Source organism: Ceratotherium simum, chromosome 5, assembly GCF_057802395.1.
Source record: "Ceratotherium simum simum isolate JZ-2026a chromosome 5, ASM5780239v1, whole genome shotgun sequence".
Classification (NCBI taxonomy): domain Eukaryota; kingdom Metazoa; phylum Chordata; class Mammalia; order Perissodactyla; family Rhinocerotidae; genus Ceratotherium; species Ceratotherium simum.
Window position 1 is genome coordinate 46,571,543 of NC_141904.1, and position 126,659 is coordinate 46,698,201.

The following is a 126,659-nucleotide window of genomic DNA, read 5'->3' on the forward strand; positions in this document are numbered from 1 at the left end:
TATGCCCAGAACACCCCGAGATAGTGCTAATGCTTGGACAGCCCAGGAAACTGTTACTTTGGACCCTGTAAAGGACCTACCTGCTGGGCTACAATGAGATACATAAGATACATAAACTCCATTGGAAAGTGGCTGATCTTATCCTCCGCCCTTCACTCATGGCCATTACACCCAGAGGTTGTGCCTCCAGGGACTGTTCAATCATGTTAGCAGCAGGGACCTGTTCATATCCTGCTTCTGAATGCAAACCATTCTCCAAGGTGAAATCCACCCGGTAACACCTGCCTCCTAGATACTAGACTATACAACTGTGTCTAGATTATGTTGTCCCCATACTTTCCCACTTTTTATTGGCTCCTTGGCCCTCCCTAGGGGCTTCTTCTTGGACACTAGATTGGCAGTGCTGCCTTAGGAAAGATTAACCACATCACATCTATGAGTGGAAATATCAATCTCTGGGACTGTCTCTTCATTGGTAAGATGGAGATGCCTGTTGCTCACTTCACTGAGACTCAGATTGGATGAAAAATGCCCCGGGCATCACATATAGTATAATAATGGCTGACTGAATGCTCAGGATATGCTGGGCCTTTTGCTATCTGGTATCCGTATGTTATGCCCTTCAGCGCTCATAGAAAGGTATATGAGCACGACTATGTGCGGCGTTTTTCAGAAGCAGAAAGCCTCACAGGTTGGGTATCTTTCCCAAAGTCACCCGGAGGGGAAGGGGCAGAGCTGGGGTGCGCAGAGCTGGGAAGCACACACTTTGAATGGTCTGAAGGGCATGTGTGCAGCCTGAGGCCTCAGTTTAGGCCCCACCCCCACTCCCGTCGCAGGTGGCCCGGCCTAGCCCGGAAGCGGGTAGTACCGGCGCCCACTGTCCCGCCTGCTCTCCTGGGTGCGTGGGCGCGCGCGCCCACCCTGGCGACGGAGACTTCCGGGATCCTGGAGGGGCCGGAAGTGGGGCCTGTCTCGCTTCCGGCTCGGCCATTGTTGTCGCTTCTGCCGGCCGCGGCGGTGTCTGGCGCCGAAGTGCTACCGCAGGTCCCCAGTGAGGGGACCGAGGGCAGGGAGGGAGGCGGTGCCGGGGCTGGGGTCTCTAGGCTGGAGCCGCGGCCGCCCGCAGCCCAGGTCGGCGACGCCGGCCGGGCGCACGCTTCGCCCCCGCTGCTGGCGGCGCGGTCCCTGTGATGCTCAGAAGCCGCGAAAAATAGAGCCGCCTCGTTGTCCCAGTCCCCTGACCAGCCGTGCCTGGCACGGAGCCGGGCATCTGCGGGTACAGCGATGAACAGGGCAGACGTGGCCAGGTGAGCGGCGCCGCTGAAGCCTGGTTTAATGCGAACTGTAGATAGATGCTTTCCCAGCCTTGCTTTCCCGGGGAGACAATACGGAGCGTCAGAAGTGGGTCAGACTTAGTCTTGGAATTTCAAACCTGATGCGTGACTTGGAGACGCAAAAATCTGCATGAGATAAACTGCTGAGCTTTTGGAACAGAAAGGAAAGTAGGAAAATGACCAGAACTTTCTACATGTGTGGGATCTTAGAGCAGGGTTCACAGATTATTTTTTCAGTCCATCTTTGTGTTTTTAAAGAAGTTGAAGCCTAGAGAGAAGTAGCTTACCCAGGGTACCAAGATGCCTAGGGAATTGGAACCATAACACAGATGCCCTAGTTACTGCTAAGATGCTGATTTTCAAACAGTTTTAACTATATATAAACCGGATAAAAGGTTTCCCCCAACTTCAGTATCAGCTAAATGAACCATGTTCATTTCTTTACCTTATATGTGCCTCTGTGTGCTGTGTACACACACGTGTACAAAAATTAGTGGGAACCAGCCCTGCCCTTTGAGTCCTCCCAGGAAGTGGAGGAGACAGCCGTGTAAACCACAAACTGTGAGAAGTGCCCTAGCAGAAGTTTGAATGAAAAAGGTACGGTGGACTCACTGAGGCAATAACCACACTTAAGCTTGGAGAGATCAAGAAGACTTTCTAGGGGTGGTGAGTTGAGTAGAAAAAGGTCTGGCATTTTCAGACTCCATCGGGTTGCTTTCCTTTGGTGGCTGTCTAGCAGTTTGGAGGGTGTGAGTGGCAAGTTGTACACAAACTAGTTAAAATACTTGTTTGTTATAGTGAGAGGTGCAGAGAGGAAGGCTACCAGCTCTCTTCCTGCATGGAGCAATCAGGAAGGCCTTCAAGAGAAAATGGCATTTGTTCTGGGGCTTGACAGATGAGTAGTAGGAGTTTGTCCAAAGTTGGAGAAGAAAATCCAGAGAAAGAGTATGTGTGGCTTCTAGCTGTATCTCCACACCTTTAGTCCTAAACTTTCTTTATTGTGCATGTCTATCACAATAGAGAAGAGTAGAAGAGTTTTGAGCATGCACTTCCAGCATAGGTTTATTTGTAAATTAAAGATATGTACTGGGCCAGCCCGTGGCTTAGCGGTTAAGTGCACGTGCTCTGCTACTGGCGGCCCAGGTTCGGAATCCCGGGCACGCACTGACGCACTGCTTGTCCAGCCATGCTGAGGCGGCGTCCCACATACAGCAACTAGAAAGATGTGCAACTATGACATAAACTATCTACTGGGGCCTTGGGGAGGAAAAGGGAAAAAAAGGAGGAGGATTGGCAATGGATGTTAGCTCAGGGCTCGTCTTCCTCAGCAAAAAGAGGAGGATTGGCATGGATGTTAGCTCAGGGCTGATCTTCCTCACACACACAGAAACACACACAAAAGATGTGTACTATTTTACAAATTTCAACGCACATTATAAAACATACACTAAATAGGAGTTACATAACAACTTAGTATTTTCTTATGCACCCTTTGGGTTGTCTTGCATATCCCACATTTGGAGATCATTGCTGCCTTTCTAGCCTGGGTACCTGGGGAGAGTGATAGGGGGCTTGAACAGAGGCCTAAGGCCGGGTTGTGAAGGGCTATGAAGACTGGGCATAGACATTCAGGTTTTATCCCTTAGGTGATGGGAGCCACTGAAAGTTTAAGAAAGGAAGTCACTTGGAGAGATGCTTAGAGAGACTGCCCTGGTTGTGGGCAGTCTTTTTTTTTTTGGAGCTTTGCTGTTTAACTGTGGAAGGTCTGTCATCAGCCTGGGGGAAACACTCTGGTGACTGTGATTTCTCTCTTGATGTTTCTGTAGGTGACACTCCCATCACCCCACACCCCCAACTCTGAAAAAGAGCTCCTGAGACCTGAATTACAGACCATCATTTTAATTGGACAAATTGCAGCTGGAACAAGCTTCTCTTTGGGATCATAATGACCACCCAAGGCAGGGGAACTTTAGGCCTCATCCCCAGGAGTGCTGTTCTCCAGAAGCAGGAGGGGCGCCTGACAGTGAAGCAGGAGCCAGGAAGCCAGACCTGGAGGAAGGGCTGCAGTTTCCAAAAGGATCACCCACCTGTCAGTGAAATTTTCCGGCTGCACTTCAGACAGTTATGTTACCACGAGATGTCTGGGCCACAGGAGGCACTGAGCCGGCTCCGGGAGCTCTGCCGCTGGTGGCTGATGCCAGAGGTACACACCAAGGAGCAGATCCTGGAGCTGCTGGTGCTGGAGCAGTTTCTAAGTATCCTGCCAGGGGAGCTTCGGACCTGGGTGCAGCTACATCACCCTGAAAGTGGCGAGGAGGCTGTGGCTGTGGTGGAGGATTTCCAGAGACACCTCAGTGGACCAGGAGAGGTGAGCAGTTGAGTCTAGAATGGCACCTGGAACTATTCTCTATTGCTTGGGTTAGCCTGGGACTAGGCATTTTCCATTTCCTAGGCTCTAGGCTGCTTTGCCCGTAGGATTCTTGAGCCAGTTCTGTGGATAGAGGGGAAATAGGTTTATGCTCCAAACGATAAACAAAAATGCAAATCCCAGCCAAGCTCTGTGAATCATTTTGTGAAATTCTGTCTTGTGAGCCTAGCTTCAGCCTGGAGATCTACATAGCACTCTGGGCAAGCAGAGGATCGGCACACTGGTTAAAATGGGGGAGTGTTGGGAGGAGAGGTAGACCTTTGGGTATGCTGATGACATGGGCCTTCATTTGAGATGTTCTCGTTACTCACTTCCTCGGACTTCTTAAAATCAGTTCTCTTCCTGCCTTTTAGGTTCCTTATGAGAGGTGACATTTCTGGCCATCATAATCATTTGTTCTTTTTCTAGCTTTCCAAACCCAGCTGAGGTTTTTTTTGCCTCTTTAATTCTAATTTCGATTTTCCTATTTCCTGGGGTTCTCTGAAATTTAAAGCTAAGATAGCACAAGTTAGAGAAAAAGTTGGAGAGTCAGCAGTGTGATAATAGTGGGAAATCTGGCTTCTAAGACCACAAAGCTGACTAGCTTGGTGACTGTGTATCAGCCAGAGAAGCAAAACCAGTAGGAAATTATATATATTATATATTTATATTATTGCTAGAAAGCGACTTACGTGATTGTAGGAGCTGGCAAGGCAAGTCTGAAATCTGTAGGGCAGGCCGTCAGGAAGTGCAGGCTGGAACTCTCGCACAGGCTGAAGCTGCTCTCCATAGACAGCGTTTCTTCTTCATGGAACCTTCAGCTCTGATTTTAAGGCCTTGCAACTGATTGAATTAGGCCCATCCACATTATCTAGGATAATCTCCTTTACTTAAAGTAAACTGATTATGGATTTTAATCACATGTACAAAATACCTTTACAGCAGCAGCTAGATTAGGACTAAATCGACACATCAAAAGACCATCACACTGTGGATAAGTCACTTCCTCCTGATGAGTGTCAAATTTCTCCCTTATAACTGAGCAGGGTGGATTAGGGTCCCCTCTACTTTTACTCCTTTGTGCTTTACCAGGGAAAGCCTGCATATGAAATTTCCCAAGTACCCAGTACATCATTTTATTCAATGCTTTTTAAAAAATGATTACATATTTTTCTCTAGGGAATCAATTCCAGTTGATTGGAGTCCTAGGGCTAGACCTTTTTTCAGGAGTACTAGCCAATGCCCATTGTCAACAGTTATTTCCTTGTGTAAACAAGTAAACACACAGGAATAAATCAACCATCATCAGGGTCTAGAAATCAACTAGGCCCAAGCATGGGCAAAGACAAGTGGCTGAAGAAGTGTTTAGAGTGCCATCTAATGAGGAGCATGGAAGGAAAATTTCCCACCTTCTTTTGCTTAAGCAGAAGAGAATGCTCCCTCCATTAAAACTCAGTCTTTTGTCCGGGGAGCCTCAGAAAAAGGTGACTGAGTCACAAACCCAAGAGAGTGACTAATAGTTGACAGTCAGGGCAGCTAAACAGTCATGGCTCCAGCCTAGGTGTGGGGTCTTTGAACTCCATTTCTTACTCTGCCACTATTATCTTTTTTTAAGTTTTTTGTTTTTTGACAGGAAGCTTAAGTTTTTTGACATGAAGACATGAGAACAGGACTCTCTCTCCTGGCATGGGCTCAGAAAATGTGTTTATGGCTAAATGGATAAACAAGCTTTTTCATGGCAGTTTGCCAGGAGGAGATTAAGGAATATCAGGGCAAATCAGAGTCATTCTGCTCAGCAAGAGTGAGCATGTGCATGTGTGCACATTGGGGCTGAAGAGGATTGTAGAGTAATCACTGTTGGGCTGCAGAATCCTGCAACTTACAAAATATGTTTATATCCTGTATCTTATTTCAGCTCCTAGCAGGGTTACAAAATACACAAATAGTAATCATTACTTCCAATTGACAAGTGATGTGAGCACGGAAAGGTTAATTAATTGACTCATCTGAGATGACAGTGCTAGTAAGTGTTCCCTTTGTCCATGAGATTTAGCCAAAGTGTGGTTATTGATGATTACCACTAACTGTGGGAACCAGGATTTTCCAGCTGCCTAGATTCTAAGCCACTAGCTTTTCCCTAGTGTGTTGCTGTGGAATGCCACCTTAGAATGAAAATTGGAATGGAGTTTTTATGCTTGGAAGGAAAGGGAACTTATACGAGTCCTAGATAATGAACAGGAACTGTACCAGGATTTAATTATTGGTGAATTACAAAGTTGTATTATCACAGTGCAGTGAAGTTCTTTCTTCTGACAGTACCCACAGCTGCTGTAATAAAGAGCTGTAACTCCTGTTTATAAGAACCATCCGGTAGAGAGTCTGGGAACCACAGACCCCAGGGAACCTCCTGGTCCTACCACTAAGCTGGAGAGATATACACTGAAGGAGAGAGTCCCCTCGCATCTCAGCAGATGTAACACAACGGGGAAAATCCAGCATGGTTTATTGAAGGAGAAGTTATTTTCACCTTATGCTGTATGACGTATATGCCAGTACAGGCAAGCTTATAAATGTGATTTATTTATATAATATTTTAGGTTTTCTGCTCCAAGTGCTGGTAAAAATAGTAACCATGAGATTGTGAGGAGCTAGTTTGATGACAACAAGCAAGGGTTGGAAATAAAAGGTCTATGCTCTGAGGTATTTTCAAGGTCTCTAAAGATTGATGTTACCTGATCTCATTTGACTTTTTAATATAAATTATTGAGGAGAGGTAGTACATATTGAAAAACTGAGTTTGCAGATAACTCTTAGCAAAATATCGAGAGGAAGTCAGTCAGCAAATGTTAATTGAACACCAATGTTGGGCCAAGCATTGTTCTAGGAGGTAGTGATCAAGACAGATTTCTTACCCTCAAAAAGCGTATATTTCATTGGAGGAGAAATAGACAATAAAGTATAAATAAGATACCTTAAAGATTAATACAGGCTATAGAAAATATAATCAGGTAATTTGAGAGAGAGTGACTATCCTTGCTTTGTCAGTGTGGTCAGGGATGGCTTCTCTGAAGAGGAGACACTTTTGCTGAGAGAAATTGGAAAAGCTCTCTTGAGGTTTGTCAGCCACTGTTCTGGGATATTGCTTCAGCTGTCAGCCTCATTAGCATTATTTGTGCACATACAGGTACACACACCTATAATTTTTTATTTCTTTGGTACTTCTGATTGGTCTCTTTTGTAGGCTAAGGCCCTAGGGAGTGTACTGAATTGCTGGCCTGGCTCCTTTTTCTAAATGGTTCTTCATAAACAAATTTGTGTCTGAAGAACTGACACAGAGTGGAAATGGTTACATAATTTGGTCTTCAAGCTCCTACCAAGAGGGTCAACAGAGGGATGGCAAGTAGGATTGCAAGCTGTAGATCCTTCTTTGACAGTTTTTCCCCCTGTAGGTTGTACTGGTGGGTCTGAAAGGACACTCTGGCTCTTTTCTCTGGCTTTCTTTCTTGGGGATGTTTCTTAGAGGTTTTGGGTTTCATACCTTCGAGGATGCTCTTTTGAACCCAATGTATTTCCTTTTCTCTAGGTTTCAGCTCCAGCAAGGGAACAGGAAATGCATTTGGAGGAGGCGACAGCCCTGGGTGCCACAGAGGAATCTCCTACTTCACCCCTCAGTGAGGGTTCAGCTGCTGGAGCCCACCTGGAGCCTCCTCACGACCCAGGGACCTGCCACCTCCCCAATGGACACTCTGGTACTCACCTCTTCAGCTCTGGCCTCAAGTCTCCTCTGGCCTCCCTTCTCTCCTCTAGAGTCTCCTTTCTTTCATCTCCCCATCTCCCACCCTATAATTGGAGTCCTTCCTTGCCCTGTCCTTCCCTAGTGACTTTGTGTGTTCCTTTTGCTTATTCTTTAATCATTCATGTATTTAGCAAGTTTTTGTCAAGTACATGTCAGGGGAAAGGCACTTTTGGAGACCAGAAAGATACAGTACACTGTCCCAGCTTTCAAAGAGCTTGTTATCTAGTTGGCAGAGAGTCAGTCATACGTGCAAGAAGAGGCAACTTGGTGAGGTACATATGAGTGATATCTGTCCCCAAGCATTTGATGCCATCACAGATGTACAATGTGGACACTGTAAACGGTGAGCGAGATCATTGTGGGCTGGAGTAGGTAGGGGATTCTTCGTGGAGGAGGTAGCAGTGGGATTGGACAGTGAAAAATGGGGGAGAAATTTAAAGAGGAGAGAAAAGTAGAAGGCACTAGGGCAGAGGATATAAGCAAAGACTCTAAGTGGGAGTTCCTCCAACCCTATTGGGGGATCAGGGAGGACTGTATTTGGGAGCTTGGAGTCTGTTTGTATAGGGCCTTAGGGTGGAGGCCAGGAAGATTTGGCGAGGTGGGGGCAGGGGATGATGTGTGAGAAAGTATTTCAGGAGGATTACTCTGGCACATGTGAGCACTGTGGATTGAATGGGGAGACTGGTGGCGGGGAGCCTCAGTAGGAGGCTAGTGTAGGAGAACAGATGTGAGGCAGTTATTGCCTGAGTGAGGGTGAGTGGAATGGAAGGCAACAGATGTGACAGACATTGTGAAGGAAGAATCTGTGGGGCAATGGAGAGGAGGGGGAATTAGAGGGTTTTGGTCAATGTCGGGAATTATTAGGAGAACCCAAGAAGTCAGGAAAGGAAGATGGCAAGAACTTGCATTTTATTTTATTTTAATTAATTAATTAATTTTTTGTGTGTGAGGAAGACTAGCCCTGAGCTAACATCCAATACGAATCCTCCTCTTTTTGCTGAGAAAGATTGGCCCTGGGCTAACATCCGTGCCCATCTTCCTCTACTTTATATGGGATGCCACCACAGCATGGCTTGACAAGCGGTGAGTCATTGTGTGCCTGGGATCTGACCCTGCAAACGCCAGGCCGCCGAGGCGGAGTGCGTGCACTTAACTGCTACGCCACCGGGCTGGCCCCAAGATCATACATTTTAGACATTGAATTTAAGGTGTTTTGGGACCCCCAATGAAATTTCCAGTAGCCAACTGGAAGCTTGTGATAAGAGTATAGAAGAGAACTGAGAACTTAAGAGCAGCATTTGAACAATGAGAGTCGGTGAGATCTCTGACAGAGAGAAAGGAAGCTCTGAGGCCTAAGTGCTTGGAGTGTCCATAATGAGAGGGCAGGAAAAGGAAGAGAAACCAGGGAATGAGGGGCCAGAGACGTGAGGAGGAAGTCAGGCTAGGCTGGTGCTGGGGAAGCCATGAGAGAGGAAGTGGTCAGAAGTATAGCTTCCAATTTAGTATATGTGCTGCCAAAGTTGGGGGAGGGGGCGGGATTTGCAACCATATAGAGTGACAGATGTTAACTAGACTTTTTGTGGTGATCATTTTGCAATATATACAAGTGTTGAATCATTATGTTGTACACACAAAACTAATGTAATGTTGTATGTCAGTTATACCTCAGAAAAAAGAAGTATGGCTTCCTTCAGAGAGGTTGAAGAGAGTGAGGGCTTGCCAGTTGTTAGTGTGACCAGGGACCTTCTACTGTGACCTCCAGGGTAAATTCACAGCACACAGAGGATAAAGCCTTTATGGAAAGGGGATGAGAGTCAGTGTGCGTAGGTTCTCTTGATCCACTCAGTGGGATACAGATCTTACTGGAGCCAAGGGCAGGGCTTGTCCCACTCATAGCTTTCTTTCCTCCCTCAGCTCAACATGCTTCCCCAGTGCCTGCCCTTCCCGAAGCAGGGAACTTAGGAGATCAAGCAGCGGCAACTGGGCTTCAGATGGTCAGGCCCCAGGTGAGCTTGGTTCTTTCTGTCTTTCCTGACTTCCCAGGTCTGTGGCCGAGGAATAGCTAGAGCTCAGCCCCAGGGCTCTGGCCCATTCTAAGGTGGCTTCCCTGCCTAATTGCTTTCACTGGAGCTGATCCTGCCTGCTGAGTTCATGGACTCTATCTTGCCCTGGTCTTGTCCTTTTAGATGTGTCATCCTAGCTTCTCTCCCTCTGCCCCTGCTTTCCCCACCAGGACCCTCGCCCAGTGCTCTCAGTACCCCTGATGACTCTGCCCTTCAGGCTGGGAATATCCTGAGCAATAGAAGCTTGTCATTCCAGGAATCTTCAGCATACGAGTTCCTGTGTGTGGACTATACTCAGAAGAAGTGGAGTGTTCCAGCAGTCATTCAGAGAGCCCTGTACCAGAACGTCATGCCAGAAAATTACTGCAGCATGGCCTCCCTGGGTAATGATTCTGTTCCCCAGTAACTTAGAGTCTGCACTGTTTGCATGTTGTTTGCTGTATTCTTTTTCTTTTGTAACTCTTATTGTGAAGAATGGCAAGCATAGACAAAGTAGAGAGAATAGTATGATGAACCTTTCTGCACCATCACCCAGCTTTAACAATTATCAACATTCTCTTTCTTCCTTATTAGTTGACCTAGGGTGGTTTAGTTAGAGTTTGTAGTTGTAAGGAAGAGAGAGCGACTCAAGTTATTGTAATTGGTGAGCTGTGTTACTTAACAATAAGGCTAAAGAAATGGAAACCCTGAACAAACCGACCAGCTAGACCAGACTTTGGGAAACAGGGCCTCATGGAGACTGAGCCTTGACCCAGGGCAGCTCAGGAGCCTCAGCAGCAACAGCCAATGAATTAGGCTAGTGTTGCACTGGGCGTGTGATGCAGCTGCTCCCTGCATATCTGTTGTCTTCTACCGCTGCTACCCACTCTCTTCACTCTGAATCTTTTGTCCCCTCACAGCTCCTTCTTAATTAGATTTTCTGTTCCCTCATACTTTCTGCTTGCTGTGGCTCCCCGTGGCTTGGCTTCTCTTCATGCATCATTTCAGCTTGAGCTCCTACTTGTAATTCTCTTCATTTTGCCCTGCTTGCAGTTCAGAATTTACTTAGAGAGGGACTCCAAGGGTGGTTCAGCCATTAAATATCATCTGTTTGGGCAGAACTTTGGCCCAGGCCACAGCAGAGGCTGATGACTCATCTAGAGAAAAGCTACACTTGGGTCTCATGCTTGGCCCTGGTCCAATTACCTGTCATCCATCATGGGATGAGCTGGGTTGCCTGCATAAAGCGTGGTTGCCTCAGCTTCCCCTTCAAGAAAGATTGGGCAAGGCAGCTTCCTGGAAGGGGCTTGTTTTCAGGGCAGTGTCTGTGATTGACAGATCTAGGACAGTAGCCTATTCTGGAGAGAGTGGGCTTAGGAGTCAGGGCCCCAGACATCTAGAACTTGAATACACTAAAGTAGCATGATTGTTTGTAGCCCTGGTTAAGATGTGATTGAAAGGAACCAGCATTTTGTGTTTAGCTATGACCATGATTGCTCTATCTTCTCCCAGCTTTTGTAGTAAAAAATTCCAGAATTCAAAAGCAAATATTTAACTGTTAGTTTCCTTATAGTTCTAGATTATCAAGATACCAATGACATATTTTGATTTATATTTCACATTATTGATGCCTTTCTTAATTTTTATAGGAGTACAGTACTGGCTCCTACTAGTCCAGTCCTCCAGGGACTAAGGGATCTCCACTTGTAGAGCTCTGCTCTCCCCTTCAGTACTTTTCCCCAGCATTCTTAACCCATGGCTTCTCCAAATCTTGTCACTGACCTGTCATATTGGAATCACTTCTTTTTGTATACTTTTTCCTGATCTTGTTTGCCTACACTGTTTCTCATATTTGATTTGAGGTATTTGCCACCACTCTCTCTCTCAATATCTGTGTTGAGAATTATGGAACTGTACAATGTCTTGGTTGGAAAGGACCTTAGAATTCATCATTTTACTAAGGAGACCTAGCTTCTAAGTGACTTCTGGAAAATCACACCATGCTTTACAATTTAGTCTCTTGCCTTCCAATTGCCCTGCTCACTTGGCTATGCTTTCTTAACATCTGTCTGTCCTGATAGCTCTTCCTCCAGTGTCCTCCACTGACCATCTTCCCCCTCTTCATCTTTCTGTCTATGAAGAAAAATTTGAGCTATTTCCCATTTTTCTCCTTTCTCAATGTGTCACTTCATTCTTTACCTGTAATATGAAGTTTTTTTCAGGTACATAGACCACTGATGTTTCTCGTAGGAAAAGAAATGAGTAATAGTTGTTTTCTTCTTTCTTCTGGCAACAGGTGAGAATAGGATGGAGAGTTCAGAGTTGCCTGCAAAGCAGGAAATTTCTAAAGGTTCCGAGTTGTCAGATAGGATATCAGAAGGACTTTATGGAGTGGTTCCTGGTGGACCAGAAGCTGGAGATGCCTGTGAAGATGCTTTGGAGAAGCTAGAAGGGCAATCCTCAGATGAGGAAAGGAGCCAACTGGAAAGTGATTTCTTGGAAATAACACACAAGAATAAAAATACATCTACAAAAGATGGGTGTAATAAATATAAGGAACTTGGAAAACATCCATATCTGCCTTCCAGTCCTGTGGAACATGAAGGAGTTCTGAAGGGACAGAAATTCTATCCATGTGATGAATGTGGTAAAGCTTTCAATCGGAGTTCACACCTCATTGGGCATCAGAGAATTCACACTGGGGAGAAACCCTATGAGTGTAATGAGTGTGGTAAGACATTCAGGCAGACCTCTCAGCTCATAGTTCATCTCAGAACCCACACAGGGGAAAAGCCCTATGAATGCAACGAGTGTGGAAAGACCTATCGACACAGCTCCCATCTCATTCAACACCAGAGACTCCATAATGGGGAGAAACCTTATAAATGTAATGAATGTGCAAAAGCCTTCACTCAGAGTTCCCAACTCATTGACCATCAGAGAACCCATACTGGGGAGAAACCATATGAATGCAATGAGTGTGGGGAGGCCTTCATTCGGAGTAAAAGTCTTGTCCGACACCAGGTACTTCACACTGGTAAGAAACCCTACAAGTGTAATGAGTGTGGGAAAGCTTTCTGTTCTAATAGAAATCTTATTGACCATCAGAGAATCCACACTGGGGAGAAGCCTTATGAGTGTAATGAATGTGGCAAGGCCTTCAGTCGGAGTAAATGTCTTATTCGACATCAGAGCCTCCACACTGGGGAAAAACCATACAAATGTAGCGAGTGTGGGAAAGCTTTCAATCAGAACTCTCAACTTGTTGACCATGAGCGAATTCATACTGGAGAAAAACCTTTTGAATGTAATGAGTGTGGTAAAGCATTCAGTCTGAGTAAGTGTCTTATTCGACATCAGAGACTTCACACAGGTGAAAAGCCCTATAAATGCAGTGAATGTGGAAAATCCTTCAATCAAAACTCACACCTCATTATACACCAGAGAATTCACACTGGTGAGAAACCTTATGAATGTAATGAGTGTGGGAAGGTCTTCAGTTATAGCTCTAGTCTTATGGTACATCAGAGAACCCATACTGGGGAGAAACCCTATAAATGCAATGATTGTGGGAAAGCTTTTAGTGATAGCTCACAACTCATTGTGCACCAGAGAGTTCACACTGGAGAGAAACCCTATGAATGTATTGAGTGTGGGAAAGCCTTCAGTCAGCGTTCCACTTTCAATCACCACCAGCGAACTCACACTGGAGAGAAGCACTCAGGTCTGGCTCGGTCAGTGTCTTAAGGCATAAACCTCGAAGACAAAGAGCAAGGAACTTTGAATTAAGCTTTCTTTATAAGAAGGATGCTCACCCTGGTCTGGATGCTCACTCGGCTGTCTTGGAACCACTAATTAAAGTGGGCCATTCCCTAAATGGTTTCTGCTGGGTCACAAGCTGGGGGAGAGAGGGAAACAGTATAATTCTTCCCCAGTGTTGGAGAAGTTAGGAATACACATTTCGTGTACTTGTAGGTTTCCTTCTTTCTTTCTGTGTCCTTTTTTTTAATTTAAAATCTATCTCATTTCTTAGTTATGTATCCCGTAATCAGACTGTGTGCTTCTCAAGGACAGAGATCATATCTTCCTTTTTCTATTTCAGGTAATCCATTTTACCATTTACATAAAGTGATTCTCCAAGACTTATTACATTCTTTCCTTTGTCTTGGCTGTGGCCCTCCTTATCTACTTTTGAAGCTTCTCCTCTAATCTAGACCCTCATCACTTGTGTTCCCTCCCTAGAAAACCTTTTCTTCCCATTTGCTAATCTGTGTCCCTCAGAACCTTTAGATCCAGTTCATCTCTGAAAGACTTTCTTCTTAGACTTTCTTCTTCAAATGCTTCTTCATTCCTCTCAAACTTCTAATTATTTGACCTCAGTGCTTTGAATTAGCTGGTGCTACAATGTGTAATTGTTGTTAAATTGCCTTGTAAATTATTCTCAATTTCATGCATATGTGTATGTGTTCATACCAACTTACTGAGGCTGTTTGACATTGAATATGGTATCTATTTCTTTTAGCGTATAATTTTCATATACTAGTTGTTTAATAAATAATTTTTAAAAACTCAGTTCTCCAATTGAGCATTCTTAAATTGGGCAGAATCTCGCCACTTCCACCCCCAGCCCCCACCATACTAGAAGCTTCTAAAGATGGAAGTGGCCTCTCATCATAGGATATCAGATATAAAGACCTCATTGATATCTTCTACGTGTGCTCCTGGAAGTCTCACTGCTGTTACTTCATTGTTGGTTTCTGATAAATATTCTGTTTAGGAAGTTTCCTTCTATTCCTATTTTTAGAAGACAATATAGTATAGTAGTTAAGAGCACAGATTTTGTGCCTAGAACTTTAGGTTCAAATCGTCACTCCACCTCTTTCTTAGGTATGTGATCCTGGGCAAGTGACTTAGCTTCCCTGTGTCTCAGTTCTTCCACCTATAAAATGGAGCTGCCTCATTGGGCTGTGATGCTAAAATTAGTTAATATAAGTGTAAGGCACTCAATACAGTGCTTGGCACATAGTACACACTAAAGCAATTATTATTATACTTAGGTTTTTTATTAGGATGGTTGCTAAGTTCTATCAAGTAATTTTAGGGGTCATGTCTTATTTTCGTAATTTATTTTTTTGACAAGTTTTCAAATAATTGAAATTTACTTGCACTCCTGGAATAATGAATCCATTTGTGGTGATTATTTTAAGTACAAAACTAGATGGAGTATACTGAGGTTTTGCTGGCTTTGCAAAATGTATTTGGAAATCTTATTTTTCTTTTATTACTTTGGAAGAGTTTGCATAATGTGGGAATCATTCTTTGAAGGCTGAAGATAGCTGGGCCTGATCCATTTTTGGGGAGGAGGGAATTGGAAGGGACAAATTTTTAGCAACATTTTGATTTCTTCAATGGTTGTGCTCTTTAGGGTTTTACCTCTGTAAATTTTCGTAGTATGTAGCTGGAAATCATCATTTTTACTTGACTGTCAAACAGTGGCATAAAATTGAACTTAGTGTTCTATAAAAATGCTTTTACTCTCTTCTGTATATGTAGTTAGAGCTCCACTTACATAATGTTTTACATTTTGGTTTCCTTTCAGTTTTTTTTATCATGAGTGCCAAGTTTAATTTATTTTGTTTCTCTTTGGAACTCCAGTTTTTCTTGAATATATATTTTTTAATATGTCCTTTTACTACCTCAAGTTGCAGAGGCTTTTCATTAGCCCCATATTTCCTTTGGTTTTTCCTCATTAGTCAGTGATGAGGGTGTTCCAGTCCTGGTATTTGCCCCAAAATAGGGAAAGTGGATTTTTGTTGAATCTTTTTATAGTCCATTTGGATGCTGTTAAAATGTGAAGCTAGAAGGTTAGTTGTAAAGTGACATTGCTAATATGCACTTCAGCAGTAATGAGGTAAAGGAGCAGCTCAGCATTTTTCTGATCTCGTTGAAAACCTTCCACCAGAGCCTGCTTTTTGTATCTAGCTTTCTTTTTGGCTCAGCCTTCATACTGTGGATCTAGTGGAGCCTCCTTCCATGTTCTCGACCTATTGCGAACAGCTTACTTATGAAAGAACTGAAGGTGGAAAGACCTTCAGTCACAACTCAGACTTTATTTTACCTCAGTGTCTCCAAATTGGGAAAAGAACCTATTCTTGAGATAAGTGTGAGAAAACATTCAGTTGTAGAAAACATCATCCACCAGAGAATTTATGCTTATAAAAAAACCTACTCATTTGTGTGTGGGAAAGCCTTGGTTATAGTTTATTTCTTGTTTGACCTCAGAAAATCCACACGGGTTAGAGTCTGTTTTGGTTTTTGGAGAACAAGAAATCATTAATCCAGAGCTTCTCTTATTTTGCACACATTTCTGAAAAATATTATTCCTGAAATAAGTGTGGAAAAGCTTTCAGTTATAGTACATAGCTTCTGCTCCTTTTATGAATCCACAATGCAGAAAAAGTATCAGTAAACAGTGTGACAGAACTCCCAGTTTATTTTTAAAGATCATACAGAATTTATACCCAGGAGATAGTTCAGGTGGTCAAATATGATAGTAAAGGTGCTAAGAGCTGGACACTTACCCTCTTACCCCTTATACACACAAAGAAAATATCCCACAGCTATATTCTGTGTCCCCAATGCGGTCACTCAGCTTTTAAATCCAGTAGGAAAAATGAAAAGATTTTGGGTGCCAACAAATTGAGTAGTGTCGCATGTTGGGACACATTTCTGTCAAGGCATTGGCCTCTTGGAGTGCTATAAGAGATTAAATTCATGAAAACCTCTAGGTGTTAGGGACAGACTGTGAATAACCACAGGGTGGCATTTGCTCTACAGAAAATTAAAAACAAATTCTCTACCCCTAACATAAAGACATGTTCTAGCCTGGTGGGGCCTTGTAGAAGTCCTGGCCCCAGCTGGGTAAAGAGAAGGTATTATGAGGTCAGCTGGCTCCAAGTATCTTATGGTGCAAGTGTTTGACCTAGGATAGGACATTGCAGACTTATTCCTCACTGAACCACAACAGCCTTCCAACTAATATATGCACAGGGCCAAGGGCCTTGTACTTTACCCAGTTGGATGCTAAGTAGGTTGAGTGCAGAGGTCCTTTTAAGGCATATGAATGCTTTACATGAAAACACAGTAGGAGAGAAATGTATGATGTCCTGCCACCTTTTCTGACCTGTGGGTATTCCTCAAATGATACTTGGTTAGGATGCATGAAAACAAAATGTTTTTCCACCTTAGGTGGCCCAGTCGATAGACTTTTAAAAAGTTTCTAGGCGTGAATGTACAGGTAGCATTTTACGATGATATCTGACAGGCTTCTTCCCCAGGTCTCAGTTGCATTGGATGATGTATTTACAAGATATTCAGTTTTCCAACTTGGTGTCATATGGATTGTGGATGGAGATGCACAGGGCCAATAGCTACCCAAGATTTGGTACAATGAGATCATTGGAAGAGTAATCACAGGATAATATCTATTCCCTTAAGACTGAATAAGGAGTGGCAACCATGGCTGCATGTTCAGGACCACGGGGCACATATGTACATGCCCAGCCACTAGATTGTATATGTTAATTATATACTTTGATTCCCATTTGGGTAAGATTTAAAAATGCTGTATTCTCTCACTGAGACTGTCTGTGTTGCTCCCCAGTGGAGGAGGGGCCAGAATAATTGAAATTACACCATACCTGTAGCAACCCTGGCAAGTCACAGATCATATCCTGATTTTAGGAAGAGGCCACTAGTGAAACCTCTCTAGTTAGTATTCAAGCTGCCTTGGCAATGAGCAAAAATTAGTAACACTCAAGCTCTTGCTGGGGAGCCACACCACTGGTGCCCCAAGGATTTGAGATGTGTGCATCCTATTAGAGGGGCCATTTATGGAGAAGGTGGTCATGGTAGCTGCTACGGTGCTCAACTTAAAGCCACTGACAAATGTGTTCTCAAGTCTAAGGTGTGCGGTTACTATGGACATCCATTGTCAACATCTGTCCTAGTGAGCACTGGAACAATGAGATAGTTGTAGTTATTCTTTAACTTTCAAAAGAGAACGATTTGAAGAACTCTAGACAATTCACCTCTTCTCAGGGGTTCCCTAAGGTTTTCATTGAGAGTGGATATGTGGGATACTTGAACTATAGGATCAGGAACAGCTGGGCAATTCCCAGCAATCTGCAAGGACAAGAGAAGTTACACATCTGGTCTGGGGCCTCTGATTTGTCCAGAGAAATATGCTAGAGTAAGAGTTGTGAATAGCTTGTATTGGGGCAGAGGTAAAGTTGTGCTCCACCTACCCTCCCCCAGACAAGAAGCTAATTGATACCGAGGGCAAAGCCACCCCCTGACATGCCACCTCCTCTGCATCTCCAGGTTCAGGAACACCCTTTTTCCTTTTGGGGGATTCATGAGCTGGTCACTACCAAATAAGTTGCTCCCTAAGGAAGTCAGATGTGTTAGTCTGCTAGAGTTGCCATAACAAAGTACCACAGACTAGATGGCTTAAACAACAGAAACTATTTTCTCACATATCTGGAGCTAAAATTTCAAGATTAAGGTGTCAGCAGGGTTGATTTCTTTTCAGGTCTCTCTCCTTAGCTTGTAGATGGGCATCTTCTCCTTCTATCTTCACATGGGTTTTCCTCTGTGTTAGTCTGTGTCCTAATTTCCTCCTCTAATAAAGACACCAGTTGGGCCGGCCCCGTGGCATAGCGGTTAAGTGCCCATGCTCTGCTACTGGTGGCCCGGGTTCGGATCCCAGGTGCGCACCAAGGCACTACTTGTCAGGCCATGCTTTGGTGGCGCACCATATAAAGTGGAGGAAGATGGGCACAGATGTTAGCCCAGGGCCAGTCTTCCTCAGCAAAAAGAGGAGGATTGGCATGGATGTTAGCTCAGGGCTGATCTTCCTCACACACACACACAAAAAGACACCAATCTTCCTGTATTAGGACCCACCCTAATGACCTCATTTAAACTTTATTACCTCTTTAAAGGCTTTATCTCTAAATATAGTCACGTGTGGGGTCCTGGGGGTTAGGACTTCAACATGTGAATTTGCAGGAGACACAATTTAGCCCATAATAACAAGTTTTTAAAAAATATATCAGTTTAACTCAAGGGCAAGTCTGGATTGACCTGCCAAGGTGGGGAGTTGGCCTTATTCTTAGGTGAACACGTTTTCCTCTGGGTTGAACACAGTGGCCACTGCCTCCTCAGTTGTGTTCCAAATAGCTTCTCAATATGTATTTTATTTCCAATTGAAACCTGTACTTTTTAGCACTACGGCAGACACATGCACAGTTCTCTGGTGTGAGTTCCTCAATTTTTGCTGTTTTTAACTTAACTTTTATTGAAGTGTAATTCACATACCATACAATTCATCCTCATGGACAGTTCAATGGTTTTGGTATATTCACATATATGTGCAACCATCACTACAGTCAATTTTAGAACATTTTCATCACCTCAAAAAGAGATCCTCAACCCTTTGTCTCTCCCCTTGGTCCCATCCCCATCCCTAATGTTTTGTTTTTACTTTGTATTATGGAGAATTTTTAATATACACACAAATTACAGAAAAAAGGAAAAATAAAAATTAAGGGTGGCATGGAATGCAATAAATTCTAACACTGCCTGTTAAGCAAAGATTTAACTTGGATCTAATCAAGCCTCTATTCCTACCTTCCAATTTACAGGAAATATAGGGGGATATGATGAGGAAACAATAAGACATATTCACTGATTTGTGTTTTATATAATGTGAGAAATTGTATAAGACAATTGACATTGACTCTTCAAAAAGTCAGTGAAATGAAAAAAGTTGCTCAACTGTTCTAGATTAAGAGACTCTTCAGAGACACAACAACCAATTGCAGTGAGTGAACTTTGATTTAAAAAAAAAAAGCTGTAGAAGATATATGGGGAACAATAGAGACAGTAGAATATGGAATGGATATAATATTTAATAATAGGTCCATTTGATGATAATATAGAATTATTTTTAAATTTCTTAAGTGTGAGAGTTGTATTTTGGTTATGTAGAAAAATGTCCTTATTCTCAGGAGATGCATGCTGCAATATTTAGGGTTGAAGAGTATTTTCAAATGGCTCAACAACAACAACAAGTGAAATTTGTATGTGTGTGAGGAGAGAAAAAGCTAATGGGGCAAAATGTTAGCAATTGTTAATCTATCTAGAGGGTATATGTATGTTCGAAAGTTTCCAAATAAAGTTTGAAGAAGCTGAAAGGGGATTATGGATGGCTCCTTATAACTCAACACCCTTTGGAAGAAATGCAATCTGTAGTTTGAGGCAGTGTGGCAGTAGATAAAAGAACATAGGATCTGTAGTCAGAAGACCCAGTCCAGGTCTCAAATTGTCCGCTACTAGCTGTACCATAAGCAAATCATTTCACAGATCCAGGCTTTAGTTTCCTTATCTAGAAAATATGGATTATATTATGTCATAAAATTACTCTGAGGCTTAAATTAGTTAATGCTAATTAAAGCCCTTTATAACTTGTAAAACAATATATATTGCAGTAATAAGTCCCATTCACTTTTATACTTTTGAAGTATCTTTTAATCCTTTCTTATAGCCTTAGAAACACATCCTTAAATAGACTTTGAATTCCCAAAGGGAAGCATCGTGATATTACCATTTTGACCGATAAAGTAAGACCTAACTAACCAGATATTGATTTCGTTTACCTAAATATAAGTTGGAATTTCTTTGGCTGGCAGATGTCATGATAAAGATTGAAACTGCTGAATATTTAGGCAATTGTGAACCCCCAACATACCTGATTCTGAACAGTGACATCATTCTGGACTGAATGAGTAGATTTTTATTGGAAAAAAATATGCTTGTGGATAAAGGCAATGAGTTGAATGGGGGTGCCTGAAATTAGTATTTTTAACATGTGTCTAAGTTATGCTCTCTAAAATTTGAGAACGACTGGGGCTAGAATATTAATGAGTTATCATTACCCCTTGGGACCAGATGTGGAGTTAGAAGCTTCAATTAGAATTGTGACTCCTCTCCCAAATAAAAGAATGGTGAAAAGCAAGCCCAAGTTGATTATAACTGTCCTAACGTACGTGAATATTCTTCTTAAGTGTCTCCTGATGTAGTGGCAATAGTGTTGTGCTCCTGAGTTCTACTTCCAGTGTCAGCTGGGAGTGTGAACTTGTGTAGGTCTTAACATTTCTCTGAATCTGGCAGAGTTGTTGTACCACCTACATGAGCTGATGGGTAAGAAAGCTCCTGGTATACTTTAAGTATTCAATGCATATTTTTTGATTGATGAGCTTCAAAACTTAATCCTCAGGCAACTTCTTTATCTACAATAATTCTCTAGACTATCCCATCCTGCCCTATACAGTGACACCTCCTAAATTTACATCTCTAGGTGTGATTTCTTCACCGATCTGACTCCTATTCCAACTCCCTGTTTGACATTTCCTTTCAGATGTCTAATTGGCATCTTTAACTTAACACATCCAAAACAAAACTATTGATCCCTCTCCCCTAAACCTATTCCTTTCTCAGTCTATTCTATTTCCAAAAGGCAATCTTATTCTGGTTGCTCAGATCAATAAGCATGGAGTCATCCTTAACCAACATCCAATTCATTAACAAATCATGCTGGCCATGCCTTCAAAATATATGCAGAACCATTTCTCATCACCTCCATCACCTCTAAGCTAGTCCAAGCCACCATCATTTCTCATCTGGAATACTGCAGTAGCCTCTTAATCTCTCTACTTCTACTCTTGCCCACCTCAGACTGTTCTCAGCAGAGCAGCCAGAGCAGATTTTTAAAATGTTATGTCGTGGAGTGGAACTTTCATGCAAGGTTTATGTCAGAATCACTAAGGACTGAAAGCAAGAAATTAGAATTTATGGGAACAGCTTTCTTGGCTCCTTTCACATATGATAGCTAATAAATCTTTGAACATGTGGCAGGAAAAAAGAAAAGATCATGTCACTCCTTAGTCCCTCCAGTGTTATTGGGGACACATCCAAAGCCCTGTGGCCAGAAACGTGGCCCCCGCATTTAAGGCTTTTGCTTCCTGATGTTCCATCAGGAACAGTCTTCTCCCAGATACCCACATGCCTCAATTGCTCACTTCCTGTCTCTGCCTTCCCTGACTGTCATCTGTAAGTCACACCTCTCTCTCTGTCTCCTCTTACTCACTACTACGTTCTACGTATTTATTTATCATTGTCTCTCCTGACTTGAAGGCAAGCTTCATGGGGCACCGAGTTCATTTTCTTCACTACTGTATCCGCTGAGCCTAGAACAGTGATGTAGGCACTTGATAGGTATGTTTATACGCTGCCGATAAATGGTAGCTGATCCTAGCTTTGAGGCTGAAAGGCGCGGGATCTGTGGGAGGAAAGATGACGTTTCCGATGGGCAGCCAGAGCTGGAGGGTGTGACTTCAGGGAGCTTCAGTTCCAGGAAGGCAGCCTGGCTGCGCAGTTGATTGGTTCCTCTTCCCGCCCTAACCAAGTCCCTTCCCCAGGCACCACCCCTTCTAGGGCCTTCCTCATATTGGCTGAACTCTCCAAGCCCTTTCGTCCCTCCAGCCAATGGTAGGGCAGAAACTGGGCGGGAGGCGGGGCCGGAGCGCCCTCGGAGCCGGCTGGCTTTCTAGGGGGCTGGAGGATTCCGGCCTCGGGGGCACAGAGATGCAGAAACCTCCCGGAGGCTAGAAGGGCCGGAGGGTTAGGATGGGAGTTAGTGAGGAGTCGGTGACGTAGTTCCTTCTCTGCTTTGTTCCAAGATGTGGGTCGGGCGCTTTCGGTGAGGGGTATGTGGCAGCCGGGCATGGGGGTTCGGCCGGGTTCTGGGAGTGGGTTGGGGCCACAGGCCGGGAGCCAGGCCTCCTCTGCGGCTGCCCGCTGCGGAGACGGGGGCGCGGCAGCTCATGGGTCGTTGCAGGCTTCCCCCTCCCCTCTTTCGGCGCTGCCCCTTTGTCTTGGGTCTCGTCCGCCACTCGGTGTAGCTGCTCGCCACGACCGGGCTGGTAGTGCTGACAGAACTGTGTCATCCCCGCCCCTAGCCAGGGGGCTGCCCTGGTAATAGCGGTCGAAGTCTGGCCCAGGCTCTCAAAGGACTCCACAACCCCTGAGTATTTGACTCAGGTCACCACTCCAAACCCAGCTGTGTTCCAAGTGAGGAAACGGACCCAGAGAGGAGGGCAGAGTCCTGCCCAAGGTTACTCATTCATTCATTCAACGAATACTTATTGAGCACCTACCTAGTAGTGTGTCAGGTCCTGGGATTACAGTTGTGTACAAGGCGAAGCTATATTCTGGTAGGGAAGAAATGGAACAAGCTTGAAGGGTTAGAAGCAGACTCCAGGAATCTGGAGGGGGAAACACAAAACAGATTTTGAGGCCTAGTAATCCTAAGAGATGAGTAATCATAAAAAAAAATTCTCCTTCTAGCATCCCTTTAAAGCCTTATTTCTTCCTGTCTTTCTAAGGACACTTGACTCAGCAAAGTTCCCCTCTCATTCCCCTTCTGCAAACTTTCACTGGAAAGCTGGATTGCAGTTGGAATGTATTTTGCAGTTAAGGAGAATATGGAGACTTAGATATCAACATAACAGGTAAAAGGAGCAACTGTGGTGTAATGGAATGAGGATTTCCTTCAGACACAGAAGGCTTGTCTCTCACTAGCCATACGACCTTTAGCATGTTGTTCAATCTCTGGGAGCTTCATTTTCCCATCTTTAAAATGGGAACGATCATCCCTACTGCTCACAGTTTTATAGGAAGGGAAGTTACCCAGGGATGGGACAGTGCCCTGACTGTCCACTTGGAGTTGAGCTTTCAGAGAAGTCACTCATTTCTATCTGTTTACAGTGATTCAAGACCCCATTAGGAACTTTCTCACCAAACCCAAGGAAGAGATCAAGCAAAATCTGTGCTGGGCAGATCCATTGAAGTGAGGCTGTCTGTGCTGGGCAGGTGAGACCTATACTGTGAAGTTAGTCTGGGGACAGGAATCCTGTCTGATAGAGATTATAGGGACCAGGGCTGAAAGGGAGCATTTCTGGATAGCTATTCATGCAGGAGCAGAGAAGCAGAGAAGTGGGAGGGGGGCCTCTCGACCTTGATGAGTAGTTTTGGGATGGGAGGAAGGGTGATGTAGTAGAACTGAAATTTGGGTGTCAGGAGACTTGGACTTGAGTCCCAGTTCTCCTCTAAGTTCAAGTTTCCCCATCTCTACATTTTGATATAAGACTGGGAGGTCTGGGAGATTCCTCCTTCCAGCTCTGACAGTCTGAGAACCTCTAAGTAGTTGGACTAGGTCAGTCACTTAGGGAATTTTGGCCCTTGGATGGCATTGTTGAGACAGAATTGCCAAGAATGCAGATATACTGTCATGGTGTTTAGACAGTATGATGCACAAAAGGGATGGACAGATGGAGGAGGGATGGTGGTGGTCATGTGTGGAGGATGCACTTCTTACCATCGCTACACCCAGAATAGAATTAGATAGAATCCTGAACTTGTTTCACATTTCAAATCAAACAGCATTTACTGAGCCCTCTTTGTGCCAGGCACTCTGTGGGATCCATACAGGAATATCATGGTCCCTAATATAGCATGGCCGCATGCTCTCTGGGGCTTACAGCTTAATGTGTACGAATGTGTACATGTGAGGAGGAGTGACACAGGCATACACACAAGTAGTTCTAGTATAAGTCAACTCTAGTTTATAGTACGGATTTGCTTTTTTGAATTACAGAAATTTTTGTATGGTCAAATCTATCAGCTTTTCTGTGTGTTGTCAGCCTTTGTTTTATGCTTAAGGCTTAGGCATTTCTCTCCCTGAGATCAAGTAGTCCCCTGATATTTTCTTCTTTTTCTTTTTTTTTTTTCCTTTCAGTTTTTACATTTCACTCATCTGTCTCCCTGGAATTTATTTTCAAGTATTGCCTCTTATTCCTCACTCTCTTGCAGCTAATCAATAACCAAGGACCATGTGACCACTGCTCAGAAGGACCTGAACAGGCAAGTGCTGCTGGCGAATTAAAGGAATACAACCTACCCCAGGTAAAACCTCTTTCTCTCTGAGAATAGGACTCAGCCCTTTGTGAGTTCCTCACAGCCTGAAATGAGTGGTAGTCCTGAGAGCAGAACACTCACCCATCAGTCTCAGGGATTTGTGGGTCAGAGATCTGTGGGGCCTCATTGGTTCTTATCCATCTGCCAATTGTCTGAGATTGTGCTTTTGTGCATAGTTGCCTGGATACCCCTAGTGTCCTGCTGGCCCTATGGCCTCATCTGTCCCTTTTCCTACTTCTCCAGCCAAGACTCCACCTCCCTAGTGCCTGGGAATTCTTCCAGGATTTCTGAGGGAATTTCCCATCCAGTCAGAGGGCGAATATTTAGGTTTCCTTTTGATCAGACTCTCCTCAAACTGGTCCTCCCTGATCTCTTTACAAGTCTTGCTTCCTCCTCAGGTCCCCCAGAACCACCCTAGGCTTCCTTATAGCACATCCTTGTGTATTTCTCTTTCTCCCTACCTGCCCTTTTATCCAAAATCTATCTCAGCAAGCTTATACATTTTCATGACTTCCTCTGTCCCCTCTGTCTTATTCTCAAATTTGCATTCCTGACATGTTTTTCTTCCTCTTGTCTAAAGTGTTTTCCTACATCTCTGTCTTTCTTAGTGATGCTACCATTCTTGATATTCAGACCTGGATCTGATGACCTCGAATTCTTTCCTTCAGTCATCGTCTCTATCCAATCTGATATATGTGCATGCTTTCCTGGAAATTGCTGGACTTCATTGTTCTCTATCCTGTCATTATTCTGGACTAAGGTCTCACTGTGTCATTCGTTCAACAGACATTTATTGGGCACCTAGGAGGTGGCAGACCCTCTAATGATCACCCGTACTGCATTCCTGAAGTTGTTTCCCAACTCATTTCTCTTCCTCCTTTCTTTTTTTCACCTCTAATCCATCTGGGCTAATCTTCCTAAAGCATTCTTTTCCTGGTAGGATGATACAAAATTTATTGTCCAAACTGGGATACTTTTGTGAGTTAAGGAGGCTATTAATGATGTTGCAATAGCAGGTATAAACCAGCACTATTCTGGGAAAACTAGGATACATGATCACTCTACTCCCAGGTGGCATCTCTTGGATTCTTTCTTTTTATTTCCCTCAATATACTCCTCATGGGATACCCCAGCTGCCTCTCTCCTCTGTTTTCCACTTCGTGAAGCTGAGAGAAACAGTTATGTGTTGAGGGGTGGAGGGAAGTATGGAGACTAGGGGAAATGAATGGTAATGCTTGAAAACTGTATTCTTGATAAGTGAGAATGAGAAGGAAGGTAACAAGAGACGAGAATAGCAAGGTAGAAAAAAGAGTATAGAGTGGGGAAAGAAAATTAAGGGTAGAGTTCACTCTTCTGTTTAGAACTTGTTTCTCATTGACCATCAAATTATATCCATATTTTTTGCCCCATAATTTCAGTTTTCCAGCTAGTATCACTTCAGGCAACTTGATTCTTTCATTCCTTCATTTGTTCGTTCAACAAAAAAATTTTTTGAGTGCTTGTTATGTACCTGGAACTTTGCTAGGAGTTAGGAATACAATGGTGAACAAAATGGACAAAACCTCTGCCCTCGTGAAGCTGCATGATGGGGTAATCTCCCACTTATTTCTGAGTCCACCGGCCCTGTGCAAACTTCCTTTTGAGAAAACAATTCCTGCTTATCCTCTGGGGCTCAGCCAAAGTTTTGCCGTTTTAAAGCACCTTGCCCCAAGCATTCCAAGCCCCAGTAATTGTTCGCTCCCCTAGCCCCCTTCATCTCCTGATTGCATACTTTGTAAATTTATAATTTGCTCTCATTGTTTTGCCATTTACTCCATTGTAAGCTCCTTAAAGGTAGGTATGATATTTCATGCTTGTATTAGTCTGCTCAGGCTAACAAAATATGATAGCCTGGGTGGCTTAAACAACAGACATTTTTCTCACAGTTCTGGAGACTGCAAGTCCAAAATCAAGGTGACCAGCTGATTTGGTTTCTGGTGGGGACTCTCTTCCTGGCTTGTAAATGGCTACCTTCTTAATGCAAGCTCTCTCCTATGTCTTCTTATGAGGACACATTAATCCTATCGGATCAAGGCGCCACCCTTATGACCTCATTTAACCTTAATTACCTCTTTTGAGGTCACATTTCCAAATACAGTCACATTGAGAGTTAGGGCTTCGATATATGAATTTGGGGGTGACACATTCAGTGTATAACAATGCTTTTTTTTTTGCATTCAATAATGATATTTATTGCTTTGTGACAGAGCTGTGTAAATACATGGCTATTAACATTTTCCCTGGACACCTCTTTGTGAAAGGCCGTGAGACTGTGATCTTTTCCATACCAGCCTTTAAGGATAGAATAGTTGCTGCACTAGCTAATTGGGGAGCTTCAGATCAGCCATGCCTAGAAACAAGACATCCAGTGACTGGCTTCAAGGCTTTGTCTTGTTCTGAATCTCTAAAATTCTTTGTTCCAGTAATTATGTGAATCTGTTCCTCTAAAATCATTTCCCAACTTTTCATAAGTAATACTGTAAAAAGAAGAATTAAAAATTTATACAAGTTAGCAGAAGACAATTTGCCAGCACAGTGAGAGGCTTTCATAACAGTAAATATATAAACTTATCCACCTGTGCATTCATTCATTTATTCATACCACAATAATAATTTTCTACTTTTTTGTAGCAATGCTTTTTAAAATTTTCCCTGTGTTACACCCAGAACAGAAATGTGTATAGGGAGAGTGCTCAGTAATTACTAGTTTAAGAATGTATGAAGAAAAAAGAAAGTGTCAGAGAAGATGAAAAATGGAAAAGAAACTCAGAAAGAACCATCAACTTTCTCAGAGAGAACTCTGGAGGTGGCTTCACTTGCTATCCCACTTTGCTCTGCAGTCCCTTGGGTTCTCACTGAGTTTCCTCCACCTGCTTCCTCTTATTTGATTAGGAGAGGTAGCAGGAGCGAGATGGGAATGTGCTCAGGATCCTGGCAAGAATCCACCCTCCCCCACCATTTTCTCTGCCTACCCTTCATATCTTGGGTGTGAGTCTGTGTATATGTGCCTGTGTTTGGCATCAGTGGCACCTGCACTTCTGAGATGTGAACTCCAACCTTCACAGTTCTCTTCTCTTCTTGCTGGTCTTGAGCACTCACCATTGGATGTGTCCTCCTTCAGAGAGTGTGACTCAATTTATCAAGAAGCTATGAGACAATGGAAACTGGTCAGACGTTTTTGAAAAGCAGTAGATAGTACTGCAAACAATTTCATTCCTTCTGACCCAATAAATCACTTGTGGTACTTTTATACTAGGAATATATTTCAATAGGAAGAGAATTTTATCTGTATAAAATGATCATGATAGCATTATTGATAGTGGTTAAACCTCAGGGCACAACAGAAATGTCTAACACTAGCACTAATTGTAGATAAGTTATAATGAATTCAGTTGGTGGTGTAGTCATAAAATGATCATATGAAGATTAAATAGCAATGTAGGGAAATACTTATAAAAATTAAGTGGGGCCAGCCCCGTGGCTTAGCAGTTAAGTGCGCGTGCTCCGCTACTGGCGGCCCGGGTTCGGATCCCGGGTGCGCACCGACGCACTGCTTCTCCGGCCATGCTGAGGCAGCGTCCCACATACAGCAACTAGAAGGATGTGCAACTATGACATAGAACTATCTACTGGGGCTTTGGGGGAAAAAAGGAGGAGGATTGGCAATAGATGTTAGCACAGAACCGGTCTTCCTCAGCAAAAAGAGGAGGATTAGCATGGATGTTAGCTCAGGGCTGATCTTCCTCACAAAAAAAAAAAAAAATTAAGTGGAAGAAGGGGCCAGCCCCATGGCCAAGTGGTTAAAGTTCTACACACTCCACTGCGGTGGCCCAGGTTCGCAGGTTCAGATCCTAGGCATGGACCTACTCCGCTCATCAGCCATGCTGTGGAGGTATCCCACATACAAAATAGAGGAAGATTGGCACAAATGTTAGCTCAGGGCAAATCTTCCTCACCAAAAAAAAAAATTAAGTCAAAGAAGTAGGATGCAAAATTTTATGTACTGTATATTTATAACTATATAACTATGAATATGGACAAGTCTGAAAAAGAACATAGTAAAAGGAAAATAAGTCACATGTTAGTATCATGAAGTCATCTCTCAGTTTTCTTTTATGACCCAACTCCCTCTAGATTCAAGGTCTCCTAGGGTTAACTATATGTCCTGAGTTTCTTGTCAAACCAGTTGGGAAATCTTGCTCATTCTTGACATTGTTTCATGTATCAGCCCTTCTTGGGGGCCTGTGCTGTCGTCTACTTTCACCCTTTTGCCGTCTTTAGATACTTTACCATTATGCCATGCAAGGTCCTATCAGAGTTTCCCCTGCCATGCTTTAACTAACCCTGTTCCCCAGTTCAGCCTCTCAGGTTCACCCAGTAGACTCGGTCTGTCAGAGTGACAGCTTGGTGAAAAGCAGACAGACTGAACTAGCATATACGACTGGATCCAGCTACAGACCAGCACCTACAGAGTAGGCTATGATGTGACTAGGCTCCAATATTGGAAGAATTGTGTTACCCCTATCAAGACAGAGTTTAAGAACAGGGATGTAGACAGGGGCCTAGTACCTGGACTGGAGCAAAAAACCGAAATCTCAGTCATATCCTAAGACTGAATCCCAGTTGCTATTCCATAAAACAATTCTTGAGCACCTATTTTGTACCAACCACTATATCACTGTTACTAGGGGACTAGGTCAGTGAACAGTAAAAGCCAAACTAATCTGAAGAGTAGTAATTTGAGCTACTGAACTAAGGATCTTTCAGTTCATTTTTTTCTAGGGACCAGATTAGGAGTTAGATGGCTCCACTTCTAGGAGTAGAGCATGAGACAGGAGAAAACCAGGGTGGATTTTATACTAGTCTTTGCTCATTTTGATGCTGGACCTATTGGGCTCCTGCCAGCCCTTGATTTTTCATAAGCCTTAAACTTGATCTCTATGTCTAACCTCATTTTTCTCATCTTTTTTGATCGGTTCCCCCTGCTTTGAACACTTTGAACACTTACTCTTCCCCGTGAGACCCTGTGGTCTACCACATATTGCTATCCTCAGATAATTCTCCTTCCTCTAATGTGTAGAACAGGTGACATGTACAATTTCTGTTTCTTCTGTCAGATGATGAAACTGGAACTGAGGAGGTATTGATTCCAAAGTATCATTCCTGCAAGATCAAAATCTCATACGTTTAAGAGAACTCCACAAAAATATTGCCAAGGAAGTCAAAATTTAGAAAGCTGCTCTGAAGGGAAAGAGACGACTCAAGAGGCCACTGGGATGCCCCAAGCAAGAGGAAATGAGGAGAAAGACGAGAAACTTCAAATATAAGACAGTTAAAGACAATAAAACACTCATAGAAGTGAGTGACCAAGAATCTGAAAAAGATGGTAGTCAGTGCTCTGACCCTCCAACAAACGAGAGAATTCAGGCTGAAAAGAGACAGTATGTATGTACTGAGTGTGGGAAAGCCTTTAGTCAGAGCGCAAACCTTACGGTACATGAGCGAATCCACACAGGGGAGAAACCCTATAAGTGTAAGGAGTGTGGAAAAGCCTTCAGTCATAGCTCCAACCTTGTTGTTCATCGGAGAATCCACACTGGACTGAAGCCCTACACATGCAGTGAATGTGGGAAATCTTTCAGTGGTAAGTCACACCTCATTCGGCACCAGGGAATTCACAGTGGGGAGAAAACTTATGAGTGTAAGGAGTGTGGGAAAGCCTTTAGTCGGAGTTCAGGTCTTATTTCACATCACAGAGTTCACACTGGGGAGAAGCCCTACACTTGTATCGAGTGTGGGAAAGCTTTTAGCCGTAGTTCAAACCTCACTCAACATCAGAGGATGCACAAAGGAAAAAAAGTTTACAGATGTAAGGAGTGTGGGAAAACATGTATTTCTAATACAAAGATTATGGACCATCAGAGAATTCACACAGGGGAGAAGCCTTATGAATGTGATGAGTGTGGAAAAGCTTTCATCTTAAGGAAGACCCTTAATGAACATCAGAGACTTCATCGTAGAGAGAAACCTTACAAATGTAACGAGTGTGGGAAAGCTTTTACTTCTAATCGAAACCTTATTGATCATCAGAGAGTTCACACTGGAGAGAAACCTTATAAATGTAATGAATGTGGAAAAACCTTCAGGCAGACTTCTCAAGTTATTTTACATTTGAGAACCCACACTAAGGAGAAGCCCTATAAATGTAGTGAGTGTGGGAAAGCCTATCGTTATAGCTCACAGCTTATTCAACACCAGAGAAAACATAATGAGGAGAAAGAAACCTCATAAATAATATGTATTGTTGGTAGTAGAACTAATTGCTCCTTTTTGGAAAAGCAATTTTTCAGTATCATCAACTTTAATTCTGTTTCTAAGAATCCGTACAGGGGAAGTAATCAGAAGCAGACAAAGATTAACAGAAGGGATATTCATGCCAGCATCATATATAACTGAAGGAAGAAAACTAGATTTTCAGCAGTGCAGGGTTTTAATGAATGATGGTCTATCCGTATGATGGTTTTGCAGCCATTGTAAACATTTTTAAAGCATATTTAATGCCATGAGGGAAATGATTTGGATAAAATGGAAGATAAATGAAAGAGAAAACAATGAAGTATGATCCAAATTTTTGAAAACATTTATGCATTGGAAAAAAATGGGAATGAAATGATACCAAACCAAAATATTAACAGTGATTATCCCTGGGTGATAGGATTATAGGTGATTTCTATTTTCTTCTTTATACTTTTCTATGCTTTTTAGATTTTCTACAATGAGAATATACTACTTTTATATTCAGGAAAAATTACAGTATTTTTAAAATGCAGTGAGTACATGCTTGTTTTCCCTCAACAGTGTTATGAAAAGCACATAGAACACAGGCTCGCAAATCCTAGGATTGCACCCTAATACTGGCACTTAGTAGCAGTGGAACCATGAGCAAGTCACTTCCTTTTAGAGCCTTGTTTCCTGTTTATTAAATCATAAATACCAGTCGTTGGTCTTTTGGAGTTTTAAGATAAGCTGACTTTACAGTCGTCCACACAATGTATAATCCATTTACTTAATCACTGTTAGTTTAAAAGAACACAGCAAAAATTTACTACATCCTTGTCTCCCAGAGTTGTAGAAGGATCTGCAGATAGTAGAGAACCACCTAGGCTCCATCTTTTCAATGTATGTCTACAAAAAAAGAAAAAAATCTCCCCTTATGAAATTGAAACAATTGTAGGTTTGTAACCTTTAAAAAGATACAGTCAGCATAACTTAAAACTAGGGGAAGACTCTGCCTTCACATGTTATGTAGAGTTTACTAACTAAGAGGTACAGACTTTGGGGTCAGAGACATGTGTGTTCTAATCCCAGATCTGCCATGCACTAGCTTGCCAATTTTGAAGTCACTTAACTGCTCTGAGCCTCAGACTTATCTGTAGAAAGAGAATAACTACCTACCTCACAGGGTTGTTGTAAGGATTAAGTGAGATAAGGCATGGATAAGCACACGGTAAATCATAATAGCTTAAGTATAGGACATTGGAGCAGTGTTTCAAAACACTTAGTGAGAGTGATTCAGGGAAAGTTTTACCTAAGGTGGCATTTAGGGTATTTTCAGGTGTAATGAACACAATAGCAAGTACTAGTGGCTTAAACCTTAATAAGAACATTCATGTTTACTTAAGAGGAAGTCTAGAGGTAAGCAGTTTGAAATTCCTTTGGCAGCTTAGCACTTCATCAAACTTCCACCTTAACTCCATAATTTTCAGCATATTGGCTTTCATTTTTTGCAACTTCGTGGCTGCAAGATGGTGGCCACAGCTGCAAGCTTCACACAACTCCTTCAGAGTTGGGAAGTGAGGAAAGGAGCTGAGGCTTTCTCATCTGGTTCCTTTCTCCTTTTATCATTGAGAAAAACCTTCCCATTGAGAGGAAGGGAGGAATGCTGAGCAGTCAATTCTACAAGTGCTCACTAGCTTCCTCTGCCTTTCTTTATGTCCAGCCGTCTGAGAAGGCCTTAACCCATTTTGAACCAATATTTCAAACTTTTAAGTCCTTAGCTTAAGGTCCATCTGGGAATACTTAGAATCTCCCCATTCTTAACTCAGCCATTCTTTCTTTTTATACAGTGAATCCCTAAGCTTAATGCCATTTGTCTTATGCACATAGTGCTTTATTGTTTCTGGAATTATTGAGGATATATTATCCCACTCAGTCCTCATAGTATTCGTACAAGAAAATTGACTCTCAGTGAGGTTAGGTGACTGGCTAGTAAGTGGTTGGCGCTAGGATTGAACTCAGATCTGACTTCCCAAGTCCTTGCTTTCTTTATTATACCAAAGTGCCTCTGCCCACCATGGTGATTCTGTATGTGAGTGGGAGACCAGTTAAGATTCTCCTGGGTAGCCACTTCTATGAAAGGTGGTTGTATCTGGATAATTATTTGATCATGGTTTCATAAGGAAGATGCTATCGGTCTTCTTTGAGTTAGATTTATAGCCTATCTCTGCACCTTGTAATTTAGTTTTAAAGATTATATAGTTCTGCCTTATATATTTCTGTTACTACTGGAAAGAAAGAAGTGGAAGGTGTGAAGGGTGTGTTTTTGTGTGAAAAGGGATTGTTTGGTTTTGTCCTATTTTGATAGGATAGTGGCTTACATATAATTTTCTGGTATAATAGTCCCTCTTTGCATAGTTATTCAAAGCAAGGTTTGGAGGCTCTGAACAGATTCAGGGGATAGGACTGTTGTATCATTGGGCACTCTTGGGGAGGCACTTCCCCAGGAGTCTAGGTGGACATGAGGGTAGGGTAACCCACATGTGGCAGTGACTAAACAGAACTGCAGCAGTAAGGGCACTTCCATCATTTTTCCCTTGTCATGTGTCCTTTTAAAATTTTAGAAAGGGTTTGTAATTAGTATTCCATGCCTTCTGTCATGCCAGCCATCCTCACCTGCTGATTACCTATGTGGAAACTACCCATGATTGTCTACTGGCCCTGCCAAAACTGCTGTACGAAAACAGGCAATTAGGGGCCGGCCCCGTGGCATAGTGGTTAAGTGCGCACGCCCCACTGCTGGCGGCCCAGGTTGGGATCCCGGGCGCGTACCGATGCACCGCTTGTCAGGCCATGCTGTGGTGGCGTCCCATATAAAAGTAGAGGAAGATGGGCATGGATGTTAGCCCAGGGCCAGTCTTCCTCAGCAAAAAGAGGAGGATTGGCATGGATGTTAGCTCAGAGCTGACCTTCCTCACAAAAAGGAAAAAAAAGAAAACAGGCAATTAGGCAACTAAACTTTTGGTGGTGAACACGATGCAGTCTATACAGAAGTTGAAATATAATGATGTACACCTGAAATTTATGTAATGTTATAAACCAATGTGACCTCAATAAAAAAAAAAAAGTAAACAGGCAGATAGCTTCGTGTGTGCCTGTCAGGGATTATTTTTTTGAGCATTTATTATTGCTGAGCAGAGTTATTGATGCTTCCTTTATTGCTGAGGAAGTATTCTCTGATCAAAACATTTCCCATCCCTCTGTTGTGGTGTCTGAAATCGTTTCTTCAAATAGACTTTCTTAGATGACTTTGTGCTCTTCAAGAGTAAATACCTTCTAGGAAGGATACCATGTCATCTCACACCCAGAGATCTGAATACAGATCTTTGCATTACTTGCCCCAGGCAAGTGAAGATACTAGATCCTTGAGGAGGTCCTCACCCATCTTCTAGGCTGATACCTGTCTTTTGCTGCAAGAGTAAATGTTGACAATTGGTCCCTGTACCCTTTCAGATAAATACTCTGCAGTGTAATTTGAACTGATCACCCACCTTCCTCTAGGAGTTTTTCAAGACCACCAGCTGTTTACTTCAGTCAGAGTTTAATTACGTAGTTCTTACCATCCTTTCAAGCCCTTTCATGATACACTCTGGAAGTCAGGGTCTGTCTCTTTGAATGTGTTGTTTTCAACTTCCTGTTCTAATGGAAACCTTGTTGTTTCCTAATAGTGTGCTTCCACTGCAGACCCTCAATTGCTAGTTTTTGTCTCCCTCAACCCTTTTACCTCTCTGTACTGCCATTTCTTCTCTATTCTCCATCAAAGACCCAGCTCATTTGAAATGTGTATCCGTAGACTGCTGTGTATTACCCATACCTGTTGTCATCTACTGGCTTTCTGTGCATTCACATTTATTCAGTTATATTTTTAGTACCCTGAATATTCCTGAGGAATATGAAGAGGCAATGTTTTTAGCCACAGACATCCTGGTTGTGTAGAATTGCTCTTGTGTGGAATGGAAATATATATATGTCTCTTTTTAATTGAGAGGAAAAGTGTGAAATAAATTCTCATTTTATATAGTCTTGATTAAAGGGAAATACGAAAGACAAAGAATCCTGCATAGAGAGGAAAGTGTCTCCCTAGACTTAGAGGTATTTTTCATTAATGGTGTGTACTGTGTTAGGTCTTATGTGGAACTGAGAAGAAAATTGAAACCAAAAAGAGCTATAAATAGCTGAGTAATTCTGTTGCATATAAATCCCATAAGACTAAATTTCATTTCAGCTCTGTGTCCTCAGTGACAGACTTCCTGTTTTGATTTTTTTCCATTCAATATAAATAAAATAGTATGCTTGGATTGTTTTTAGAAACTAGACGGTCTTTAATCACCTCTGATGTTATAAAACTAGAGTCATAAAACTGTTTTTGCAGGAAATAGTTATAATTCCTCCAATAAATATCTGTTGTTCTTTACTTGTTATAAATATCACTGAGTTTTTTTTTCCTTTTGCTTCCTTGCTTTGTTGAGACTGGGAAGAAAATGGTTCAATATGCTTTACTTTAAGCACTGTTTTTGGAATGAAGAAGTGATTCTGACTTGTTTCTGATTCAAGCACATCATGAAGCTTGTTATTTTCATACTCATAGTACATAAATGAGAGCTCTCTAGCCATTAGAAAGTGTCCTTCTGTTATTTCTTTAGAGGACTTGTACAGTCAGTTATTGTCTCACTCCTTCTCTCTGGCCTTATCTGTGTTTCAAACCTGTACTATTATGTAGATCTCAGTTGGCTGTATAAAACCAGCCATGTTCCCTGAAGTTCATTTCTACTCCAGAAGGTAGGTTTGTGAGGGGTGAAAAAGGAGATGGCAGACTCCTTTCTGGGCAGCATAGATAAGGACCTGTCTAGTGCTCATTCCTCCCACTGACCATTTCAAATCCCCACGGCACAATTTGTGTGGACTGTAGACATGCAAAAGCTGTAACCAGTCTCTGAAACTAAGGCCAGTGGACTGCAAATCTGGGAATCTCAAGAGGTAATTTCATACATACAGATAATTTTCCCAGGCCCACCAAATCAGCATATCTGGAACAGGGCCTAGGAATCTATATAAAACAAAACTTTCACAGTGGCGATTGAAGAAAATTTTCTCTTAGGAGTCTTGGCTCTTTACATGACTACTTTTATAATGATTGTTCATTTTCACTCAGAAGAACCTATAAATCACAAAATTATTGAGATATATACCAAAGTTTGTATAATCATGACAAATTAGCAACCACTTTACTGAGTCTGAAAGAAAATGTCACATTTGCAGTGTTGGTTTAACCACAGAATTGAGCAGAGATTCATGTTTTTAAAAGGCAAGCTAGATAATCATAAAGCCCTTTCGCTACAAAACAACCTAGAAATGCTGGATAAAACTTTAACATCCTTTCAAAGGGCTTTCAAGAAAGTGAAATAAATCCTCTAAGCCTAAAATGAAGAAGTGGAAGCCAGAAAGGTAAGTGGGTGATGATGCCTTGGGTACCGTGAGGCAATTTGGCGACCTTGGTCACCAAGGGACTTAGATTTTATCAGCCACAGGGCAGAATTTGAGTCCTTGGGCTTGCAAAAGATGGAGAATTGGAACTGAGGTCTCCACAGTGAAAGTATGCATTTGAAAAAAGTCAGCTAAGAGCAGAGGAAGACATCAAGGAAGCTTGAGGGACTTGTTCTGGGATTTAAGGTCTCCTAATAATTTGCAGTCATGAGTCAATCCTTGTGGTAATTTAGGGTTCAAACTTTGTAAACACCAAACCAAGAAAATAATATAAAATTAGGTATGCACATTTCCAATTACAGATGGAACAGTTATTTAAAAATAAACAAATTTTTAAAAATTGAGTTATCTTAATTGTTTTGTGTGTTTTTTTGCTGAGTTGCTGAGGAAGATTTGCCATGAGCTAAGATCTGTGCCAATCTTCCTCTATTTTGTTTGTGGGTCGCCCCCACAGCATGGCCGCTGATGAGTGGTGTAGGTCTGCGCCGGGGAACTGAACCTGGGCCACCAAAGCAGAGCACGCTGAACTTAACCAGTAGGCCATGGGACCAGCCCCATCTAATTGTTTTAAGTTGAGCTTTTTGGGAAGTAAACTGAGAGAGAGGATAACATACAGCAAATTTATTGGAGAGTGTTATTGGGATTAACACCTGTAGAGAGAGGGAAGAAAACAGGATTAGCAGAGGGAGAAGTTAGCTGTGTTGCAGTCACGGAGTTACCTGTGTTGCCTTTGTTGGCTTCAGACTCAGACTGGGATGGCCTTTCAAAATTGTCCAAACTTGAAGTGAGAGGTCTGGGCCTTTATACCCCTTCATTGACCAATCATTGAATACAAGCTCCACCACACTACCCTGAAGTGGGAGGAAGCATGATCTTGGGTGAAGTAGACTCCTTCAACTGAAGATAGTGCCTGGAGAGGGTTGTGGAGAGGGTTGACAGTTGAGGGCTTTGAGCCTGCCTGTCTAGTGAGGTGGGGGAGAGGGAGACAATCCAGGGGAATCCAGACAGTGAAGAATAATGTCCTCTACACTGATCATAATGCAGTTAGGATACAATTCAAGTTAGCTAACACACACATTTGGAAATTGAACACACATTTCTAAATAATTCATGGGTTAAAGAAGAAAACAATAAAAATAAAGAGATACTTGAACATGAATAAAACTGAAAGAAGGACTCCCACTTCTGGCCATAATAGAGTTACAGGGACCAGAATCACACTCCTGCCTGAAACAAAAATCCCAGACAAAATATATGAAACAATGATTTTTAAGACATTGATATCAGCAACAAAAGACAATGATCCCTGAAAGATGGGAACTAAATAAGGTGAGCCCTATAAGTGCTCTAGTTTATTGCCTTGAGAGAGTTCACAGGCAGTGGTGTAGGGAAGGGGAACCAGATGGCGCCTGGTGAAACTCTTGAGTTGAAGAGAGAGAGCTGAGAATCCACAGAGACCAAGGCAGGTAGGGTTCACAAGATAGTACTCAGAGGGAGAGAACTACACAGAATTCTGAGGATCTGTGAATTGGTCCCCCTAGGATATCCAGCAGAGTACTGATTGACACATGTATATGAGGAAACTTATCTGAGGCCAGGGAAAGAACCATTCCAAAGGATTTGAGTAAACAGATCCAGGCAAAAAAACAAGGCCAGGAATAGTGTTTGTTCCCACAAGCCAGACAAAAATTACAATTCTTTTATGCATTGGGTAAAGTACTCAGAAGAGGCTTGCCTCAGTAGTGGAGAACAATAAGCCGTAGAGTAAATCCAAAGGAAACTACTCCAAGGTACATCATAATGAAATTGCTCAAAACCAGTCAAAAAGAGAAAATTATAAAAACAGCCAGAGGAAAAAAAGACACATTATGCACAGAGGAAGAAGATAAAGATTATATAGATTTCTCATTGGATTCAATGCAAGCATGAAGACAATGGAACGACATCTTTAAAGTACTGAAAGAAAAAACTGCCAACCTAGAATTCTAGACCAGTCAATATATCATTCAAAAACAAAGGCAAAACATATTTTCAGACATTAAAAACCTAAAAGAATTAATTACTAGCAGACCTGCACTACAAGAAATGTTAAAGTAAGTCCTTCAGTCAGAAGAAAAAAGATACCAGATGGAAATATGGATTTTTCCAACCTTGGTCTTATTGACATTTTGTACTGGATAATTCCTTGTTGTGTGGGGCTGTCTCATGCATTGTAGGACATTTAGCAGGATCCATGGCTTCTACCTACTAGATGCCAGTATCACTACCCCAGAGTTGTGACAAAAATGTCTTTAGGAGGCCAGAAATAAACCCAAGCAAATACAGTCAACTAATATTTGAAAAGGGAGCCAAGAATACTCAATGGAGAAAAGAGTCTCTTCAATAAATGGTGCTGAGATAATTGAATATTCACATGTAAAAGAATGACACTGGACCCATATCTTACACTACTCACAAATATTAACTCAAAATTGATTAAATGTAAGACCTGAAGTCATGAAACTCCTGGAAGAAAATATAGGAGCAAAGCTCCTTGACATGGGTCTTGGTAATGATTTTTTGGATTTGACACCGAAAGCACAGGCAACAAAATAAAAAATAAAGAAGTGGGACTACATCAAACCAAAAAGCTTCTGCACAGCAAAAGAAACCATCAACAAAGTGAAAAGACAACCTACAGAATGGGAGAAAATATTTGCGAACCATATAGCTGATAAGGAGTTAATATCCAAAATATATAAAGAACTCATACAACTCAGTAGCAAAAAAAACACAAATAACCCAATTAAAAAATGGGCAAAGGACCCAAATAGATATTTCTCCAAAGAAGATACATGAAAGGCCGACACCTACATAAAAAGATGCTCAACATCACTATTAGGGAAATGCAAATTAAAAGCACAATGAGAAAAACCTCACGCCTGTTAGAAAAACCTCATTTTAACAATGGCCATCATCAAAAAAGACAAGAGATAACAAATGCAGGCATGGATGTGGAGAAAAGGAAACTCTTGTGCACTGTAGGTAGTATTGTAAGTTGGTACAGCCACTATGGAAAACAGTATGGAGGATCCTTAAAAAATCAGCAATTCCACTTCTGGGAATACATCCAAAGGAAACAAAAACACTAACTCAAAAAGATATGTATACCCGATGTTCACAGCTGCATTATTTACAGTAGCCAAGACATGGAAACAACCTTAGTGTCCATTGATGGATGAGTGGATAAAGTTGCAGTGTGTATATATATATATATATGTATATATATGTATATATAGACACAATGGAGTATTACTCAGCCATAAAAAATGAGGAAATCCTACCATTTGCAACAACATAGATGGACCTTGAAGGCATTATGCTAAGTGAAATAAGTCAGAGTGAGAAAGACAAATACTGTATGATCTGACTTGTATGTGGAATCTAAAAAAAACGGGAAACTCATAGAAAAAGAGATCAGACTTGTGGTTACCAGAGGTGGAGAGTAGGGAGAAGAGGAATTGGAAGAAGACAGTCAAAAGGTACAAACTTCCAGTTATAAGATAAATATGTACTAGGGATGTAATGTACAACATGACTATAGCTAACACTGATGTATGATATATAGGAAAGTTGTTAAGAGAGTAAATCCTAAGAGTTCTCATCACAAGGAGAAAATTTTTTTCCTTTTTTCTTTTCTTCTTTCTTTTGTATCTATATGAGAAGATGGATGTTAGCTGAACCTATTGTGATAATCATTTCACAATATATGTAAATCAAACCATCATGCTGTACACCTTAAACTTATACAGTGATGTATGTCAATTATTTCTCATTAAAATTGGGGGGAAAATATCTCTAGATATTGCCCCCAGGGGAGAACCACTGATATGCAAGTTGAGAACCACTGCTATTTGAAAATGGCATATTATCACTTGAAGGTAGATGGATAAAGATACTATAATTCCCAAAGCAATCATTAAAAACAAAACAAAGAGTTATAATAAATCAAAAAAGGAAATAAAATTGCATAGAACTACACACAAATAAGTGCATGTAAAATTGGTGAAATCTGAATAAACTCTGTGGATTGTACCAATGTCAATTTCTTGGTTTTGATGACATACTATAATATGTAAGATGTGACCACTGGGGGAAACTGGTTGAAAGGTACACAGGAACTCACAGTAGTTTTTCTTTTTAACTTCCTGTTATTTCCCGAAAAAGTTTTAAAAAGAAAACAACAAAATAAGACTAAACTGCTTGCAATTTAAAACCATCCTATACATTTTATGCGTTATGTAATTATACATTTTAAAAAACCATTGAGGGGCCAGCCCTGTGGCGTAAGTGGTTAAGTGCGCACGCTCCACTGTGGCAGCCTGGGGTTCGCCAGTTCGGATCTTGGGCACGCACCAACGCACCGCTCGTCAGGCCATGCTGTGGCGGCGTCCCATATAAAGTGGAGGAAGATGGGCATGGATGTTAGCCCAGTGCCGGTCTTCCTCGGCAAAAAAGAGGAGGATTGCCAGATGTTAGCTCAGGGCCAATCTTCCTCACACACACACACAAAAAAACCATTTGACTGATAATGGGCAGTTTGCAGTATCTAAAGTGCTCGTAAAGATTATTCCAAATAAATCCAAAAGAAGTAAATGAAGTTAGTTTCTTCAAATGCTATCATTTGAGTGAATGAATTAATAAACTATGCTTTATACACAAACAAAACGGTCATTTCCTGATGAAAAGTCAATTCTTCAAGAGGACATAACAATTTTAAACATTTATAGACTTAAGAACAGTTTCAAAATACATAAAGCAAAAATTGATAGAACTGTAAGGAGAAATAGACAAATGCACATTTATAGTAGATTTCAATACATCTCTTTCAATAGGATAAGTGGAAAGAAAATAAACAAAGATAAGATTCAAGCAATACCACCAATCAACTTGACTTAATTGATACTTAAAAAACACTCCGCCCGGCAACAACAGAACATACCACAATGGAGTTATATTAGAATCAGTAACAAAGATCTCTGGAAATCCTCAAATATTTGAAAGAAAATAACACACTTTTAAACGAAATAAATACTTCAAAGATGAAATTTAAAAGCATATTAGAAAGTATTTTGAATTGACTCAGAAAATAAAAACATCAAAATTTATGGAATATTGTTAAAGCAATTTCAAAGAGGGAGATTATAGCACTAAATATTATTAGAAAAGAGGAAAGGTTAGGAAACTAGAATAAGAACAAATTAAAATCAAAGCAGAAGAAACCAAATAAGGTCAGAGTGGAAAACTATAAAACAGAAAACAGAGAAACAATAGAGAAAATTAATGAAACCAAAAGTGGTTCTTTTACAAAAATCAATAAAATTGATCAACCTCTAGCAAGACTGATCCAGATAAAAAGAAGAGAACACAAAAAGTACCAATATCAGGATTGAAAGAGATGACACCAATTAGATGAGATTCTATACCAATTAAAGGGATAATTATTGTGATGGTTAATTTTATATTGAACTTGGCTGGGCCAAGTGTTGCCCAGATAGCTGGTAAAACATTATTTCTGGGTGTATCTGTGGGGTTGTTTCCAAAAGAGATTAGTGTTTGAATCAGTAGGCTTTGGGAGTTAGAAAGGGCTCTAACAGTTTGGTTGACTGGCTGAAACATGGACCAAAAGATGGCCCATTGTGAATGAATTGGAAATGCCTGGGATCCCTTGGTTTAATGTAGAGGGAGGAATTCAAAGGCTTAGGGAGATTGGAATGTTACAGTGGATTTGTCATTTAAGACCTACTCGCTCACGCTGGGAGGGTCCAGAAGCCAAAAGTTTCACCCTTACTTTGAGAAATAAATTTGCAAGGGGAGCCCTAGCATTCATGAAGAGCTCCATGATCTCTCTTTTCTGGAGGCCGGACTTTACAATGGGAACTGCAGCCACTCAATTTGAAAACATAAATGAAATGGGAATAATTGTATCCCAGGGTGGCAAAGGCCAAGTGGTGATGCTCAACCACCAAAGGCAAGGTGGGTGTGGTCACTATAACGGATGGTAGAGTCAAAGCAGCAATCAGAATAGTCATTGGCTAGTTACCATGGTGCTCCTAAAAGAGATAGGAGACCTATTGTATTCTTACTTGATCTGTTTAGCAGAAAAGTTTTATGTCGAGTGAACAAAGTGTAACTTGAATCATAAAAACAGAGAGTCACAACTTCTCAATCAATTCCCAGAATTGAGCCAGTTTACAGACCCAGAACCCCTTGAATGATGGGGAGGCTGGGTCCCTTTGAGGAAGGACCCTTTCTACAGGATATTTATACTGTTAGCCTTTCTCCCAGCCTTCCCCAAAGAAACCTATGGCCTTTTACCAGGATAACTATACACTGGGGGAAAGGAAATAATCAGAACTCTCAGGGACTACTGGACACTGGCTATGAGTTAACACTAATTCCAGAAGACTCAAAATGACACTGTGGTCCACCAGTCAGAGTAGGGGCTTATGGACGACAGGAGTTTTAGCTCAGGTCTGTTTCACAGTGGGTCCAGTGGGTCCTTGAACCCATGCTGCAGTTACTTCCCCAGTTCTAGAATGCATGATTGGAACAGACAAACTTAGCAACTGGCAGAATCCCCACACTGGTTCCTTGACCTGTGGAGTGATGTCTATTATGGTGAGAAAGGCCAAGTGGAAGCCATTAGGACTGCCTCTAACTAGGAAAATAGTAAATCAAAAGCAATATTGCATTACTAGAGGAATTGCAGAAATTAGTGCCACCATCAAGGACTTGAAAGATGCAGAGGTGATGATTCCCACCACATTCCCATTAAACTCTCCTATTTGGCCTGTGCAGAAGACAAATGGGTCTTGGAGCATGAAAGGGGATTATCATAAGGTTAACCAGGTGGTGACTCCAATTGCAGCTACTGTATCAGATGTGGTACCACTCCCCAGGGTGATCAGCCAGCTACCTGGTAGCAGGTTGATTACATTGGACTGTGTAGGGGAGGAAGAGATTTCCTCTACCCATTCTAGGTCCTTCTGGCTGGGCTACAAATTAAATTGACATGAGACAGAATAACAGGAGAAAATCAAACAAAGCTTTGTAACATGTATACATGGGAGAGACCCAGGAAAAACTGGGTAACTTACCAAAATGGCAGAGGCTGTCATCTTAAATACTATCTTCAGCTAAAGACAAAGGAGGATGTTGGGGGTAGTGGTTTGGGACTTCAAAGGGGAGGAAGGCAATTCACATGGAAATGAAAAAGCAAATGTTTGGTAAACAGAACTTTGATAAGGATGGGCTTAGTAAGGAACCTCATAGTCTACCTATGCTCAGTTATCTATGGTGATGGCCCATCCTAGGGATAGGCTTTTATCTTAAATTCTTTTAGGAAGTTAGAAGGAAGGTCAAAGTTTCTTTCAGAGTCTTTTGTTCTTAAAAATAATTAAGGCAAAGAGACATATTTTGAGGTGGCCAATTCTGATCCCCCACAGTCCAACCTTTGAAACTTGAAGAAGTTTCACAGTCCTTTGAAACTTTAAAATGTTTCATAGTCCAGAAGCTGAGTTGGTAGATTGTTCCATCTCATTGAACACATTTCTTAGTCCTGATAATAGATCAGTCCAGTTAAATTCATTTTGGAAGGTGGTGATGCAGGTGGGCTCCCAAAGTTAGGCCTATATTGTGGAAGCAAGCAATCAGGTGTTTAATAAGAAGCATTTCTATGGAAACAAAAAGAAAAACAAGGTTAATGGTTAGAGGAAATTATAAACCAGTTTCTGAGTTTAGAGGACAGCAGGTTAAGAAAATTTCTAGATATCAGTGTTGAAGCATCTTTTCCAGCTTAAAATTTCTCTGAAGATGTCATCTAGTGTTCAGGTATCCTTTTGAGTGGCTTATACAGCAACAGGCATGCTATCATCATGATCTCTCTTAAGTTTATATCAAGCTGTTCAGCTTCAGCTTGCAGGGCTTCAGGAAAAAGGGTGGTTTCAGTCTCAATGATTTCAAATAAAAATGATGGAAAAAATTGAAAATGTTAGTTTGGAGATTTGTATCCAGATATTTCAGGAGACTAGAAGAATTCAGGATCCAGTCCAGTTTATAGGTAGAAAACAAAAACCTCAAAGACAATTAACAAAACTAGAATGTAATATCCACAAATGTGTATTATAATTTCTACTGAAACATAATTTTTCTCTCTAAAATCACCCTCATTTTTACCAAGATAGCCAAATTAAGACTAACTGGTTTGTAAAGTAAGTCTAGTTACAATAAATTTGGCCCAATTATTTACATAAGTATAGCAAGAATAGCAACTGATCATATAGGCTCTTTTAAATCTGCTTTGCTGGAACTTTTTATAAGGAATCTCAGATTGAACTTTAAAGGCCTCTCGAGGCCAGGAAAGACAAGCCAAGGACTTTGTCATCAGACTTGCCTGTAATACCCACAGATTTGGGTGAATTCCTCTCTTCTTTTGAGGTTCTCCAAAATATTGAGGGTTCCAGGCACCTGCCAGATAAGTGACCTTCCTTACTTACCCAGTAAGGTTGCTGGGAACACTGTAAACAAGGGACCAGGCCAATATTTCCAAGTGGCATTATTCCATAAAATCCAATCTTTGTTTCTCAAAAGCTGTGTGGTCATATCTGAGTCTATGCATGTTTCTCTCAAATACGACAATCTAGTCAAAGCTTTGGTAAAATAACCAATGTTTCTAATTGTGTCCTCTTTTAAGGAGAACAGATTCTCACTGAACTTATGCAAATAACTATATTGCTATGAAATAAGAATATTCACTTACGAAGAGTTTCCAAATTCTGGAGGGATCAGGTAGAGAGAACAAGATAAATGTGTCAATTCTGTTTACAAAAGTATAATTTACCAAATTGCTATAAGTCATAGTTAGCTTAAGAGAAAAGAGAAAAAGTTTTCCTTAAATCTGAAAAAAAATTTTTTTAATCAATAATATTTCAAACAAAAGTCATAAAAATTATAATCATCCTCATCAGTTCATTCAGTCCTGTGTAATTGATTTTTGATCTTAATCTTCTCTTAGCAGTTTTATGGGCCCATCAGTTTCTCTGTTAGAGTTCTGTAATTTCTTACCCAGTTCAGTTTTATAATCTGAAAGTTTGTCAGAAACCTGCATTCCAGAGTAAATGTCAGAGTCCTTTCCATGAGTCTCTCTGAAGATGAAAACATTTGCAAAAGCATCAGAGTAAAACAGTAACTGTCTGTAAACACCAAAAGACTTAAAAATGACAATTGACAAAGAAACTTGGTTATTTCTGTGACATATCAGAACTTTAAGATAATAATTAGAATTATGGCTGATAACCAGGACAGATCAGAATTCTAGGAATGTTATATAATTTTTAGAACACTTACATCAATAACATTTACCCACACAATTTCGTAGGTCCCTATGAAACAATGCTTAGTTATCCATTTAACCATGGTAACAATTAAAGATTTTCAGGTGAATGCAGAGAGTTAAATAGCTGTAAGAAAACCTTAGCACTTGTGATTAAAGACCTGATAAAAACAATACAGGAAATTTATTTTGATAAAACACAAAATCTCTACCCTTTTGGTAGACTACTCAAAGAAAAAAGCTTTCACAATCTCTTTGCCAAGAACAGACTAAAAGTTCAAGAAAATTGTCCTTCTAAGAAGGAGGGAAAAAAACAAATTCTAATTTTGCATTAGCTTACTTTTGATATTAAAACTTATTCACTTAATTAAATTTATTTCAATCTTAGCCAACTTGACCATGCAAAACTCCTTTTTAGAATTCCTCTTTTACAAACCTTCTATAACTTCCTTTTTTTACATTCAGAATTAATCCCATGTCTTTCTTTTTCCTTTCTACTACTTTAGGACACATTTATCTTTCTTAACCAAACAGAAATATTTCCATTCTTTATACCTTCTTTACTGAAAACTTATCTCATGTTCCTTGAATACAAACATATTTTCCTTAATTTTTAGTAGTTTTAATCACATATTAGAATTTTTAACTCTTAGAAACTCCAACTTATAAGTAAAAACTAAGTAAGCAATCATAAACTTTCTTTTACATTAGCATTCTGTGGCTTGACAAATTTATAAACACTTTTTATAATTTTAGAAACATGTCACTTTATGGTACAATCTTTTATTAAAATATGTGTTTACCAATAGACCCAAAACACCTTTTAGTTTTTCTGTAATAAGAAGCCAAAAGTAGATAAACTTATACTTAGTAATTAATGTCTAATATCTTATCTTACTAGAGATGATCTGGATATTTAATGAATTTTTATCATTTAAATTAACCTAGCAAAACCTCAAAGTTTCAAGTTACCAAAGAGATTTTGGAAGTTATTTTTTTTTTTTTTAAGATTTTATTTATTTATTTTTTATTTTTTCCCCCCAGAGCCCCGGTAGATAGTTGTATGTCATAGCTGCACATCCTTCTAGTTGCTGTATGTGGGACTTGGCCTCAGGATGGACGGAGAAGTGGTTCCTCGCTGCGCGCCGGGATCCGAACCCCGGGCCACCGGCATCGGAGCGTGCGCACTTAACCACCAAGCCACAGGGCCGGCCCTGGAAGTTATTTTAAGTACACATGTCACAAACTATAATTATTGCTAAAAGTTTATCTATAAACTCTAAAGCACTTGTTCCTGACAATTATGTTTAGATTACCCAAGAAAACTTCATGAGACATTAGACAAAATCAGCTATTATTTTAAGTCATTATTTTTGTTAACAAGTTTTGTAATAAAGATATCATCAGCTTATTTGACCAATAAATGTAGAATAAAGGCTGCATGTCTGCATCATATCCAATGCTGATAACTCTGAGGACATGCCTATTTTAATCAAACCAACAAACTTAAACAAGCTTTCATTTACCAAAGATTATTTCACATCATGTTAACTTGAAAGACATGTAAGTGCTTACTTTAAGTCAATTAAACAGAGCTCTTAATTTTGGCCATACCATCTGGAGGTAAAATATCACACATATATAACATACATATAGACACACATAAACACACAGGTAGACACAAAGACATTAAGTTTTTGTTATGAATCAGGTGCAATACAAAACTCACTAGTTTCTGAGAAACATTTGCTTTTCAAAGAATGGCTCTCAGGTCCTACAGAAAATGGAAGCAGAAAATCTACATCATAAAGGTGCAGAGAAAGTAGTCAAATCTTCTTCAAGATGGAGGCTCTGGGGCATATTTTCCTTATTAGTTTCTAATGTCTCAATCTTTCGTTTCAATCAATATCTAGGAGCATTTTGAGGAACAGGGGAGGCTTTGGGATTGGCAAAAAACAGGTGAACTTTGAACTGCTTTCTAGAGCCATACCTCCAGCCTTACAGAGATCTGTAACACAAAGACGGTTGCTTCCAGTTCCACTAAGAACTGGATTACATTTTGAATGACAAAAAGGGGTTGACCCACCCTTCCAGCTACATTTTTTTCCAATTGCTTTTTTATATCAGGGAAAATTTTAAGAGCTGAATCAAAAGATTTGTATGTTCTAAAACATTCAGGACAATGTATCATACCCTTAAAAGCCTGCACAAAGTATTTAACAAAGGCCCTCTTTTCCTAAGTGTACAATTTAACCCTAGACCAATTTACAGGGGGCGGGGGAGCTTTTATTATCTTTTTATTAGCACCTGATATTAGCCTATAGTCTTTATCTCATACAGTGTGGGCTCAGGCAACCCTATTTACTTCCCTTTTGTAAGTTTAATTACCATTGTCTTAAAGGCAGATTTATATGCTGTCTTTAACCACCTGATCTGGCAAACAGCTCATCATCTGTGTGCTATCAGATGGCACTTTTGTGTGTGTGTGTGAGGAAGATTGGCCCTGAGCTAACGTCTGTTGCCAATCTTCCTCTTTTTGTGAGGAAGATTGTTGATGAGCTAACATCTGTTCCAATGTTCCTCTTTTTGGCGAGGAAGATTGTCACTGAGCTAACATCGGTGCCAAGCTTCCTCTTTTTGGTGAGGAAGATTGTCACTGAGCTAACATCTGTGCCAATCTTCCTCTATTTCGTATGTGGGATGCCGCCACAGCATGGCTTGATAAGTGGTGCATAGGTCTGCACCTGGGATTTGAACCTGCGAACCCAGGGCCACCAAAGCCAGAGCATGTGAACTTAACTGCTACACTACCAGGCCAGCCCCTATATGGTGTCTTACAATCAGGCAAGGGAAACGTTCCCCTGTGAGACACAATGTCTATCCCCAAAATACAATCTCTAATGCAATCAGGCAAAAAAAGAAATAAAATCACTCTACATAAAGCCTGTATATATATCAGTTTTTCTACAAAATTTCATCTGATTCCATCAACTCTTATACCTCTAATTATAGTTTTCATTAGGACTTTATCAATAAGTCTTGGTCTTATAATTTTGGACAGGGGAAGCATTCCCAGACAGACATTTTAAAGCATACTCAGGCAAAGTTGATTTAAGCTCTTTATATAAAATTAGCTCAAATATTCCAACACTTATAATCTTTATCAACACTTACACTTTTACATTTTCTCAATTTGATGGTAACCCGAGTTAGGGTCTTAAGGCTAGTTATTATTATTATTTTTTGTAATTCCTTTTTTTGATTTGGCCTTTATATAGGTTCCAATAAAACAATTATGATGAGAGCTCTCACAAATTTTTTTTCCCCAATTTAGAAGTTTTTCCAATTTAAATGATCCATCATCTGGCCACATTGATGAGTAGGATCTTAACAGTGACTCATACCAATAAGCTTAACCATGAACACAAGAGGCATCACCAAAAGAGATCCAGAAAGTTCACTCTCAAAAATAGCCTAAGAAAGCAAAGGCCATCATTGCACAACAAGCAATGAACATTGAGATGACAAAGGCCCCTTATAAAAACAATTGGGACCCCTTATAACAAAGTCCCCTGAGAGCTGGCACAGCTGGACAAAGAGTGTGTCCCAGAACCCCAGTCTACTTGACTGGCTACCAAGAGGCATGCTGCTACATGCATCTTCTGGATCGCAGAGACCAGAAAAGTCACAAAGCCAAGCTCTCAAGACATAGAACAAGACAAAAGAAAAAAACCTCATCTGATATGCACATTAACAGCTTTAGCTAAGCCTTGGGTCTCTTTGAGCCAGAATAATACCTAGGAGGGAGGTGCTGTGGGGTTGGGGATTGTGTGTGCTTTCCAGAGTATCTTGTTGTTGCACAGACATTTTCTTGAAGTTGGCAGTGGACCTGCGTCATCTACCCTGTTCCATGACCCAACTCATCCTTTCATGGGAGACTTCTTGAGGTGGCAAGCACCCTAGTGGCTCTTAACAGCTTGACCCGCACCCACCAAATTTGTGGCCTTTTTGGCTTCCAAGATGCCCTTAGCAACAGCTTTCACCTCATGCGCATATTCCCAGACAACAGGTTTATAGAGATGCCTGTGTCTTATGACAAATGACAAAAAAAGACAGAGACAAGGAAAAATATTATCTCTGGGAGGAAAAGGATCTACAACCAATGAGTACTCAACCAAATCCTAGAGTCACTGAGCCCAAGAAGCTAGCTTCACCAATATTTTCACCTGCTAATCTCAATTTAGAAAAGGAAAATACTCACCACTCTCACTTCCATTGGACCCTGCAGGCAGAGATCTGGGAGACTGACATGGTAAGAACTCTTACCTCCTGCCAGCTCTTGTCAGGGGTTCAGGATCTCTCAGCTGCAATAGTCCAGGAGCAAAGAGCATCCAGCCAGTGACTTTTTTTTTTATCCTGTCCTTGTTGCCAAACTGAAGGGGAGGAAGACTATCCTCTTACCCACTCTGAGTCCTTTCTGGCTGGGCTACAAATTAAATTGACATGAGACAGAATAACAGGAGAAAATCAAACAAAGCTTTATAACATGTATACACGGGAGAGACCCAGGAAAAACTGGGTAACTCGCCAAAATGTCAGAGGCTTTCATCTTAAATACTATCTTCAGCTAAAGACAAAGGAGGTTGTTGGGGGTAGTGGTTTGGGATTTCAAAGGGGAGGAAGGCAATTCACATGGAAATGGAAACGCAAATGTTTGGTAAACAGAACTTTGGTAAAGATGGGCTTAACAAGGACCCTCACAGTCTACCTATACCCAGAGTTATCTATGGTGATGGCCCATCCTAGGGACAGGCCTTTTATTTTAAATTGTTTTAGGTGGTTAGGGGGAAGGTCAAAGTTTCTTTCAGCATCTTTTGTTCTTAAAAATAATTAAGGCAAAGAGACATATTTTGAGGTGGCCAATTCTGATCCCCCACAACGGCTTCCATTATGGAAGGGGCAACACTTTGTCCTTAATGGAATAGATAGTTACTCTGGATATGGATTTGCCTTCCCTGCATACCATGCTTCTGCTGAAACTGCCATCTATGGACTTACAGAATGCCTTATCCACCATCATGGTATTCCACATAGCATTGCTTCTGATCAAGAAACTCACTTCAAAGCAACAGAAGTGCAGCAATGGATCCATGCTCATGAAAGTCACTGGCCTTACCATGTTCCCCACCATCTTGCAGTAGCTAGCTTATTAGAACAGTGGAATGGCCTTTTTAAGACTCAGTTGCAGTACCAGCTAGGTGATCATACCTTGCAGGGCTGGGCCAAGATTCTCTAGAAGGCTGTATATGCTCTGAACCAGCATCCAATATATGGTACTGTTTCTCCAATGGCCAGGATTCATGGGTCTAGGAATCAAGGGGTGGAAATGGGAGTGGCACCTTACACCCATTAGGATGGCTACTATCAAAAAAACCCCAGAAAACAACAATTGTTAGTAAGGATAGAGAAATTGGAACACTTGTACACTATTGGTGGCAATGTAAAATGGTACAGCCACTGTGGAAAACAGTATGGTGGTTCCTCAGAAACTTAAAAATAGAATTGCTATATGATCCAGCAATTCCATTTCTGGGTATATACCCAAAAGAATGAAAGCAAGGTCTCAAACAGATATTTGTACACCCATGTTCAAGCACCATTTTTCACAATAGCTAAAACATGGAAGAAACCCAAGTGTCCATCCACTGATGAAGGGTTAAGCAAAATGTGGCATATACATACAATGGAATATTATTCAGCCTTATAAAGGAAGGAAATTCTACAATATCCTAGAACATGGTACCTTGAGGACACTATGCTAAGTGAAATAAGCCAGTCACAAAAAGACAAATACTGTATGATTCCCCTTATGTGAGGTATGTAGAGTAATCAAAATGATAAAGACAGAAAGTATAATGGTGGTTACAAAGGGCTAGGGGGAGAGGAGAATGGGGAATTATTGTTTAACAGGTATAGTTTCAGTTTTACAAGATGAAAAGAGTTATAGGGATGGATGGTGGTGATGGTTGCAAAACAATGTGACTGTATTTAATATCACTGAACTGTATACTTAAAAATGGTTAAGATGGGAAATTTTATGCTATGTCTATTTTACCACAATAAAAACAAAACAAAACATAACAATAACAAAAAAAGGTGAAATAAAGACACTCCCAGATAAATGAAAATTGAGAAACTTTATTTCTGGCATACCTGCCTTATAATAAATACTAAAGGAAGGTTTTCAGGCCAAAAGCAAGTGGCCCCAGGCAGTAAGTTGAATCCACATGAAAAAACAAAGATCCCTGGTAAAGGTAATTATATAACTATAAAAGACAGTGTAGATGCATATTTATTCTCTTAATTGATTTAAAAATCAATTGTATAAAATAAGATGTATACAATTGTATTTTTAAGCCTATAATATATAGAAATGTAATAAGTTTCCCACTAAAAGCACAAAGGACATGGGCCAAGCAAGATGATTAAGGAAATGACACCAGATGGTAACACAAATCCACAGGAACAAATGAAGATAACCAGAAATGGTAAATAAGAAGGTTAATATAACAAACATTATTAATGTATACTTGCTCTCCCTTCTCTCAGCTTCTCTAAAAGACATAAAATTATATAAAGTAATAATTATAACAATACTGGCACATAAAGGGGGAATGGAAATAGAGCTATTGTAGGAATTATGTAGGAGTTATATATCTTAGTGGAAGTTAGTATAAATCTGAAGTAGATTCTCATATGTTAAGATGTATATTAAGAGCAACCACTAAGGAAATAACATTAAAAATACAATGAAAAAATCATTAAAGGAATTAAAATGTTATATTAGAATATTCACTTAATGAAAAAGAAAGCAGTAAAGAAGGAATAGAGAAATAAACAAAAAACACATGAGATGTATGGAAAAACAAAAAGTAAAATGGCAAATGCAAATCAAACTATATCAATAATAACAATAAATGTGAATGGATTAAGCAATCCAATAAAAAAGCAGAGATTGTCAGAGTGCATAAAGAAACAAGATACAAGCATATGCTTCCTACAGGAGACACAGTTTAGTTTCAAAGATACAAATAGATGAAAAGTAAAAGGATAGAAAAAGATATATCATGCAGACAGCAAACATAAGAAAGTTGGAGTGGTTACACTAATATTAGACGCAATAGACTTTAAAACAGAAAAAAATGTCATTAGAGATAAAGAGGAACATATAATGATATGAAATGATGTGAGTTATTCAATCAGGAAGATATAACAATTATAAATATATGTGCATCTAATAAAAGACCCCCAAAATACATGAAGCAAAAACTGATAGAAATGAAAGGAGAAGTAGACAATTCAACAATAATGGTTGAAGACATCACTACCCTATTTTCAAGAATAGATAGAACAACCAGAGAGAAGATCAACAAGGAAATAGAGGACTTGAACATTTTAGCCAGGTAGACCTAACATACATCTCTAGAACACTCCACCTAAGAACAGCGTAATATACATTTCTCTCGTGTACCTGGAACATTCTCCAGGATAGACCATACATATACTAGGCCATAAAACAAACTTCAACACATTTAAAAGGATTAAAATAATACAGAGTATGTTCTCTGGACATAATGTAACTTAATTCCATCCCCCCACTAGAAAAAATGCTCAAGAATATTTATAGGAACAAAATATATCCTGCCCCCAACAAGGTGACATTTTAAATGTTTGACATACAGTTATTACCACACATGCAAACAAGCAGGAAAATACAACCTGCATTTACGAGAAAAATCAGTCAATCAAAACTGACCCAGAACTGATACAGATGTTAGAATCAACATGGATATTGAAACAGTTATTATAACTATATATCACGTAATCAAAAACTTAGAGACAAGATTGAACTTGTTTAACAGACACGGAACATATAAGAAAGACCCAAACTGAACTTCTAGAGATGAAAATTACAATGTCTGAGATAAAAAATATATTGGATCAAAAGTTCTGCCTGGAGGTTTTACCACATTCATAGGGTCTCTCTCCAGTGTGGATTCTCTGATGGCCAATGAGGTGTGAGCTCTGACTGACAGCTTTGTCTTATTCATCACATTGATAGAATTTCTGTTCCTTCAGAACTCCTTAATGTTCGGAAGGACATATTAGGATGTTCCCTAAGTTCCTTATATTCATCACATCCATCTTTTTTGTGTGTTTTTGTAAATCTTTTTTTTTTTTTTGTGAGGAAGATCAGCCCTGAGCTAACATCCATGCTAATCCTCCTCTTTTTGCTGAGGAAGACCGGCTCTGAGCTAACATCTATTGCCAATCCTCCTCCTTTTTTTTTCCCCCAAAGCCCCAGTAGACAGTTGTATGTCATAGCTGCACATCCCTCTAGTTGCTGTATGTGGGACACGGCCTCAGCATGGCTGGAGAAGCAGTGCGTTGGTGCACGCCCGGGATCTGAACCCAGGCCACCAGTAGCAGAGCGCGCGCACTTAACCGCTAAGCCATGGGGCCGGCCCTGTTTTTGTAAATCTTGATCTATTATTTCCAAGAAATCACTTACCAATCTACTCTCTTCTTCACCTGAGGGTTGGCCTAATAGCTTTTCTAAAGTATCTTTACAGGCATCTCCAGCCTCTAGTCCCCCAGGAACCAAACCATGGAGTCCTCCTGATGTCCCATCACATGATTGCAATCTTTTAGAAATTTCCTTCTTTGGAATCAACTTGAACTCACAATCCTGTTCTCACCTGCTGCCAAAAGAAAGAAGAAAACTACCTTTACTAATTTCTTGTCCTGTTGTAGAAACAGAATCACCAAGAGATCTATACTTTAAAAAACCAAAAAACCTCTTCACATTATGGGTAAGGAATGAGGTGACACATTGAAAACAGGAGGGGAAATTGGAAATAGCTCAAGATATTCTTCATAGACAGAAAAAAATAGAGAAGGGGAAGTTGATCAGTTGAGGAGGGTAGAAGAGATATCGGGAAACACAGATGTTGAATAATCCATCACAGCCAAGTTAGAACAGCAGTTGCAAAGTAAGAGACAAGTTTGTTAAGTATGGTATGATCTTAAACAAGTGAGATCCTTAGTAAAATGATGAACTCCAAAGTTCTTTCCAACCATGACATTGGATGGTTCCATGGTTCTCAGTGAAGATGTTGGAAAGACAAAGGGGTGGCAAGTACCTTGAGTCAAATATGAGAGAAGGCAGAGTAATCATGGTCATGATTACTAAACATGAAAATGTTGGTTCCTTTCAATCATGTCTTAAGCAAGGCCACAACCCATCATGCCATTTTAGTATGTGAGAAGATGAAGATGTCTGAATCCGTGACTCCTAAGCCCACCCTCTCCAGAGTTGGCTACTGTCCTTGAGTTGTCAACCAGAGAACCTGCCCTGCCAACAGCCTCTTCCAGGAAACTTCTCTGGCCCAGGTTTTGCTGAGGGAGGAGCTGAGGCAACCATGCTTTGTGCCAAGTGACCCTGCTTATCCCATAATGGACCATAGGTGATTGGACCAGAGCCAGACACTAGCTCCATGTATAATTTATCTCTAGGTTAGTTATCAGCCTCTGATATGGTCTGAGGCCAAAGCTCTGCCCAAACAGAGATGATATTTGATGGCTGAGCCAACGGGAGTCCCACTCTATGGGAATTCTGAATTGGAAGTAGGGCAAAAATAAGGTAATTAAGAGCAGGAGCTGAAGCTGAGATTATGTATGGAACGAAGCCAAGCCATTAGAAGCCACAGCAAACAGAAAATATGAGGGAACAGAAACTATAAAAAGAAGGAGCTATGAAGGGGACAGAACATTCAGAGTGAAGCAGCTGAGTGGCAGTGGGAGAAGTAGAGCGAAAACAGATACATAGGTAGCAGCTGAGTGTTTTGAGAGGTTCGGGGGATTCGATAGGAGACATAAAAGAAACTTTCCACTCCAAACAAATGGACTGAAGGTATATTTTATTATATGGAGGAGTGTAAAGGCGATAGTCTGCAAACAGATCCGAATAGGTCAAATAATAAGAGGGAAAAACACCAGCTCGATCGGAAAGGGAAACACGAGATCGACTGAGATAGCAGCAGATTCGAATAGGTCATATAATAAGAGGGAAAAACATCAGATCGATTGAAAAGGGAAACACCAGATCAACTGAAGGGAAATGACACAAATCAACCAGAAAGAGAAACACCATGTTGAGCAAAAAGAAAACACGTCAGATCAGTTACTCACAATATCCACGCCCCACTGCCAGGGAGAGTTCCTTCAACTGACACAGCTGGGCAGGAATCTGATCATCAGACGTCCTGGGCAAGGCATCCTCTCCACAGGTGAGACTCTCATCTGGTCTCAGTTTCCAACAGTTTATATAGCATCAGTAATTTCCAGAGCAAGCAGCTACAGAATTTGCAGAGCAAGCATTCAGTGTTCCCATACACAAATGGTTATCAGTGGCATACGTGCACTGAGCCTCCTGGCTATCGTCCCAGCCTGGCAGTTGTGTATGTGCATTGTTTTTCCTGGTTATCATCCCAGCCCGGCACAGATGGCCAGTCTGCCCCGAGCTACGACACCCAAAGAACCTTGAAATGTTACAAATTACAACTATCTTGGTGGGAAAAAGGCCAGTTCCCACCACACAGAAAGCAGCTTTATATTTCTTTGTGTGCTGGTGGCTGTAGGTCAATGGAACGGCCAAACATGGCTATACTCATGTCAAGACACTGAGTTACACTCACAGTGGAACACTGGGGTAAAGATTCATTTACTTTTGTTGCATAGGTTCCCAGACTGCCCTGCATCAAGGAACATTCTCCATGAGGCCCTGTTTCTCACTGTCTCTTCTAACTGATGGGGCTTGGATCCTTTCCCATAGTAGTGAGAAATTTTAACTGGTAAATCCCCTCTGGCTAGGGATCCTCCCTTTTCCTCATTACTTTGTCATTCAGGAGGTGTTAATAAAGCTCGCTAATCTGTGTCTCTGTGTATAAGGTCCTAGTTACTTAGAAGTTAAAGAATTGGCTTCTGGATCCAACTCTGGAACAAGATAATTAGTCTTCAATCAGACTAATACATGAGTGTTTACAAAATTGGGCATCATGGAAGGACACAACCCCCCTTGTCTGATCTAAAAGTACGATTATAAGTTTAATTTTCTCCAAAAACAAACATGAGATAAGGCCCTAGGGGGAGACAGATTATTTGAGAAGTAATCCCAAGGAGCAGAAGGGTGGGAGCAGGTAGAATAAGATAGGCAAGAACAACAAGCCAATAAAGGGTGAGTTAGAGTGGTTCCACTGTGGGTGACTTTGGCTCAATCTCACTTGGGGCCTCCTAGGAACCCATATAGAACATAGCTGAGAATTTTCTTGTCAAAGGACAGGAAGCTTGGATATTTATGCACCAATTCTTATTTGTTATTCTTTCAAAGTTGCCCTTTGGGGATATTATTCTCACCCACTTCTAGGCTGTACCTGAGACCTGGTTGAGCAGTCTTCTGAAGCTTCAGAGAAAGCTGTGAGGCAAAATAGCCTGAGATGTCATGGTGCACACTGAGATGAGAGACTGTCAGGATGGATAGAACCATTCCCCAACAGCTGCACAAAAATCATAGGTGGGCAGGGGTGACTATGGTATAGAGCACAAATGGCATATTCTTTAGGCAACAAGCAGAAGCTGGTTTTAATATCTGACTCAAAGAATTTAGTGTGTAGAAATAATCCCTTTACCTGTCTAATAACTACTTCTGTTATTTTCCAATACCCAAAAGAAAAGTATCTGCACAAGCTCTTGGACTGGGAGGGGCCTCAGTTACATTTTGTTCTGCTTCCCAGACACCTAGCCATTTCTAAAGCTAAGAGATACTTGATTGACTTCAGAACTACCACTTTTGGGCCTCTCCAAAGCAGAGTGTATTCAAGAAGCATAGCCTTCCATACAGAAATCCAGGCGGTACAAGCTAAGATAGTAGGTCCAACTCCTTCAGGGGGCAACAAGGGTCCTGAGGGCCTGGGCAATGTTATTCACCTCTGCATCTTTCGAGTCTGATCGCTGCAGCCCCCACTCACTCCTTGGGAGGAATGAAGACCCAAGGGCTCAGGAGCTCCGCCCCTCCTCGCCTCCTCTGGGAAAAGCGAGGAACCATAGAGATGTGGCTTCCTAGAGAGCCGGGTATGGGAGGGGGCAAGCAACCGGAAGTCCCGGTACCCGGGGGTCAGCCATTATTCTGGGCCTCGGCTGCTGTTGCGTCCGGTTCCCGTGTTATCTACCGGCCTTCCGGCGCCGAGGCGGCGGTACCCAAGGCCAGAGCCGCAGCGGGAGCCCCCGGTGAGCCGAGTGGGCTCGGGTCGGGTGGACATGCGCGGAGGGCGGCCCGGGGTGCGGGCTTGAGCTCGCTAGGGCAGCACACCCCTCGCCGGCCCCTCCCCAGCACTGACCCCCGGCACCGCCCCTCTTCAGCTCCGTGTTGGGGTGGACTCCGTGGCCTCGACTCGGGCGCGCTGCCGGCTTTGGGAAGGTATTGAGGACAGCACGTCTGAGTCCGTGTGTATCTGCGGTGCTCGAGTCAAACAGAACCTAGTGCCGCTTTGAGAACAGCTGCCTCAGGAGCCAGGTTCCCCAGCTCAGGCCTTTCTGCTCTTTCTCTGTCTTTTCTCAGGCTGATGCAGAGAAACAGCTTGAGACTTCCCTAGAGCAGTGGCTCCCAGACTTCAGGAGTCTTTTATTTGTTTGTTTGTTTGCTTTGAGGGATGAGCCAATTCCCATCTTTTATTTTTTATTTATTTATTTTTCATGAGGAAGATGGGCCCTGAGCTAACATCTGCCAATCCTCCTCTTTTTGCTGAGGAAGACTGGTCCTGGGCTAACATCCATGCCCATTGTCCTCTACTTTATATGGGACGCTGCCACAGCATGGCTTGACAAGCGGTGCATCGGTGCGCGCCCAGGATCTGAACCAGTGAACCCCGGGGCTGCTGCAGCGGAGCGCACGCACTTAACCGCTTGCGCCACCAGGCCTGCCCCGCAATTCCCATCTTTTAATTTTGTAATATAATGGTATTTTAAAAGCAAACTCACACCACCCATACCACCATTACTTCAGAGAATATATGTTAATACTAAGTACTAAGACGGTAAACGCAGGATAAGTGCCATCCTTTGAAGAAAGGTTCTTGCCAACGTGTCAGTGACTATGATTATTGTATTTTTTGTTTTACAGTTTGCCAGATTAAAGTTTTATAATGAACTAGCGTTTGGAAGCGTTCGAAACGTTTGGAAAGCATTTACAATAGTTGTTTGGCTTTCAGAAGTCTTTTTATAGATGGAATTATTTTGGACTTTTGGAGTTAAAACCCCTGAGTTCAGAATTTGCTCACATAACTTAACTGGTAGAGTGGCCTTGAGTCAATCACTTAGGTTCTCTGAGCCTTCTTTTAAATTTATGGCTCACAAACATTTTGTGAGAAACAAACAAAATGTATGTTTAAGGATTTATTTGTATCTGCAAAGTAAGAGTAAATAGAGTTCTGATAATTTACTGTAGAAAATTATTTAGAAATCCATTTTTCCCCAAGGTTTTATTTATTTTAAAATAAACTTTATTTTTTAGAACTGTTTTAGGTTCACAGCAAAATTGAGCAGAAAGCACGGAGATTTCCCATATATTCCCTGCCCCCACTTATGCCTAGCCTCCTCCTCTATTGACATCCCCCACCAGAACGTTGTTTACAGCTGAGGAACCTACATTGACACATCATAATCACCCAAAGTCCATAGTTTACATTAGGGTTCACCCTTGGTATTGTACATTCTTTGGGTTTGGACAAATCTATAATGACATATATAATGTATCCACTGTTATAGTATCATGCAGAGTAGTTTCACTGCCCTGAAAGTCCCCTATGCTCTGCCTGTTCATCTCTCCCACCCCAACCTTTGGCAACCACTGATCTTTTTATGATCTTCATAGTTTTGCCTTTTCCAGAATGTCATGTAGTTGGAATTGTACAGTATATAGTCTTTTCAGATTGGCTTCTTTCGTTTAGTAATATGCATTTAAGTCTCCTAGATGTCTTTTCATGGCTTGATAGCTCGTTTCTTTTTTGTGCTGAATAAATATCCCATTGTCTGAATGTACCACAGTTTATGTATTCACCAACTGAATCACATCTCGGTTGCTTCTAGATTTTGGCAATTATGCATAAAGCTGCTATAAACATCTGTGTGCAGGTTTTTGTGTGGACAGAAGTTTTCAGTTCCTTTGGGTAAATATCAAGGAACACAATTGCTGGATTGTATGGTAAGAGTATGTTTAGTTTTCTACAAAACTGCCAAACTGTCTTCTAAAGTTGGCTGTACCATTTTGCATTCCCACCAGCAGTGAATGAGAGTTCTTGTTGCTCCACGTCTTCACCAGCATTTGGTGTTGTCACTTGTCTGGATTTTAGCCATTTTGTAAGGTGTGTAGTGGTTATCTCGTTGTTTTAACTTGCATTTCCCTGATGACGTGTGATGTGGAGCATCTTTTTCATGCACCTGTTTGGAACCTTGTATATCTTCATCAGTGAGGTGTCTGTTAAGGTCTTGGGCCATTTTTTAATTAAGTTGTTTGTTTTCTTATTGTTGAGTTTTAACAGTTCTTTGTATAAAGTATACAAAGGGTAACAGTCCTTTATCAGATATGTGTATCTTTTGTGAATATTTTTTCCCGGTCTGTGGCTTGTCTTCTCACCTTCTTGACATTATCTTTCGCAGAACAGAAGTTTTTAATTTTAATGAAGTCCAGCTTGTTAATTATTTCTTTCATGGATCATGCCTTTTGTGTTGTATCTAAAAAGTCACTACCATACCCAAGATCATGTAAGTTTTTGCCTATGGTATCTTTTAGGAGTTTTATAGTTTTACATTTTACATTTAGATCTGTGATCCAATTTGAGTTAATTTTTGTGAGGGCTGTAGGTCTGTGTCTAAATTCATTTTTTTCATGTGGATATCCAGTTGTTCCAGCACCATTTGTCAAAAAGACTATCTTTGTTCCATTGTATTGCCTTTGCTCCTTTATCAAAAAAGTTGACTATATTTATGTGGGTCTATTTCTGGGCTCTCTATTCTGTTCTATTGATTTATCTATTCCTTTGCCAGTACCATGCTGTCTTGATTACTGTAGCTTTATAGTAAGTCTTCATGTTGGATGTCAGTCCTTCAACTTTGTTCTTCTCCTTCAATATCGTGTTAGCTATCCTGTGTCTTTTGCCTCTCATATAAACTTTAGATTCAGTTTGTCAATATCCACAAAATAATCTGCTGAGGTTTTGACTTGAATTTCGTTAAATCTATAGATAAGGTTGGGAAGAACTGGCACTTTGACAATATTGAGTCTTCCTATCTGTGAATATGGGATCAAAGTCCTTTTTTTAAATTCCTTTCCATCACTCTCAGATCAATTGCCAAGAACTGCTAAGTTTTTCTCAATTTATTTTATCCCTACTGCTGCTTAGTTTAGAACTTAATCATTTGTTTAGACTGTTGCAAAAACCTTACTGGCCTTCCTGATATCCAGTCCTTCCTCCCCCATCATTCCTCTGTTATAGATTCCTGACCCTGTTACTTAATTACTCTCTTCGTGCTCAGAGTGGGAAAGGCCTTTCTACTTATGACATAAAACCCAGAAGCCATAAAAGAAAAGATTGATTGCATGGCAAAACAACTATAAGCAAAGTCACACGACAAACTGGGCAAAATTTGCAGCTCCCATTGTAAGCAAAGGACTAATTTTTCTATGATATAAAGAGTGGGTACAAATTAACAAGACCGAACACTCCAATAGAAACATGAGCAAAAGGTATGAATAGTTAACAGACAATAAAATATAAGTGACTCTTAAAAATATACTCATTTACTCGAAATGCAAGTCAAAGATTTGACAAAGATCCCAAACTTTTACAGCTGCATTGGTGAGAGAGTGAGGAAACAGGCACGCTCATACTGCTCGTGCTAATGGGAGTGTAAATATTAAATTAGTCCTAGCCCAATGAAGGCTAATTGGCAGTATCAAAATTTTAAAGTCACATGAGTTTTGATCCAGCAATTCTACTTCAAAGAATTTTTCCTGTATATGCCTACACACATGCAAACTGATGTATGCCCAAGGTTTTTCATGATGTTATTGTTGTTAATGAGACAGGTGAAAACTGCCTGTATGTCACATCAGTGCTGGAGTGGGTAAATAAATTATGATACATCCATATAGTGGTACCATGCATCTGTAAGAAGGGGGAAGGGGCTATGTACTGACAGGAAAGATCTCTAAGATACATTGTTAATTGGGAAAACAAAGATGCAGTACATGACTCCTGGTGTTCTACCATTCGTGAAAAAAAGGGAAATACAAAATAATATATATTGGACATACTTGTATATACATAAATAGCTGGAAAGATACAAAAGAGATTAGTGGGGAGAGGGTAACTTATACAGTATGTATTTTATAATTTTAAACAAAGGGAATATGTTACCTGTTTTTAAAAATAACAAGGAAAAATGTAAAGTAAAACCTCTTTACTGGTTATCACTTACAGTGCATGGTCACCTGCTTGTTGTGCCTCTTAAGAGCCTGTAGAATTTGACTTCTGTTTACCTCTCCACTCTACTTCTACAACCTTACCTCCAAAGTTTACTTCTGTTCTCTGGTTTGCAAAGCACATTTCTAACAGAGCTATATGTGTTGTCACTCCCTTGCTTTTGAAATTATAGTTTCTTTCTTTCTGGAATGGCTTTCCTAATACTCCAGTGGTCTTTTTATTTTTCCTTTGAAGCCCAATCCAGAGTTACCTTTCATGAGTTCTTTCTGTGCTTGTATGACCTACTATTAATTTTACCTACACATTATATTAAAATTATGTTTATATTTCTGCCTTCTCTGCTCTGTTATAAGCATGCTACTTAAGGGTCCATGTGTTAAATAAAATTAATGAGGGTGCTTTCATATGTCATTAATAGTGATGTAATTGTTATAACCTTAAAAGTTTAAAAATATTTGTACCTTTAGGCCCAAGAATTGTTTTTCTGGGAATTTTTCCTGAAAAATAAGCAGAGATGTAACCAGATATTCATTAGCAAAGATATTCACTTAGGCCTAATTTATAATAGGGGAAAATGATAAATAATTTAAATGTCTAACAACAGGGACTACTTAAGTATGAGTTCATACACTCTTTTTTATTTTATTTTATTTTATTATTATTATTAATATTTTTGAGGAAGATTGGCCCTGAGCTAACATCTGTTGCCAATCTTCCTATTTTTCCTTTTCCTCCCCAAAGCCCCAGTACATAGTTGTGTATCCTAGTTGTAGGTCCTTCTAGTTCTTCTATGAAGGACACCGCCTCAGCATGGCTTGATGAGCATTGAGTAGGTCCATGCCCAGAATCTGAACTGGCGCACCCCAGGCCGCCGATGCGGAATGCACAAACTTAACTGCTACCCCACCGGGCCGGCCCCATACACTCTTAAAAATAATAATGTGGAGCTGGCCCTGTGGCCTAGTGGTTGAGTTCAGTGCGCCCTGCTTTGGCAGCCCTAGTTCGGTTCCCAGGTGCAGACCGACACCACTCGTCTGTCAGTGGCCATGCTGTGGCAGCAACCCACATACAAAATAGAAGAAGATTGGCACAGATGTTAGCTCAGGGAGAATCTTCCTCAAGCAAAAAGAGGAATATTGGCAGCAGATGTTAGCTCAAGGCAAATCTTCCTCAGCAAAAAAAAAGTAATAATAATGATGAAAAATATTTGATATTATGTTCACAACATAATATGTGTGACAAGCAAATTACAGACCAGTATAGTTGGATCCAATCTTGTGATCCAAATTAGTGTACAGAGAAAGGACTAGAAGAACATAGTACTGCAAAACAATAGTGATGATTATTCTCTGGTTTTGTATATGTTTTCTGATTTTGCAAATTTTATGTTTTGTAATAAGAAAAATAAATGTTATTTCTAAAAAAACAGAAGATTTCTGGAGAGCAACAAACCGAAGTTCTATATAATAAAACCTTACTTAAATTTATCCAAATATTTTGATTAACAGAACGAACAATTTTCAGAGAATTCAAAGTGTGTATGGTAAAGCTACACAGAACTTAATTCAGTCTTTCTTTGTTAACTGAGAAAATGTTAGGATTTTATCTCATGTGTATAAGGATTAAGACCATGATTACTTTGTGACTGTACAGAACGTAGGAAAGAGTGCTAGTTACAGAAGGATAATAGCTAGCATTTGAGTCCGTATACCAGGAACTGCTCAAAAACTTGAAATGTATTTAGACATCAAATTCTTACAAGCCTGTAAAATAGGAACTGTTATTACCTGTATCTTACAGGTTACAAAACTAAGTGACGTGGCTTGTTCAAAGTCACACAGGAATAGCCAGTATGCCCATTGTTAGAGTGGTGGATAAAGGATTTATTGTAATTAGGTGGAGGAGATGCTGTGAGTAAAGACCAAAGGAATTTCATGTCTTTGGTTTCAGCAGTTGTTTGGGTAACATGAGTCTCTGTCCTCGGAGCCTTGCCTAGGGGGCTTCTGTCAGTGGAGGCATTGCTCAGAGCCTAGAACTTTGCGATCAGGGAGGTTCTCTTTATCGCTGGGAGCTGACTAGCATCTGGAAAATTTGGTTATTTCTCTGGGTTAACATTAACAATGATTTCTTGTGGTCTTGTAGATGATGTTCTCCAAGCTCTAAGGAAGAAGTCAAGCAAGGATTGAAGGGTCCTGGAGCGGAGCCTTTCTTGAATAAAGACAATGACAAGAGAAAGTTGGGCCCACAATGCTCTGAGACAAGAGGGTCTTGTTAAAGGGAAGGATGATACCTGGAAATGGGGAACCAGCTTCCAAGGGAGCAGCTCCTCTGTTTGGGAGACCTCCCACCTGCACTTTAGACAGTTACGTTACCATGAAACATCTGGACCCCAGGAGGCACTGACCCGGCTCCGGGAGCTCTGTCGCCGGTGGCTGAGGCCAGAAGCACGCACCAAGGCCCAGATTCTGGAGCTGCTGGTTCTGGAGCAGTTCCTGAGCATTCTGCCTGGGGAGATTCGGACCTGGGTGCAGATCCATCGCCCTGGGAGCGGTGAGGAGGCTGTGGCTCTGGTAGAGGAGCTGCAGAAAGACCTCGATGGACCAGCACTAAAAGTGAGAAATGGGGAGCAGGGAGAGTTTGAGATAGAAGGAAGGAGAATTGAGGCAGGACAGGCTGGGCTGGGGAGTGATCCTGTGATTTTTATTAACAGTAGCACATTGGCTATTTAAATAGCCAATGCTAATTAAAGCAGGTTCATGAGCTATCCAAACTATAGAATATCTGCAGAGAAATGGATTGATGATTAGGCTTTTGGATGCAATTCAGAATTAGCACAAAGGCGTTGACTGTGCTTTGTCCTCCTGGGTTGTGCTTGCTGTGCTGAGTTTGGTTCAAGAACCTGAAGACCATAATGTTTCCAAGTGTTCCCCTAAACAGAAGCATATGTATTGCTTGTGTAAGTCTGTTTGGAATGATAATGTAAGCCTGGAGTATAAAAGGCTCTCCAAAAGAATGAAACTTTCTAGAGCTGACAGACCTCCCCATATGTGCCCCTGCTGGGGAGTCTGTGAGCCACAGGATTGGGTTGAGATATTTGCTTCTGATAAGATTTTGTATCCTCGACCATTAAATCAGGATCTTAATATAGTTTCTAGAATGTGTGAAATCTCTTTCTGCCAATCTATAGCCCACTAGAAGCATTTCTGTGTAAGAAGTCTGAAACATACACTTGGGAGTGGCACAAAGAGGGATGGGCTTGTTTGTTTTAATCATAAAAGTGAAGAATTTTAAAGCTATATACTTCATTACAAATCACTAATCCATCCTCCTCATTTGAGAGAGAAGAAAACAGGCTGGAAAAGGTTCACTGGGTTGCCGTTGGTCATACATCTAGCTAGCAGCAAAACCAAGTGTCTGGACCCTCCTACTCTAGTGTTCCTTCTGAGGAGAAAGGAGGGATAAGTAAAGGGGCAAATAAGTAGAGTGTATTGAACCGAGGTCTGATCTAAAACCAGGCCTGAAGCTAAAACCCATGCTCTTAATTATTGCTTGTTACTTCCCATTCCCTCCTTAACCCACACCCAGGTCTGGCTTCTGTTTCCACCGTTCTGTACAGTCTCCTCTGGGAGAGGTCACCAGTGCCATGAGTGGGGCTCGAGGGCAGCTCCATTGTTCTCAAGGCAAAGCTTTACTGCTGTTTTGATGCGGCATACTTGAGGTGGGTCTCTCTGATCTCACAGTTCTAGATGTTGGGCAGAAGGAGGTCCACGGTCGTTAGGTGAGTCCATTTTCTAGAAGTACAGGAAGAGCCAGCTTATTTTGTTTTGCTTATTCCTAGGTTCCAGTTCTTATCCAAGACCAGGGTACTCTCCAGGAGGAGATGAGCACTCCAGGAACAGCACTTCCTCATGTACTTGCTGGCAGCCACATATCAGCTGAAATTCACCCTAATCCTCATACTGACCCAGTGGTGTTTAACCTCCAGGATCCTCAACATGGTACTTACTCACTGGCCCTGGTTTTGGACTTTTTCAGGACCCTTATTGTGGCTCATCCCCCTACTCCCAGATAGTTGCTTCCAGTCCTGCCCTGTATGTGAATCTCTTATGGTACCAAGCACTGTCTGCTGTTCGTCCTGTTGTCCTTTGCTGGGTCCCCTGGACCCTTTATTCATTCTTATTGCTACTCTTTTTGTTATTCCAGCCCTGCACATGGGCCTCACTCAGAAAAGGTAAATGGGTCATTTTATAGCCTTCATTGCCTAGTCCTGGGGGTTCTGGGTCTTTCTGAATTCCTTGTTTGTAGAAGATACTGGACTTGGAGTAGTGGGCAGGAACAGCAGAAATCTCACATGCAGCTTCTTCTCCTTCCTCAGATTCTCCTGCCCCTGAAGCTTCTGCCCTTTCCCAGGAGGAGAACCCAAGGAATCAATTAATGGCACTCATGCTCCTAACAGCCCAGCCCCAGGTGAGATTTGCATCCTCTTTCCTTCCTAAGGCCCATCTGCACTAATTGTGGCTGAAATGGCTTCTCTCATCCTAGCGCTTGAGTTTCTAGGCAGTTCCCATCTCTAAATCAAGGTCCATGGTATCGGAATGCAAACTTTACTTAGGGTCTCCTTATATCTCCCTGTTATCCCTTGTCCATCTCATGACTTCACAATGTGTCCTTTCCCCAGAAGTGAAAGGAATCTTCCCTTCTTCAGTAGGGGAGCTCCTGGGCATGGATAATCTCACACGTACCTGTTATTTCAGGAGTTGGTGATGTTTGAGGAAGTATCAGTATGCTTCACTTCAGAGGAATGGGCATGTCTGGGCCCAATTCAGAGGGCCTTGTACTGGGATGTAATGCTGGAGAATTATGGAAACGTGACCTCCCTAGGTAAGGGCATTTTGTTTTTTTTTGCTGGGAACGATTCTCCCTGAGAGCTAACATCTATTGCCAATCTTCCTCTTTTTTTTCCCCCTTCCCAAAGTGCGAGTACATAGTGGTATATTCTAGTTGTAAGTCCTTCTAGTTCTCTGTGAGCCACTGCCACGGCATGGCTACTGACAGGCAAGTGGTATGGTTCCACTCTTGGGAACCAAACCCAGGCCACCTTTATCCACTAGGCCATCAGGACTGGCTCAAGAACCCTTTCTTCCCATAATTCTTACCCTTATTTTTTATTTATTTTTTATTTGTGAGAAAGATCAGCCCTGAGCTAACATCCATGCCAATCCTCCTCTTTTTGCTGAGGAAGACTGGCCCTGAGCTAACATCCGTGCCGATCTTCCTCCACTTTATGTGGGACGCTGCCAAAGCATGGCCTGACAAGCGGTGTGTCAGTGCGCGCCCAGGATCTGAACCTGGGCTGCCTGCAACAGAGCGTGCGCACTTAACCGCTATGCCACGGGGCTGGCCCAATTTTTCCCTTTATTTCATCAGCCTTTGTTTATTTTCTAATTATGAAAGTAGCATATACTTATTTTGGAAAACACAGAATATTAGAAAGAAAAAAAACTTCCTTAAACCCACTATTTGCAGACAACTACTACCAAAATTTTGATATATTACCCTTCTGTTTTTTTTCTGTTTAAGGTTCTTTTACATTGTTTTGTGCATATACAGTTTTATTGCTTGCTTTTCTTGCGTTCTCCTCACTTGTATTACTACACATTTTTTGCAAGTATTATCTATATTGGCTACATAATTTGTACCATAATTCAGTTAGCTATTATTTTAGATAACTGCTGTAATAATCATCTATCTCTATACCTAAGGCCTTTATTTCTCATTATTTTTTAGAAGTAGAATTACTAGGCCTAAAAGTTGGAATTGTTTTAAGGTTCTTGCTTTATACTGCTGAATTGCTTTCCATAGTGAATTCCGTCCTCTCTGCTCTTAACTAGTGGAACATAAGAACGCTCTTTTTGCTCTGCTTTCATTGGTACTGAGTAACCCCATTCTTTTAAATTGTAGCTAATATAATTTTTTTTAAGTTATAATATCTATTTACAACCATGTGTCGCTTAAAGATGGAGATATGTTCTGAGAAATGTCATTAGGTGATTTCGTCATTGTGCAAACAGCCTAGAGTGTACTTACACAAACCCAGATGGTATAGCCTACTACACACCTGGGCTATCCAGTACTAATCTTATGGGACCACCGTTGTATATGTGGTCTATTGTTGACTGAAACATCATTAGGTGGCACGTGACTGTATTCTGAAATGGATTTCTTTGATTAGTAATAAAATAAGAGTATTAAAAAAAAGTTTGTTAACCATTTGTGTGTCCAACAAACATTAAACACCTGTCATGTGGTGGCAACTGTGGGAATGATGTGATTCTGCCTTTAGGTAGCTTACCATTGTTTGGGGGATGAACATAGAAAGAATAAACAAGGCAAGGTAAAATAATTGGTATAAGAGTGGCATAAGCCTCTTGAGATGGAAATACAGGGGACAGAGCAACCAGTTCCATTCCTAGGGATTAGGAAAGGCCATAAAAGAGGCAGCTTTGTGCCGATCTTGAAGAAAAAAGATTTTGTTTGGAGAAATAGACATTAAACACTGAGGAATCAGCTAAAGAGCTGATCTAATTTGGACTGAAATACAGATTTAGAGTATCACTTTAAATGGCTGCATAGTATTTCATTGTGTATCATGCTTTCATTGACAGCTTTATTATACTGAATTTCTATTTAAGAACATTACATGCCTTTCCATTTGTTCAGTACTGCCTTTGTATGTGTCAGGCCTGTTTTAAAATTGCATTTATCTAGATCTTGCATATTTCTGGTTATATTGATTCTTTGGAATTAGAATGTTTTCTGATGTTTTCTAATTGACTGTTGTTTGCATATATGAAAATCCTAATTTTTTTGTATGTTGCAACGTTACTAAGTTATTTCATTGTCCATAGTAATTTACATTGTATATTTTTACACTTATGAGAATATATCTTTTAGTATCTCAGCTGTGCTGATGGTGGGTCAAACATTCTGTAGATTTTATATTTTGATACACATTACCAAATTGCTTTCTAACAATGATGTGCCAATTTACATTCCCACAAAAAGAGCAGAAGAGGGCCTCTTTCCCCTGTATGTGCTTATGATTTGGTCGGTGTTTTAAGACTTTCGTAGGTAGATGAAAAATACTTGTTTTTCATTTCTTTGATTACTAGTGTGGTTGAAATCTTTTCACATGTTTATTGGTCGTTTTACTCCTGTTCATATCCTTCCTACATATCTCTTTTATTTATTAGAACCGCTAACCTTTTGTCAGGTGTTGCATGTATTTTTCCCATTTGTTTGCCTTTCATTGTTATCTATGAATTGTTAGTTTTTAAGCCTCAGAAAACCTTTTATGTAGTATTAAACTTATCAGTGTTTTCCTTTATGGCCGTTGTGGTCTTCGCCATAAAATTATTTTTTTTTAAATCACTTGTATTTTCTTGAGATACTAAAAGTATCTCAAATTGTTTCATTTTTACATTTAAGCTTTACTCCATCTAAAATATTGATATACAGAATGATATGAGAATCCAGTTTGTTTGTTTGTTTTTTAACCCAAGTGGCTTTCAGTAGTTCCAATGCTGTTTACTCAATAATCCATCTTTTCTAAGAATTCTAAAATATACTTTATGGGTGAACTGGTTAATTTTATGAAAAACATTCACCATGGCTCCATACCTCATGCTGTAAATCAAAATAAATTTCCAGATGTGTCTAAGAGTTTGACCAAAAAAAAAAAAGAAGAAGAAAATGGAACTGCTTATTTATTCTAGCTCTTTGAAGAAAGAGAAGTTGGAACCAAGGTTAATAACTGCGGTGATGTTGGGCAAGCAGATATAAGGGTGTTTATGCCCTGTAATGTGGTAATTCTGATTTGAGGAGGATACCTTAAGGAAATGGTTCAGAAAGAGGAAAAATATGTAATATGTCTAAAGATAGTGCCAGCAAAGTATTTATAATGGTTTAAAGTTGGTCACAACCAAATTCCCCAAGATAGAGAAAGTACTAAGCAGACCGTGGTGTTTTGACCCGGAGGTATACTGTGACGCTATCAAATATGACAACTCTGTGCACTCAGTTTCCATGCATTGATGAACTGTTTGGTAGAAAAGCAGACTCCCAGATAGCTTGCACACAGTGCTTCAATATGTAAAAGGTGTATTTATGTTCGTTTAAGAGATTGGAATACAATTTGAAGGAAATTATTTAAGATATAGTGAGTATCAATGTGAGAAATATTGAATATCAAGCTTAGCCCCTGTCTTAAAGTGCATTCAAGTTGGAGTGATAGACATTTACACTAATCCTTACAATACAGTGTGGCAAATGCTATATAAAAAAATATGCACAAGTGTGGGACCCCGTAGGAGCTTGGGATGGTGGAAGGACTGTGAGAGTGAGGGGAGGGGTGGATAGTTCAGGGAAAGATTTACACAGGGGGTGACTTTTTATTTTTAATAACAGTTTTATTGAGATATAATTCACACACCATATAATTCACCAATTTAAAGGTTACAGTCAGTGGTTGTTAGTATGTTCACAGAGTTGTGCAACCATCACCACAATCAATTTTAGAACATTTTCATCACCTCAAAAAGAAACCTGTACCCTTTAGCAGTCACCCTTTATTTCACCCAACTCCTCCCTTCAACATAGCCCTAGGCAACCACTACTCTGCTTTCTGTCTGTCTAGATTTGCCTATTCTGGGTATTTCATGTAAGTAGAGTATATAGTATGTGGTCTTTTGTGACTGACTTCTTTTGCTTAGCATAATGTTCTCGAGGTTCATCTATGTTGTAGCATGTATTAATACTTTATTCCTTTTTATTGCTGAATAATATTCCATTGTATGGCTATATCACATTTTATTGATCCATTCATCAGTTGATGGACATTTAAGTTGCTTCTACCTTTGGGCTATTATGAATAATACTGCTGTAAACATTTGTGCACAAGTTTTTGTGTAGCTGTGTGTTTTCATTTCTCTTGGATATATACCTAAGAGTGAAATTGCTAAGTCATATAGTAACTCTATGTTTAATCATTTGAGGAGCTCTGACAGACTGTTTTCCAAAGTTGCTGCACCATTTTACACCCCCACCAACAGTGTTTATAAGGGTTCCAATTTCTCCAAATCTTTGCCAACACTTATTATTGTCTGTCTTTCTGATTATAGCCATCCTAGTGAGTCTGAAGTGATATTGTGGTTTTGATTTGCATTCCCCTGGTAGCTAATGACGTTAAGCAATTTTTCATGTGCTTATTTTCTATTTGTCTTTGAAGAAATGTCTGTTCAGATTCTTTGCCTATATTTTAATTGAGTTGTCTTTTTATTATTGAGTTGTAGGAGTTCTTTATATAGTCTAGATACAAGTACTTTATCAGATATACGACCTTCAAGTATTTTCTCCCATTCTGTGGGTTGTCTTTTTGCTTTGTCAATGATGTCCTTTGAAGCACAAAAGTTATTAATTTTGGTGCTTTCCAATTTACTTTTTCTTTTGTTGCTTGTGCTTTGGTGTCCTATCTGAGAAACCATTGCCTAATCCAAGGTTATGAAGATTTATGTCTGTGTTTTCTTTTAAGAATTTTATAGATTTAGCTCTAACATTTAGGTCTTTGATCCATTTTGAGTTAATTTTTGTATATGGTGTGAGGTAAGGGTCTAACTTCATTCTTTACATGTGGCTATTCAGTTATCACAGCACCATTCTTTCCCCATTGAATTGTTTTGGCACTCTTTCAAAAATCAGTTAACCATAAATGTGAGGGTTTATTTCTGGACTCTCAATTCTATTCCTTTGATTATATGTCTAGCCTTATGTCAGTGGCACTCTGTCTTATTACTGTTGCTTCATAGTACATTTTGAAATTAGGAAATGTAAGCCCTCAAACTATGTTCTTCTTTTTCAAGATTGTTTTAGCTCTTCCAGGGCTCTTGAATTTCCATATGAATTTTAGGATCAGCTTGTTAATTTCTGTCTAGAAGCCATCTGGGATTTTGATAGGGATTGCATTGAATTTGTAGATCAGTGTGGGGAGTATTGCCATTTTAACAAAATTAAGTCTTTCACTCCGTGAACATGGGATATCTTTCTATTTACTTAGTCTTTAATTTCTTTCAACAATGTTTTGTAGTTGTCAGGGTATACGTTTTGCACTTAAAAATTTATTCATAAGTCTTTTATTCTTTTTGATGCTATTATTTCTTAATTTCCTTTTGGGATTGTTCAGTGCTAGTGTATAGAAATACCACTGATTTTTGTATATTGATCTTGGATTCTGTAACCTTGCTGAACTTATTTAGTTCTAATAGTTTTTTGGTAGATTCTTTTGGATTTTCTATATAAGATCTTGTCATCTGCAAATATAGTTTTACTTCTTCCTTTACAACCTAGATGCCTTTTGTTTCTTTCTCTTGCCTAATTGCTCTGATTAGAACCTTCAGTGCATGTTGCATAGAAGTGGCAAGAGCAGAAATTCCTTTCTTGTCCTTACTCTTAGAGGGAAAGCATCAATCATTCACCATTGAGTATGATGTAAGCTTTGGATTTTTTGTAGGTGTTCTTTATCAGGTTGAGGAAGTTCCCTTCTATTCCTACTTTGTTGAGTGTGTTTTTCATGAAGAGGTGTTGGATTTTGCCAAATGCTTTTTCTATGTCTATTGAGACTTTTGTCCTTCATTATATTGATATGGTATATTGCATTAATTGATCTTCCAATGTTATACCAACACTGCATTCCTGTGATAAATCCCACTTGGTCATGGAGTATAGTTCTTTTTATGTGTTGCTGGATTCAATTGGCTAGTATTTTGTTGAGGATTTTTATGTCTATATTCATGTGATATATTTATCTGTAGTTTTCTTTTTTTTTGTGATATCTATGGTTTTGGTATCAGGGTAATACTGTCCTCATAGAGTCAGTTGGCAAGTGTTCCTACCTCTTCTATTTATTGGAAGAGTTTGTGAGCAATTGGTGTTAATTCTTTTAATCTTTGGTAGAATTCACCAGTGAAGCAATCTTGGCCTGGGCTTTTCTTTGTGGGTGACTCAATTTCTTTAGTTTTTATAGATCTATTCAGATATTCTATTTCTTCTTAAGTCAATTTTAGTAGTTTGTGACTCTTAGGAATTTTCCCATTTCATCTTAAGTTGTCCATTTTATTGGCATAAAATCATAGTATTCCCTTATAATCCTTTTTATTTCTGTAAAATCAGTGGTAATGTCCAGAGGAAGGGTGGCTTTTGAGCTTAGTTTTTAAGGGTGTAGGTACAGAATGTGTAGAGAGTTGGGAAGAGGAAGAGCAATTCAGGAAGAGAAAAGGGCATGGGCAGTGGTAGAGAAGCAAGGAAAAGCATGGCATGTTTGGGCATCTGTATGTGTTCTCTGTGGCAAGAATCTAGGGGCCTAAAGGGTACTGACAAGAAGTGGAACCAGAAAAATGGGCAGACAGTGGGTGAGGGTATCTCTTGGGCTAGGCTGGGCATTTATGCTTTATCCTGTAGGCAATGAAGAGTCATTTGTTTTGAGCACTTGAGTGACATGATCAAATTTACCTATTGGAAAGATAATTGGCAATGGAGTGGACTTGGGTTAGAGGAGGAGGGTGAATTGGAGGTAGGGAAGCCTGTCTGTTTCTTGCAGGCTTCACCAAAGATTGCCGAAAGTAGCCGACTTCCTGTATCATTCTGACATTTTTTCTGCTATGTACCCTAAAGCTTAACAGGCTTATACATCATCTAATTCCTGTACTAAAATTTCAGATAGTTTAACCAGCTAATTAGCTACTGAGTGTACAAGAGTTGCTAATTTCTTAACCATTTTCCACCTCAGTTTAACTACTTGCAACACTTCTACTTCCTAAAAGCACTTCTACTTCCCTAAAACACTTTTATGTCCTTAAAGAAAGAGAACTTTCCTTTCTACCAGCATCCTGCTTAAATTGTGAAACCACGCCTTGATCAATCACTGTGGACAAGGAAACTGGAGTACCAATATTGGATAGGCCTAGGACACATGTCCATCCCTACAGCCAGGTGAAGTAGGGTAGTGTGATTGGCAGTCGTGCCTGAATCCCACAGAGAGGGGCAGCTGAGATGAAATATGAGGGCCTGACCTAAGAATGTATTTCAGATTAACATTTATTGGATCTTTTCCATCCTCACTCTCTTGTAAACTTAAAGAAGTTTATAATGAAATAAAATAGCTACATTCCTTTTCTATGTCTTTTCTTTCTATTTAGGTAAAAGAATAGTGTTGTTATACTTAAATAGAAGATAATGTTACTATTATTCACATAATTTTACTTATTAGATAATTTGGAGAACTAGTTCATATTTTTTCTCACATTTGGACAGTGAAAGTAAGTTTCCAAAGCATTTTCAAAAAAAATATTTTCACATTTTAAGATATTTGAGAATGTCAGAGTAGAAAGGGACCTTGGAGATTTGCTAGTTCAGCCTCATCATTTTATAGATGTTTTCATGTTTTTAATCTGTCTATTTCTATGTTTTTTTCTTTTCAGTCTGTATTTCTTCTCTTTTATGTCTAATTAAAGTGAGAGTCTAACCCAGACCTGATGTTTTGTGAAATGATTTTTAAAATGTTCATTTCTCAATTTTAAAAGGAACAATGGGACATATTTGAATTCTAAGAATTAAGTTTTTTTTAATGGATTTTATTTTCTGTAGGTTAATAGCTTTCAAGTAATTAAAGTGTTTACGTACTTGTCTTTTCAAAAATTAGAGATTGCCTTTCAGAGTCCTTAGGTATATTTTCTCTTCTATAGAGTTCCCATCTTCCTAGCATGAAGAAAATAAAAAGACAGTTCTTTATAAGCCAAATGATTCTTCCTGTTCCATCCAACTTCTTGAGCCCCAGGTCTGAACCACCTGCTTAAGATCCGCTGTTCTCTGTGTGGTTTTTCCTTGCATCTATTGTTTCAACATCATTTATATTTTTCCATCTTCTCTCTGAAGACAAAGAGCTTAGAAGTGTCTCAGAGTGAGTTCTGTGTTACTCCATTTATAACATTCTGTCAGTGTAGTGTTCTGCTTTGTACCTTCATTTAATGAAAAGTTTCTCCTTTTGTATTCATTTAGAAGTGTTCCCTTCTAGCTTATTTTAAAGTCATTTGAAGATCTTGTTCTCACTAACACAGGGACATGGTAACATATGCATTTTTAATTCCTTTTACCAGAATGGGAGACCATGACCGAGAATGAGGAGGTGACATCAAAGTCAAGCATATCTCAAAGAGCAGATTCTCAGAAAGGAACATCAAAAAGACTTCAAGGAGGTGTTCCCCAGGTCCTTAATTTTGAGGAAGAGTGTGAATGGCAAGTTTTGGCAAATCAGTGGGGAAATGAAACAAGGGAAAGAGATACATTGAAGAAAGTTTCCCTCTGTGAGAGAGACAGGAAGAAAAGGACTACACCAGAAAAACGAAGCCAAAAGTGGAAGGAATTTGGAGAAAGCTTGACTTTAGGTTCAGCTCTTTCTGAGAGTTTATTAGGTACTGAAGGAAAGAAGTTGTATAAATGTGATATATGTTGTAAACATTTCAATAAAATCTCCCATCTTATAAACCATCGGAGAATCCACACTGGTGAGAAACCTCATAAATGTAAAGAGTGTGGAAAGGGCTTTATTCAACGCTCAAGCCTTCTAATGCATTTACGGAACCATTCTGGGGAGAAACCTTATAAATGTAATGAATGTGGGAAAGCTTTCTCTCAAAGTGCTTACCTTCTAAACCATCAGAGAATCCACACTGGAGAGAAACCTTATAAATGTAAAGAGTGTGGAAAAGGCTTCTATAGACACTCAGGCCTTATTATACATCTAAGGCGCCATTCTGGGGAGAGACCTTATAAATGTAATGAGTGTGGGAAAGTTTTCTCTCAGAATGCTTACCTCATTGACCATCAGAGGCTCCACAAAGGGGAGGAACCTTATAAATGTAACAAGTGTCAGAAAGCTTTCATTCTGAAGAAGAGCCTCATTCTGCACCAGAGAATCCACTCTGGGGAAAAACCCTATAAATGTGATGAATGTGGAAAAACCTTTGCTCAGACCACTTACCTTGTTGACCATCAGCGACTCCACAGTGCAGAGAACCCATACAAATGTAAAGAATGTGGGAAAGTTTTCATTCGGAGCAAAAGCCTCCTTTTACACCAGAGAGTACACACAGAAAAGAAGACTTTTGGTTGTAAAAAATGTGGGAAGATTTTCAATTCTAAGTCAAACCTCATTGACCATAAGAGGATGCATAGCAGAGAGAAGCCTTACAAATGTACTGAATGTGGGAAAGCCTTCACTCAGAGTGCTTACCTTTTTGACCATCAGAGACTCCACAATGGGGAGAAGCCTTATGAATGTAATGAATGTAGGAAAGTTTTCATTCTGAAGAAGAGCCTCATTTTACATCAGAGGTTCCACACTGGAGAGAATCTCTATGAATGTAAAGACTGTGGCAAGGTCTTTGGTTCTAACAGAAACCTCATTGACCACGAGAGACTCCACAATGGGGAAAAACCCTATGAATGTCGAGAGTGTGGGAAAACCTTCATTATGAGCAAGAGTTTCATGGTCCATCAGAAACTCCATACACAGGAGAAAGCCTACAAATGTGAGGATTGCGGGAAGGCGTTCAGTTACAATTCAAGCCTGCTCGTACATCGGAGAATCCACACTGGGGAAAAGCCCTTTGAATGCGGTGAGTGTGGAAGAGCTTTCAGTTCTAACAGAAACCTCATTGAACATAAGAGAATCCACAGTGGTGAGAAACCCTATGAGTGTAACGAATGTGGCAAATGCTTCATTCTGAAGAAAAGTCTCATTGGACATCAGAGGATTCACACAAGGGAAAAATCTTATAAATGCAATGACTGTGGAAAAGTCTTCAGTTACCGCTCAAACCTTATAGCCCATCAGAGAATCCACACTGGTGAGAAGCCCTATGCATGTAGTGAGTGTGGGAAAGGCTTTACTTACAACAGAAACCTTATTGAGCATCAAAGAATTCACAGTGGGGAAAAAACCTATGAATGTCATGTATGTAGAAAAGTCCTTACCTCCAGTAGAAATCTTATGGTACATCAAAGAATCCACACTGGAGAGAAACCTTATAAATGTAATGAGTGTGGAAAAGACTTTAGTCAGAATAAAAACCTTGTTGTACATCAGAGAATGCACACTGGGGAAAAACCATATGAGTGTGAGAAATGTAGAAAATCTTTTACTTCTAAGAGGAATTTAGTTGGCCACCAGAGAATCCACACAGGGGAGAAACCATATGGGTGTAATGATTGTAGTAAAGTTTTTAGGCAAAGAAAAAACCTTACCGTACATCAGAAAATTCATACAGATGAAAAACTCTGTGAATGTGATGAGTCTGAAAAAGAATTCTCTCAGACTTCAAACCTTCATCTTCAACAAAAAATCCACCCCGTGGAGGAATTTTCTTGGCTCCAAAATGCTAGTGAGTCCAAGATAGAGATTCAGAAAATCTAGTATCATATGTAGAATGAAATAGAATTCCTGCCTACTTAAGTAACTGTTGGAGAAATGGCAGTATAATGCTTCTTATAAGGAAAAAATTCATGATTGACTCTTTTATAGACAAGTGAGTTACATGTGGAAGAAAGTTAATCTAGACTTTCAAGACTACAAAAACTTAACCAAATTCTAGTTAAAGGATACTCTGTTCCAGACCATTTGTTATGACCCTAGAAAGGGACCTTGGAGCCACTGAGGACTCCGAAGAAACTAGGTTTATGTCTTATAAGATGTAATGATGTAGTTGTAAATGATAGCAAAGATGTCTTTGTATTAGAAAGTATATGTTTCTGAAAGTGTAGATATTGTACATTTTAAAGATAGCATCACTGCTACAGAAAGTCTGTATACACAAAATGATTGAGACATGTCAGACATGGAGTTGGGTGGGCAAGTCTGCTGTTTGAGGACAGCTTAAGAAGAGCACTGGATTTGGAATCAAGACCTAGCTTTGGGTCCTGGCTCTTTCTCCTACTAGCTATGTGATGTTATTAAGTCAGCCTCTAAGCCTCAGTTTCTCTGTCCATCAAATATTGACATAACGCCTACCTCACAGGGTTGTTGTGAAGATTAAATGAAAGGATCTTTGTGAAAGTACTTTGTGAAATAATTTAGTTGTCAATAAAGTTGGATAAAAGAGGTATGATCAAAATCTAGAGCAATGGCAAAATGTAATGTTTGTTCATTAAGTCTACATTAGGACTTTGTGAACCTCAAAAAATACTCATTTTTATAGTAAAAGGAGGTATGGTGGATAGCTAACTTAGGAATTTAGTATTCTAAGAAGACTTTTTAAAAATATAGCTTTAGGGGCCGGCCCCGTGGCTTGGTGGTTAAGTGAGTGCGCTCCACTGCTGGCGACCCGGGTTCGGATCCCGGGCTCGCACCGACGCGCTGCTTCTCCGGCCATGCTGAGGCTGCGTCCCACATGCAGCAACTAGAAGGATGTGCAGCTATGACACACAACTATCTACTGGGCCTTTGGGGGGAAAAAATAAATAAATAAAATCTTTAAAAAAAATATATATAGCTTTAAAAATGCTTAAGGGAATTAATAATATGCCTAGTTTGTTTTTATGGAAAAATATTGGCTTATTGTGGAAAAATTAAATATTATGTCCCTCTGTTAACATTGATGCCAAGGAAAACAATTTATTTTTCAACCTTTGCATTTGAAACCAAGCAGATGTAGTGTCAAAATGGAAGGACTGTCCTATGTTGCTTTCCTTGTTCTTGGGGAAAAATCCTTAACCCCAACCCCTGAGCTGATTATCCCTGCCACTGTCATTCTCAATTGAGATCATCATGTTATCATTGCTGACATATGGTAGCTTGTTACTTAAGAAACAACATTCTGTCCCAGCACTCAGCTTACTACATCAGTTTTCACACAGAGCCAAGCCCTTCAAGCTCTGATTAAACTAACTCAGAAGCCACCTCTGGGCAGTCAGGCCCATCACTCCCTGTGAACCAATCATTCATTCAGTCTGTGTCCTTTTGTACATCTGTAGATTTAATTCATCCTATATTCTTGAGTTGGTAGTTTTATGTTGTAATTCTCAAAACTCCAGTTCTGCAGCTGGACTATAAACACCATAGTATCAGACGAGATCGGGCGCGTTCAGGGTGGTATGGCCGTAGACTACACCATAGTATCAGAATTGTGTTTTCTAATACTAGTAGCATTGAAGTGGTGTGTTGATTATAATAAATGTTATTAATTCAACCCCAAAGTTCCTTGAGGGCTGGTTCCTCATTAGACTGACAAGTACCCAACAGTGAAAACTGCAAGGGGCCCAAGGTTAAAAGTCTTAAGACGTGGGTATGAGTCAAATTCTGCCACTTTCCTTGGATAAATTCCTTCATTTCTTGGAGCCTTGATTTCCTCATCTGTAAAACAGGAGGAAGAATATCTACCTCACAAAGTTGTTATGAGGTAATGAATATGAAGATGCTTTATATTCATACTGTAGAAGAATCACCCCAGATTATGTAATAATTACAAAGGGAAAGATGTACTTTAACAATAGAGAAAGCTGGCATTTACCTCTTAACCAATTAAAATGTAGCGTCACTGAGACTAGGATAACCCACATAATGTGCTGCTGCATGTGATGGGAATAAGCCAAAAGTATAACCTGAATTTATCAAGCTTCTTAGACCTGATTGCCAGTTTACAGGAAATACAAGAGGCAGAGGAATGAGATAAATGACACCATGAGAAACTCAGGACATGGGATATTGATTATATAAGAAAACTGTATTCGATTCTTCAAAAAGATAATTATGATGAAAAGGGAGGGGGTGATAATTGTTGAAGCTGGATTAATATTGAGAGTTCGTTGTACTGTTCTCTGCTTTTGTATATGTATGAAATTTTCCATAATGAAAAGTATAAAGTGGGTGAGGGGGGTTGTTTTTAAGAGATATTGAAGAGCCATAAGATATTAAGACAGGAATAGACTCACACAAATGCCCAGTTGATTTTCTACAAAGGTGCAAAAGCAATTCAGTAGAGGAGGGATAGCCTTTTCAACAAATGCTGCTGGACCAATTGGATCGCCATAGGAAAAAAAAAATTCAGGAACTAGGACTAAGTGAAGGACTCTTACACATATCAAAAGCATGCTCCATAAAAGGGAAAAAAATGATAAATTAGACCTCATCAAAATTAACATTATTTGCCCTGCAAAAGACTCTTCTAAGAGGATGGGAAGACATTACAGACTGGGAGAAAATATTTGCAATTGATATATCCAACACAGGATTTCTTTCTAGACTATACAGAGAATTCTCAAAACTCAGCAGTAATGAATAGATCCAATTGGAAAACATACAAAAGGCATGAACAGACATTTCACCAAAGTGTAGATGGCAAGTAAATGAAAAGATGTTCAACATTAGTAGCCATTAGGCAAATGCAAGTTAAAAATCACACCTATAGCTTAAAAAAAGATAATGTTAACACCAAATGCTGGCAAAAATGCAGAAAAACTGAATCTCTTATGTTGCTGGGAATGTGAAATGGTACAGCCACTCTGGAAAGTAGTTTGATAGTTTCTTATAAAACCAAACATGCACTTATATTTGCACTCCTGAGCATTTATTCCAGAGAAATGAAAACTTATGTTCACACAAAAACCTGTACATGACTGTTCACAGCAGTTTTATTTGTATTAGTCAAAATCTGTAAGTCACAAATATCATTCAACAGGTGGTTAAAACAAATTTGGTATATCTGTACCATGGAACACATTACTCTGCAATAAAATGGAATGACCAATTGATACCTTCAGTGACTCAAGTGAATTTCAAGAGAATTATACTGAATGAAAAAGTCCAATCTCAAAAGGTCGTATACTGTATGACTCTGCTTATTTAATATTCTAAAATGGCAAAAGTATAGAGATGAAAAACAGCGGTGCCAGAGGTTGGGGATGGTGGGAGGGAGCAGGGGGAGAGGGATGGGTAGCAACAGAGAGGTCTTTGTGATGTTGGAACAGTTGTGTATCTTGATTGTGGTGGTGGTTACACAGATCTACACATGTGATAAAATGATGTAGAAGTGTACACACACATTGTACCAATGTCCATGTCCTAATTTTTATATTAAACTATAATTATGTAAGATGTACCCACTGGGGGAAAGTGAAGGGTATTATCTTTGCAACTTCCTGTGAATCTATAAATTCAAAGTAAAAAGTAAAACCCTAAAGAGCCATAACCAAATGCAGTGTGTGAAAATGATTTGGAAAAACAAAATTATGAAATATATATTTTAGGACAGTTGGGGAAATTTGAATATGACTGGATATTAGATGATATTAGGGAATTGTTAATTTTCTGACCTGTAATCATTGTTTGGAGAATTATTATTAAAAGATGCATATTAAAGTATTTGGAATGAAGTGTTTTGATGTTTACAACTTTCAAAAAAATGTTTTTCAGTATGTATAGAGAGATAGGGCAAATGTAGCAAGGTATTGTCGAGTCCAGATGGAGGATACAGGTATTCATTGTACCATTCTTTCAACTTTTCTGTAGCCTTTGATATTTTCAAAATAAAACGTTTGGGGCAAATTATCAGGGCTTTCCACAGATTAATGCTTTGTAGCTTCAGGCTCCCAGGTCCGTGCCTCGCTTAACTGTCCCTTCCCAGCCTGGGGATGCCCCTCTTCCTGAGGCTCAGGGCCACAGTCCACCTGCACGCTGCTGCTCGCATCCCTGGTCCGGAGCGACGTTGGACACCCATCGAGAAGAAAGCAACCTCCGAGATTCCTAGAGAGGCCGGTCTGGCGATTGGAGAGCCGGAAGCCCATCCCCAGGCACTTCCTGTCCGGTCATTGTTCTCGCGCCGGTAGTCTTAGGGGTCCGGGTCTGCTGGCGTCCTGCCCCGGAGCTAGGCATCTCTGGCGTGGCCTCCCGGCGGCGCAAGGTGAGCGGCGTTGGCGGGAGTGAGCGCGAATCTGTGGGGCGCGGGGTGGGGCCATCCCAGGGGCGGCCCGCCGTGTCCTGTCGAGGACCCCAGCCCCGGCTGTCCGGGGGCGGCTCCGTGCCCACAACCTCGGAAACCCGGCTGTCGTCCACCGGGGGCCTGGCCCGGGAAAGGTTGGACACAGACCACCCCAGGGGCCAAGCTCACCCCGGGAGCAGGGCTACGTGGGGCCTGGAGGTAGGGAAATAGGGAAAGGACATTGAAAGGGAAGCCCTTGGTAGGGGCCTCTGTGCTGCCTGGGGCTGGAGGCCAGTTTGGGTTTGATCAGCAGTCTGATGACAGGACTCCCAGTAGGCAATCTTGCGTATACACAGGTGAAACGAGTGTTGAGGGCCTTCCTACCTGGTAGAATTGGAAAGTCTACCTGGTAGAATTCCAAAGTCTTGGAAAGAATAATTCTCCAGAATTAAAATTTGTTGCAGGAATGAAAGTATTGCATTACTCAAGAAATTCGATGTATACAATAAGTTGGGGGTAAGTTAACATAGGAAAAACGCATATGATCACTTCAGTAGCAGGAAAAGAGGACTTAATGAAATTTAGCCCTTTTTTTCCTAATAAAACATCTATAGGGGAATAAAAAATTTTCATTCTCTTCATAATGAACTAAAATGTAAGATTATTTTACTCACAGATTTTTAAAAACAACAAAAGCCTGCTAGCTTGGCTATGATTAAGGGGAACTGTTAAGTTGGTGGCGGTGTGATTTGGCGTGGTCCTTTTAGAAATCAACTTGGCAGTACATGTCGACCATAAAATCCTTTAACCAGTAATTCCTCTATTCTAAAGGAATAATTCAGAAGAAAAAACTAATTGCACAGAAAAATTTTAACATGAATTATTGTTGAGAAAACAAACTGTAAACAGTGAAAACTCCTTTTACTAAAGCAATGGTTCATAAATAGGGGACGGTTAAGTAAATTATAACATAGCTATAATTTAGAATACTATACCAGAATGAGGTAGCTCTATATGTACTTATATTGGAACCTCTAAGATCATTATGCAGTATGGAAATTGAGTTCAGAAAACAAACAATGCAAGTTGCTGAACAATGTACAAGTGTGATCTAATGTATGTTTTTGGAAAATAAGCAATATTTATGAAGGTGTACATATGTGTATGGAAATGCAGAGAAAACACTGGTGACTGATAACTAATTACTCTGCGTGGGGAGGGGGACATATATTTAATGCTGTATATTTCTGTATTACTTGATCCTTTTTCAATGGGAATGACAGTTGATTAACATCATAGGTTATTGTGTTGCTACTAAAAATGATGTACATGAAGAATGGCAACATGAAAAAATGTCTTTTTTTATGTTAAGAGTAATACTTGATCTTACAAGACTAATACTTGATCTCACAAGACATTTGGAAGAAATGGAAAATGTAAAAATCAAACAAGGGCTAGCCCTGTGGCTTAGCGGTTAAGTGCGCGCGCTCCACTACTGGCAGCCGGGGTTCGGATCCCGGGCGCGCATCCACGCACCGCTTGTCCGACCATGCTGAGGTGGCGTCCCACATACAGCAACTAGAAGGATGTGCACCTATGACATACAACTATCTACTGGGGCTTTGGGGAGAAAAAGGGAAAAAAAGAAGGAGGATTGGCAATAGATGTTAGCTTAGGGCCGGTCTTCCTCAGCAAAAAGAGGAGGATTGGCGTGGCTGTTAGCTCAGGGCTGATCTTCCTCACAAAAAAAACCAACAACAACAACAAAAAACAAAAGGAGCTTTAAACAATCTTTGAAAATAAAAAAAAATAAAAATCAAACAAAAAGAACCTCAAAACTAGCGGCATAGTGGTTAACTTCGCACGCTCTCCTTCAGTGGCCCAGGATTTGCAGGTTTGGATCGCAGGCACAGACCTGCGCAATGCTTATCAAGCCGTGCTGTGGCAGGCGTCCCACATATAACGTAGAGGAAGATGGGCATGGATGTTAGCCCAGGGCCAATCTTCCTCACACACACACACACAAAAGAACCTCAAAACTATCTGCAATTACATCACCCAGAGATGACCACCCCTAACATGTTGGTGTCTAAACTCCCAGTCTTTTTCTTGAAATTCTTTCATTCATGCTATTGTGTATCCTTGGCGATAAAAAAAAAAAATCTTTGTATTGTAATATTCCTTCTTAAAAAAAAAAAACCTGATAATTTTGAAAATATGTATCTCCATGATTAAAAACAAAAAATTTATTGTCACAATTTTCAGTGTGGTTGAAAGTTTTCCCTTAAAAGAAATATATTAAATTTTACAATATACAGTGGTTATCTCTTTGGAGGTGGACCTGGGGTGGTTTTTCTTAATCATTTTCTGTATTTTTCAAGTTTTTACTATAAATATATATTAACTTTATAATCAGGAAAAAGTCAATAAACATTATATAAAGCTGTTTGTAATGTGATTACTATGGGGACAAATTACATGTTTGTAGTCCAGTCCCCTCCTATTAGGGAGGAGTGGAGCAGACCTTGTGTTGCTGTGGCCGCTGCCCAGGCAGTGGTCAAGTTGGCCAGTGGGCGTAGTGGCATCCAGGCAAACTTCTGCTCGGTGCTAATGATGTTTTCTGATTTCTCAGTAAACAGTACTCATCCTGGACCTGGGAAGAAACTCAAGAAGAAGATTTTGAAACTTAAAGATTAGATGGGGCTTGACCTGTACTGGGCAGCCCCCAGCTATAGAAGCTCCCCTGCTGAGGAGAGAAGATGACTGCAGAATTGGGAGAGGCCATGGCCCTGGCCCCTTGGGGCCTAGTGACAGTGAAAAAGGAGGAGGAAGAAGAGGAAAACTTCCTAGGTCAGGCATCCAGCCAACAAGTGCGCTCTGAGAACGTCAAAGTCTGGGCCCCTGGGGAGGGTCCTCAGACAGGCCTTGATGTATCAGAACAGGAGGGAAAGGTAAGTGATGGTCTGGGAGGAAGTGGGGAGGAGAGACATGAAGACCTCAAGTGGTTTCAGAGGGGACTCTGTCCCTCTGCTTCCACCCCTGGAGTCTTGTTTCCTGGCTAGGGCTCTGACTTCTAGTCCTTTGGAATATATGGTCAAGCCTCACTTAACGACAGGGGTACGTTCTGAAAAATGCATCGTTAGGTGATTTCATCGTGTGAACGTCACAGAGTGTACTTACACAAGCCTAGATGCTATAGCCTACTACTTACCTAGGCTATATGGTACTAATCTTATGAGACCACCATCATATATGCTGTTGACCACACAACATTGTTACCCAGTGCAAGACTGTGATAGAAATATTCTCTGCTGATTGATGTGTCATTTAGTACTTTCTGTAAACCAGTGGTTGTCAAACTTTGCTACAAAGAATTACCTGGGGAGCTTTTTATAAAATTGTGATGCCTATGCCATATCCCGTTCCAATTAAATCAGAATCTCTGGGAGTGGGACCCAGCCATCTGTATTTTTTAAAAACTCTTCAGGTGATTCCAGTCAGGATTTCATAACTATGCTGTGCTTCTCAAACTTTAATATGCATAGGAATCACTGGGGGGTCTTGTTAAAATACAGATTCTGATTCAGGAGGTCTGGGGTGTGGTCTGAGATTCTGCATTTCTCACAGGCTCCTCGGTGATGGTGATTCTGCTGATCTGTGGACCACATTTTGAGTAATGAGGCTATACACTATACTGTGGTCCTTAATGTTTTCAAACACACCCCTTACCATCACTGGCCAGATGAAGACTGAGGTTTCCCAAAGCCTCTCTGTAATAATATGATCAGAACCTTGCTTCTTTGATCTTTAGACCTCAGAAAAGTCTGCTCTGGAAAATCTCCTCATGTGCCCTCTTATCTTGTCATGCACTCCCTGGCAAGTTAGGTTTGGATGCTGGAGTTCAGTGAGGTGAAATCACAGTGATAGGGAAGAAGGTGGCAGGCTTGCTTCTCTGCCTAACTCACCTTGGGAATTGGGGAAGACTCTGGCTTCCTTTTCCTTTTTTTTTTTTTTTTTCAAATGTTTGGGTTTGTAAAAATTGTGTGTGTGTGTGTGTTTTTATGGCCTCCAGGAATAGGTACTTATGTTCTCATCCTCAAAGCTGTAATCACACCACCTCCCACCAACAATCCCCTCATAAACCCACCTGTGCCTGCTTGTCTCTAGGGTCAGAACATGTTCTGGGACATGGCTGTAGTCGTGAAAGCAATGCAGGAGGCACCTGCTGCTTCAACCCTTGGCAGCTACTCATCACCAGGGGCTCTGGCCGAGAGCGAGATCCTGGAGACTCAAGGGAACATAACCTATCTAGGTAAGGTTCAACCCCCTGATTCAGTATCTGACCATTATTGGGGTTTCTCAAAATCTTTTCAGAGTCTAGTGGTCTGGTCTCCTGGCTTGAGCAACAGCGTATTGAGGTGTTGAAAGTGTCGGGGAGAGCTGGATAAAGGAATGCTGAAAGCTGCCTGTGTGTTTCTTACAGGAAATGGCTTATTTTCCACACAGTCTCAAGATACCAGACAAACACAGGTGAACTTCAAATTCACCTTTTAATCACATTTATTGTTCAGCAAGTTTCATATCTATTCATACATGTCCTCTGTATGCTTTGTGTTTGTTGTAGGTTGGTGAGCCTGCAAGAGAAACTAGCTGAGGTGAGAAGGGTCAATTTTTGTGGTAATTTTGAGGAAATGCCCTGGAGATGTTCTGTTTAAATAGATCTTTGTGCAAATTCTAGAGGATTTTGAGCAGTTGTGTCAGCCATAATGATGTTCAAAGCCAGATCTTCATGGAGGGTACTGACAGCTGGCTTATCACCTGGTTCTTGCTAAGCTGGGACTTAGGATATGTCTGACTAGCAGTGGCAGAAGCTTACCTCTGAAGGGGTGACAGGTAACTGGGTCAAGAATGTGGTAGCCATGAGTCCTGTGGTGTGGAAACAATTCCTGGATGACTGCCAAGGCCCCTCTGGCACTTACATTCTGTGAGTCTGCCTGGTGCAGGGCTATGCCTGAATATTTTGAACTCACTCTCCTCCCTAGCCAAATGAGTCATTTGTGGACCAAGTCACTTTCTTAAACTAGTGTTGTGGGGAAGGTTAGGATTGACACCTTTTGTTTTCTTGTCTCTTCTTTAATTATTCCCCAAACTCGCAGCAGCTTCTTTTCCCCACTTTCTGCTTTCTGTTCCATTCTCCCTGGTGCATTCCCCTGTGTGTCTCTTCTTCTCTGTTTCCTTGCTTTATCAGTCATTCATAGTCTTCATTCCAACAGCTGCACCTATCCACCAGGAATGGCCACTGTTTTCCTTCTCTGCTTTTCCCAGCCAAGACTTACCTTTCTGCGCTGCCAGCCACTTCCATAGCAGCAGGTAATGGCGGGAACACTAAGCTCTAGAAATTAAGAGAGAGACCTGAGTGTAGTTGCCCTGCCTCTGATAATTGTGTGACCTTAAGCAATTCATTTCTCACTCTGGACCTCCATTTCCTGTTCTGTAAACTGGGGTGCGTTCATTCAATAAATATAGGATTTGTCAGGGGCCTGTATCCTGTGTGCTGGGCAGTGTGATAGGTGCTGAGGATACAGCAGTGAATAAGACACTGCCTTGCCCTTTTTTGGCTCCAATACAAGTAAAGGAGAATAGTTTCATCTTGATGATAAAATCATGTAATATATCTGAAAGTGCCTTGGAAATTTTGATGTGTTGCTGGGTTGTTGATATGTGAGAGTTTTATCTGCAGTTTCCTATGTATTAATTAATATTGAATTTATTCAAGTTTATACATTTAAAACCAAGTTTTTAAGCTTTTAAGTATAACTGATTTTTATTGCATTGATACATCTAGAAATATTTTTGTAAAAAAGAGGACACATACTTTTTCTTTAATGCATGCGTTTTCTTTAATGCAAGCTTACTTAAGCTTCAAATTTTACAGATTACAATTTTTAAACTTTTTAAAACATTTTACTCACCTACATATCAATTTCCTTATATAAAAATTTCCTTATTTTTTTCCCCCCTCTCCAAAGCCCCAGTACATATTTGAATATTCTAGTTGTAAGTCCTTGTAGTTCTGTGTGAGCTGCTGCCACATGACATGGCTACTGACAGACAAGTGGTGTGGTTCCACACCTGGGAACTGAACCCGGGCCACTGAAGTGAAGCACGCTGAACTTTAACCACTAGGCCATCAGCGCTGGCTCTAAAAAAAAATTTCCTTATTTTTATTTCCTTAAACAAAAAATATATTAAATTGCAAATTTAATATATCTAATTCTTTAAAACATTTCAAACACCTAAGTAGGCATACTTACAAATCTTATAAATAAAATCTTGATAAACACACAGCTTTTCTAAATCTAATGAGTTGTACTTATAAAGTTAGTAAATCAAATTACCTTTTATATCAGAATACAATCACCAGTTAAGAGGCAGACTCATATAACATTTCAGATCTCTTTTTTAAAAAAATGAAAAGTGTTGATTTCAAGACTTAATATTGCACCTGTGCTCTAGTTGAAAAACAAATGTGTTCTGAGTGTATTTCTTCATTATTTCTATATTTATTTCTGTACTTTCCTAGAGTTATAGTAATCCTATAAGATCCAAAAAATGAAAAATACCATCTCAGACAAGCCAAGGTACAGGTTCTAGGTTATTGGCTAATTAATCACCCGAGGAGATTTGAGCTTGAACACACAAGATGGGCCTTAATTCCTTTTTCTTAGACCCTGGGCACTTGCCAAGACCCTAGCTCTTACATCATCCCTGTGATAAAAATGTTAAATAATCACTACACTAAGACCTTCTAGGCTGTGGTTGTACCTGGTTCTGCAATAATTTTGACATAAAGTATTATGCAGATCCAAGGAATTGTTTCTGTTATTGGCTCTAATTGCTTCCATAGTTCCAGCTGCTCTTTATCTTTTATGTCTTTCTAATATTCTGAATCTCACAGTAAGGAGGATAGGAGTGGGGTCAAGGGAGAGAGTGAGGCTATAGGCTAAAATATTATTGGACTTTGTTCCTGTTGGAGGGATGCTTGGTGGGGGAAGCGAGGCCCCTAAGTGTCAGTGATGGAGAGCTAAAGGAAAGAAGAAGGAGGTTAAAAAAAAAAAAAAAAAGCAGAGAAGGAAACGTTAGAAGGGAGAATAATAGGATGAGAAGTAAGTGATCTAGAATAGTAGAGAACATGAAAGAGAAAAAGTAATGAGCAAAAGAAAAGCAGAAGAGACGTGTATAGTTTCCTTGTATAGTTATACAAGGGAAAAAAATCAGAATATTTCACACACAAAATTTTTTTTACATAAAAACTAGGAGAGGAGAGATGAAGAGGCAGTAGGGGAAAGAGGTAGTAGGGAAAAAGTAAGATAAGAAAGAAAAAGATGTAAGAGCAGTTAAACTACAGGGAGAAGAATGGAGTAGATTAAAAAAGACATGAGTAGAAATTGAAATTAGCAGAAAAAGATTAGCATTTCAGATTTTTTTGTTGTTGTTATGTTGGGGGTTCTATTGTATCCAGTGCTCAGGCATTCCCTTCCTCTGACACTGTCCATCTTATCTGAATGATTGTGATGGAATTTCATACCGTGGTCTTATCCAGGCAGCCAAACTGGGCTGTTTCCCTGCCCTGCCCCCCATATTGCTTTGTACTACCCAACATCCTTGTCCCACCCACATCTCATTGGTGGGAGAGTTGCCCTGGCTTTGCCAGTAGGATGTTTTGTGGATGCTGGATTCCCTCTGTGCAGTTGCTGCAGCTCATGGCTTCACTGCTCACGTCTAAGCTGACACCACCAGTGGGAATACCTCCCTTCTCTGCAGGCTTGCCTCCCACTCCTGCTGGCCCTCATTTCACTTGCCTTATTATCTGAGTAGTTTTCGTGAGCTTGGTTTAATTCACAAACACTTATTAAGGAGTTACTCTACCAACACGGGGCTGCGTGGATGCACATTCCAGGGTCAAGGGTGGTGGGGGTGGAGAGGAGACACACCTGAAGACCTATGATGTTACTGACTGCATGCCCCCTTTCTGACACCATTAGGGTTCTGAGGCGAGGTAGAGCAGCAGAGACTAGTCAGAGTTTTAAAACTTCAGGATGTTTTGGTGTTCTCATGATATTTTTGGCATTATGGAACAGGCTATGCCATGTCTCACGCTTAACTCAAAAAGGTCAGCTTTCCTTGACACAGGGTAGGCTCTTTTCTCCCACAAGGGGTAAACTGTTTACTCGGTTCACATTCTTTTTTAGTGCCTTCTAGTGTTGCCATCTATCACTATATCAGCTCCCATCCCCTAAGGTTCATCTTTCCTCCTGGCCCACTTTGAGCCACAGCACCAGTGGTCAGGCTGGAAGTCACTGCAGATTCTCACAAAGTCACTTACTGAGCTCCATGGCTGTTCTCAGCAATTGACATAGAGTAACTCAGTAAATCCTTTTGTGGTCTTATTGCCCCTATTTTAGAGATAAGGAAACTGAGGCACAGAGAAGTTAAGTTACTAGCCCAAAGTTACGCACCTGGTAAGTAGTGGAGCAGGGATTTGAAACCAGGCAGTCTGGCTCCAGGATGTTCTTAACCTCTGTGCTGCGCAGCCTCTCAGTGTTACGGATGCTTTTGGCTACTATGGCCCTCTTGGCATCCATTGTGACCCTTTCTCTCCATGCTTATCCTTTCTTTGATATCCAGCATCATCATACACAAAAGCCTAAGTTGCCTAGATCTTTGTTCACAGGGAGTGAATCTCCCTAATTAACTGGAGAGTTGTAAGCAAATCCACACTAAGTGGCTAAAGTAAGAAGGCAAGGCTGGGGAGAGACTGGTGTCCTCCATAACCGGTATAATAATTGTGAGATCAGTCATTACACAACCAGTAGGACAGCTGTCTGGAGACGGCTTCCCTGGCAGGAGGCAGTGTGTTAAATGGCTAATGGAGGTAAGCAGAAGTGCTGGAAAGACCGTGAGTCAGTGGATTCTGCTCTAGTGGGAGGAGGGCACAGACCTGGTAGAAGAATCTGCAGAGAAGAGGTGACACATGAAGGAATTCTTTCCTTGTTGAAGGTATTTTGCAGATAGTGAAGTCATGTACTTCCTGACCTTTATGAGATGATGATCCTATTCTTTTTCTAGGCCATAAAAATCTGACATTTGTATTTTCTCTTTGTTGTTTCAGGTGCTGAAACCAAGAAGCCACAGTTACTGGTTCCAAAAACTGAGATATGTGATGAAGCAGAAAAACCCTTCATAATATCAGAAAGAATCCAGAAACTTGACCCTCAAGGACCTGAGTTAGGAGAAGCCTGTGAAAAAGGGAACATGTTAAAGAGGCAGAGAATCAAGAGGGAGAAGAAAGATTTCAGACAAGTGACAGTGAAGGACTGTCACATACCTGAAAGCTTCAAAGAAGAGGAAGACCAGAAATGTCAGAAATCTGGGGAAAGATACAGCCTTAGTTCTGGCACTGTTAAAAATCAGAAAAGCCAGCCTGGGCAGAAACCTTTTACATGTAGCGTGTGTGGGAAGGGCTTTAGTCAGAGTGCAAACCTTGTAGTGCATCAGCGAATCCACACTGGGGAGAAACCCTTCGAATGTCATGAGTGTGGGAAGGCCTTCATTCAGAGTGCAAACCTTGTTGTGCATCAGCGAATCCACACTGGACAGAAACCGTACGTTTGTGCAAAATGTGGGAAAGCCTTCACTCAGAGTTCAAATCTGACTGTACATCAAAAGATCCACTCCTTAGAAAAAATCTTTAAGTGCAGTGAATGTGAGAAAGCCTTCAGTTATAGCTCACAACTTGCTCGGCACCAGAAAGTCCACATTACAGAAAAATGCTATGAATGTAATGAGTGTGGGAAAACATTTACTCGGAGCTCAAACCTCATTGTCCACCAGAGGATCCACACTGGTGAAAAGCCCTTTGCCTGTAATGATTGTGGCAAAGCCTTCACCCAGAGTGCAAATCTTATTGTGCATCAGCGAAGCCATACTGGTGAGAAGCCATATGAGTGTAAAGAGTGTGGAAAAGCCTTTAGTTGTTTTTCTCACCTTATTGTGCACCAGAGAATTCACACTGCAGAGAAACCTTATGACTGCAGCGAGTGTGGAAAAGCCTTCAGTCAGCTCTCTTGCCTTATTGTGCACCAGAGGATTCACAGTGGGGATCTTCCTTACGTGTGTAATGAGTGTGGGAAGGCTTTCACGTGCAGCTCGTACCTGCTTATTCATCAGAGAATTCATAATGGGGAAAAACCGTACGCATGCAATGAGTGTGGCAAGGCCTTCAGGCAGAGGTCGAGCCTCACCGTGCACCAGAGAACCCACACTGGGGAAAAGCCCTACGAATGTGAGAAGTGTGGTGCGGCTTTCATTTCTAACTCGCACCTCATGCGGCATCACAGAACCCATCTTGTTGAGTAACAAGTAAAGGAAGAGGAAGACCTCCAGGCATTGATCATAACCTATTACCCCCAAGTGGGACACTTCTTTGCTGTTTTCTTCCTCCTTTATAAAAATGAGGCCTGCTGGGTCTTTAACAGTAACAGTTTTCGGGAGTGCATTACGAAACACAAGCATTTCAGAGGCTAATTTAAAGAAAATGAAAACTTAAGTACCTAAAGGCAAGGACTTTGTTTTTAGCTGTTCCCTAAGTAGTCATGTTGTCTGAAATGGAATGTGGCTTTCTTAGAAATGGATCATACAAAGCTAAGTGATAAAGATCCCATTTGAGGAAAGGTATTTTTTACTTAATTTTGTTGTTAAAACTCTGGTAATTTCTTGAGCACCAAGCAGGTTACTGGTATAGGTCAGCCTGGTGGAATTTTGGAGGTTTGAACCTTGTATTCTGGTATTTTGGGCTAAGCAGTGACTAGTTAAGGAAACCACTTGGGGTGGCAATTCACCAACAATACACGGATGAACATTTATAAGCTTTCCATTGCCTAGATAATTGAAAAAAAAACATCAAAAAAACCTGTTAACCATCTCCTGCTCCTAAAATGGACAGAAGTAGGAAACAGCCGCTTCCCTCATGTCTATACCTCATGAATCTTGATATGGTAAAGCTCTGGGGACCTCTGATGAGTCTCCTCTGACCGTTCCCCACTCTGCATGGCCAAGCACTTGAGGACTGATGGAGACAACACACTGGGGCCACAAATGCTGCTGGGCTATATTCATTTACTAAGATCAACAAGTCTCCAAATAACCCCCAATTTCCATTGCATTCCATTTGAGTGAGATGCTACTAACAGCCCCCTTCCCAGACAGAGGAGTCAAAGAATAAAGCTTGCCTAGAGGCATGCCCATGTTGTCTCTGCTCTCATTCTGCTCAGGCCCAGCCAGGGGGTCTGTTTGGGTGTCATTCTCACTTTCTGGATGCTCTTTAGAAGAAATAATGGAGCCCTTCTAATTCTGAGAGGACCAAAGAGGGAAATGAAGGGACGGGGGGAGGCACAGTGGGATTCCTAAGGTCTTAATTTGTTTTTTAGAAAAGTTCAAAGGTATTGGAATATGAAAACTTAGAAGGATGAAGAAAATGGCTAAGGTAAGATACCTTTGTTACCATTGAGCCTTTACTCCTAGAAAAATGATTTATAAAACTATGCAATAGGTACAGTGATGTAATAATATTGCCTTGTATTTATATAGAACTTTATTCTTTGTGTACCTTCATGTATAGAATCAATACCCAGCACTTATCTCATGCTTTCACATAGATCATTACCTTAATCCTTGTAACGGAAGAGGTGTTTGCCCCATTTACCTGAGAGTGGTCAGTTAACGCAAGGCCAAGTAACAAGTGACAGAGCCTATATTCAAATCTAGGACCTAAATCCAGGTTCTCTTTGTTCTGCCATGCTTGTCTAACCACCTGTAACCCCCACCCAGATCTGTGGAGAGCCTGAGAAAGGGGCATATAGTCTCCTTTTCAGGTGAGGAAGCTGAGGTGACAGATTCTGGGGTGTGCCTTAGTCAGTGTGAGTAGCAAGCAGCAAATCTAAGACTGGAATTTGAGTCCCCTGATTTCTGAGTCTGTCTCTCCGCCCCTGCTCTCAGCATGCAAGAGCATTTATCATAAATGCCATACCTGGTGATACGCAGTCTGTTGCGACTCTTGTGCAGAAGTCCCATGCATTTATTGCCTCATTTCTACAAGACTAAAGGTTAATCAACGTAGTGTATTGTCGTTTACAGAGCACTCTCACATACAGAAGGCAAACACAAGAAAGCTTACTAATTTCCTCTTAACCTTTTTGCCCCTTCAACTACAGTCTTTCATCAAAGCATGTGCAACTTTTTTTCCCAGTTTCACTCTAAATCATACAGACACAAATACAAGAAATCAATGGGATTCAAAAGTAACAATCAAAAATGCTCGTGTCCTCACTGACCCTTACAGTGACTGTTCCTGTCCCCCTGTCTGAGATTGGAGAGACCCAAAGATAACAGCACATGTCTCTGGTGAGATTGGGAACAAGTTAGGTTTTTCTTCCTGCATGATCAGGAAGCTCATAAGAGGGAGAGCAGGTGTGAAGATTTGGGATAAATTAGTGACCTTGACGCACCAAGAGGCTAGAAGTATGCTTTGCTGAATGATATTAGCTGGGATTTATGACCATTAAGACAGTTAAGCTATTTTAGCTTCACATTGTGTAGTCATCCTCATAATTGAATACTCAAGATGATTGTGATTTCCTGGCTAAAGATTTCCATTCATACATATGTCAGAAAAGCTACCCAGGTGATAGTGATGTAAAGCTAGGTTTAGGAATCACTGACCCAGCCTTGCAGTAAAGCAATGGTTTTCAACCTTGGCTGCACGTTAGAATCACCTGGGGCACTTTAAAATTTTCCTATTTCCAGGCCTCAGTATTTCTTAAAACTCCAGAGGGGAATCCAATATGCAACCAAGGTAATGAGCCACTGCAGTGAGGTAAAGCTGGCAGGCCAAGAATGTGTGAGATCAAAGGTGGAGGGGGCGCTCCAGTATAAGGATCTGGATGGGCAGAGTGTTCTCTGTGGTTTCAGCAAAACTGGCTGCTAACCACATTGGCTGCACTGGGGGTCCTTCTGTGCTTCTGCCAACCCTTGGCTGTTAGGATTCTGTGACCTAACTTGTTTTATTTGTATTTTATTTTATTTTATTTTATTTTTTTGGTGAGGAAGATGAGCCCTGAGCTAACATCTGTTGCCAGTCCTCTTTTTGCTGAGGAAGATTGGCCCTGGGTTAACATCCGTGCCCATCTTCCTCTTCTTTATATGTGGGACGCCTGCCACAGCATCTCTTGATGAGCAGTGCATATGTCCACACCCAGGATCCGAACCTGCAAACCCCGGGCCGCTGAAGCAGAACTCGCCAACTTAATCACTACACCACCGGACTGGCCCCTTTTATTTGTATTTATTATATGAGCAGGCTGAGTTTTACATAACATGTTCCTTGATCACCAAAATGGCTTTTTACATTTCTGCTTTTATTTCATCTCCAGGTCTGAGTTTCCACAAACCTGCACCCAGGTTTAGGACCCCCAGTCCTGCACAAATCATGTGAGCCTGGTGGATTACTAGACAGATGATATCCTTCCCCAACTAATAACAGCTCTTCGTCCCAGTCCAATTCCTGCCCTCAAAAAAAATTACAACCCTCCTTTTTCTTCATGGTTTTGGATAGGGGAGGAGTGACTACCCCTTGTCAAAGTTGGCCTTGGTTTTCCTTTTCCTTGGGGTCATCTCCCTTCTCCCTTGGCTGGTCTTGCTAGAAGTGGATGGGAACTTTGAAGCCCCATTTTGTTAAGTTGCCAAGAGCTGTCAGACTTTTGGCTATCAAAGAGCCAGGCCTAATGATGGGCATTAAGGGTAGAGCCAAGTCCTTACCCTCAAATGAGACCAACAGATTTGTATTAAGTGGAGCACAGTGATGCAAAAATAATGAAATCATGTACGTGCTTTGGGAGTATGGGGGAGAGATTCTTCATCCACATACACAGTATGGGGGAGAGAGTCTACATCAACACACAGACACCCTCTCAAACCCAATAGGCCATGAATTCCTCCAGGCTCAGGAAGAGGTGTCTTTGAGTGAAGCTAATCCTCTCTCTATGCTCTGAGTCCCCTCCCTCCCTTGCTTAGGCAGTTGTCCATCTCCCACATCTGTTGCTTCTTCACTTGCTCCTCCATCCAATGTGCCTAACCTTTCTGGGGTCACAGCCCCTTTGAGAATCTGATAAAGGTTGTGGATCCTCTCCTGAAGAAATGCAGATTGCTCATTCAGTTTTGTGCTCATTTGTGGGGGGCATACAGGCTCCTTGAAGCCAATCCATGGATGTTCTAGGGCCTAAATTCTCACCTGGGGATGCACTACAGAATCACCAGTGACATTTTTAAAAAATGAAATCAGACTACAGACTCTAAGGATGTTGCCTAGACACATACCTTTTTAAATCTTGCTTCTCCTGGATTCCCTCCCTCAGCAAATGGTATCACTCCCACCACCTGGAGCACCCAGACTGGAAACCCAGGAGATGTTTCTGGCTTTCTATGTATCATTTGTTCATTACAAAAATTTAGGCACTCTGTGGCAAACATGCCACTAGATGGGGTGCCAAGGCAAACAAGGTCTACCAGACCCTCATCTCATGTCTCTTATGGGGAAAATGTCTGGATCCCTTAACATGATTTACTGAATTTCATAATCTTTCCAATCTCTTCACTTCCTATGCACCTTTTACTGCAGCCTAGAGGCAGGTACTTGCTTTTCTCCGTGCCTTTGCTCACACCATTCTTGGAGCCTGTGATACCCCACCATCACTCCCCACCAGCCCCTGTCTGCTTTGCTTAACCTTAGGTTCCTTTGAAGATATGGTTTATGTCCTGTCTCTGGGAAACCTCTGACTGCTCTAGGGCCAAGGGCATATTTAGAAGTATATTTAGAAGTATAGAATAGCATGATAGGATATGTATCCAGAGTTTTACTTGATGCTTTAAAGTGAAGAAGATCTGGATTCAAAATTGCATATATAGTACCATTTTCACATAATATTGTTACATATACTATATACTATTAAAAAGTATATAGATAAATTACCTGAAGGAAATATAGGAAAATGTTTTAAGTGGTTGAGTGACTCATTCACAGCCATGCGGATGGTAAGTTGCAGAGCTTAGGCTCAAACCCAGGTCCTATTGATAATAGCATTATGGGTAATTATCAGGGTTTTTGGTTTTTAGTAATTTTCATATTTTCTATAAGGAGCAAGAATGTTATAATTAGGAAAAATTTATTATTATATTTACATGTTTAGTTTTGTATTGACTATAAACAGTATCTCAATTCCCCATTTTGTAAGATATGGGATCCTGCCCTTTGCTTCTCCCCTTTTCCACCTCTCTGCCTTTGACAATGTCAAGTCTGATAATCTTGAATTCTGTTCTGTAACCATAGTTAGTCTTTTATGCTTTGTTTATTGATTTGTTCTGAAAGTTGAAAATAAACAACATGAGTGTTATTATGACCATGTAAATGTTGTTCACTGCAGATCTAAGTAGCTTGCTATGATTATATTTCCTTTTTAGAACAGCGTTTTGTTTTTACTAAAGTTTTAGGTCTTTTCCCCTTGTACTGGTTGCTTTTAGCACATCCTCAGCTGTTTTCAAATTCTCCATCCAATTAGATACTCTGTTAACAGAGTCCCCTTTTTTCCAGTATATTTCCCTTCCAGAGACCTCCAGCCTCATGCTCCAGTCCGTCCTTGATGTTCTTTCTGCCTACTGTTCTGTTGTTATACTGGGCTCCACTGTGTCCTGATTTCCATATCTTCCTGTTTCTTCATTTACTCCCTCATTTTACTGCAGTGCATCTTCAAGTCACTTGCCAAGAAAGAGTATGTGAAAGGCAAAATTGTTGAGCGCTTACATATCTAAAACAACTTTCTTTGCTCTCACATTTGATTTGGTAGTTTGACTGGCTCTGGAATTCTAGGTTGAAAAATTTTCCCAGAAGTTTTTAGGCATTGCCTCCCTGACTTACAGCAACCACTGTTGCTAATGAGATATCAATTCCAGTCTGATACTTCTTTCTTTGACAATCAATAAATAATATTTACTGTGATCTGTTCCCCCACCCCTGTGCTTGGAAGCTTTTAAAGTCTCCTCTTTATCCTTGGTGTACTCAATTCCCTAATGTACTCGGTGGAATGTTTCAATATACAAACTCAGGTACTTCAACTCTTGGAAATTTTCTTGTGTTATTTATGTGACAGTTCCGCCTTGTCATATTTTTTTTGTTGTTTTTACTCTTTCTGTAATTCCTGTCAATCAAATGTTGGACCTTCTAGATTAATCCTCAACTACCTTCTCTATTATTTGCATTTCCTTGTCTTGTGCTGTTTTCTGGGAGAGTACCTTGATTACTTTTCAGGCTTTTTAGTGAATTTTTTATTTGGGCAGTAGTTAGTTTAATTTCTAGGAGTCTTGTTTTCTGTTTGTTCTTCTTTTGTAGCATACTGTTCTCTTTCTAGAGATACCTCTCAAAGCTGAGTATTCTAATTAGAAAGGTTTTCTTAAAAGTCTCTTCTGTCACCTGAATTATCTCACCCCCTTCATGCCTCTGTCCTTGGGTCCTTTTTTCTCTTTATCTTGTTTACTGTCATTGGAGACTTTCCTCAAATATGATTCTTACTGATACACACACACACGCACAAATATATCCCTGTGTGTGCATCGAAAGCCCAGTTGAGTCCTCTGTGTGGGAGTGGGATTTGCTCAGTAAAAGTTTCCCTCTAGAGTGGCTGGTAGGGAGCAAGCTGTTTCCCTGGAGACCTCTAAATGCCAGAATGCAGAGATCTTTTGTGTGGGGCTCTTACATTTCTTTAGCAAAAAATCCTCTGATGTTTTTGTCTGGGGGTTGGATGCTGTGCATGCTTCTCTAGAATAAGAGAGAAGGGAATCAAGTGTTACTACAGACTTTCGGCCAATGCCATTATTTTTAGCCCCACTTCTCCCTCCAACCCTTCATTGTACATGGGTTTTCCAAGTCCCAAGTAGCTCTGACGTTTGGCAGGGTAGATCAGCTGCCTCTTTCCATTGTATTGCCCTCAGCAAGGATTCCAAGCTATTACTTCCTCCACTCAACTTTCTGTTACCACTTCGTCCATTTTCCATCTTCTAGAAGTTCGTTCCCCTTATCCCATCATTGTTATTTATACATTTTAAACCACGACCATTTAGGGGAAGCTAAACTATTTAAAAAATGTTGATATCCTTTGATACAGTAGTACCACTTTTAGAAAGCTATCCTAAAGATGAATATTTCGACAATGATTTATATACTTGCAATGTTATTATTTTACAAAAAGTAGAAACAACCCAAGTGACTAACAATAGGGGATGATTAAATTACGATATGATGGAATATTAGGCAACCACTAAAAATCATAATTTAAAGAATAGTGATACGATAAAATGTTCACAATAGTATTAAATGAAAAATGCAAAGTACAGAATTAAATGATGTGTACAGAGAGCCCAGTTTTCTTAAATTTACAGGTATAGAAAAGACTGGAAGGACGTAAGTACATCGGGTGTTAACAGTGATTAAATTTTCCTGTGGTTACATTTTCTACAATGAGCCTGAACTACTTTTATGATCAGGAGGGGAAAAGTTAATAAAAGAGAAAGATCATGGCTAGTTCAGAGTGGTGAGATGTTGTGGAGTGTGGAATGAGTAGTGAGGGGAAGCAGAATAAGGATCTGGGGAAATGAGGTGCCCAGTTACCAGGGATCTAACGCCAGGCCTAGGAGTTCAGCCGGGGAATATGTGTAACCCCAGTGTTTGTGACATACACTTGTGGCTGGAATGTGGAGGCTAGGCTGGTGAGAGAAGAAAGGAATCCTGGAGACCACATAGACAGCTTTTGTCAGAGTCGAGGAGAGACCATGGGATACTGACCCAGGCAGTGGCAGGGAGCCACAGGAGAAGGGACTGATGGAATGAGGAGGCCTTAAAGGGCATGAAAGATCGAGCAGCAAATTCCCAAGCCAGAAATGTGGGCCTCCACACCCTGGTGAGACATGACCTGTGACAATGGGGCCTGGCCCAGGCCCGACAGGCCCTGGTTTCCTTGTGCCTCTCTGGGGCCTTCCTGTGTTCACAGTGGCTAACACCTCTGTAGCATTGGGAGGAGGGTTGTGGGAGGCAACCTAAGTCCTAGCAGGCTACCTGGCTACCCAAGACCCCCTGCTGGGCCAACAGCAGATTGTAACCACTCCATTAGTTGAAGGGTTCCTGTGCTAGGCACAGTGCTAAATGACAGGTGTTCTTTATCTCATTTAATCCTCACCTGAGAATGGAGGTTCTCTTATTCCTATTTTCAAAGCCATTTGTCACAGTCAGGTTTAGAATAACTCTGAGGCCAAAGCCTGTGCCCCTTTATCCCAAGCTACTTTCTCAGTGTGCCTCCAGGGAGCCCTCTCCTCATCTAAAAGTTCTTTGTTATATTGGAAGAACAGTGCTTGCCTGTGGTAAAAAGTGCAATGGTTGGAAAGCAAACAATGAAAACTAAGTCTCCCTCCCATCCCAGAGTACCCCAGGAAGGAGTACCCCAGAGACAACCCTTTAAAACTCATACATAGAGACACACAAACAGGAGCGTAGGATACACACTGTCTACAGTACCCTGCTTTTTTCACTGAGTGTGTCTTGGAGATGGTTCTATATTAGCCTGTAAGGTCTACCTCATTCTTTTTTTCACTGTCGTCATATTCCATTGTATAGATGTACCATGATTCATGTAGCGAGTGCCCTGTTGGTGGCATGTAGGTTCTTTTCTATCTTTTGCTATTACAAACAATGCTGTGCTGAATATCCCAGCACACAGTCCTTGGGATGTGTGCGACTTTGCAGGATAAATTGGTAAATCAGAGGGTAGGTGCATTTGATAGAAATTGCAAATGTGGTTCCTAGTATGTGTATGAAAATGCCCATTTACCTGAATCCTCTCTAAAACTGCTATTTGTCTTTTCTGATCTGAGAATTGAAAAAGCTCTCATGTTTTAATTTGCATTTAATTATGAGTGAAACTGGATATCGTGTCCCGTGTTTAAAAGCCATGCGTATCTCTCTTCTGCGAATTGCTTGTTCATGTTCTTGAGCAGTTTTCCTGTTAGCAGTTTTCCTGTTGGATTGGTGATCCTTTTAAAAACTGATTTGTATAAACTCTGTAGTAAAGAAACTACCTTCTTGTCTGCCATATGTGTTGCAAATATTTCCCCCAGTTTATAGTCCTTGTTAATTTTTGCTGTTCGAATATTTACGATGTAATGTCAAATCAAAGACTTCCCCTCTTCAAGATTATACCTCAAAATTTCGTCTAGTATTTTGAGATAGGTTCATTTGAAATTCATTTGAGAGTAAGGACCAGTTGGGTCCTGGCCCCGCCGCCTCCGGGGTCGAGCAGGAGAACCACAAAGATGAAGACACCCCCTGGCTTCCCAGAGCTGCCGGGCGAGAGCCTACAGGCGGGTTCTTCCGCCGCCGGCCCGTTGACTGAGCAGCGCACGGACGCCGAAGGTCTGGGTTTGGCCTTCTTACGTTCTGGTTGGCCGGAGCCTCTGGTTGGCCGGAGCGAGGATCGCAGGGGAGGAAGGGGGAAGAGGAGGAGGGGCCGGGGTGGGGAAGGCGTGCGGGGGATGGAGGAGGAGGAGGGCGCCGCAGTCTGGGGTCAGGGGGAGAACGCGGCTGTAATCCAGCGCTGCGAGGGAAAGCGAAAGAAGGGCTGCAGCCCCTGGTCAGGGAGCGGAAGGTGGAGGCTCCAACAGGGCTGGGCTGTGTGGAGTGTTGGGGATAGGGCAGGGCCTGCAGGGGATGAATCCGCGATGGGGCTGGGGAGGAGCAGAGGCGTGGAGGAGGGGGTGGCGGGCAGGGAAAGGGGTCAGACGGGGGCGCGGGGTGGGGGAGGGGGTAGTTGGAAAAAGAGGGGCTCAGTCCAGGGCAAGGGAGGTTTCCTCCAAGTTCCCGGGACCCTGGTCCTGCCCTGCTAATTTCCTTGGTTTCGGGCACGAACCAGTCGTGCTCTCCAACCTCATGGTGGAGAAGAGGGCATTCTAGGCTGTCCCTGCCCCTCACTTACCTCCAGCCCAGGCCAAATCCCTAAGCTCTCTGAACGTCAGTCCTCTTTGCCCCACCTCCACCAGGGATGTGAGGCTGCGATGAAATGAGTTTGAAATGGCTTTGTAACCATTAAAAGACTGCACTTTTAATGCACAGGCTTGCCATATTCCTGTTGGAGGACAGGGTAGGCATGGATTAGAAAAAAACTACAAGCCTTTCTTGATTGGGAAAACATTTTTCTTTCACAGCTCAGCATGGGGTGCAGTTCCTACTGACTGCCTCACACAGATGTCAGTGGCAGAAGCTGCCAGGAAGCCTTTCGTTTTTTAATCCCCTGGTGGTGGTGTGCCCTGAGCTGGGCAGAGACTGGAGCCAGCAAAGGCCTCAGCCAAGCTTAGCTCAGTCTTGCCACAGGAGCTGGGCTGGATTCCCCATCACTGCTGCTGAAAGAGTTACACCAAATCTACCTGAAGCTTAGACCGTAATAAGCAGAGGCCTTGGCTGTTGAGGGGACAGGAACAGATCTGGGAGGAGAGATGTCAAGTCATAATTCAGGTTCCAAAAGGTAGAATCTGTTTAAAATAGATTCCAAGGAGTATTGAGTTGAGGAAGGAGCCAGATGGTTCTGTGACCTCCTGGAGCCAGAAGAAGCCATGAGGGGATGTATCAGGAAGTAAGAGTCTCTGGCAGGGTCTGGACCCAAGGCAGAAGCAGGATGGGTGGTCCCTGGTCCCAGACAGCTGTGGGGCTGGAGTGGCTTCCAGAGGCTGGGGTGGGCAGGAGCACCTCTCCCTCTTTCCATCTTGCTGGGCCCTGCTAGGCCTTTGGAACAATGGGTGCCCACTGTCATGAGCTGTATTCACCTGGGCCTCATCCCAAGACTGGCCCTGCCTCCCAGCAGGAGCTGATAACACTCCTGGGATGGGCCAAGTCTCTGGTGGACAGTGTTTACTGTCCCTTCAGGTGACACTCCGTGAACCCAAAGAAGCCACAGTCAGGAACACATCAGAGTTTCCTCTCTGCCATCACCTGGGGTTGAGTGAGAATGTGATGCACACAAATGAGGACAAACCATGTGAGCCTGAAGGAGGAGGAGCACCAGGCCTGTGGCTGTGGCCTTGGGAACGCCACCAGCAGAGCTGAGGGCAGGCATTTCCCATGGGTGCATGGTAGACTACAACCAAAGGCGAGAGGTGGGAAGATAGGCTGGACCTAGAAGAGGGTGGTAAAAGGACCAGAGGTTGCCAGGGAAGGAGCTGGATTCATCTTCTGGCTCTTTCATGAGCCATTCTTTGTTCCTTCATAGGGCCTGGGACCTTAGATACGTGGGCCCAGACGCACTGGGCTTGTTTCTTTCTTATTAACTCAGTGTCCAAGTGGCCAGCTCGTACCAAGTGCCAAGCACCAGGGAGCCATGAGGGGCTTTTAGGACCTCTTCTGCCTCTGACTATTTGGGTCACCTCAGGGGAGTCACAAAACTCCGAGTCAGTTTCCTCACCTGCCCGGCCAGCCTCACAGGGTGGTGTGGGTCAAAGGAGAGTGGGGCAGGACAGGGCTGTAAACTGATCAGTCATATGGTATTGCTGTGATCATTAACCAGGCTGAGTTCCTCATCCAAGAAGAGAAGGTATGCTCTTTGGGAGGGATGCTTCCGTGAGCTGTATGGGACCAGCATCCCCTCCTGGAGATGACTCTTCGGCATATGGCTTTTTTGCCTTCCGGCCCCAGACCTTCCCAGAAAGTTTGCCTTGCACTTACTATGGCCTGTCCCCACTGCCACCAGCCAAGGGAAGGGGAGAAGGTAGAGCCAACACTTTGACCGTCTTTAGCTTCCTCTCCCAAGGTCAACTGTGGACTTTTCTCCAACATTTCTTTCCAGATCTTAGACCCAGCGTGGCGACAACAGCGTGAGATCTGGGATGAGAAAGCCACCCTGAGAGCAGGGCCAGGGCTTCCTCTGACTTCAGCCCTCCGAGGCTACCTGCTGCCTGGGACCCACGTGGTTCCTGTCCTGAGGGCCACTGCTGGGGAAGTGCTGCTGGAGCTGAAGCGAGGGGCCTCAGCCAGGCTGGGTAAGGCTGCTTCCCACTGGCCTTGGCCTCCATCCCTTCAAAATGTGGGTGATACTCTCTGAAACTCTCAGTAGAGTGGGCCTCTTGGGAACCCAGGCTTCAGGGCCTAGCCTCCCCCCAAGGCTGCCAAACAGGGTCCATGTGTCTCTGGAAAGGCTGTTTTCCTCCTGGTCAGTTAGCAAATATCTCTTTGAGAATTATACCAACGTGCTGAGCTGTCAGTGGAGGAAGGCACCAGAATGTGGCCCACTGCTCTGTGAGAAGACCCAGCTCCGGATGCCAGGCCAGGCTGGAGGCCACAAGGGATCTGTCTACCAGATGCTGCCAGCCCATCATAGCATCCCGATTTCACATTGATTAAGCAGGTTACTTTCCTGGTCTGTGATCCCAAAGCCTTTCTAATAACCCCTATAACTAAAGAACCCACTCCAACAAATTCTCACCCCTTGGTTAGCTGTGGCTGTATGGCAGACATAGTGGTTCTGAGGATGACTTTCACTACAAGGCTGGTCACTCAGAGCCTTCCTAAGCGTGTTGCCAGATGTGCACAAGTACTAAGTTTTCTGAGGTCTGAGGCAAACATGACAGAAGCATGCTTTACCTCCTGGCAGATATGAGGGCAGGGACTGTGCCAACCCAGCACTGTGTCGTCACAGAGACTTGATAAGTGCACCAGGTTAAGAAGGCTATAAGCATAATAGGATTCAGCTGTTGCCCTGCAGAAACTCATAGCCTAGTTGGGAAGATATGATGAACACATGCGAAACAAACCTAATTCGCCAAAGAAATGGGGATGGATGGCAGAGGTAGTCAAAGATAGAGGAGGGGGCAGTCACTGGGAGCTGTGGGAGGGATGGACCAAGACTCCCTGAAGGAGGTGTTACCTGAGCCAGGCCCAGACGATTGATGGATGGAAGGATAGGTGGATGGATGAGCAGTTTTGGTGAGCAGAAGGACAAGAATTAGGTGTTCTAGGCCATAAGGAAGATGAGAGAAAAGACACCGAAGCAGGAAATAATTCTTGGGGCACGTAAGTACAACCAGAAAGCTGAGGGCAGCCAATAAGGGGGTAGGAGAATGGGAGATAAGAACAAACTAAGGGCTAGGTCCAGACTGAGGCAGACCCTAGCCATCTGTACCCTCGGGACAGTTCTCTGCTCTTCAGGAATTTGCTCAAAACCAGTTTGACCAGGTAGCACCCTTTCCCAGTGTTGGGCCTGAGTTTTCCCCTTCCTGGCTCTCCCATGCCCACAGGGAGGAACCTGGACTGCTTTGCTAAGAAGCTTCCTTAGCATTTTCACACTCCCCTGCTTCTCCAGCCCTCCAGGAAGCAAAAGCCTGAGTTCCCTCTCCTGGACCTCCTCAAGCATGGCCCTTCTATCTGGCTCCATTTCCTGCAGCTTTGGGCTGGAAAGGGGTGTGCGTGTGTTCCTCCTCACCACTTGGAGGATCAGCTGCTCTGCTCTCTCTTCCTGCCTAGACTAAGCTTGAGGGCTGTGAGGCTGGGGATCCACTGCCAAAGCCAGGGCTGGTCTTGCCCCCAGCCAGCCCTCCACATGCTTCCCTTAGCTCCCTTGTTTTCCTTTCCCTCCTTTATCTCATGGACCCCTGAGTTCTTTCCCAGGAGTTCTTGTCCTGCCTCTCTCCAGCTAGCAAGGGGGACTGGGTCAAGCTCTCTGACTCCCAGGACCCCACTCTCCAAATCCGAGCTCTTCTCTGACTCCCCGTTTGCTGCTTTGGCCGGTTCCCAAGACACTCTGTGTCTTCCCGCCAGGCTTGGCAGTCTTTACATCACAGACATTGCCCTCCCTGGGCAAATGTATGCTGACAGTGCATCCCTGCCTCTTCCCCACAATGCATGCTTTCCTTTACTGCCCTTTCTTTTCTGTTTTATTCTCTACCCATACTCTGAAACCATAGCACATGTATAGGAAAATTATGAATTTAAGTACTCTGCTCCCCAACTCTGGATGTTTCGGGAAGTCCACTGGTGTAACACTTAGGGACTCTCTCCGACCCTGTGCGGACTTTCTCCGACCCTGTGCTCACTCTTGCCGCAGGACAAAAAGAGGTTGGATATGATTGGCAAGTTTGGAAAAGAAATGGGCTCTGTGAAAGCCAGTCCTCCTCCCTCCTCTCCGTTGGGGTCACGTTTCTCCACAGAAACCATGCATCCGCCCTGTTCCTCTTTGCTGCAGGTGTTACAGGAGCAAACCTATGGAAGCCCAGCACTGCATCCGTGGTGCTTAATGCTGTCTCATTCTGGGATTCGGTGTTAGTAACCCCACTTACCTGCAGCTGTAAGCCACATTCACCAATGTCAGCTTTTCAATAATAATAATGATATATTTGTCTCTGCATATCTTATTTGTCAGTTGAGCAGAGAATTATACTAATAGCTAATACTTACCTAGCTAAACACTTTATGCACATTAATTTATTTAATTCTAAAAACATCACCAGGAAATAGGTACTAGCATTAACCCATTCTACAGATAGGAAAACTGAGGCACAGAGAGGGCAAGTAACTGCTCAGGGCAGAGGCAGGATTTGCCTCAGGCAGTCTGGCCTCAGAGACCACACTCTTGGCTTCAATGTTATATTGCTTCTTTAAAGAGGGATGTTGTTTATTGGGTTTTCTTAAATCCCAATATAGTCTCATGTTTCCCATCTAGGATATAAAGCTGACCCTATTTTTGTTTTGGCTATATGTTGTTTTTATGTTCTATGTGTTGTTTAGATATTGAGGCCAAAGCTGAAAAGGAGGATCTGATTCTGGAGCAAACAAATCTGAAAAGAGACTTCTCTGAAAGACTCTAGGGTGAGATTCCAGAGGACTGTGCTTTTGGGGAAGCCAGAGAAGCGGGAAGCAGGAGAGCAGAGCATTCGGAACAGCCTGCAGACAAGCAAGTGAGGAGAGACGAGCCACGTACTAGGCAGGTCCCAGCGAAAGAAAAGAAACGCCTCCGAGGAGAGAGAGGCCAGACCGTATGGAACTTGCGAGAGGTGCCTGCCACAGCGCCAGCCTGGCGGCCCTCAGCACAAATCTCGACACATGTACTGAGTGTGGCAAGGCCTTTGGCCAGAGCTCCACCTTCATCGTGCACCAGAGCATCCACACAGGGGAGAAGCCATACAGGTGCGGGGAGTGTGGGGAGGCCTTCACACGCAGCGTGCACCTGATCTGGCACCTGAGGGCGCACATAGGGGAGAAGCCCTACGTCTGTGGCATGTGCGGCAAGGCCTTCAGCCAGGGCTCAAGCCTCATCGTGCACCGGGGTGTGCACGCAGGTGAGAAGCCATACGTGTGCCCCGAGTGCAGCAAGACCTTCAGCCGAAGCTCTTGCCTCCTGGTGCGCCGGCGGAGCCACACAGGCGAGAGGCCTTACGAGTGCTGTGAGTGCGGCAAGGCTGTCACTTGCAGCTCCTACCACCTGGGGCACCAGCGCACCCACACAAGTGAGAAGCCCTATCGCTGCACCCAGTGCGGGAAGGCCTTCGGCCAGAGCTCCCACCTCATCTCTCACCAGACCACTCATGCCCAGAGGAAACACCCACCGGCCTCCCCGGTCAGAGCCCAGTGTTGATGGGGTCGAGGTTTCCAGTCTGACACTGAATCCAACTAGGAGGAAGCTGAGCCCTTATCATCAGCCCATCTCTGTGCCAGGTGCTGCCAAACAAGGCTAAGGCAGCTTCCCGTGAGGGCCTCCACGGTCTTTGGAGACAAGACGCTTACACACATAAACACACAGAAATGACTGAAGGACCCTAGAAGATAAGACATGATAAAATGCTGAGGTGTGTGCAGAGAAAGCAAGATCCGCATGGAGGGGAACACTGATGCGGCCTCATGGGCTGGCCCTGGGAGAATGAATTGGCACTGGGTTGATGGGGAGAAACCTAGGGAGGGGAGCAGAATGAGCAAAGGAGCCCAGGAATGAGTCTAAGTGGGCCCCAGTGAGGTGGATATGAGTTCGGTGGGAGTGGCAAACCTGAGATGCACGTGGGGAGGTAGGAAGACTCCCCAGGTCAAAAGCTCTGGTGTGTGGGTGCTGCAAACCAAGGCCAAGATCCCTCCCACAGGACTCAGCTTCCCATAGCAGTGTGACCCTGGGCAAGCCTCTGAGGGCTCTGAGCATCATTTCCACAGCTGTCCAATGTAGGAGCTGGACATGAGGGCCCCTGAGCTACCTTCTCACTCTCACACCTGTGGTTTCAGGCGCTACGAAACCTTTGTCAGAATGGGGACCGACAGAAGGGAGAGGGAGGTGTGGGGAGGATGAAGCTGGTGGTGACTCAGGGTAGGCGAGTAGGAAGGGAAGAAAGAGAGATGGGGAGACCGCACGGGAGGCAGCTAGAGAAATCCAGCTAGTCGTGTCAGACTTGGGCACCTCCAGCAGGTAACCCTGCTCAAACGTCTCTCTTTAGTCAGCGTCCATTCATTCAGGAGACAAGTTGTTGCCTTTTACATGCAAGGCACCATGCTGAGTGTGCTAAGGAATCCACAGTGAGTGAGACCTGGTCCTGCTTAAGAATGAGTCCAGCAGGGGGAGGAAGACCAACACCAGGCAGAACATGCTGGTGGCAGGAGAGCCCAGGATAATTGTGGGAAGTTCAGAGAAGAGTGGAGCATGAAGAAAGTGGCATTTGAGCCAAGCCTTGAAGGATGGGAAGGATTTCCAAATCTGATGGGGGAGAGTTGTACCTAGGAGGATTTGCCTGGAAAGCAAGGAGCATGTTGGGGATACAGTGCTTGGCTCAAGAGACAAGCCAGGCACGGCAGTTGTGCTCTGGATGCATGGAAATGCTCGTGCTCTGTGAGTTGGCGTGTCCAGGAGTCTGAAACCCTTTCCAGTGCTGGCTCGTTTTGTAGTGTGGAAGTTTTATGAATAAAGAAAATATCTGTTGTACTTCCACTGTCACTAAGCAGTGTGTAGCTGGAAAGGCCAGTGTGGCCTGATCTAGTAAATAAAAGAGTCTAGCCCTGGTTGCCAGCGATATCAGTCGGGGGCCTGGCAAGGAGCAGAGAGTTTAATGAAGGGGCAATTTACAGGGGTGTGGCAGGGGACAGTGAGACACCAGATAGCAGCAGCAGCTGGAGCCTGGGCCACCTCTGGCTTGAAGAGGCAAAGGAGTAAATGTGTGGCTGGAGCTGGGGCGAGGGGCCTCTCCACAGGAGCTGTGGGGACAGAGGGATGGCCATTGTCAGAGCCATGGTGCCAAAACAGAGAGGGAGCAGACACAAGTACCCTATCTCTTTCTTGTCTCTCCCTCTGATCTACCAGTGCCTCCAACCAGGAAGCCGGAGGTAAAGGGAATCAGGGAGATGCCATCCACAGGGATCTCCACCCTAGGGCAGAGAGAGGTGTAGGATGGATGTGGGGTGCAGATGAGAATACCCAGTACATGGGCCATGAGTAGAGAGTGACAGACGAAGCTTGTCCGTGGGTGTGTAGTAAGTGTCAGGAAAGGGATCCGAACCCAGGTAGAAGTGGCTGCAGAGGCTGGGCTCTGGACACCAAGTGGGGGGTAGCAGGGGACGACAGGACTTGCCCTTATTTTGGAGTAGGTAACTGAGAAGGGGAGTGTCAGGCAGGGCAGCAATCAAAACATTCAATTGTCCCTGGTTTGGAGAGGGTCCCTGAGTCATCCTGCTGAGCAGAGGTGGGGATGTCTTGGGGGGTATCCCTGAGTGGAGGACAAATTCTCCTGTGCAACTGTGCCCCCAGTGTGGACAAGCAGTTTTCTAAGAGGTCCTTGGTGCACCCTAGAGCACACACTCTCCCTTGGGACTCTGATTGCCACACTACCACATCTTTCAGGGGACTCCGCTCCATTCCCCATCTACAGCCCTTTCAGTCCATCTCCCATAGCCTGTTGAGGGGCTCTATGAGAAAGAATTGTCAGCATTTCATGTGGATAAAACCCCCAACCACCTGCCCCATCCTGATCTGTTCTTCTCCCCCAAATGTTGCTTCTCCCTCTGGGTTAACACTGACGATGCTCTAAGCACTTGGGCTTATATCTCTGGAATTACATCTCCTTGCTCTGCACACCCAACTCGTCATAACATTGTGGATGGAGAGTACGCAGGTCACCTCTAGCAGGTTTCTTCCATGCCACCTGTCCCCTCTTCCTGTGGCTGCCTCCACTGTTCAGCTCTGTACCCCCAGCCTGTCATGCTGGCCTCCCACCTCTTCGTGTTGCTCCCCGACCTCTGGTGCACATTCTTTAAACCAGGTGGAGGCAGGAGTTGAGGAAGAGCTATTAAGAGCAGAGGACACACCAAGAGCTAGGAACTAACGCAAGGAGTGGTTAAAGGTGGTAATTCACATTGTTAAGAGGCATGGTGTGGAGTCAGGCCATGTAAATGTGCCCATCTTTGACTTCTTTGACCTGATTGTAACATCTTACTGGTTCCCTCATTTATTAATGGGTTAAACAATATGGTTAACATGTTCATTCATTTTATATTTGTATGACTCACGATTTTACCTTTTTTTTAAAAAAATTATCTTTTAACAAACCTCCCCTGAGTTCCTTTGCAGAGTGTTGGAAATAAGCCTTATCCAAACCAGCAAAGCCCAAGCGAGTTGCCAAGTTGACACTGTGACCCCTGCCCATCTGTAGGAGACTGCGGTAGCTATTGTTTTTGCCTGCCCAGCACACTGTCTCATTCCCCTCCTTCTAACAGACTCCCTGCCCTGGTCATAGGGCGTGTACCTGCTCCTGCTCTGGCCAGTTGCAATACTCCATCTGCTTAGCCACTGTACTTGATTCAAGGGGTAGCATGTCACATAAATAGGACTAATCAGAATTCTTTTCCTGGGATTTAATAAAGGGTCGCTGGGAAAAAAAGGTTTCTTGGTTTTGGGTTTTTTTTTTTTTTTTATGTTTGCCTTATCATAGGCTCCCTATAAAACACAATCTGAGGCAAAGCTTATGTTGAGAGATACAACCTCAGGGAAGCAAGAGAAAAGGAAAAAAGGTCAGTCATGCAGGGATGGAAGACAAGTAAATTCAAGGTCATATTTTACCAAGCTGGCCCCGAGAACACCCAGCTTGTTGTTTAGTCATGTAGCACATCTTTTAGAAAAGCCTTGCAGAACCACCAGGTCTTAGAACAGTCCATCGCGTAGGGGTGGGGAGGACAGGGATGGAATTTATCTGCACTTTAATCAGCACTGTAGAAATGGAGTTCTTGAGTTTGTGGTCAAAATGGAAGAGAGGACCTTGAATCTACCTCTTGGAACCAAAACATCTGACTGGAGACACATACAAAATGAAGAGAATAAAGCAACATAACAAGCAGAAGTGATTGTGTGGATCCAGATTTCCAACAGTGAATAGTTCAGGAACTCTCGCCTACTTCCTAGTATTTATGAGATGTCAGCCTGGGTGAATCAAAGCACATGAACATGAGGGTTCAACACTGCCCCATTAACACTGGGCACTAACCCAAGGAGCTAGCTGAGGTTTCTTCGGGGCATGAGCTACCTGATGGAGAATGAGATGGGAGCTCTGTCCAAAGGCTTTTCCACACTCATTACACTCAAAGGGCTTCTCACTTGTGTGGATCTTCTAGCAGACAATGAGGCCTGAACTCCGACTGTATGCTTTCCCATACTCGCCACATTCAAAAGATCTCTCCCCGGTGTGGACGCCCCGATGAACTATGAGACTGGAGCTCTAGCTGAAGGTCTTCCACCATTCCTGGCATTCACAGGGTTTCTCATTACTGATGTACTTATGAGGTATGACCTCTGACTGAAGCCTTTTCCACATTCACTGCACAGAAAAGGTTTCTCCCTGGTGTGGATTCTCTGGGGCATGATGAGGTTTGCACTCTGACCAAAGGCTTTTCCACACTCCTTACAGACAAAAGGTTTCTCTCCTAGGTAGCTATTTTTGCCCTCTTTCCTTGTCAGGGGCACTTCTGTCTCTGAGGGTAACACACCTGGAAAACTCTCTTCCTTCTTGCTCTGGGTCCTGCCATGCGGCCTCTCTGCACTTCCCTTCCCTCCTAGGGCTTCTTGAAACCTGGCTGCCAGAGGGGCAACACGCTGAAGACTTTCATAAGCTGTGACTTATGTTCTGACTTCTAAACCTGGCTCTTTGTTCTTTTCCCTGTGGATTCTTGAATGTGAAATACTTTTGAACCTACATTAAAGCAGTTCTCTAATTCTTTACCTTTCTGTTTTTTCTTTGTGGAGACTTCTGCATCCTTGATTTCTGCTGGCCTTACGTTTCTGGTCCTTGTCCTCAACATCTCTCTGGCAGGACTTCCCTGATGAATTTTCAAACTGTCATCCCAGTTGCTGAATCCTCCAATCCTGCATTCTTGGGGATCATTATTCTGAAATTCTCTGGAGGTGATTTTGTGTACCTCTGTTTCTTCTGATACTTCCTGCTTTGGAACCAACTCCTCAATCTCAGATTTGGCCTCATAATCTAACAAAAGATACAGAAAACAGAAAAATGTCATCTGTTTCCTATGACAGAGACAAAACATCTTCAAGTGATACAGATACTGTAGACATTCACAACATTTACATGTCTATAACATATCTACACTCCTAATGTGGCCACAGAAGAAAGTCAGCAGGCAGCCAGCAGGGAGGGGAAGAGGCAGCAGGCTCCGTATTCACACAGAAGCCAACAGAGGCTCTGGTCGGTTAGAAAGACCTCCTGATTTGGGGCAGGGAACAGGCCAGATTCTGTGACCGCTCACACCTCTTCTTGTCCATGTTCTTCTGTTTCTGAGCCGAGCTGCACCACAAAGAGCTGGACACCTTCTGGAGTGCTGCTTGGTTCTGAAACAGCCAACTGGAGCTCAGGAGGCTGTCCTGTACTAGAGGGAATTCAAGATGTACAGACCTGGGGGGAAATATTCACATTTCTGCTGAAAATGAGCTTGGAAAGGGAGGCTGGCCCTGCAGTTGGCAGCAATGGGACAAAGGTCATATCCTTTTCTGGGCTTTTTCCCTCCTTCCCCTTTTTTTCTCTTCCCATTTCTTCTCTTATGCATTCTTTCCCACCCCTCACCTCTCTTTCCCTTCTGCTTTCCCTCTTTTCATCCCCCTCCCCTTTTTCTTCCTCAACGCTCTTAATTCTTTCCATTCCTCCTCTAATCTCCATTTATATGGAGATTTAAACTTTTTTTTAAAACTTTTCTCTCTCATTCCTGCTTTGGAATAAACTCTCATAACCTCTCATTCTCTCTACCATCATCACTGAGGTCAGCCCTATACTCCTTGGAGAGAACCTCTCACCTACTCAACAACTTGTTCAGGTTTGGGGAGACTCCCAAATGTAGGTTATGGCCTCCTCCTGTGCACAAGGACAAGGCAGAAAGTGAGTTCTCAGGACTGTGAAGGTGGACTAGAAAACGTACAGAGGGGAAAGGGCCCTCACATCTCTCCATGCTCATAAATTCCTGAGGTTGAAGACCCTCCCCAGCACTGAGGGTCAGCAGAGAACCCGCTGGTTCTGCAGAGCCAGGCAACCCTGAAGGGCAAGGGTGACAGAGGCCATACCCAGGTCATCCCCATCAAGCTCCAGCTTCGTGTTCCAAGAGAAGGCTTTCAGAGCAGGTGCCAAATGGAGCCCTGGTGAGGAGCTGCTGCCACTGGGTAGAGAGAGAAACTCTGGGCTCAATCCTAGAGCTGTTGCCTCTGGCTTTTGTCCACTAGCCCTTTCCCAAAGACAAGCAGGTTTTCTGAGGGTGCCCCTGTGGGCACCAGAAGCTAAACCCTGGAGGAGAGATGATAGGGTCAGAGGAAGGGGGTACCGTATTGCCTTTAATCCCCACTGCTAGGAGAGTCTGGGAATAAGAGGCGGGTTAGTGTTCTCCCTTCATTGCAGATTAGCAACTGGATGGGGTGTGGTGAAGCAATCTGCCCATATTCCACAGCAGGCAGATGGCAGAGCTGAGCCCAGAACCCGGGCCACCTCCCTCCTGTAGATCTTCCTAATACCACCCTCAAACTTCCATCATGTGGCTGCTCCCACTTAACAACACCCTCAGACTTCCTGGCAACCCCACTTTGCCCACGTCTGCTCCCTGACTGTCAGGTAGGGGCCACATCAGCCAACAAGCCTCAGAAACGACCCATCCCTCTGGAAGAATAGGACTTGAGGGAAAAAAAATCCAAGAGCAGCCCTGTCTCTGAAGCTAAGGAGGACTGTAAAATCAAGGAGAAAAAATACAGACCAGATTTTATTACAGGGTTGGGAGCTCAGATCCTCTTTTCCCCAGGGAATGGTGAGGATGGGAAGGAGGGCAAGGCATCTCTCTCAGGTATGCTCCCAGGTTAACAAAAAATACTAGCTAGCTAAGAGTTGCCTGCACCCAGAACTCAAAATCAAGTGGGGTGACAGTTATATAAAGAGATAAAGTATAAGTCAAATGGAGATAAGGGAAGGCTGGTGAGGGAAAGATTGCTCACAGTTCAAGAGGACATGGGAGCAATTGCTGAAGGCTTCCTGGGGGAGGTGGTGTTTGAGCTGGGGTTTTTTTTGTTTGTTTGTTTGCTTTGGTTTGTTTTTTTTTTGTGAGGAGATCAGCCCTGTGCTAACATCTGCCAATCCTCCTCTTTTTTTTTGCTGAGGAAGACTGGCCCTGGGCTAATAACCGTGCCCATCTTCCTCCACTTTATATGGGATGCTGCCACAGCATGGCCTGCCAAGCAGTGCGTCGGTGCGCGCCTGGGATCTGAACCGGCGAACCCCGGGCCGCCGCAGCAGAGCATGCGTACTTAACCGCTTGCGTCACCGGGCCGGCCCCTGAGCTGGGTTTTGAAAGGAGCTAGGATTTAAAATGGTAGAGAGCTTGGAGGTTGGGCAGTCCAGGTAAACGAAGCAACATGGACAAAGACACAATGGTGGAAAAGCAGAGTGTGTTGGGAGACGACTGTCAGTGTCATTTGGGGTACAGTGGGTGACAAAGCTGGAGTGGACCAGAGTCAAATCAGGCGGGTCCCAGAATGTCAGACCGAGGCCTTCAAACTATTTAAAAGGTCTGGAATTTGCACAGAGCAAGTTCCCTCTGGTGTCTGAACAACAGAGAGCCCAGAGATTTTTGTTGGTTCTTTAGGGGGTCTTAGGCCATTGTTCGTCTCCTGCAACTCAACTGTTGCCCTGACCTACTGACAACAGGCCTGTCTGGAGATCACCACTTGTCACCCTGGCCTGGGTCTTTACCTAGCACCAGGCATCCCTGTTGTCCTCCTCCTCCTTTACTGTCCCAGGTCCTGCCTCTAGAAAAGGGTTTCCACAGTGATGACTGTTACCATACCCCTCACTCTGGTGAGGACCTACTCTGGGAAACCTCCTGAACTTTGCTGGCCTTGGACAGGCAGAGAGTGGTCACCTAAGGAGAAAGACATCAGAAACCATTGTTGACAAAGACAAACGCCTGGCCAAGGGCCCCCACAGCTCTGGGTCCAGCTAACCAAGGCTCTTCATCAGAACTATGCCCAGAATGTCAAGTTCCAAGAACAGAGTCTGTAGCTGAAACCGCTGGTTGTTTGCCAAAACCTTGGTTAGCAGAAGACCCCCTTCCTTTATATGCAACCTGGCAACTTTCATCAATTCTAGTGTATAAAATCCAGGGCTGCTCTGGTGAAAGCATGAGCAGTGGGCCCAGAGTCTACCTGCTTAGCTACCTGACAGTCTTGCCAGGAGGTCCCAAGGGCACCTCTGCAGATCCCTGCTGGACTTGGTTAACTCTCAGGTCCCTTCAAGCCCTCATTTTCTAGGACTGCTAGAAAAATTGAAAAACAAAAACTTTGATTCTAGGATGACAGAACCCTTTGCATATCTTCTCTAATAATATGCACTACCTGGCCTGATAGGCAGACAGCCCCAGCAAACAGCAGACAGCGCTTTTCTTCTCTTCATCTCCATTGATGGCGCTCGCTTTGGTTCCCAGCCCCAGTGCATATCAGGGCCAAGGGACAGGTGATTGCAGGAAGCTGAGGCTGTCACTGCTACTAGAGAAGAGGCTGACAGGGGAGGCTGGGGGAAAAAATCAGAACATTTTAGGAAGGAAATCATATTGGCTCAAAAATTTCTGAATATTTGGCAAATATTAGGAAAAACACAAGGGAAAAAATGAGAAGTTTTCCCATCAATTCTTCCACTTTGCTTTTCAAGCTGATGCCAGCAATGGCTTTATGTTCAGTGTCTATTTGGTTAGGAGACTTATCATTGGGTTCCCTCCAGGGTGACAACAGGTCTCACATGGCAAGAGTTCTAGGGCATGTGAAGACTAACCTGAGGAGGGAGAATGAAGCTACAGGGAAGAGGTCCTGTTTGTGGGCAATTCTCAAAGGAGGGATCCCATCTCTCCAGATTCCTCAGAAAACCCCACTATCTACCTCCTCTCCCTCCTGCCTCACCAGCCTCTCACTCTCTCCTGAATCTTTCCTGGCTGCCTGTAAACATGCTCAAATCTCACCCACTCTAAAAACAACCCTCCCTTGACATTTGTTTCTCTCAAGCTCAGGCCTCATCTCTTTTCCTCTCTTCTCATCCAAACTTTGGAAAAGAATAATCTGTACTTCATCTTTCAGGCACTCCTCAACCAACTACAAACTGTCTATAGTCCCAACTATTCTACAGAAACTATTCAAAGGTTGCCAATGCCTTCCTAATTGTCAAGTCTAAAGGTCATTTCTCAAGTTTAAGGTCGGCTCTCATTTCTTATTTGACTCTTATGTAGTATTTAAACCATTATATTCCCCTAAACTGCTTTACTGACTTCCATACCCTTGAGTGACAGTGTCCCAAGGCCTCTATCTTAACTCTTTTTTCCTCACTCTAGCTCTCACTAAGTCAGAGGTTAAACTCAATACCTTAGGGGCCAGGCAGGGAATGTAAAGGGTAAAACAAGCAGGACTATATAAAACAACAGGGAGGAGTGAGATGAACTGGAGCGTGCATGCCCATCTAGCGGGGCACTTGCTACTCGCTTGAGTCCAACGCCTTACAGGAATGTGAGCCAAGATCTTCCAGCCTTTCAAGAAACACCACAAATCTAGCTTTTAACACAGCATCTTATGATGAAAAGTTGGAAACTAATTTAATTTTTTTTGAACACAGTACAGGACAAATAAAGCACATTAGTGAGTCTGATCTGGCCCATGAGCCTCAAGTTTGTGATCTCTGCCCCAAGCTCTGTCATTCACTCTCATGGTCATAACCATCACCTGTTAGTTATGACTTCCAAATTTTACATCTGATCAACTTTTTCCCTAGCCCCAAAGACATCTAGCTAACGCCTTTTGGAAAGTGCCACCACTGAACATGTTCAAAGTGAGCTGATCATCTTTCTCCTAAAAAATCCAGCTGTCCCATTTTGTTTTCATCTCAGTTAACAATACTATCGCCCATCCTGACACAAACCAGAAACCTGAGACATTCCTCATCTTCTCTCCCTCCCTTACTCTTCAGTGGCAATTCCTCTGTAACAGCCTGAAAGGAACCACATAGCCTGGGTTTCCATCCTGGCTCTGCCACTTAGTGGCTATTTGACCTTAGGCAGATGAACCTCTCTGAGCTTCCACGCTTCATAAGGGAATAATAATACACAGTACCTCCTTCATAGGGTTATTGTAAGGATTAAATGAAACAAGCATTTAGAACAGGGCCTGGCACACAGTAAGCAACACAAAGGCATTTGCTATTGTTGTACCTTTTTAATACTCCTTAAATCTACCTATCTGACCACCGCTGTAGTTCAGACTCCCACACTCTGTCAGGCCAATGCGACGGTCCCCTGACTGCCACCTCCACTACACTACTGTCCTCCTACCCCACGCCCATTTCTAGGCCCCAGTTCACCCCCAATGACAAACCCTTCAAGAAGCTTACAAAACACTTTCCCCCTTAAATCAACTGCACGTGAAGCCCCAGCGCTGGGGGCCGCCGGGTCTCCTGCCCGTCCCTCCCCCCTACTGCAGACAGCCGGCCCGCTGCCCAGCGGGGAAGCCCGGAGCCCCCAGCGACTCTGGGCCCCGCTCGGCTCCGTGTGGCGTCCCGGCCTCCTCCGGTCCCGGTCTCTTCCCTCACCCGGGCTCCGGGGCGCCCCGGCCCGAGGGGCCCGGAAATCACCGCCTCAGCAACGCGGGCGCCTAGGCTGGTCCCCAACGCTCCGTACCCAGGGGCCACAGGCCGGCGGAAGGCGGCAGGAGCGCCTCCGTGGCCCCAGGGGCCGACCGCTCTAGGAATCTCCGAGATCTTCTCATCTCGACGCCTCCCGGCATGGGTCGCCTGTATTTGAATGGAAACGTCAGACCGGTTTAATCCAATTAAAAATCTGCAGTATTGTCAATTGTATATCTATAAAGCTGGGGGAAAAAAATCTGCAATGTGTTTGGGGGTGGTAGAACAATCTGCCATAGGGAGAAGACAGAGTGTAGAAAAAAAATTAAAGGTCTTAGAGACTGATGTGTCTCACCCTACCTTCTTCTACATCGTAGAAACACCTCTTTACAGCTCCCTTTTTTAGGATGTACTTATAGATGCCTTCCAACATGGTAGAAGATTCAGGTTGCCTCCTGAAACAGTGCCCTTCAACCCATTGCAAGGGGGTGGGGTAGGACTGTGAAGCTACCACAGGGATTCTTGACTTGTCAAATAAAAAACAAATCCAGAGTTAGATAAGAAGAGACTGTTCAAAAGGACGTTGCAGTTGGGGGAAGGGTACTATTCTTAGTGCACAAAATGGGGGTTCTCTGCCAGATTCCCATAAACAAGCCAATTAATAACGGCATCAGCCTCTGGGAAAAGAGATCAGCTTTATTCTGCGAGATCAATCTGCAGGGAGAACGGGGGACGTGTGCCCTCAGATCTGTCTCCTTGATTCAGGATTTGAGGCAAAATTTAAGAGGTTAGGGAGAACATGCTGGCACATGGAAATTTTGGTGGGACAAGCTTTGATTGGTGGGCTTCAAGCATGTATGGTGAGGTTTTAAACATTTATGACAGGGTTATAAACATTTGTGATGAGGTTCTAAACTTTTATAATAGGGTTCTAAATATTTTTGATGAGGTGGGGAAGGAATTTTAAAACCAGATCCTCCTGGATGAGGGACCCCGCGCTTCTGATTAGAGTCTGATTTTTGAGTTCTGGTCGTGTCCCAGTCCTTGGGTTCCACGGGAAGGAGGATCTTTGGTTCCTCAGTCATCGGTCACTATTTCTTCTGTTGCGCACGCCCTGGCTATGTGACTTTGCAGGTTTTCTGAAAGGCAATTCTTAATCACTCTGTTGATAAGAGATGGGGTCAGTTGAACTGGTCCTGGAGGGCCTGCAGATACACTATTGCAAAAGGAAGACAGGCACTATTGCAATAGAGAGAATCCTTGGACCATAAGATTTGGAAACATCTCAACAGTCAGGCCAAAGGACTTTTCTTTTATAGGTGGGAATAAACTAGGCTGGAAAGAACTTTTGTAAGGGAGTGCATGAGCAAGTGTCATAACTGGACTGGTGATCAGGGAATGTCTTTCCTTCATCTCAGCTGATTCTCAGGAGAGGCTGTTATAAGAAGGAGTTGTTCACGGGCCGGCCTCATGGCTTAGCGGTTAAGTGCACCCGCTCCACTACTGGCAGCCCGGGTTCGGATCCTGGGCACGCACCGACGCACCACTTCTCCGGCCATGCTGAGGCCGCGTCCCACATACAGCAACTAGAAGGATGTGCAGCTATGACATACAACTATCTACTGGGGCTTTGGGGAATAAAAAAAGGAGGAGGATTGGCAATAGATGTTAGCTCAGAGCCGGTCTTCCTCAGCAAAACGAGGAGGATTAGCATGGATGTTAGCTCAGGGCTGATCTTCCTCACAAAAAAAAAAAAGGAGTTGTTCCACATTCAGTTGCTGGCTCAGGCTGAGGCTAGGTCAAAATGTAAGGGCTTGGGGCAGAAAAGTTTAACTAAAGTTTGGGCAAGTCAAGTGAGCAGGTATTTTGTCCAGATTGGTCAGTGGGTACAAACAGTTCAGCTAATCACCTATGAATCAAAGAATTCAGAGGGTCTGTATCTGGCCTTGTCATTGGTAAACAAGGAGGAGTATCTGTGAGTCTTACCTAAGTCATATGGGGAAGGGTGGCTTGCGCAGTTAAGTTGTTTCCTGGAACACTAAAGAGTGGGAAGATTTCTTAATTGTCACTGTTTTCCAGGAGCACAGGCTCAGGCCAAGTTTAACATTGTCAGACTCTTGGAGAAAATCAGATTATCTATTCTGTGTCGGTTGAGAGACTGAATATACAAACAGACAATGGCCAGACCATAAAAATAGTTCATAAAAATAGAACTCTGACCCACAATCAGCAGCAAACAGCCCAGCAAACCAACCCATTTTCTACAGTAACCATCCCAGGAAGCCAGCCCACTATCTACAAGTCAGACTTGTAGGAAGTCAGACCACTGTCTCTAGCAAACAGTCCAGGAAGCCAAACAATAACCCATGTAACAATCGGCCCAAAATGACCAGAACTTGATTAACAACTTACAGCTGTCTTAATTTTTATCCCTGTTTCCAACTTAGGACCAACCAGAGAAAGCCAAATATGTACCCTAAGCAATCACATAGGATGCCCCACTTCTAGTTAGCCTAAAGTTTTCCCATGCCAACAGACTTCAGTCAGGGCATACTTGAAACCTTCCCATTTTTCCACTATGAAGCTTTCCCACTCTCCTGCCTGCTGTTGAATCTCTGCCCAATGCAAGTGATGGTGGCTGTCTTCCTTGCTGTAGCAAACTCTGAGTAAATGGACTTTGTCTATTTTCATTTGTTTGCTCTTCATTTATTTCTACATGACATTTAAAGGAGAAATATTAGATCAAAAAGAAAACATATCCAAATCTGTTTTACTGTTTGTCACAAATCTTAGTGCAGATGCCATTTAAAACTGTTGTGTGATAGGTTCAAGGAAGTACCTAAAGAGTTGGAAGATATGTGAGTTATCCTCAGAATTAAATTATGACATGATCACTTAGCTGAGTAGAGCAGAGCCTATTCTTGGTTAATGTAGCTCAAATAGCTAAGATTTGTCAGAGAGTCTCTTGCCCAGGCCAGGGCATCTTCTCCCCTAACCAATTGACATAAGTAACTGGTCCCCTTGGCTGGTAAATGTGTAGAAAGGAACCAATTCATCAGTCTTCATAGCTTGAAGACCCTCATCATGGAGAACATCCACCTTACCTTTGTAGTTCCAGGGTCACCAGGCAATTTGTTTTCTCATTTAGCTCTATGTATCCAGTTTAAGATAAAGTTAGTCTGAGAATGAGAAATAATAGTGGCATAAAAATGTAGAAATTTGTTTATTTCCTTCTGAAAAGTTCAAAGGTAGGCAGCTCAAGGTTGGCATAGTGTCTCTGCTCCACAAATACCTCAGGGAAATAAGTGTCAAGCCATTTTAAAATGGAGTCAAAGCTGCCTCTCTAGAGAAACTGCCTTGCTATCTTGAACCTTGGATGGGCAAAACCTTTGGACTGGGCCAAAATGACAAGTGTTTTACAAGCAATTGTTGGGGAAGTCAGCAGGAGAATGGACATCCTGATCACAAAGACTGATGATTGTGGACTTTCTGAAGATAGAATCAATAGTCAATCAATGTTTAGCCAAGACTAATCCTCTGCCTTCAACTCCAATTAAAATTCTTTGTAATACAACCTCCCTTCTTTGCCTTTAAAAGCCCCCGACTTTTACTCCCTATCAGGACAGTATTTGGGTTTCTACCTGCATCTGTGCTCCTCGAATTGCAGTTCTTTGATCCCTAATAAACTCTTTGCCTCTTAAACTAGTTTCTGTTTTTGTAGGCTGACATAAGTTTCCTTAAGCTCTCCACTTTGCCAAACCTAAGATTTGACACTTATCCTCATTGTTCAAGATAGTGAGTGCTGTGAACCAAATTGTGTCCCTTCCAAATTCATATATTGAAGTCCTAACCCCCAATGTGGTGGTGTTTGGAGATGGAGCCTTTGGGAAGTAATTAGGTTTACGTAAGGTGATGATGGGATTAGTGCCTTTATAAAAAGAGACACCAGAGAGCTTGCTTTTCTCTCTCCCAGCCGCGTGAGGACACAGGGAGGTGACAGTCTACAAGCCAGGAAGAGAGCTCTCACCAGAACCCAATCATGCTAGCACCCTGATCTCAGCCTCCAGAATGGCAAGAAAATAAATTTCTGTTGTTTAAGCTCCCTACGCTATGGTCTTTTGTGACGGCAGCCTGAGCTGACTAAGACTGTGGGATAGACTGCTGACTCCCTGAAGACACGACCAAAACAACCAATTGGTCAAGCAAAGCCAAGTTTACTGTTTCTGCAGTAAGGGAAACCACTGCTGTGACAGTCTGCGATCTACGAAAGGGAGATCAAAAGCAGGGTATTTTTAAGTTTTGGTGTAGGAGGTCTACGTTAAAACTAGAGGGAATCTGATTGGGATTGAATGAGAGGGCCTGATTGGGATTGGGCAAAACTTTGTGATATAACAGATTAGGATTGGTGGACCCAACTAAGATCCTTGAATAGAAAACATTCAGTTGATAAGCCCAGTTGAATGAACTACTGCTCTGAGAAGGGGACTCTTTCCTGATCAGGGATAGTTGACTAGTCTATTGTTCAGGTAAATGGATTTTCAAGAATGTCCCGAAATAAATAATAAAGTTATTTGCAACTTTTATCTTCCAGGGAAAATATTCCCTGAAAAGGTAAAATTGTGTTGTTGAATGTTGAGTTCCATATTTAGTGTAAAATAGTAAAATCATGTTAATATAGACAGTAAGCTGTGTGACTGTAGATCAGAAGTCAGCGAACTTTTTCTGTAAAGGGTCAAATAGTAAATATTTTAGGCTTTGCAGGCTCAGAGGCAAAAATCAAGGATAAGACATAGATCATATTACATAGATATTACATAGATAATACGTAACAAGAAAGAAAACAAATTTCCACAAAATTTTTATTGATTAAATTAAAAATATAATAATGAGTACACTTTTTGTTACAGAAATGTACTTATGAAAAGAATGGAATTCTTTATTGGGGATAATATTTTACTTAATTGGGCTTCAAACTTAGTGTTTCCTATCATCAAAATCCAATGCAAATATTCATCTGTGAATGCTAATTGATAATGAGATTTTTACCTATTTTATCTTTGAAAATGTCTTTTCACATAGAAAGTGTAAGGACAAATACAAATTCAAAATAAGAGGTTTAATTCTCCTTGTTGAAAATGGGGGAAGTGATTTCCCTCCCCTTCTTTTTCTCAGAGTATTTACCTTAGAAAAACTTGTAAGTACTCTCTCCTCTCTTTGAAATGTAAATAAATCCTTTTGAAGACTAAATAGGCTTTAGCCAATTGGCCTTTTGTCAACTTGAGGACCCAGGAATGTCTTTCTCAAGGACCTGTGAGCCATCTCTTTGAAATGCAAACATCAAGAGAGATAGTGCCCCCGTCTCCCAGTTTCTGTGGGAGGGTAGGAGCCTAACTTCGTGGGCATCTTGCTGCAAGTTGCAAAACTACCTCCTGTCATAAAGAGATGAAAGTTTGTTTTTCCTCCTGATAAAACCTATTAGCTAACACATACATATGGTCACCCCAATTGCCATGATAAAGTTAGGATGTACTATGTGTGACAAACGGTGCTGTCAAGTCTTCTACCTTGAGGACTAGTTACTGTTTATCTTGAGAACATGTATGTAATGGGTTGTATCTGCTTGGTTATAGAAAAGGGTGCGGTTTCTTTCTGTCTTTACAATCTCAGCAGATTTCCTGTGATGCACATCGCATTCTGGTTTAATGCTTGTTCAATAATAAAAGTGTTTTCTTCACTACCTTTGTGGAGAGGATTTCTGGGTTGGGAAATTTTGTTTTTAATTATATTTCCTCAACAAAGTTTAGGTGGGAGCTTCTCAATTGCAACTTGAAGGGGTTTGGAAATGCAGAAATTTCCTTTGCACTTGCATTGAGGTCTGGTCTGAAAACCACTTCTGGAACTGTAGTGTGAGTTCAAACAATGTATCTATAGTAAATTTGGGTAGGAATGGAGATTTTGCTTCTTGTTTTAACTTTTTTAATAGCCAGGAAAGTGTGTAAAGCAGCTTGACATGCTTGTGATACAAACAATGTCACTTGTTGAAATGATTTTACTACAGTATAAGTTTCATATGCAAGCACTTTTTTGCCTTTTAATTTTAGGTTGAATTCGTTAAGAAATATTATCAAGTCTACAGCAAAAACTAATTTCCAAAGCCATTCAGTTTTGATGATAGTGGCTAAAGGTGGTTCTTATTCAGAAAAAATTCAGTCTTAGCCCTGAGCTCAAAAAAATCACTATAAAACGTTACCACTGCTAAGCCACAGAACCGGTATGTGGAAGGGGAAGTTGGAGTATTTTATTTCTGACATAAATTCCCAAAACTGACAATGACTAAGTCTGCAAGAGCAGATGAAGTTCGCTGTTGACACTACTGATTCAACAATGCATTTCAAGTATTTCCACAAAGTACTTGCTAATGATTAACCATGGGCTTTAAACACCTTACATTTTCACAAGCTTTGTAAATTTATCCACCTAAGTCTTTTCTGCTTCATACATATTTTTGCCATCACATGTAACATTCCTAATAGATTCCACTTTAGGTTGTACCGAATTAGTGTTTTCTCAGTTTCTTTGGACATAGTCTTGCCTGTAGTTGTTACACAGACTGTTCATAAAGGTTAATTCTTCAGTCACCTCAAACTTGGCACTGACTTCTAGAACAACAATAACTGAGCAGTACAGCAGTGTCATGTGTGTCAACTCATCAAGAGTCAGGGAAAACCACTCAAAATCATTAGCCTTGTTTGTTTGCTAATAACTTTAAGAATTGAGATATAATTCACATACCATAAAGTTCACCCCTTCAAAGTGTACAATCCAGTGGCTTTTAGTATATTCACAAAGTTGTGTGACCATCACCACTATCCAATTCCAGAACCTTTTCATCACCCCAAAAGAAACTCTGTACCCATTAGCAGCTGCTCACCACTCTTCCTTCCCTACAGCCCGGGGCAACCACTAATCTACTCTCTGTCTCTGTGGATTTGCCTATTCTGGATATTTCATATAAGTGGAATTATACAATATGTGGTCTTTTGTGTCTGCCTTCTTTCACTTAGCATAATGTGTTCAAGGTTTACCCATGTTGTACCATGAATCAGTACTATATTCCTTGCTGTGGCTGAATAATATTCCACTGTATGCACAATCCCACATTTTGTTTATCTATCTATCAGTTGATGGACATTTGGGTGGCTTCCACTTTTTGGCTATTATGAATAATTCTACTATGAACATTCAAGTACAAATTTTTGTGTGAACATATGTTTTCCATTCTCTTGGGTGGATACCTAAGAGTGGAATTGCTGGGTCATTTCCTTGTGTTTTAATTGACTATTAATGTTGTTCCCAGTGTCCTCAACTCTTTAAGCAACTGTTTTCCCTCCAAAACTAAAGTCTTAAATAAGCTTAATTTCTTTGGACCCATTTCTTTGGTCACTGCAATCAAATATGACTGAATTAACTCACTGTAGATAAACAGCTTCCCCTGCTTGACTAATAAATGAGCCACTCAGAAGCTTACTTTTGTTGAAGCTTCATTTTTATTTTTGTGAAAAAATCCTGACATGATACTATATACCATTTTAAATTTTCTAACTTTTCTAAGCATTTTCTTCCTATTAATTGGGACTATTGTGATGATGCTTAGTCTGATTATGTCAACGTATATTTTGTTCTTCTTGCACAGCTGTCATGTCATTGTATAGTAAATACAATGTTTCTCACCTAATTTGATAATAAAATAAACCACACTTCACTGTGCCTTCGAAGTATGGCATTCCAAAGCCACTTTACACCTTTTTTCTTGTCTTGACATGATAAGTATGCACTGGAAATGGA

General features: G+C 42.0%; 5 protein-coding genes across 13 annotated transcripts; all 5 read left to right on the forward strand.

Moving 5' to 3' along the window:
* The first annotated feature begins 978 nt into the window (after positions 1-978).
* LOC101397805 (zinc finger protein with KRAB and SCAN domains 7) lies at positions 979-14,158 on the forward strand. Of its 2 annotated transcripts, XM_004419587.3 has the most exons (6): positions 979-1,307; positions 3,161-3,702; positions 7,325-7,490; positions 9,452-9,543; positions 9,857-9,983; positions 11,876-14,158. In XM_004419587.3, the coding sequence occupies exons 2-6, from the start codon at positions 3,280-3,282 to the stop codon at positions 13,324-13,326; spliced, it is 2,259 nt and encodes a 752-aa protein (XP_004419644.2). In that variant the 5' UTR covers positions 979-1,307; positions 3,161-3,279; the 3' UTR covers positions 13,327-14,158. The 2 variants fall into 2 exon arrangements, with proteins under 2 accessions (XP_004419644.2, XP_087286956.1); XM_087430830.1 differs by lacking the exons at positions 979-1,307; positions 3,161-3,702; positions 9,452-9,543 and having other exon boundaries at positions 7,350-7,490; positions 11,876-14,157.
* A 10,418-nt stretch (positions 14,159-24,576) lies between these two features.
* ZNF660 (zinc finger protein 660) lies at positions 24,577-35,467 on the forward strand. Its single transcript, XM_014791188.2, has 2 exons — positions 24,577-24,666; positions 29,835-35,467. Exon 2 carries the CDS (start codon positions 30,013-30,015, stop codon positions 31,006-31,008), a length of 996 nt encoding a protein of 331 aa, XP_014646674.1. The 5' UTR covers positions 24,577-24,666; positions 29,835-30,012; the 3' UTR covers positions 31,009-35,467.
* ZNF197 (zinc finger protein 197) lies at positions 24,619-81,973 on the forward strand. Of its 8 annotated transcripts, none has more exons than XM_087430827.1 (8): positions 58,262-58,445; positions 60,113-60,227; positions 60,683-60,787; positions 64,651-65,120; positions 66,347-66,506; positions 66,884-66,975; positions 67,263-67,389; positions 75,714-81,973. In XM_087430827.1, exons 4-8 carry the CDS (start codon positions 64,731-64,733, stop codon positions 78,029-78,031), a joined length of 3,087 nt encoding a protein of 1,028 aa, XP_087286953.1. In that variant the 5' UTR covers positions 58,262-58,445; positions 60,113-60,227; positions 60,683-60,787; positions 64,651-64,730; the 3' UTR covers positions 78,032-81,973. The 8 variants fall into 8 exon arrangements, with proteins under 8 accessions (XP_014646633.1, XP_087286952.1, XP_014646639.1 ...); XM_087430828.1 differs by having other exon boundaries at positions 60,688-60,787; XM_087430826.1 differs by lacking the exon at positions 58,262-58,445 and adding an exon at positions 58,163-58,255 and having other exon boundaries at positions 60,113-60,787.
* Positions 81,974-82,402: 429 nt separating this feature from the next.
* ZNF35 (zinc finger protein 35) lies at positions 82,403-98,035 on the forward strand. Its single transcript, XM_087430836.1, has 4 exons — positions 82,403-82,511; positions 85,162-85,480; positions 86,697-86,841; positions 91,702-98,035. Exons 2-4 carry the CDS (start codon positions 85,289-85,291, stop codon positions 92,946-92,948), a joined length of 1,584 nt encoding a protein of 527 aa, XP_087286962.1. The 5' UTR covers positions 82,403-82,511; positions 85,162-85,288; the 3' UTR covers positions 92,949-98,035.
* Positions 98,036-102,549: 4,514 nt separating this feature from the next.
* On the forward strand, positions 102,550-112,924 carry LOC147917025 (uncharacterized). The gene is made up of 2 exons (XM_087430837.1): positions 102,550-104,708; positions 107,449-112,924. Exon 2 carries the CDS (start codon positions 107,699-107,701, stop codon positions 108,293-108,295), a length of 597 nt encoding a protein of 198 aa, XP_087286963.1. The 5' UTR covers positions 102,550-104,708; positions 107,449-107,698; the 3' UTR covers positions 108,296-112,924.
* Positions 112,925-126,659: the final 13,735 nt, after the last annotated feature.

Coding starts and splice junctions, on each gene's coding strand:
- LOC147917025 (XM_087430837.1), top strand. CDS start 107,699: ATGGAACTTGCGAGAGGTGCCTGCCACAGCGCCAGCCTGGCGGCCCTC.
- LOC101397805 (XM_004419587.3), top strand. CDS start 3,280: ATGACCACCCAAGGCAGGGGAACTTTAGGCCTCATCCCCAGGAGTGCT. Junction 3,703..7,324: donor ACCTCAGTGGACCAGGAGAG/GTGAGCAGTTGA, acceptor CCTTTTCTCTAG/GTTTCAGCTCCAGCAAGGGA. Junction 7,491..9,451: donor CCTCCCCAATGGACACTCTG/GTACTCACCTCT, acceptor TTCCTCCCTCAG/CTCAACATGCTTCCCCAGTG.
- ZNF35 (XM_087430836.1), top strand. CDS start 85,289: ATGACTGCAGAATTGGGAGAGGCCATGGCCCTGGCCCCTTGGGGCCTA. Junction 85,481..86,696: donor TATCAGAACAGGAGGGAAAG/GTAAGTGATGGT, acceptor GCTTGTCTCTAG/GGTCAGAACATGTTCTGGGA. Junction 86,842..91,701: donor AGGGAACATAACCTATCTAG/GTAAGGTTCAAC, acceptor TTGTTGTTTCAG/GTGCTGAAACCAAGAAGCCA.
- ZNF660 (XM_014791188.2), top strand. CDS start 30,013: ATGAGGAGAAAGACGAGAAACTTCAAATATAAGACAGTTAAAGACAAT.
- ZNF197 (XM_014791147.2), top strand. CDS start 64,731: ATGACAAGAGAAAGTTGGGCCCACAATGCTCTGAGACAAGAGGGTCTT. Junction 65,121..66,346: donor TCGATGGACCAGCACTAAAA/GTGAGAAATGGG, acceptor GCTTATTCCTAG/GTTCCAGTTCTTATCCAAGA. Junction 66,976..67,262: donor TCCTAACAGCCCAGCCCCAG/GTGAGATTTGCA, acceptor CTGTTATTTCAG/GAGTTGGTGATGTTTGAGGA.